This window comes from Danio aesculapii, chromosome 3 (assembly GCF_903798145.1).
Source record: "Danio aesculapii chromosome 3, fDanAes4.1, whole genome shotgun sequence".
Lineage (NCBI taxonomy): Eukaryota > Metazoa > Chordata > Actinopteri > Cypriniformes > Danionidae > Danio > Danio aesculapii.
This window is the reverse complement of record NC_079437.1, coordinates 38249407-38356906: the sequence shown is the minus strand read 5'-3', so window position 1 is coordinate 38356906 and position 107500 is coordinate 38249407. Positions and strand designations below refer to the sequence as shown.

General features: G+C 35.6%; 1 protein-coding gene across 4 annotated transcripts; it reads left to right on the top strand.

The window, feature by feature from the left end:
* Positions 1–12684: 12684 nt before the first annotated feature.
* Positions 12685–98706, top strand: axin1 (axin 1). Of its 4 annotated transcripts, XM_056453938.1 has the most exons (11): positions 25118–25453; positions 29392–30366; positions 53863–54003; positions 66344–66440; positions 78431–78568; positions 85816–86363; positions 87469–87639; positions 87730–87978; positions 89622–89729; positions 93653–93802; positions 96584–98706. In XM_056453938.1, the coding sequence occupies exons 2-11, from the start codon at positions 29480–29482 to the stop codon at positions 96708–96710; spliced, it is 2616 nt and encodes an 871-aa protein (XP_056309913.1). In that variant the 5' UTR covers positions 25118–25453; positions 29392–29479; the 3' UTR covers positions 96711–98706. The 4 variants fall into 4 exon arrangements, with proteins under 4 accessions (XP_056309912.1, XP_056309913.1, XP_056309910.1 ...); XM_056453937.1 differs by lacking the exons at positions 25118–25453; positions 89622–89729 and adding an exon at positions 12685–12747; XM_056453935.1 differs by lacking the exon at positions 89622–89729 and having other exon boundaries at positions 25127–25453.
* The last annotated feature ends 8794 nt before the right edge of the window (positions 98707–107500 follow it).

Below are 107500 nucleotides of genomic sequence, written 5' to 3'. Positions count from 1 at the left end.
CGTGAGTTGCATTTTGATCCTGAGTTCCTTTCATGATCCTGTACTACATGTTATAGCACTTAGTTTGATTATTATTGTTTATTATGAGTATTAACTGCTGAAAGAGTGTAGTTTTAATGAAACTTGATACTGCATGCCGTATTGGAAAAAACCTCCGCATTGACCCTTCTGACTTGGTAGTTGCAGAGAATAGCGTCAAACAGCTGTGTGTGTATATCCTGTCGCAAAATGTGGCGAAAATCCTACATAATGGTAATAGTTTGATTAAGGTGTTTACATGTCTGTACTGCACAGATAATAATAATAATAATAATAATAATAATAATAATAATAATAATTATTATTATTATTATTATTATTATTATTGTGATTATTATTATTGCTATTATTATTATTATTATTATTATTATTATTATTATTATTATTATTATTGTGATTATTATTATTACTATTATTATTATTATTATTATTATTATTATTATTATTGTGATTATTATTATTGCTATTATTATTATTATTATTATTATTATTATTATTATTATTATTATTATTATTATTATTGTGATTATTATTATTACTATTATTATTATTATTATTATTATTATTATTATTATTATTATTATTATTGTTATTGTTATTATTATTATTATTATTATTATTATTGTGATTATTATTATTATTATTATTATTATTATTATTATTATTATTATTGTGATTATTATTATTATTATTATTATTATTATTGTGATTATTATTATTATTATTATTATTATTATTATTATTATTATTATTATTATTATTATTATTATTGTGATTATTATTATTATTATTATTATTATTGTGATTATTATTATTATTATTATTATTATTATTATTATTGTGATTATTATTATTATTATTATTATTATTATTATTATTATTATTATTATTATTATTATTGTGATTATTATTATTATTATTGTTATTGTGATTATTATTATTATTATTGTGATTATTATTATTATTATTATTATTATTATTATTATTATTATTATTATTATTGTGATTATTATTATTATTATTATTATTATTATTATTATTATTATTGTTATTATTATTATTATTATTATTATTATTATTATTATTATTATTATTATTGTTGTGATTATTATTATTATTATTATTATTATTATTATTATTGTTATTGTGATTATTATTATTATTATTATTGTGATTATTATTATTATTATTATTATTATTATTATTATTATTATTATTATTATTATTATTATTATTATTATTATTATGTGACTAAATTATAATAATGCGACAAAATTATGCATACTCCACATGTCTTAATTCAATTTCTGTTTTGTTCGATTATGACCGTAGTCAGATTACGGTAATCAAAACTTGCTGTTTACATGGTAGACTCTTAATCAGAGAATTGTCTTAATCATATTAAGATTGAATTATTGGTGTCCATGTAAACATACTCAATTTTGTGCGTTGGTGTGATGCTATTTTTTTATCATTAGCTAATAATCTTTACAGTACTTCTGTGAACAGGACTTTTGATTTTATTTGTATATGTGTGTGTAACTATAACAGTTAAAAAAATATATTTCATAGTCAGAGATAGTATCTACAATATACTGTAAAACAAGTTGTGGAAACTACCTTAAAAATATAATTAATTTATATATATATTAGACTTTTAAAACATATTTTACAATTCCCACTGCACTAATGCTGGGTTCCACACAAGTCCTTCATGTTGTCCCAAGTAAAAATAATTAAATTAAGTTGAATACAATTAAGTTTGAGCACAGTTTAAACAAGCAGCAAAAGTATTTTTTTTTTAGTGCAAAGCCCTTTAAAATATACATTTACTTATTTAAAAAAATGTTCGCAATACAGTTATCAAATCAAGCCCTGAAACAACAAGAAAACATAACCACTGAAGAAAAAAATAACATTGCAAACACTTGGAAAACCATTAACTATGACTTTTGCCTCAGTAAACTGAGGAAGAAAATGTTTTTACAGTTCTGTTTAGGTATGGGATAAGATTAGGGTATGTAGAATATGATCATGGAGTAAAAGGCTTTTTAGTAAGTACTAATAAACAGCCAATATGCTAGCATAAATTTAAGCAGTTAAAAGTGAGAATTGGTCACCACGCTAATGTTTTTACCAACTTACCAAACAAAAAATCTGTAAAGCAAATGATTGATTAATGTACTGAGAGTACATTGTGAATAAAATAGATTTTATTAGCATATGTAATTAAATAAAATTTATTAAGAAATGTACGGTGTCTGAGAGAGCTTAAGAAACTAAATGCAATTGCAAAAAACGCTAGCAAATTGAGAAAAAAATCTCAGCATACAAGTTGTAAAGTTGCAAACACATAAAAAAAAACTCGCTGCATTTTCTCACAATGCAAACACATCACGAAAGTGCACAGCATATTGTCACAACACTTTCAAATAGCTGGGAACACAACGGAAATTTTTCAAGGAGACCCTAAAACATGACGGAAGCAGCAACTTAGTTCATGGTTATTTTGGTTAGAAAATCAGGATGCTAAAACAAACACACCTTTCAACGATCACCTACAACTTCACTGAGCAATAGCCACGGCACAGTGGTGTTCGTCACATTTTAGGGTCCCCTTAAAACAATTCTTATCTGTTCGTAAATGTTGTGAGAAATCAGTGCATTGTCGTTACTTGTTTGCTTTGTGAGATAATGCAGTGCTTTTTATTATTTATATATATTTGTGTGCGTTGTAGGGTGACGCTGTGGCGCAGTAGGTAGTGCTGTCACCTTACAGCAAGAAGGTCGCTGGTTCGAGTCTCCGCTGAGTCAGTTGGCTTTTCTGTGTGGAGTTTGCATGTTCTCTCCGTGTTCGCGTGGATTTCCTCTGGGTGCTCCGGTTTTCCCCACAAGTCCAAAGACATGTGGTATGGGTAAATTGGGTAAGCTAAATTTGTCTGTAGTGTATGTGTGTGAATGGGAGTGTGTGGGTGTTTCCCAGTGGTGGGTTGCATCTGGAAGGGCATCTGTTAAATAAAACGTGCTGGATAAGTTGGCGGTTCATTCTGCTGTGGCGACCCCAGATTAATAAAGGGATTAAGCTGAAAAGAAATGAATGAATGTTTGTGTTATGAGGATTTTCAACACGTGTGCTGTCAAATGGATGAAGATCTTAGCTCAGTTTGCTGGCATTTTTTGTAATTGCATGTGCTGCATGTTTTTTTTGCAAATTGCAGCGCTTTAATATACACATATATATGTATGACATGGCTGCTTTTAATTTATTCATAATTATCTTGCAAAAATAAATCCCAAATGTATGGCTCAAGTGCTTAGTTGTGTGCGTGTGTGTGTGTGTTTTTAATGTTCTTTAAAAGATAATGGTTATATTTGAAAGCTCTGGACAAACTGTGCGCCAGTCAACTGGAAAACATGAGCAAACGCGGTGTAATTCAGAGCAGACTTGCTGTTGTTTTCTTTGTCTTGTGCAACCTACCAGCAATCACGACAGCTGCTTTGTCGAGGAGCAGGTACTTAAGCTGAAAGTGCACCTGTCATGTCATTTGTCTAAGAGTTCCAAGGCCACTCAACAGGTAGCAGAATGGCAGCTACAGCTGCCAGTCACAACCTCCATCAAAAACTCATGCAGGAAGCTCCCCGAACACAGCTGTCAAATGACTCCAATAGTATCCTCTGGGACCGTGACTTTCACTATATGTAGAAGAACAAGCACAGAACAATCTGACTTTCACCCATGTGACTCTGACCTCTGCTTACAGGTTCCCCAAATGACTGTCATATATTGTTTGGTGACCAGATTTCTGAGATTAAAACCATTTTGTAGTTCGGTGGTCAAAAATAGCATTGAAATCTCTCTTACGGTTATCTGTATGTAAAAAAAATGGGGAAAATTTTGTAATTTTGAAATGTAATATAATATAAAATATAAAAATATAAAATAAATTGTGGCAAACAGAGACATAAGGTCCCACAATAATACTGTTGAAACAAAATTAAGTTTAATATTTACAAATGGGAGTGTGGATTGGCGCAATAATTGAATTTGGCATACAGCTTTGAGGGGCCCCCGCCAAAGAAACTTCATTTTGGCTTTAAAAAACAGGACACAGACAATGTAAACTACTTTAAAAAGTATGCAATTTGATTATTTGTATACCATGAAAACCATTTTGTAGTTCGGTGGTCAAAAATAGCATTAAAATCTCCCTTATGATTATTTATAAGTTTAAAAAATTCAGAAATAAATTGAATATTTTTCATTTGTAAATCGAGGACAAGAAAACACAAATTGTGGTAAACAGGCACATCTGATCACTCTCATCTTATCAAGATCATTTTCATCTTACTCCTCTTACTAGCATATTTATTTTTTATTCTGAATGTCAATGCCTGTGCTTTACATAATTAAAGGTTATTTGCAAGATACTGTCATAAATTCATGGGAATCATTTCAATATTTAAAAATAGCAACACCAATCACCATAATGGTGACTGTAGGGTATCATATAGCTTATTAATGGTGCAATGTATGTCACAATGCTATTATGGTAATGACACTGATATTAATAGCAACTTGTTGCACCATAACTTTATATTCCTACATCAGATTCCTATTTATTTCCCAGTGATGGGTTGCAGCTGGAAAGGCATCCGTTGCGTAAAACATATGCTGGATAAGTTGGTGGTTCATTCCGCTGTGGCAACCCCAGATTAATAAAGGGACTAATCTGAAAAGAAAATAAGTGAATGAGATTCCTATTTATTTTAGGTTACGTAATGCTCTACTTAATTACCGTGAAGTCCTGCAACAGCAATGCACAAGTAGGAAGAGAATTATTATATATCACCATATATAATATTGGGAACATAGATCCCCACAATGGTGATTATAGAAGTGCACCCCACACAAATCTCTCTTTTAAATTCATTTTTTTAATAGGATTGCTTTACAATATTATATTTTTGCATATACATTAGATTAGTCAGTACTGAAGCTAAATCTGAAGCTTATCTAACAAAATAACTTACAATAACGGTCCAAAAACTAGTACACACAAGTTTATATGTTATAAAAAAGTTAAATAGAAATTTTAAAAAGAGGAAAAATCAAGAGATGCAAAAAAAAAAAAAAAAGTAACAATTTTAGTTGAAATTTTGTGTGTTGTTATTATTTAGCAATATTTTGCTTGAGTTTAATTGTCTTGTCTTACAATTTCTAAATATGTTTGGTGACAAATATTATTTTAATAAATAAATCTGTTTAATAAATCTGTTTTGTTTAAATGCACCAAAATACATTGTCTATATTCACTGAGAAATGGATCAAAATATTAATTTTCAAAATGAGGTGTATTCAATTATGCTGAGCACTGTATATAAATATATATCTAACTGTCGTGACATTTCTGAAATATGTGCTGTGTAATATCGGGCTTCTTTGAGCACTTTACAGAGTTCTTCTTTACATTTAGAGTGTCTTATCTTTCTTTTTCTGTTCAGGTGATCTCATACAGCCTCTATAATATTCAGGTCTGGACCCTATGGAGGCCACTTCATGACTGTCTGTGTTTTATCAGTTTTCACTGCAATAAGCAGATCATCATCATGCTGAAAATGAAAACTATTACCTCTGAAATCTTTGCCGGATGGATTGACATAATGGATTAAAACCCTTACACTTGCTCACAATTCCATCAATTCAGACAATATTTCCCCCTGTTTAATTTTTTCCTAAATTTCTGTTTAAGATTTTTTCAACACATTTCTAAACATTTAATAACTCATCTCTAATAACTGATTTATTTTATCTTTGCCATGATGACAGTAAATAATATTTTACTAAATAATGTTCAAGACACTTCTATACAGCTTAAAGTGACATTTAAAGGCTTAACTAGGTTAATTAGGTTAACTAGGCAGGTTAGGGTAATTAGGCAAGTTATTGTATAACGATGGTTGTTCTGTAGACAATAGAAAAAAATTTACTTAAAGTGGCTAATAATTTTGACCTTAATATGGCTTTTTAACAAAAACTGCTTTTATTCTAGCTGAAATAAAACAAATAAGACTTTCTCCAGAAGAAAAAATATTATCAGACATACTGTGAAAACTTCCTTGCTCTGTTAAACATCATTTGGGAAATATTTAAAAAATAAAATGGGGGCTAATAATTCTGACTTCAACTATATATATATATACTTTACATTTTGCTTTAAAAAACCATTCAATTTGATTTAAGCATGGATAGAACTGTTCTAAAAAAGTGCTGTCAAATTATTCTAGAGGTTTCCTTTGGGACTATGAAGAAGAACAAGCATAGAACAATCTGACTTTCACCCATGTAACTCTGACCTCTGCTTACAGTTTCCCCAAAATTACTGACAATGATTCCTGCTGGCCTCCGACTGTAAAAGTTCCAAAGGCAAGAATAATCTGGCTCTGAGCAATTACTAAATACTCTCCTAATCTGTAGGATCTCTCCAAACCGCTTCCAAACACCTCTATTTCATGCTGTTTACCTCTTGATTGTTTCCAAGTGGCCGCTCAGAGGTTGTGCACTGTGTTGGTATGCGCTCATGGCCATGTGTTGGCTCGTGGTGGGGGGCCCAGTAATCAAAGCCAGGCCTCAGGAAGGGCAAGGATAGATCTGAGTTTGCAGCTGCTGATGCCATCTGATTTGAGCCCAGTATTCACTAGCCCTATACGCAGGGAAATATGTCCTTTGACAGGAAATTATTCGAACTGCAGCGGTAGACACAAATGAAGTTTCCTGAGTAAAAGTACAGACGTTAAAGTTTTAAATACTTCTATTTAATCCTTTTTTAATCCGTTTTAATCTTATTTCATTTTTGGTGTATTTTTTAGTATTAAATGTAAAAAAGAAGAAAGAAACTATGCGAAATAAACACAAACCATCCTTTTTTTACTACTCAAGGTTTTTAAAATAAACTTCAGGAATGGAATTTAGTCAAATTTGTTTAACCAAGCTCAGTAAAAGTAAGGCTGTTGAGTCTTTTTACTAGTAATTTGTAGGTACTTTTCCTAAAAGAACATTTGACTCTTTCTTTGTAAGTTTTAGTCAATAAAATGACAAATATATAAGTAAACAAGCAGTAGATTCTTGTTAAAATCTAGTAGATTTCTTGTTAAAATCAATCTATATTTAGTTCTAACCAGTGTTCTGGTTGATGAATCTTTTTATATTCTTAGCAAAACTTATCTTACACAGATAACTAATGCTAATGATCAATGCTAATTCAAGTGCGCAAACAAATGAAAATAACTGTACCATACAACCTATAAAACATTAAAAATAATATAGTATATAAAAATGTAAATATAAATCATACAAATCCTTAAAATAGTAAAAAAGGGCATATAAAAAATATTTTAAAATGTTAATAATTGATGACACACACAACAATTATAAAGCAAAATATAGCACAGCATAAAAACAGATTCACAATGTGTTTGAACGCTATGCACACGTACTCATATGTAAAAACAAAACAGTATGATGTGGCTCTTGTGGAAAAAGCTAATAAAAATGCTAGTCACAGGGGAAATTATTCTCCTCTCTGCCATGTTCATCAAAATGATTTCCCAATAGTAATGAGATAAATCGGTCCAGCAGAGAATAGATATGGAGCCAGTTCCGTCTCAAATATGATACATTCACAAAATAAAAATCATACATGCGCAGCACAATTCACGTTTACAAAATCTGATTCATAAAATTCAAAACACAATTCACTAATTCACTAAACACAATTAATAAATTCAAAACAGTTTATAAATACACAAAACATTTAGTAAATTATAAACAATTCATAAATACACAAAACACAATTTACAAATACACAAAAACACAACTCGTAAATTAAAAGAATTCATAAATACACAAAAACACAACTCGTAAATACACAAAAACACAACTCGTAAATTAAAAGAATTCATAAATACACAAAAACACAACTCGTAAACTAAAAGAATTCATAAATACACAAAAACACAACTCGTAATACACAAAAACACAACTCGTAAATTAAAAGAATTCATAAATACACAAAAACACAACTCGTAAATTAAAAGAATTCATAAATACACAAAAACACAACTCGTAAATTAAAAGAATTCATAAATACACAAAAACACAACTCGTAAATACACAAAAACACAACTCGTAAATTAAAAGAATTCATAAATACACAAAAACACAACTCGTAAATTAAAAGAATTCATAAATACACAAAAACACAACTCGTAAATTAAAAGAATTCATAAATACACAAAAACACAACTCGTAAATTAAAAGAATTCATAAATACACAAAAACACAACTCGTAAATACACAAAAACACAACTCGTAAATTAAAAGAATTCACAAATACACAAAAACACAACTCGTAAATTAAAAGAATTCATAAATACACAAAAACACAACTCGTAAATTAAAAGAATTCATAAATACACAAAAACACAACTCGTAAATTAAAAGAATTCATAAATACACAAAAACACAACTCGTAAATACACAAAAACACAACTCGTAAATTAAAAGAATTCACAAATACACAAAACACAACTCGTAAATTAAAAGAATTCATAAATACACAAAAACACAACTCGTAAATTAAAAGAATTCATAAATACACAAAAACACAACTCGTAAATTAAAAGAATTCACAAATACACAAAAACACAACTCGTAAATACACAAAAACACAACTCGTAAATTAAAAGAATTCATAAATACACAAAAACACAACTCGTAAACTAAAAGAATTCATAAATACACAAAAACACAACTCGTAAATACACAAAAACACAACTCGTAAATTAAAAGAATTCATAAATACACAAAAACACAACTCGTAAACTAAAAGAATTCATAAATACACAAAAACACAACTCGTAAATACACAAAACACAACTCGTAAACTAAAAGAATTCATAAATACACAAAAACACAACTCGTAAATACACAAAAACACAACTCGTAAATACACAAAAACACAACTCGTAAATACACAAAACACAACTCGTAAATTAAAAGAATTCATAAATACATAAAAACACAACTCGTAAATACACAAAAACACAACTCGTAAACTAAAAGAATTCATAAATACACAAAAACACAACTCGTAAATACACAAAACACAACTCGTAAACTAAAAGAATTCATAAATACACAAAAACACAACTCGTAAATACACAAAAACACAACTCGTAAATACACAAAAACACAACTCGTAAATACACAAAACACAACTCGTAAATTAAAAGAATTCATAAATACATAAAAACACAACTCGTAAATACACAAAAACACAACTCGTAAACTAAAAGAATTCATAAATACACAAAAACACAACTCGTAAATACACAAAAACACAACTCGTAAATACACAAAACACAACTCGTAAATTAAAAGAATTCATAAATACATAAAAACACAACTCGTAAATACACAAAAACACAACTCGTAAATTAAAAGAATTCATAAATACACAAAAACTCAACTCGTAAATACACAAAAACACAACTCGTAAATTAAAAGAATTCATAAATACACAAAAACACAACTCGTAAATTCAAAACACAATGATCAATCCAATTCGTAACTACATAAGAATAATTTGTAAATTTAGAACACAATTCAGAACTACATCAATCCAATTTCTAACAACACAAACCAAATTTTGTAAATTTAAAATACAATTCACAAATACACAAAACACAACTCATAATTCAAAACACAAATATACAAAACACAACTCATAATTCAAAACACAATTCACAAAACACAATTCTTAAATTCAAAACACAATTCATAAATACTTGAAACGCTATTCGTAAATTCACTCATTTTCTTTCAGATTAGTCCCTTTATTAATCCAGGGTCGCCACAGCGAAATGAACCGCCAATTTACCCAGCATATGTTTTACGCAGCAGATGCCCTTCCAGCCGCAACCTAACACTGGGAAACACCCATACACACTCTTTCACACTCTTTCTTTTCGGTTTAATCTCTTTGTTAATCAGGGGTCGCCACAGCGGAAGAAAACGCCGACCAATCAAGCATATACAGCTTATACAGCGGATGCCCTTCCAGCTGCAACCTACCACTGGGAAACACCCATACACTCTCATTCACACACATACACTATGAACAATTTTATCTTACCCCATTCACCTATAGAGCATGTCTTTGGACTGTGGGGGAAACCAGAGCACCAGGAGGAGAACGTGCAAACTCTACATAGAAATGCCAACTGACCCAGCCGAGACTCGAACCAGCAACCTTCTTGCTGTGAAGCAATCATGCTACCCACTGCGCCACTGTGACGCCTGTTATTTGTAAACTCAAAACACAATTTGTAAATACACAAAACACAACTCGTAAATCAAAACAATTGATAAATGCACAAAAACACAACTCGTAACTTCAAAACACGATTCACAAGTACATCAATCCAATTTGTAACTACACAGACCCAATTCGTAAATTTAAAATACAATTCACAAATACACAAAAAAACAATTCATAAATACACAAAACACAACACGTATATTTAAAACACAATTCATAAATACACAAAAACACAACACGTATATTTAAAACACAATTCATAAATACACAAAAACACAACACGTATATTTAAAACACAATTCATAAATACACAAAACACAACACGTATATTTAAAACACAATTCATAAATACACAAAAACACAACACGTATATTTAAAACACAATTCATAAATACACGAAACACAACACGTATATTTAAAACACAATTCATAAATACACAAAACACAACACGTATATTTAAAACACAATTCATAAATACACAAAACACAACACGTATATTTAAAACACAATTCATAAATACACAAAAACACAACACGTATATTTAAAACACAATTCATAAATACACAAAAACACAACACGTATATTTAAAACACAATTCATAAATAAATAAATCCAATTCATAACTACACAAAACACGATTCGTAAATTAAACCAATTCATAAACACACAAAACACAACACGTATATTTAAAACACAATTCATAACTACACAAAACACGATTCGTAAATTCTAAACACAATTTATAAATATAACCCCCAATCAGAAAAGGATGAAAAAAGTATGGAAAACACAAATAAAAATTTTTACTTTGACTTGTGTGTATGAACTGTGTTCAGAATTTACAAAAGGATGTATATTTACAAATGAAAGATGTTGACCAAACAAAACATGAAATGTTTTCAAAAGTCAAAGTAAATTTGGAAATCACTACTTTCTTTTTTTATTTGTGTTTTCCATATTGTTCCGACTTTTTCTGATTTGGGGTTGTACACAAATCCAATTCAGTTGGTGAAATGTTTATGATTTTTACTTGTGAATTCACAAATTATGTTTTTAAATTACGAACTGGATTTTGTGCATTTAGGAAATTTATTTTATAAATGTATTATTTTTGAGACTGATCTGGGTCCATAATATGGGAGTCTACAACACCTTTATATGCATTATATGTTGATTTTGGTGGTTAATAAGGTCTCTCCATAGGCGTAATGTATTTTATACTGAAAAATCTCCTTATATAATGGCCTTACCCTAACCTTACCCCTACACAAAACTCTCACAGGATGTTTTTTTTTTTTTTTAATGTCAAAAGACCATTTTAAGTACGATTTAAAGTGTTTTGAATTATGCTAATTAAATTGCATGTCCTCATAGACCACATCAAAATTGTAATACTTAGGTCATATCCATGCTATTACACCCTCATAAACCACCAAAACCAGCACAAAAACATGTTTTGTTTTAATACTTTTTGTAAATTGTTTTTTTTTTTTTTCACTGAATAAAACAGAGTAATATCTAAAACACTCTACATAAAAACCTGCTCAGTTTTGTGCCTGAAATCTGCAAATGTTCATGTATTGTCTTGTTCACTAAAAGTGCTACTGATGTGACCTCAAAAATAATAAACATAACTACAGCTTAAATAACGTTAACAACCTTGTTCTTATGCATCCATAAAGGCACAGTTCTCCCAAAATAAAAAATTCTGCCATTATTTACTTATCCTCAACTTGTTGCAAACCCATATGAGTTTCTTTCTTTTGTTGAACATAAAGGAAGATATTCTGAAGAATGTTTGGGGAGAAAAACAACCCTTTTTGGTTTTTTCCAACATTATTTAGAATATCTTTCTTTGTGTTCAACAGAAGAAAATATTATGAACCACTTGAGAGGGAAAAAATGATTAGGAAATCTTCATTTGTGGGTGAACTGTCCCTTTAATTTAAATAATATAAACAATAAGATAAATTGTCTCCATTCACTACGTTTCAGTCTCTACTGTAGTGCCGGTGTCATATCCAATAATCCAAGGTTAATAATACAATCCAACATTGTTTCAATAAAATAAAAACTGGACTGTTGGACGTTTCCAATGATTTGATATTAAAACTTTGTTCTTTGTTTCAGATTCGGATGGACACAGTCAGTAACCTGGAATGGACCAATTTTTTAAGGACAATCACCTTGGATTTGTTGAAAAAGCAGAGGATGCAGTTTTTACTGGGACTTGATATAGTCAATGGTATTGACATGGAACCTTCTGTCAGTGGAGGGAGAGTTGGGGGATGCCAGAAAACACAGGACAGATATTTACAACTTCCTCAGGTAAAGCAATTCACTTTTCGTTTTTTCTCAGTTCTTATCTTTCTTTCTGCCCAACAAAGTAGACTATGGTTTCAAATCTTACAGAGTGCGCATTTATAATTACGTTTGGCTAGATTGTAAGTACTTTTCGTGGCAATTAGAGTTATTTATTTAGAGTTACAAACACTACTGTTCAAAATTTTGTGGTTGGTACTTTTTTTGTTTGTTTTTTTATTTAACAAGGACACATTACAATGATCAAAAGTGACAATACTGACATTTATTTATATTAAGTTGTAGAATATTTCTCTGTTCTTTTAAACTTTCTTTGAGGCACTGCAAAAAAATCTTACCTTTCTTTTCTAACTTGAAGTTTTTGCCTCGTTTCAAGTTATTATAAAAATATTGAATTATTCTTAAATCAAGATGGCATTTTTAGACAAGAGCAAAATATTGCTGTATTTTCAGAAATAATTCATCAAAATGAAATGTGTTTTTACTTAAAACAAGCTAAATAATCTACCATTTGGGTAACACTGCAAAAAAAGCTTTGTTTCTAGTCCAAATATCTAAAGATTCTTAAATCAAGAAGCTTTTTGCAAGTAAAACATATTGTCTTGTTTTCAGAAATAATCTGCCAATATTAAGTGAGTTTTTCCTTTAAAAAAAGCTAAATAGCCTGCCAATGGGGTAACAAAAATAATATTGTTTTTCCTTTTGACATAAGATTATTTTGCTTGTTTTAAGTAAAAATTCACTTAACATTGATATGTTATTTCTTAAAATAAGACAATATGTTTTGCTTGTCTAGAAAATGCTTCTTGATTTAAGAATTTTTTGATATTTGGACAATAGAGAATAAATATAAGTAAGAAAAGTATTTTTTGCAGTCAAGAAACACTACTATATCAAAGTGTCTTACCCCATTGGCAGATTATTTTGCTTGTTTTAAGGAAAAACTCTGCTAATTTTGACTTAATATTTCTGAAAACAAGACCATATTTTTTTGTTTGCCTAGAAAATGCTTCTTGAGTTAAGAATATTAGATATTTGGACTAGAGACATGATGTAAGAAAGGCACTATTGCAGTGTGTAAATGAGTTAGTTGCTGCCTTAAATTTGTAAGTTGAATCAACCTAATTCTTCAAATCATTTTCTTACCTCAAACTGATGAAGTTTAACCTCATATAACTTTAAAATGAAATTTAAGTTGTTAACTTATTTTAAATTAAAGTAACTTAAAAACCAATGCCATCATGGTTTATTGATCAAAATCATTTTTAGAGTGTATTAATAAAAGAATAGTTAAAAAGGAAACAATTTGTAGAAATTTACAATACAGTTAAATTAATGTTATATATTGTATTGACCAACAAACATATAATGATCAATACATTTTTTACAGTATTTATTAATATTTTTATTATTTCTTATTCACATAAGTTAATGAAACTCTTCATTGCACTGTAAAACCCAACAGTAAACTTTATCAAATGAAATGAATGTAGTTACAGTAACTCAAAATTGACTAAAATTTAATTCTACTCACTTGAAAAGAATTTGGAAGGTAATGAGTAAATTAAATACCTCATTACTTCAACTTAAATAGAGTAAGTTCACAGCACTCACATGGATTACAACGGTTTGAGTTGCATTATTTTGTTGACATTGACATTTACTGGGTTTTACTGTGCTCAAATTGCCTCATTTCCTCAAATGTATCAAGTTCACAGTACTCATTAGGTATAGTTTTTGAACTTAAATGGTTTGTAGCAAGCTGTTTCCTCAAACGGTTTGAGTTGCCTTAACTTATTGGGTTTTACAGTACTCAGTTGGTTTGAGATCTCTTCATTTATTGGGTTTTACTGTGCTCAAATTGCCTCATTTACTCAAATGTATCAAGTTCACAGTACTCATTAGGTATAGTTTTTGAACTTAAATGGTTTGTTGCAATCGGTTTCCACAAACAGTCTGAGTTACCTTAACTTGTTGGGTTTCACAGTGTGTTAATTCAAAGCACAACTTTTTATAATGCATTAGTTAAATGCTGTACAAGATTGTTCACACTTAGTTCACATTAGTAAATACATTAAATTGCATTAACTAATCAACCATTATTTTAAAGTGTTACTCAAATGCTGAAACAATATGATGAGCAATGAATAGTAAGGATGTTAGAAATGCAGATTTGACATTGTAGTAATAGTTTATACTCTAAAAAGTATTCATATTAAAAATACATGAAGAGTTCAGACCAAAAACCTCTGAGTGTAATCTGAAATTTTCTTCTAAAAGGAGCGTTTTTCTCAACCTCCTATAGTTATGTTCAGTTATTTCACATTAAAGGCAATAAATATAACCTATTCTTTGTCATAAAAGTAAAATTACTGAACCTACATATGAACTTGAGAAAAATGCTCATTTATAAGAACATTTCAGAGGTTTTTGCATCTCAACTCTTGATATATGTTTAAAAAGAAAAATTACAAAAATATTGTTGACTCCAAACATCCAAACAATAGTGTATATAAACCTAAATTATATATAAATTGTATATAAAATTTAATAAAATAAAAGCATTTTTGACAAGGTCATCAACATTTCTTTGCACATTTTTGTTAACTCTGGCTTGGCAAACCTTGACAAGCGTTCCTTTAATGTTTCTTTTGTGAACTTTAAGGTGTGTCAAATACCAAGATGAATGCTTAACTACACCCAGTCTTGATTTCCCATGAGCAATTTGTAATATGTCATTAAATTCACGGCTCCACACAAACTGCTCTTTCATTTTCAGATGAGCTAATCAAATAAAGTCATAAAAAGGAGGAACAGGACCTCACATTCCAAAGGCCTTTGATCTTTTTGCAATGAATCCATGAGATTACATGCCTGATTATATCCAGGTGTTGAGTCATAACTTCAGAGGTTCAGAGCATACAAAGTAATATTCGTCTTTAAGGCCTGCTAATTTTTCTTTCTTTCTTTTTTTTTTTTTTTTACAAAGACAGCTCCTTTTAAAGACACAGTTCACCCAAAAATGCGTTTACTTTGCCTCCAAGTGCTTTCAAACCTTTATGAGTGTGTTTTTCTGTTGAACACAAAAGAAGATATTTTGAAAAATGTTGCAAAGCGATGACCATTAGCTCTGCTTCCATCCAAAAATGTGAATTAAATTTAGGAGCAAAACTGTATGATGTATACTCTCAGAAATAAAGGTACAAAATCTGTCACTAAGGTGGTACCATACAGGGGTGCGTTTCCCAAACAACGACATAACTCACGGCTGAACTACCATAGTACAAGGCATATTTTGGGAAAAGATGTAATGAGAAAAACCGTAGTTTTTCTGTCGCAGGTCCATTGTTTGAAATACGTTAGTTAAAACGTAAAACGCCAAGGGGTGCGTTTCCGAAAATCATGGTTAGCCAATTAAGGTCGCAAGTTTCTTCGTTACAAACATAGTTCGTTGATTTGCCGTTTCCCAAATCCGTCGTTCCAACAAACATTCACAAACTGCGTCGCAAACTTGTGTGTTTGCAACTACACCTCTAGAGCTGTAGTTAGAGTTCCTTACTGTGTTCTATTCCCAGTTATCCCCCTATTCCCTATTCATTTAGAACATTCTTACATTTAATCTTAGAATGATTTTTTAAAGCATTAAAGTCATCTCTCTTAGATGTAATTTGCTTTCAAAGTATTTTTACAGTTCAGTTTTTGCGATTTTCATGTTTACAGTTGCGCACCCTTCGTAGTTCACTTTGAAAACATTGATATCATTTTAAACACAGCCGTGGCTCATGATGAAAGCTAGGTGATCTATTATTTAAAAAAAACAGAATTTGTGTTACATCTCCAAAGCTTGTGAAAACAAAAAACATAGCATACGTCAATGCTTTTAAGTATCTGTACTGTATATGACATGGGCCTGTTGGTTAACACATTTCTGCAGTGGTTTGCATGTGTCAAATTGTAAAAGTAGACTTTAAAAATAAATAAATAAATAAATAAACAATATCCTACTTAGTAATAATAATAATAATAATAATAATCATCATCATCATCATCATCATCATCATTAATATTATTATTTAAAAAAATTCATTTCCTAATATACAATAAATATTTAATTTCATTTTTTTAATAAGTAGCCTCATTATTTATTTATTTATTTAATTATTTATTTATTTATATGATTTATATATGAGATTAGAATACGTGTTAGCTTTTGTAAGTGATTTTAAAATAGAATATGTAATGTTCTTAATAATATTTGTAAAGGAAATATTGGCCATTACATAAACTATATGTGCCATGTATACATATTTCAATTAATACGGAAAGCGAGTGCATGTTTTTAGCAAAACTAATATTAGATTTTATTTTAAATGTGTGTCTGTGTAAAACAGTATAATTTGCACAAAGAAATTATGGGGTTCTTCTCTAAAGAAGTTGTTACTCCACCCCATTTAGAGCTATTTATTTAAAAATGAACAAAAATCCTACTTAATAATAACAATAATAATAATAATAATAATAATAATAATAATAATAATAATAATAATAATAATAATAATAATAATAATAATATTGTTATTATTATTATTATTATTATTATTATTATTATTGTTGTTAAGTAGGATATTGTTTATTTATTTTTATTAAAAAAAAATTAAGTGTACCTTTACAATTTGACACATTCAAACCACTGCAGAAATCTTCTAACCAACAAGCCCATGTCATACAGATACATTTCTTAATAAATAACCTACTATAAATTAAAAGTATTAACGTTTGCTATATATATTTTTGTTTACACAAGCTTTGAAGACGTAACTTAAATAATAGGTCACCTATAGACCATCTGAATGTGGTCATGTCATTGGCCCATGAACATTTCCTGCTTGTTATCAAACTATTTCATCACTGTAACAAGAGGCAATTCAACCATAACCTATATTAAAACAGCTGTCACAATTTATTTATCAATATGTGGCCATTGTTATTATTTACATCCCTCAAAATGGTCTATAGCTTTCGCCATAAGCCACGGCTGTGATCAAAATGGCATAAATGTTTTCAAAGTGCACTACGAAGGGAACGCAATTGTCAATAGGAAGATCGCTAAAACTGAACTGTAAAAATACTTTAAAAAAGAATGACACCTAAGAGAGATGACTTTAATGCTTTTTTAAATCATTCCAAGTTTAAATGTTGGAAGGTTCGAAATGAATAGGACATAGGGGATAACTGGGAATAAAACACAACCAGGAACTATGCTTCTAACTACAGCTCAAGAGGTGTAGTTACAAGCGTACAAGTTTGCAATGCAGTTGGGAAACGCCAAATCAACGAACTATGTTTGTGATGATGGAACTAGTGACCTTAGTTGGTTAACGATGGTTTTCGGAAACACACCCCAGGTGGACATTAGTACTTTTAGGGTACACAGTTGTACTTTTAAATTACCGTGAGGTAGACATTTGTAATTTTTTAATTAATATGTACCTTTAAGGACCTGTTAGGAACAAAAATGCACCTTTTGAAAAGGTCCTGTCCCAGTGACAGATTTTGTACCTTTCTGAGAGTACATACTGGAATTTATTTGGCAAGTCTGTTTCCATCATGGTTAATGCATATTTTTTCTTATCGGATAAAAAGTCACTCAGTTTATTTTCAAAATGCATGTATATTGTGGTGTTTCCATTAAGCCTTTTTTTGCGATATTCCAAAATGCAAATAAAAATAGCTGGATAGAAACAGAACTGACATCTATAGTAGGAAAGAAAACATACTATCTTCTAAATATCTTTCTTTGTGCTCAACAGAAGAAACCCAAGCCAGTTTAAAACAAGTGAAGGTTGAGTAAATGATGACAGAATGTTCATTTTCATGACCTTTACTGAAACAACTCATAAAATCATATTTACCATCATGTAATGTTACTCATTTGTGTCCGTTCTGACATATTTCTGGCTCTTAGTCTTCAATAGGCTACAAAATCTTTACAGTCTGTGACTTTAAAACATTCTTATCCATATAAAAGGATTATAAAGACACTTCCTACTGCATACTTGTTCATGACTGAAAGAAAAGAACAGTGTATAAATCCCCTGCGTTCTTTCTTCTTCAACTTTGCTTTCATCTTTTGTCAGATGGAGAGATACAATCCGAAACGTACCTTGATTATAATCGCTTCTCACTTTAAGAGAGGAAGCTTTTTTCTCCATCGTGTTTTCCTGTTCTAACATAGATTTAAAGAAACACTCCAGTTTTTTTCAGAAATATGTTTATTTTACAAGTCCAGTTTTATCATTTATGGATCCATTTAATCATTCTCAGGGTCTGACCGAAGCACGTTTAGCTTAGCTTAGCATAAACGATTGAATTGGATTAGACCATTAGCATTTTGTTTAAGGATTTCAAAAAAGAATTGTGATAATTTTCCTGTTTAAAGCTTGACTCTTCTAGTTACGTTGTATACTAAGACTTACAGAACATGAAAAGTTGCTATTTTCTAGGCTGGTAAATATTATTTATAGTAATAATAACAATAATAATAATAGGCAAGTAATAATTAAGGAACTTTGCTGTTGTTCCAGCATGCACAATGATATTATGCAGTAACTGAAATAAGTCCCCATCTGCGGCATCTATTTTACGACAGCAAAGTTCCTTGATTATTATGCCAGAATGAGAATATAGTTCCTAGCCATATTGACTAAGATCATAGCAAGTTTTCATTTTCTGTCAATCTTACACTCTCAGAACTAAAGCTGCAAAATCTGTCACTGTGGTGGTAACTTTTCAAAAAGTTCACTTTTGTACCATACAAATGACATTAGTACCTTTGGGGTTCTCTTTTGTACCTTTAACATTCACTTTTGTACTTTAAAGTTACTGTGAGGTACACATTTGTACTTTTTAGGTATCAATATGTATCTTTAAGGACCTGTTAGGAACAAAAATTTACCTTTTGAAAAGGTCCCGTCCCAGTGACAGATTTTGTATTTCTGAGGGTGTAGTATACAATGTAACTACAGAAGAGTCAAGCTTTAAATAGGAAACTCATCTAAATTATTTTTAGAACTTTTTGAGCAAGATGCTACTGGTCTAATCTGATTCAATGATTTATGCTAAGCTAAAAGTGCTTTCGCTAGACCAGGATATCTGCTGAATGGATCTACAAATGGTAAAACTCAATTCTAGGCGACTTGTAAAATTAGCTTATTTCCAAATAAATCAGAGCGCTCCTTTAATATTATATATATATATATATATATATATATATATATATATATATATATATATATATATATATATATATATATATATATATATATATATATATAAATAAATATATATATATATATATAGTATATGTATAGTTTACTTTTGTGCAAGAACTTTACATACTAAAAGGAACGTAGACACAAAAGGAAGTAACTTACAAGGAAGTATTGCTTATAGATTGCTGCAGTTTGATAGCCGAAAAGAATTAAAAACAGATAGCACATCCAGGCTGTTATTATAGAGCTGCAAAATGTGTGTCAGTGACACTGCAGATGGAAAACCGAGATAACTTATTCCAGGATATAGTTCACAATGACTGTACTAATCCAAAATACAGCTGCGCATGAATTTTCAGATTGGCATATCATTAGAATGCACACAACATGAGAGATAGTGGATGTGCACTCATGCTTTTAGTTGTTCCTGTACTCAAGTAATTATGTTTGCTCTAGTTATTTTAAATGATCGAAAACAACACAATTTTTGGGACAACTTAATTGTTTTATTTATGATCCACTTAAATTTGTTGGTAAAAATTTAACTTATTGTGTGGAAGCCAGCATTTTTACAGTGTGATTTTTATATTATGGGTGCTATTTCTGCCACAGGACAAAAGACTTTTTGTTTTACAATTCTAAATTTATACACACAATTTTTAGTTTAAGTTTTGCAATTCAGAAATCTCAGAATTGTAACATTTAAAACTAAACAAAGTTTTATCAAAATATGTATTTTGCACTTATTAGATTATATCTCCTAATTCTGACTTTTAATTGCAATTCTAATTTTATATCTTACAATTATGATTCTATATCTGGAAATTCTGTGTTTTTCCCCCTCAGAATGCAGTTTAAATCTCAGTCAGGGTTTATCTCACATTTCTGAGATTTATTTTCTCGTAATTGCAACTTGATTTCTTGCTATTGTAAATTTATATTGCCCTCTTGCAATCCCTTTTATATCTCATTATTCTGATTTTTTATTATTAAAATTTTAAATATTTATCTTGGAATTAAAATTTTATATCTTCATGGTTTCATTGCAGATCCTAAAAAAAGTCTTCTGACAATTTCTCACAGTCACAAAGTTAATTTGTCGCAATACTGACTTTTTAAAATTACAATTGCGTTTACATCTCCTAATTCAATTAATTTCTCAAAAATATATGTGTAAAGGAGTTTATATCACACAATTCAACATTTTAAAAAAGAAAATTAATTCTGACTATTATTAAATTCTTACTATTTTTATTTTGTTCCCTCAGTCTTCTAACAATTGCAAACCAAAAATTGAACTTTATTTCTTGCAATACCAAATTAATCTTGCAATTCTAATGTAAATTAATCTGCAATTCTACATTTTAATCTAATTATATTTCAGAATTTATATCATTTGTATTTCGTAGTTCATATCTTGCTTCAGAATTTTTTTCTCAGTAAACAAAGCTTATTTCACAATTCTGAGCTTACAGTTTTATTCCTCCCAGTTGCAGGTCTACAGGATTTCTTTTTAAATTATATGCAAGTTCAAGTTTAGAGCACTTCAGCTATTTTTTCACTTGTAAAAATGCAACTTCTCACTATATTAATTTTATTTTTTATCAATTCCTAATTCAAATCTTTAATTCCTGGATTTTTTCTTAGAATTGTGAGATATAAAGTCACCTGAGCTTTAAAAGTAATTGCAAGATAGGGATAAAAACTCATTAGAATCATATTATAACATACAATTGTGAGTTTATAACTTGTCATATTGAGATATAAACAAAGTTGTGAAATATAAACCTGCCATTTTGAGGGAAAAAAAGCTGAATTGCGCGATAAACAGTTGCTGTTAGCATTTTAAATGAGTCCTGCTTCTTTAATCTAAAACTGTTTAATAATGTTTCATTTTGTTCCATTTCATTTCTCCTTCTCCTACCACACACATTTATGTAATGCACATTCTTGTATTCGGTCTCAAGAATCTTGTGCATGTTGTTTGTGGTTTCTCATTGACCTCTGTACGGCGGCTGTGTGTTAGACAGAGGCATTTTGTGGTGTGGCAGCTGAGAGCGTTGTGTGTTTGCACCCGGTGCTTGATGTCCTGCTGTTTATCCTTGGCCTGGGTTTATGAGAGCCGCAGGTCATTGCATAGATTTGATGACTGCAGCTGGGAATGCTTGCTGCTTTGAATATTTTTTTAATATTTTTATTATGGTGTCTAATCAATCGTTTTGAGTAAGTGGACTGCACACGTGTTGATCACTCAAGATGACGGTGTTGAGTTAAGCTTCTTTGCAATACTGTGATTATAAAGCTTATGAGAAAAAGCACAATGGAGTTTATTCAGGGGAGACAGGGAATTTTATCTGTATGAGAATGAAACTGTGAGGGAATAGTCTTAGTCTGCATTCAAATGTGCCAGCTTCATTACTATACAGTGTGTCTGTGAAAAAACGGTATGTGAGCTGAGTAGTATATTCATAATACTCATAAATCAGGCAAAAAGTACCAGGATGACCTAAAACTTCTGATTCTGTGATGCAAAATCTGCGATTTCAGTCAGAAAAGTTTGAATGCTGTCTGACAGCTATAGTTTTTATTTCTTGATTTGCACATTTATTTATTTGAACAAGATGCAATAATTAGTTTTCATTTGTTCGTTTGAATCATATTTTTTGTATTCATTATTTATACTTCTTGAAATACATATTTTAAAATTTACACTAATGTGCGGGCGACACGTTGGCTCAGTGGGTAGCACTGTCGCCTCACAGCAAGAAGGTCATTGGTTTGAGTTTTGGCTGGGCCAGTTGCCATTTCTCTGTGGAGTCTGCATGTTCTCCCCTTGTTCACGTGGGTTTCCTCCAGGCGCTCCAGTTTCCTCCACAGTCCAAAGGCATGTGGTACAGGTGAATTGGGTAAGCTAAACTGGCCGTAATGTAAGAATGTGTGTGAATGAGTGTGTATGGGTGTTTCCCAGTACTGGATTGCGGCTGGATGGGCATCCACTGTGTAAAACATAATGGAATAGTTGGAAGTTCATTCCACTGTGACAACCCCTGATAAATAAAGGGACTAAGCCAAATGAAAATTAATGAACAAATGAATGTCCACTTGATTAATGTTTGACTGTTTTAGCTTTTATGAATATGCTAGTTAAAAAATTTGTCTTTATTTTTTATTCATTTTTATATTTTTGGTGCTGTTTAGTCCCCAAATTTTCCCCTGACCCCCTTACACTTCCTGAGATTCCTTAACCCTCCCTTAAGGCCAATTTATTAACCATAGTTCTATTATAGTCGTGTAGTAACTATTTTTATGTGTGTTGATTACAATTTGTAAAATCCATTTATTTTCTGGAACTAAAAATGTGGTTACCATTGTTTACAAAAACAAACAAATAAACAAACAAACATCAGTTTTATTTGTAGCAAAATCATGGTAAATTTAAATTATATATAAACCTACAATCCATTGTAAACAATATATTTCTACCCCTCAGAATCTTGTTTTTCAGTGCTGTCAAAATTAAGTATGGCACAAAGTACATGAAGTGTTAACATAAAGAATCCATATGTAGGCCTACATTAACCATTTAACTGCCCCATCAAGAAAAAAATGTTTGGATTGCATTTCTTAACTCCTAATGCCACTAGTTAACACACTCAATGCATTCCTATAATATCAAATGGTTGCTTTGTCAGTTTATGGTAAAAGTACCAGAATTAATAGCTATACTATGAAAAAGCTGAACATATGAAATGTAAGACCAATTTACTTAAAAAGTATTCAAAATAAAACATTTTGAATACTTAATCACCTTTATTTTTTGAAGTATGCCAAAAAATATTTCAGATTAACTCGTTTCCTTGGTTTTTTTTTTACAATAAAATCAAGTGTAGTAGTGCAACAGGATTATGTTTGTTTGATTGTTCTGTAAACAAACAACGCTGTGTGTGTAAACCATTAATTAATGACTTTAACACTGTCAAAACAAGGTAGAGCGGGCAGTCAGGGTTAAGAACATTTTCACAGGTGTGTTCACCTGCATTTTTAAATTATGCATTGCATAACTTGACTTGACATTAAGGGATACTTCACCCCCCCCAAAAAATCTGTCATAATGGGGTCTGCATAAGGCAGAGCTAGATGTTTAAAGCCAACGATAAACTTCCGATGAAAGCTTAACGTGAGTATTTTCACTTTCACGTGGTTGTTTTTACAGCATCAATGTTGTAATGTAATCATACATTTAGCTGAATAGACTTATAATAGCATTAATTTAGTTGTTCAAGCGTAAAACAAGATGAAAGACTGTTAACCACTAGCGCCATCAGTAGCAACAGGCTAGTGCAGAAATTCTATTGAAAATACTAGGGTAAAAAAAGTGTCATATATTAAAGACTAGGGGAGAGAAATTGAATTTAATGCAGTGCTTCTTGTCCGATCTAAGATCCACTTTATATCATATATCTAACAGGCAGTGAAGATTGCTGATTCTTAAAAAAAAAATCAGATCTTAAACATGACAATTTTGTAATGGAAAGACAGTTCACCAGAAGCCCTAGTGAAAATGAAGTCTGTGTGCATGTTGCCCATAAACAGCGTTCTCAGTGTTCACTGTTGTCGTTTTAAGGTCTTTTATTGTTTGTTTGCTCCTACATTGGAGGTCAGTTGCTGCTTTCTTCATCCTTCTGATTATCTTGTTTTGTGTTCAACTGAAGAAATAAATTCATAAAAAGTTGAGAACCACTCGCGTGTGAGAAAATAGTGAGGGTATTTTCTTTTTTAGGGGAACTATCTCTTTAATAGAAATGTCTGTAAACTAGCCCTGACAAGAAATACCATTTTGTTTGTTTATTTATTTTACACATCATAGAGTGTAGCTTGAGCTTATTTTGTTTAATTCGGCGTCCGGAAAGTAATAAACCCAAACGGTCAACACAGCTGGTCATGTGATGTCAACATGGCGGCGTCCATAAGGGGGCGACCCGCTCACCCTAGCCTAAAACAGCTTTTCCCGAAGACTCCTATCATATCTCACCATCAAGCGTACATCACTTTAATTACACCGTTCCCTTCCACACCTTTTAATTAGCAACAGCAGACTGACAGCACCTTCAGAGTGCGTTGTAAGTGGATTGAAGGCGCTGCTCTTCTTCTTCTTCGTCTTCTCACTCCAGGGTTTCCTCGCCTTGATTTTTCTTTTCTCCAGGCGGCAGTGTGATTTCTGGCCGTGCGCGGCGCTGCACATCTCCAGCTCCTCTCTCTCTCTTTCTCGCTCACTCGCACACGGGCACAGGAGTGCGAGAGACAGCCATGGAGAGGTGGAGAAGCGACTGTTTTCTTTGTTATTTTTAAACTCCGAGATCCGCATCGATGACACGATTCACATCTCGCCGCATACAACGCTATTCCCGATGCGCTCGAAAGCGGAAAGTAGGTTCTCACAGGTACAGTACGGAGCACTTTTTTCTTTCCTTCCTTCTCCTGGCTTGGGTGTAATGGGGGTTTGCGGTAACGGAGGGAGAGAGAGAGAGATAGATATAGAGAGGGAGAGATGAAATGCACCGTCGCTTTTTCTCGCTGCTCGCGCCCGAATCCTTCGCCAGGTCGAGAGCGCGCTTATAAAGCTCTCGCGCTCGGATGATCGGCGCGTGTTGGAGTGCGAAAATCAGTGTTGCAAAGTTGCACACTAGTCCCTGGGCTGCGGAAGGGCCTGGGTGGCTGTGTGTGTGTGTGTGTATGTGTGTGTATGGAGTTTGTTTCTTACTTTCCCCTCCCCCATCCGCTCCTGCTGCTGCTGAGGCCGAGACATGAATGCGATGAATGTGGGGCTCACTTCAAAGCAGATCGCGAGGGCAGCGAAAGGGGTGTTGTAATGTCGTCAGCGGAGGAAAAAACGCAGCGATCCGTTTTTAGATGGCCGCGCCGCGTAACGTTAAGTGGGACGATCGGCGTTTGCAGTGCGTAAAGATGGCTAGCGTGCTGTGACAACGTGTTCTCACACTAGTTGAGTCGGATCCGTGGAGCGGATCGGCGGGGAGAGCTCGCTAGAAATGTCGGCTCGTGCGCTCAAAGATGGTGAAAGTGTTTTTTTCGCCGTCTACGCTCACTTGTTAGGGAAGGTCTCGCGCCGCACGTACTTCCTCCCCTTGCGCGCTACCCTCTTTGATGCGGTTGATGTTCGTCATATTTATGTTTTTGACTTGCGCTTGTTGTTTTTTGCGTCGTAGCTTTACACAGTTTACTCTTCTAGTGTGATTTGTTTTAAATAACAACATCCCTGCTTGCGTAAAATGTTTCTAAATGGGCGTCTCGCGCTGGATTAGCCTGCTAGCTCATCGCCATTGAAGTTCGCGCTGTTAAAGTTATTGACTCGGAAAGCTCAAGGTTTCTTTCCTCCTTAGCTCGCTTATCAAGCACATCAGACGCAATCTAGTTGGCAGGCAGTCACAGGTTTTAAGGTCGGAACTTGAAAGTGGTGGATTTATGGTGTCATAAAGCGTGTCACAGGTGAGTTCAAGAGTGTTTGTGCCATGATGGCTGCCCCCTTTTTGCTATCTCTGCCTTAAGATAGTCGCCCGAGGCCACTGGAAGTTTGATGGGCTTGTAGAGCTGTGCTGTGTTTGATTAAACTTTGATAACAATGGTTTTCTGTTGCCCAAAAGGTCTACTGAGGTGTCATTACTGTTGGAGTTGCTGTTACAATGTTATTAACTATTATCTGTCTAATATATTGTTTTCTTTGTGGTGTGGCATTTAATTTAGCAGGAATGTTTGTTACATGTACTTGCTATAGCAATGTAGTACATTAAATGCAACCAAAGTTGTTTAATAGTTAATACATTATGATTATATGTTATGATTTCTGTATTTACGCTGTAACAAGGGCGCCTTATGTAATATGTAACCTCATCATCTTGTCTTAAAAAGGTGCATAATTCATGTTGGGGATGTGTTTTGTGACAGTAAAGGTTTTTTAAATACTGATTACATCAGCTTGTAAAATATGGTTTGACCAAGGAACTAAAAGAAACAATACATGTACTTACTATATCAATGTGGTAAATGATATGCACATAATTACAAGCAACTTAAGTTGTCTCATAGTAAATATGTTGTGAATATTGCCCTATAATGATTTGTGCGTATATCCTGTAACAAGGACACCTTATGTAAGATGTAACCTCATCATCTTGTCTTATAAATGTGCATAATTCATGTTGGGGATACGTTTTGCTACTGTGAAGGTTCTTTAAATGCTGGTTACATCAGCTTGAAAAATATGGTACGACCTACGAACTAAAAGAAACAATACAAGTACTTACTATAGCAATGCAGTAAATGAAATGCACATAATTACAACCATTTCCCAGTGATGGGTTGCAGCTGGAAGGGCATCCGCTGCGTAAAACATATGCTGGATAAGTTGGCGGTTCATTCCGCTGTGGCGACCCTGGATTAATAAAGGGACTAAGCTGAAAAGAAAATGAATGAATGAATTACAAGCAACCAAAGTTGTTTCAAAGTAAAAACATTGTAAATATTGCCCGATACTAATTTGCGCATATACCCTGTGACAAGGACACCTTATGTAAGATGAAACCTCATCATTTTGTCTTTCAAAGGTACATAATTCATATTAGGGATACATTTGTGACACTTAAGGCCCTCTAAGTGATACAAAAATGCTGGTTACATCAGCTTGTAAAATATGAAATGGCACAGGAATTAAAAGAAGCCATGTGTATTCGATATTTTACCCAAATCTCTGTCTGAACAACCCAGCATTTGTAGAGTGATCTGCAGTAGTTTTGCACAATTTGTTATATCACATTAAATCCTGCAAACTAAGAACATACTGTGTTTTGAAATCAGTTTGAGTTACTGATGGCACTTGTGTCATTCTTAAAGGGATAGTTCACCCAAAAAATGAAAATGCAGGCATCATTTGCTCACTCTTTAATTGTTTTGAACTCTTTTTAACATAAAATATGGTACTTTGACGGAAGCTGGAAACCTGTAACCATTGACTTCCATAGTGTTTGTTTTGGAAGTCAATTCTTTCTTAAACTGTCTTCTTTAGTATTCAAAAGAGGAAAGAAACTCCTAAAGGGTTAGACCCACTTAAGGGGGAGATAAATTAAAACATTTGTGTGGTAAATAGACATGAGACGAAAACTGTTTTCAAGGTTTACCGCGGTTTAGAAAAGTCAAGGTTTTAAAACCGCCAACATTTTCTGCTATACCGTTCCTAAGGTCACTTATGTGTAGGGCCAGACAGAATCTGCGGACATATTTGGCTATTTCTGCAGAGAATTTTATAAAAACTTTGCGAATTTATGCAGAATGATTTTAGGAATATCTTAACTAAAAACTTAATATGTTAAATAAATTCTAATTAGATCTACTTATTTGGTAAACAAGTCTGTCATATAATATCTCTACTAAAAGACAAATAAAATTACTTTACAAACTGTGTTGTAAATAAATCAAATGAACATTTTAATATTACTATTATTATATCACAATAATATTAGTGAAATGAATTTAAAAACTGAATAAATATAAATGTACACACATAAACACAAGTAAATGCGTTGACTCGATGGGCTGGAAATCTGCAGATCTTTCGCGCGCGCAGATTCCGTGTGGGCCTATATATATATATATATATATATATATATATATATATATATATATATATATATAATTATATAATTTTCTTCTTTACATTTATTTACAAATCTGTGTTTTTGAAACAAATGAATAGAGCAGAATGATTGATTCAATGATATATTTGAATTGTTTAGCCTGACATCCCAGCAGGCACACAACATCATAAGACGTTAGTGGTAATGTCCACACAACGTCAAGGTGTAACATCATTTGACATTAATATTTGGTTAATTTTAGCTTGGACGTTGGGTTCTAATGTCAACTTGATTTTCAATTCCAAACAAAATGCAACTTCCCCATGACGTTGGGGTAGGACGTCAATCTGACATCATGTTGATGTCCTGTGCCTGTTGGAATGTTTACTGTTCCAAAATATTTGAAATGTTTCACAAAATAAAATATATTATGTTCAAAAGGGGAAAATTTTTTTTTTTTTTTTTTTTTTACCAAGACATTTAAAATGAATATATTTTAGTTAGGAGTATATTAGGAGTTATCACAATACTGTGAAACTGAAATATTTTTTTCCAAGCTTATCATACTATCAGAATCTTACAGCGGCCCATGCCTTGTTGTGAACTAACCTTTTAATGTTATTCTGTTTATTCAAAATGCCCAAATTCATGTCAGTCATTTGTTTTTTAAAATAAATGTTCTGCAAGCGCCTCATTAAATCTTTTTCTTTTTTCTCGATGTCTTTTTCATGCAGGAGGAATTCTTTCGCAGTGGCATTAATAGAAGTCTGGATATAAACTTTCTGCCTCGTGGGCTGTACTGGGACAGGGTGCAGGGACACTATGAGCATGAGTGTAAACGAGAAGAGCATCTGTTATCTGCCAGACCTGGGCAGCAGCTTCACTGAGGATGCCCCCAGACCCCCGGTCCCTGGGGAGGAGGGCGATCTGGTGTCCAGCGATGGACGTCAGTACAACCACAGTTTTTACTCGTCCAAGAGCGACAGCCTCAAAAACGAGGCCTCCATAGCTACGCCCAGAAGACCCGACCTGGACCTGGGCTATGAGCCCGAGGGTAGCGCTTCCCCAACACCGCCCTATTTAAAATGGGCGGAATCCTTACACTCGTTGCTGGACGACCAAGACGGCATCCACTTGTTTAGGACTTTCCTCAAGCAAGAGGAGTGCGCGGATATGCTGGACTTCTGGTTCGCTTGCAGCGGGTTCCGCAAGCAGGAGGCCAACGATGGCAACGAGAAGATGCTGAAACTCGCGAAGGCCATTTACAAAAAGTACATCCTGGATAACAATGGAATCGTGTCCCGGCAGATCAAACCCGCCACCAAGAGCTTCATCAAAGACTGCGTTATGAAGCTGCACATCGATCCGGCCATGTTCGACCAGGCGCAGACGGAAATTCAGACTATGATGGAGGAGAACACCTACCCTTTGTTTTTAAAGTCCGACATTTACTTGGAGTACACCAGGACTGGCGGAGAGAGTCCCAAACTGTTTAGCGACCAGAGCTCGGTGTCAGGCAACGGCAAAGTCTTGCCGGGCTACTTGCCAACTGTGATCGAAGACGTGGAGTGGAGGTGCGACCAGGAGGAAGAGCAGAACGCGGAAAGTGACCCCACTCCCAGCAACAGGCTGACCCAGAAGCTGCTCCTGGAAACCGTGCCTCAGCGGGTGGCCAACAGTAAAAGATATCAGGACAACCGTGAGTACAGGTAAATCCCTGCAGCTTTGAAAAAAAAAACCTCTTTCTCTCTCTCTTTCTGTCTTCTTCCATCCCCCTTCCCCCTCGCGGTGCAAGCGCAGTCAGAAGAAAAAGATAAAAAGGGAATCTGAGTTAAGCACAGCCTTCCACAGGAGATGAGAGGAATGCAGTATAGGCAGAAAGCTCTAAGTAGCTGCGACTGAGCTAGCAAGACAGATACTGGGTCGCAGCGTTGTCTTTGCCTACTGCGAGTTGGTGCAAGTGGGTGCTCTTTGTGTTCTCCATGCAGGTGTCTCTTGAATGGCAGGCTTTGCAGCAGAATAAAGGTTTCTTCAGGAGAACCACAACATGGATTCTCTTTAGAATGGGCACAAAGACGATGCACTGCATATTTTGTGCAGGAAAGAGAAAGCAATGCACAGCACTCCAAAAAGTTTAGCGGCATACGATTTAACCAGCGCTTTTACGTATATCTGATCCGCTGCCCTTTGAAGCCCAGTGCTGCGTATGGATTCGGTGCGTTTCTGAACGTGTTTCGATCTCTATCTCTCATGCCACCCGTGGTTTGCATGCCGAACGAGCGTATTGGAATGTGTGCTTCAGGTATTGTATGTTGTAATGAATTTTTGTCGCTCAGACATTCCCCAGGCATTCCTCGCCACCAGTTGTGACGGCCCATTGTGCTCTTTTAGCGCACGGAGCTTTCTTGTTCATATCGTGCATCGCGCCGACATCGTTTAATCTGCAGAGACGTGCTTTTTAAGCCGCACTGTGAAATTTACAGCAAATCACTTGATGCATCAGAGCCTCGAGTCCCTCCATATGAGCAAAATGGGATTTAGAGATGTGACTGCTAAATACTTTAATCCTTGTCCTGCTGGAATAGAAAGCGGTGCATGTGGGCCTTTGAACAGCCTCTGCTGAAGATTACAAAGCTTTCCATCCCAGATTTAAAAGCAAATATCGACAGGTGCATTCACCGTGGCATATCAAAGCAATAACTGCTCCAGGTATGCAATGTTTGTAGGCCTTTGCCACAGTACAAACCATTTTTGGTTCCAGTTTACATGCACTGTTATGACTCTAGCTGTTTTATGCTGTCAAGTACACACAATGCAGTGTATAATACATACTCAGTAGGTTTTAATGCATCTTACCACATCACAGTCCAGAAAATCAGAAGTTGACAAAATCAGTCCAATTAATAATTGGTTATTTATGTCAAGAACTGTTCTTTTTACACTTACAAGGACAAAATCTTGTATGTTTTCTATGTGAATCTGTTTTCTATCATCTCAAATAATTAAATGCTACCAATCTGAATATTTTAAAATGTTACCAATGCTATTAGCAAGGATTAGTTATGTTTGCATACAAGATATACTTCACTAAAGCAGTGTTTCTCAACCACGTTCCTGGAGGACCACCTGCTCTGCACATTTTCAATGTCTCCTTAGCCAAACACACTTGATTCAGATCATCAGCTCATTAGCTGAGACTGAAAGACCTGTAATGGGTGACAGACAAAGGGGGCATCCAAAATATGCAGTGTTGATGGTCCTCCAGGAACGTGGTTGAGAAACACTGCTCTCAAGGACCTTATTGTGGGGTAGGGCTGCAGAATCATGACAAAAATGCAGCGGTAACACTGCACTTTTCTCCCCCATAGACTTCCATTCATACGCACGCGAAAGTGGGAACCCAAGCTTGTGCGACAAGTTTTGCAGTTTGCTGTGTTGCAAAGTTCAAAGCTTGGTGAACTCAGACCTGCAAAATCGCATCATGTGACTGTGTGAGACCAATCGAAGATCAAAACATAACCTCAGTGTACAGAAATTTAAAATAAAGACCAATCGCTGGCTTTTATTAATGTCTAATCGTCTTGTTTAATCCTGCCCCTTTTCACAACGCCATACGACAGAATTTCGCAAGCACAATCTCTAGTGTGACTGCAGCATAACATAAGTTTTTTCAACATAGTTGATATTGTAATGATTATTAAAGACAGTTAATAATAGAATAAATATTAAAAGTAATTAGTAGCATAGCAAGTAGCATATTTCAGCTACACTGATAAATGCAAGCCAAATGTTAGTCTAGTGGATTTTTCACATGAATCACTTAATGAATCACTTGCAAATCTGCACTTTGTTGTTTATAATGGGAGAATTCATAATAATTTTGTCAGTGAGCTTGGACACACTTGACAACTTTTAGGCTGTGACTAATCTAAAAGCCTCTCATTGCATTTTTTGCATTTACATTGCATTTATAAGCTCAACAGAAACCTCGATGATTGTTTATACTGCTCATCTATGCACATTTTGCTTTCGCCAAAGCTGTAATTTTGAATAATGACTCCTTATTTTGAATTTGTTACTTTGCCCATTTTGGTGGAGTTTTTGACTCTGATCTACATGCTGGGTGAAGCTAAGCTAAAATTTCTTTAGACAGCTCTAATAGTCTGCTTTAAAATCAGACTTTGTTACTTCAAACCTGTATGACTTTTTTTGTCTGTGAAGATATTTTGAGATGTCTCCAATAGGGCTGTGTCATTTAGGTAAAATATCTAATTGCATATTTTTTTTTTTCACAGATATTGCGATTTAATTTATGATACAATTTTGTAGTCAAGCGTCAGCTCAATAGTCTGCAAGCCGTGGAAACAATTCTGCCACAGCTCTTAAAAATGATCTGTTTTTGTTCGGTGTCTGAGAGTTTGAAACCAAAATATTCCCATATTACAAATGCTGTTTTTCTTTGATATTAACTCATCTATTAATGCTTCTGAAGCAGCAGACGCCATCATCCCACTTGTCCGCTCTTTTCTTTATTGTGGGCATTCCACATAGTTCGGTTGCACAATTCTGACTGGGCAGAATGAAAGTGGGCTCACTCAATTGGCTAGTAAGTCTGTCACACACAGACGGCAGTCACGCATTTGCTCTGGGCGGGGTAAATGGAAAAAAATACATATACATTTCATATCGCAACGTCTTGCGATTTTTAACTAATCGCAATGTTTCAGATTGCGATTTGATTTCGATTAATCGCACAACAACCACATTTTTTTTGGTCCATATAGTGGAAGTCCGTAACATTCAGAAGAAATAGATGCATGTTTTAAAATATTTTAGGATTAAAAAAATGATGGCAGGACTTCAGTTTTAGGCTAAATCTATTTGAAAACTGAAATGGTTTGATTTCTGGTTGGACTAGCAATTGCACAATGTTTTTATAAAGCTATTGTTTTTAGTCTGACTTAAATCAAACTTTTCTCCCCAGTTTCAGAGGCTTAAGGCTAATTCTTGTCTAAACTGCATGTATGAGCTTAACTAAAAATAACTTTCAGTGATGTAAACCAAAAATATGTCAGCCCATAGAATAGGTTCGAGATGCAGTAATGTGTTTTTCTAAGTCATTATTATAAAAGTGGCCTAATTTCTTAATTTAGTGAAAAGCTAGTCCTTGCTTAAGCCAAGTCCTGTTTGTAAAACAGGCCCTTAAAGTGCATGTAAATCAGAGAATATTGTCCACAACAACATTCAAAGGCCTTGTGACATTTACAATCTAGCATAGCATAGATCATTGAGTTGGATAGGCCATTGCTAAGAACTAGGCATGGGACAATAATCAGTTTTAAAAGTCAAGGTGTTAAAACCGCTAAACTTTTCTATTATACTGTACCTATGGTGTATATAGTATAAGGTTTTTTGTGTGTTGTAAAGAAATCAGTGTTTTTGAAACTAATGAAGATGGCAGAAGTCAATGATTTATTTTTATTATTTAGCCTGACATGTTCACTGTTCTAAAATACGATAAATGTTCCTTAAAATGAAAAATTCTGTTCAAGGTGGGAAAAGTTGTGTTTTTTTGCCCAGACATTTTAAAAGAACTTAATTTACAGCAGTAATCACAATACCGTCAAACCGTGATATTTTTACCCAAGGTTACCGGAAACTTATACCGGCCTACTAGGAACTATACTCTATTTCCGGTGTAAGAATCAAGGAACTTTGATGCAATATCTTGGCTACAACACGATGCAACACAATTTTATGCTGAGGAAAGTTGTCTCCACATAGGTAACGTTCAACTTCGTTTTTTCGACAGAAGTTCAAAGTTTCAGGCACTGAGTAATATCATTGCGCCTGCTGCAGCAAAGTTACATAATTGTTACGCTGAAAATGAGAGTGTAGTTCTTTGCCAATCTGATCAAGAAAATGAGTACAGAAGAATCGAAGTAGGTACGAAATGGGAAAATTATGAAAGCACTAAGGTCAATTTGAATAAGATGCCAATGGTCTAATCTGATTCAATTATTTATGCTAAGCTAAGCTAAAAGTCCTTCTGCTAGACCCGGAGTTTGGCTGAATGGATTAAAAAATGGTAAAACTCAAGTCAGAAAGTGCAACTCTCTCTTTTTCCTGGTATTTTTGCCATTTTTTCAAGTCTCGACCTCTAAGTTCTTCTCGTAAACTTGTTTTTTCTTATTTATATGATTTTTAAAGTATCTCGACTAACCTATTGACTATCCCCTTTGGTTTCTTGGTTAAGAACTGCATATGTATGCATTTACTGGTATTTTACAGTGACTGTTACAAGACGATTCATCAACAGTGCAGATTAATCATGGGTTTACAGCTGTGATGCAACTTAGCAACTTAGTGCATTGCTTTCAAATGTGCCATTTTTAACATCAGCTTTCAATTGAGCTCGTCCAATCAGCATCCGAGTCTGAACTAAGTTTTTAAACATGAATTTCTGAATTAGTACAACATGTTTTTTTTTTTTTCTTTCCCCCTCTCGAAGCTAAAGCTTAAATTCTAAGCAGCATGGAGGAGCAAGAGGAGGATTTACTCAGCCTGATTTAGCCTCGGTAAAATGCTCAAGCATACATTGTGCTCCGCTGCTCTGATGTGCTCAACTGCACTGTGTTCACTGCTGGCACTCCTCCCGCAAAAGAGATTGAAAATTGCGGAAATCTACCCCTAGAAGTTGACCCAGTTTTCTCTCAACTGTCTGAGACAAACCTTGACATCTGTTGATGGTGCAGTAACCCTGTTCTGTCCAAAACCTCAGCGCTTTAGATGTTCAGGTGAGGTATAAAGATGAGACACATCCCCAGGAGTGTTCTGAAAGGAAACGCGCCTCTCTTTGAGATTGTTTTGCAGCATCTTCTTCCTTTCCTCCTTTTGACTCGCAACTTCTCCCGACAGTTTATGTTTAGCATTCGGAGGGCTTCTGCGTAGCATTTTTAATTCTTTTTTTGGTAAAGTTGTTTAGGGCTACCTCTTTAACAAGCTTTAACATGACAAAACCAAAGACTCGATTGATATTGTGGAACCACAGAAAACACCCTCCGCCCAGCTCCACGTATGTTCCATTGCCTCTGGACCTGATGTGTTTTTAATTAGCGGGAGCGATGCATTTGTGAGGCTGTGTTCAAATGATTTTTTCATTAGGCACACATGAAGCATTTGGCTGGAATTACAGAAAGACATTGCGTTTATTTTTTAAATAGCCTTTTAGGTAGATGCTTTAGGCTTTCATGAATGTGAATTTTGCAAGAGTCATATGTCTTTTATTTACCGGCAAAAGTAGGAAACGAGTGGGGGGTTCTGAAGTTTTTCACTTTGGGAATGTACTACAGATTAGTTTGGTCTGCAGCACTTGTGTGTCATGTACATTGTTAGCCTAATGCTAACCTAAACTAAGGTGTTGGTTAATATATACACCTAATGTTAAAAAAGTGAAGTATATTTCTTTTACTACTTGCTGCTTATTATGAGCCGGAATTCATCCATATTCTGTGTCTGTTCAAATACTTAGAATACTAGATCAGCAGATATACTCTTAAGATGCCATTTTTTTCACACAATTAGGTCGATCTGCATTCTTTAAGGCCCAATTCTATTTTTGTCAGTCATCGTTGGGGTACTCTTTTACATCTGGAAGCTTTAAAAGCTTATGAAATGTATATTGTTATTGTTCAATATTAAAAATAATTATCAAGATTGCTTTTTTGTCTTATCGCCCAGCCCTAATTCGATCTGTATTTAAATGTATGACATTTTTAGTTTTGCATGCTCATAATCACCTTTCGATTACTAGAGACAAGAAAGTTGTGCAAAGTTTTGTTTCACATTTTGCTGTTTTCCAATGTTTCAAAGTTTGCTGAAGTATGACTAAATTCATGTCATTGTGACAAGTACATCATTTAAATATCAACAACATTATCTATTAGCTGCATTGCAATGGTTGCATATGTGTACAATTTTAATGTGTTAAAATTTGTTTATGTATGATGTTAAATACCACCTATTGCAGCATCTGTAGAAATTTTGAGGAATATTTAAAATATTTGTCCATTAATGTATTTACTTAACATGAACTGTGCAATCTTGAACAACATTTATTATTCATAGTTCAACACATACTAATTCATTTAATATCCAAAGTGGTTCTTGTTAACATTTAATTTGAGTTAACAAGAACTAACAATGACGAACTGTATTTTCATAAACCAATTTTTACAAGATGAAAAAACACTGCAATCACTTTATTGTTGATTGTTTATTCTTATTAGTAAATTCATGACCTAAAATGTCCAAATCCAGTATCAAATCTCAATTTCAAACTGTATGCTCTAAAGTGAGACATAAATTCACTGTGGCAAGGGCTGCATGATATTGGAAAAATCTGACATTGCGATATTTTGGTTTACTGCGATGTAAATAAAATTTAACTAAATAATTTGAAAAGCTCTATTTGATCAAGTCACAGTCAATCTAAACTTAATCTAAACATCTAATCTTTTTTTATGCATGGCATCTGCATAAATGACAATAAATTACAAGCAAAAATAAATAAACAGTGCTTCATATAGTTTTCTAGGGAGTCAGTATTGAAGTACAGAAATTGAACAGAAATTGATCAGATATGAAATGACATGCTCATCATTGTATAACTAATAAAAATATTTAATATTTAATAATATCTTTCTTTTAGTCTAATCCTGTAATGTGACTGTTGCAGATACACACATTGCGATATTGCAACACAATCTCACGGCAATTCGTAACTTTTTGATTTAGTGGCTAATTCGTATGAATTCGTACGACCTAATTCGTACAATTTAGTACGATTTGCTCATCCGCCAATGACGGTTAGGTTTAGGGGTGGGGTTAGGTGCCACGCCTCCTTTTTAAAATCGTACAATTTCGTACGACTGAACTCGTGCGAATTCGTACGAATTAGCCACTAAACTGACAAAACGTAAAATACTTACGTTTTCTCGTGAGATCAGGCTGGATATTGATGCTAAAACTATATATATTGTGAAGCCCTACTTGGCATTTCAGTTTTTCAGAGATTTCAGTTTTACGTTTCAGACAAACATTGTGAAATTGAAATATCAGCCAGTTTATTTCATACATAGAACTATTCAAATGTTTTAGGGTTAGTAAAATATTTAAGCCTCTTCTCTTCTGCTAACAAACACTGCATTTATTTTAAAAAAGGCTGTAAAAATAGAAATATATTGTATGTATAATGAATGTATTAAAAATGTCCCTTATTCATTGCATCATTACCCCTGTCGATTTAGGAGGCACACAATCCTCCCCCAAAAATTCTGAAATGCTCAAAATATTTCTAATTATTATCAGTATTGATAACAGTTGTGCTGCAAAAAATACTTTTTTTGTTCGAGAAAAGATATTTTCTTTTTTAAATGGATATAATTTATAACAAATGTGTTTGATGTAACGCACTTTAAATTCAAATGAATATATCCTTGGTAGAGGAAAAAAGATGCTGGCTCTTAACTTTTGTGTTCTAGCTTTGACCAGAATTGTAGTATTAGTGCATTCCATATAGTGAATCTGATCCGCTTTTTAAGTCTGACGTCACCCAATACAGCTTCCGGGTCCAAGTGATCTATCAGACTATTTGGTGAGGCTCAACAAATGGTATTAATAAACACACAGAGCACTATAATGTTTATGAAAATTATGATAGCAATGCGTAGTATTAGATTAATCAGAAAATAGCAGAAATGGAATGAATTTTCCTTTAAATAAATTGTTAATTTTGGTGTTTGAGACGTGTACACCATGATTTTATAAGAAATTTGTGTGCTTTAATGTGTAATTTGATTAAAAAGGGGTCATAAACTACTATTTTCTCAATTTAAATGAGTAGTGGCTTGGACCTGACTTAACAAGCGGATAATAATTTGCTTACAGTTAGGAATAATTTGGCTGTCATAAGTTAGTTTTTGCTAATTTCAATGTTAATGGATTTGTTACGGCTGATTTGACTCTGTCTACCTCTATTATCAACATGAAATGGCCAAGTGGACTATATAAATATCCTCCCTCAGGTATTTCTATGTGTATATATTATGTAGATGTAGTTGTATAAGCATTTTGGAATATGTTTGGAATTGGAATTTGGAATTGTTGCATGTCCATGTTGGCACCCGTCTCAAAGGAAGACGGTAGTTCATTAGTCAGTCGATGATTTCTTTTTGATTTGGGTGAAGCGAGGCATTAATAAAGGTAAAGTGTAGCGTGAATCTCAGCCTCTTCTACTCGTGCTCTTAAGCGCAGAGCAGCCTTTGAAGGTTTAATCTGTAGGAGTCTGGAGTCAGCTGTGATCACATGTAAAACGGGATGACAAAGAGCTCATAATTATTCCGAATGCGAGGAGGTGCACAAATCTTGGGCAACGTAACCTGTATCTAAGTAATGGCTCCTTTCAAATGCGCATCATGCTTTTGTCCCAGCGGAGTTGTTTTGGATGCAAGGATTTTTAAGTGGTAATGGGCTGCGAGGGGAGCCAGTTAAATCCTAACGTGCCTGTGCTATTTTATTTTTCTTTATTTTTCTTTTTTCATAGTCTTCTGAGGGCTTGCTTTCCTTTTCTTGCTAGCAGATGTCACAGTAATTAATGTGTTGGCTCGGTTGGATGTCGGCATGTGTATGTTATTGGGGGAAGAGAAGCAGATCGATTCGTTTTGAATCGCAGTAATGATTCAGAGAGTCCAAATGCCCCCTGCCTGTTTTGGAGCCTTTGTTTTGTGGAGAATCAAATGGAATGGGGAATGCTGGGCATGCGGAGAGAGCTGCTGAAGGCTCGCGATCGTCTCTGAAGGCTTCTGGGTATCTCTTATACGGTGAATATTGACATGGCTGCTGCTTGAATCATTAGAAGACCGTGGATGGGTTGAGAGCGAGGGATAATCACTGGAGACTGCAGAGAGCCCGGGTCTCTCTCTCTCTTTCTCTGTTTCTATTCTCCCCCTTCTCTGTGGCAAGCCGTTTTAACATTTGTTCTATAAACCATCCTAGTGCCTGTTTTTATGCTACTAGTACCTATTTTTTTACCTGCTTTAGATCTTTTCCATTCTAAAACTTAATAGTTTACTATTAGTGTATATTCTTTAGTTGCTATGTTTATTTTAAGCGTACTAGGCATGGTTTGGTACACTGTAAAAATAGTCGTGATTTCAACGGTAAAAAACTGTAATAAAGCTACAGTACAAATCAGCATTCAGCATTTGTTCTTTATGTAACTTCCTCATCACCACCTGCATGTGGGTGTGCTAACGTGTCTAACTGTGTAACAAAAGATGTGTAGATGTTTGCAATTCAAAATACAGACATATTATCTCTATTAATTAATAAAATACGGTAGTTTACTGTAAAAATGAGAAAATACTTTTACGGTTTGTACCGTATTTTTAATGGTAAAGTAAATTTAGAGTAAATAAGATTCTGATGGTACGGTAACCTTGGATAAAAATATCAGAGTATACTGCTCTAAAATATGTTCACTTTGAAATAGGGCTGCACGATATTGGAAAAAACTGACATTGCACTATTTTGTATTTTTGCGATTTATATATTGCAATATAAATATAATTTCACAATATGACTTAAGTAGGGATGCAAAGGTTCTCTGTAAAAAAACGCGTTGTCCTCCCACGGTTTGGTGTGCCCTGTGATCCACTGTACGTGCGAAGACCTGTCCAATCACCTCTTAGTATGTAAATCTGTTGTTGACATCACGTTTCCTGACATGTGGTTGTGTGCGTGTGGAGTTGCTGTAGGTTTCAGCATGGCAAGGGAAGGAGATAAAGCACAAATGCGCAGGTGAGGCCAAATCACAGCGCATTGCCGTCAGTGTTTCAACAGACATAAATTCAGACAGACTCAAAAACATAACGAATGCTTTTTTTGTTGTTGTTGTTGCAAAGATAGCCTAGATCAGTTGTCACTAACAGGCGTATCAAGGTCTGTGTCCAGACCCAAAAGCGTCCCGTACGGACTCGGACATACAACAGTTCTGTTAATTCAGTCCCGCTTTTTATGGGTGTTCTTCCGCATTGGATGTGCACGCGATCACTCCCGCTATTCACTCTGTTTTCCTGCTGTCTCCTAGGAACAGTTTTCTTCTCGACTGACTGTTCCCGCTGAATTAAGAGAGAAGAGCCGAACGCTGTCTTTGCTTAAGGCATTTTTTTCCTGAGCATAGCACAAACCGTGACCCTTAAACTGCGATACATAGTGAACCGTGAATAGCTTGAACCGTTGCACCCCTAGACTTAAGTAACTGATTGAGAAGAATTCACAATTTGACATTGATTGTAATGATTTTGTAGGGGAGTGCATCTGCATGAAATATCCCAAAAAAATATAAAAAAGTAATTCAAATATTTAAGCACATAAAACAAAATAAACCACTTTATGGGTTTTGGTGAAATATTACTTTATTGAGGTAAAGAAATTGAGTTATCAAATCTAAAATAACACAGGGTAGTCTTCATTTAATAATATTTGTTCCCAGGTTTAAATTTGCTTTAAATCTTACAGTCAGGGACCTTAAAAACAACTCTGAGAAAAAAAAATATTTCACTCTAATAGATTATAGTTGAAATTCACAATGACTCAACAAATCATGTGTACTGAACTGTGATTTTGACACATGCGATGTGACTATTGCAGATGCTCACATTGCGATATTGATGCTGAAACGACAAACCACATTATTTTAGGAAACATTTAAAATATTTTGGAAAAATAAACATGTCAGGCTCAATAATTAAAATAAGTCATTGATCTCTGCTGTCTTTGTTCGTTATAAAACACAGATTTCTTTACAACTTGTAAAGGCATCTTTGGATATCTCTTTTCTTTGGATCTAAAGCAAGCCAGTGCACTGTTCAGGTCCATATCTGGCTTAGATGTTGGTTCAGAAGCTTTTTTTTTTCTTTTTTTCTCAAATGTTTTTAAAATTGTGGGCTGACCCTTCTGATGTGCATGGTCTTTTGCTGCTGGAGATACTGTTTCCCTAAGAAACTAAATGAAATGATTGTTAAAAACATGTAAAGCCCCCACCCCCCAAAAAAAACACAGTTGGAACGGTATAACAGAAAATTTTAGCGGTTAAAATTAAACCTCGACTCTCAAACCGTGGTAAACCTTGAAACCGGTTATTTTTCCATGCCTGAAGGATACTAGTCTTATTATTTAGAAACTAGAACCTAATAGACACTATACTTCTTCATTAAATTCTATTATATACTAGTTCTTGTTTATTAGGTACTAGGGTTTATTAATCAGAGAATGTTAATAATTTTCTTGTCTCAAGTAATGCATTTCATTGACTTTTGTTTTATATCTCTGTTATAGTCTGAGTAGTTAAAATTCATACTACATTAAAATTAATACTAGTACCTAATGTGTAAAATAAAAGCCATTGATTATTCATCAAATATGTATGATATTATAATATGTAGAATCCAGCACAACAAGTTATGGACCACAAATAATTTCTTGCATGTTTATGTTTGCTCAAAGCAGACATTTGTTGGATACTGTTTGCTAGGATAAAGTCAGACACATTAACATAATTTTACAGTGAATTTGTCCTTTAGAAGCAACTAAAGGACTGCGATGGCGATCAGTTCACTGCACTTCACATTAGGCATGGGACGATAACCGTTTTTAAGGTTTACCACAGTTTGGAAAAGTCAAGGTTTTAAAACCGCCAAAACTTTCTTTTATACCATTCCTACGATATATGTAAGTTTATGTTGTATTTTTTATTATTTACATGTTTTTTTTTTTTTTTTTTTTTTTTTTTACAACCTTTTTATATATTTTTTAAGGGCAACAGTATCTTTAGCTGAAATGGACCCTTCACTGTTCCAAAATATTTTAAATAGTTTCTTAAAGTAAAATATATTGTGATCAGTGGGGTAAAATGTTTAAAAAAAACTAAATGATTAAAAACAACATATTTTAGAGTAGTAATTACAATACTGTGAAATTTTTATTTAGGGTTATCATACCGTCAGAATATTATACCGGCCCATGCCTACTTCACATAGACTGACACTTGAGCACTTGATTGGGTTTTTAAAATCCCACCGACTGGTACCGAAATTGCATATTCTTGACAACACTGTGCTACGCAAGACTAAAAGCCCAGGACGGGAGATCTGAGAAGTGCCTAGAACAGATGAATTAAAGCTACTACACACAAATTAAGTCTTGCTTCTCTACTGTAAAACTCAATTGACGAATTATTATGTCCACCTCTCTGATGTGACGATCATTCAATCGGTTAAGCCTTGGAATGTAAACATTTAAAAAACTGTGCTGTCTATAACATTTTCCATTGTGCTGTGGCTTATAGTAAAAAACTGTTTATTCCTGCTGTCTGTGTTATTAATATTAATCAAACAACAAAACACTCACTCACAAAACACAAAAAAATCACTCACTCTGCTCTTAACTGAATAGCTATATATTAGAGCGGCACAATTAATCGTAAAAAGATAGCGATCTCGACCCCCTAGACTATCTTAATTCAGCATTTCTACAATTCTGTCAATCATATTTTCAAGTTCACGAGAGAAGCAAAAGCGGCTGCACAAGTCTTCACATTGTTTACATGCGTTGTTCAGCAACATAGACACCTTCAAATGGTGCTGAAAGAGTCACATGCTTTATTTACAAGATTTAATTTACCCCAAAAATGTAATTTCCGTCTTCATGCAATGATGTATTTGCGACCGCAAAATCACACGTGAGCTTGCCGTCAGCTGTTACCTCTGAGAGGGCGGGCGAAATGAACTGCTATGAACCGCTCTTAGCAGTGAAAATGAAACCGAAAGCGCGCACAGTGTTGCCAGATGTAGCTAACTGATTCCAACTCAAAAATATCCAAAACTCGCCGAAATGCAAAAATACCCCCCCAGTCTTCTGTATTCACGAAAATTACGTCAGTGACAGATTTTACGCAGAAAATGACGGATTGTAAGCACATGTCTCAAACACATTAATTCAACATCAGCATTTATGACCAGGACAAATCTAAAGTCTGTTCAACTCTATTAGATGTTATTCACAGCCTATGCAGGTTTTGTTCTCTAAAGTAGGCATCATTAGCAGGCAGATGCACGTCCTCTCGGTAGTAAACAAACGGCTCTCGGTCAGCTCACGTGTGATTTTGCGACCGCGAATACATCAAGACAAAAATGACATTTCTGGGTGAATTATACCTTATAAAGTCAGTATGTGACACTTTTAGCACCATTTGGAGGTGTCCACGTTGCTGTGAAGACTTGTGCGACTGCCTTTAAGCTTCTTTCCTGACCTTGAAAATATAATTGGCTGAATCGTAGAAAAGCTGAATTAAGATCGTGTGTAGGGTCGAATCGAGATCGCGATCTTTTTTTCGATTAATCGTGCAGCCCTAGCTCCAACTGTAATTAAACGCATAAAAGCAGCTATTCAAGCTTTTCAGGATCATAAAAAATACACAAGCAGATGTGCTGAAGCAAGTTGGAACTTGGAAATGTACTTTGCAACACCCCAGGAGCAAAGTTTGTGTTCTATAAATCATACTATAAAAAGGTATACTTTTTTCCCCATACTGTGATATGAAACCATGTTTGGTCACAAAAGAGTTATTTGAAACACTCGACTGATGATATGAAGTGAATTGAGTGAAAGTACGTTAGACGGTAAAACAAATATCTGTTAATTTCCATATTTTGTGAGGTTTCCATTTATTTACAGTTATGAAATGCATTATGGGTAGGCCCACATGAAATCTGCGCACGCAGAATTCCACAGATTTTTAGCCCATCGTTGATTCTGTTTATTTACATGTGTAAAAGTGTGTAAATTGATATTTATTCAGTTTTAAATTTAATTTCAGGAATATTATTGACTAATATGAAAATATTCATATGATTTATGTACAATGCAATTTGTACAGTAATATTTTCTGTCTTTTAGGAGATATATTATATGAGAGACTTGCTTTGTTTACCAAATAAAGTGGATCTAATTGGATTTGCATTTTAAACATTAAATACAAGTTAAAAAGATATTATTTTTATTCAACATATTAAGGTTTTAGTTCTATTACTCCAAAAATAATTCCACAGAAATTCACAGATTTTTACCAAAATTCGCTGCAAAAATAGCAAAAAATGTCAATAGCAAAAAAAATGGTTTGCAAACACTTACCTTAAAAAATAAAGTGCAAATCCAATGAATCCATTTTTTTTTCAGTGTACATCGCAAACGAAAAGATATCATCCATCCTTATTCTGGTCTCATGTGTGCTCTTGCGCTGTCAAAAGGTGAATGATTGGTCACACATACGACAATCAGATTGACAAGTTTACAAAGAATGAATGTGCTCCACTGCTCCAGGAGTGTGTTCAATTCTCACTGTAAAAATGCAAAGCACATTCCACTTGGTTACAAGTCACTTTCACTTTTTAGATCAGCACCATTATATACTTATTTGATATTGGTAGCCAGAATTAATATCTGTAGAATGAAACACACTAGGGCTGCACGATATTGGAAAAATCGGATATTGTCATATTTTGATTTTCTACGCTAAATATTGCAATGTGAATACAGTTTCACAAGGCGGTTTGAGCAATTTGACAGTTTTCTAGAGTCAAAAAGTATTCAGGTACAGAAATTGAATAATCACAATGCAAAAAAAAAAAAATGCTTTTCTTTGCTTTGTCTTGTTTCTAGTCCAGATATCTTACAAAAATTCTTAGATTAAGTAAAATGTTGTTTTGTTTTCAAAGTCAGATGAAATAAGTCACAATTAAGAGATTTTCCTTAAAACAAGCTAAATTATCTGCCTGTGGGGTAAGTAAAATAATCTTGTTTTCACTTTTAAATATAGATGTTTGGTTTAGAAAAAAAGATAAAAATTCTAAGTAAGAAAAACCTTTTATTTTTATTTTTACGGTGATTAAATACAATTCAGTAGATCCTGATCAACTATAATTCTGACTTAACATTGCAGGTCTTTGGGATGTGACTATTGCGAATGCTCGCATTGAGATAGCGATACTGAAATGATATATTATGCAGCCTCAAAACACACAAAATCAGTTTTACACATTGTCATGCTACATAATAGATTAGACATCTTGTCAGATCAGCTATGAACCACAGGATAAGCACACGCCGAACTTGTGTGATGAACGGTTCGATGTATTTATTTTTACTAAGAAATGTTGCATCCCTGGTACTAGTCACAAATGGAATTCATAAGTTAGAACTGAATAGCTGATGTCTTTATCATAAAGTGAATTACTAAAAAGGTAAGTTTTTATTTTGTAACAACAGAACTGTTTACTACTAGTCACAGTACTGGCAATTAATAAATAAGTACTAGTGTTGTCAAAAGTATCGAGTTCGGTACCACCTTTTCTGTTTGTACTCGAGAGCGGTGAACTGATGACCTTCATTGCTAATCATAGTCATGTTGAGTTCTGTTGAGTGCGTAAACATAATGGCCAATCAGCAGTGTTTAAAAAGGTCCTCAACTGCGCTCAAATGTTAGCAGGAAATGGATGTCTTGTAACATATCAGTACTGAACTCGATACTTTTGACAACGCTAATAAGTACTAGTATCTGTAGGCATTAGCATCCTATAAGTGTGTATATTTAATAATAATAGCCAATGTTTACTTATATCTAGTATTTTTTTTTTAAATACACGTGATTGAAGAATAAGTTTTGTCATGAAATTGAATGCTAGTATGTCTCATAGATTAAATGTTAAAACAACTTGCCATATTCCTCTCTCCTATTCTCCATTTCTGTTGTTCTTTCTGCCTCTGCCTGTTTCTTTCCGTCCCTCTGCTTGGGCTGGTCATAAAGAGATGTTTCTGTCTCGGTTTGTGAGAGGTTCAAGCAGTGCCTTGCTGTTCCCAAGTGCCAAACAATGAATAAGGCTCATGAAAACAGAGCGAGAATGCCATAGTCTGAAATAATACTAATTCACAACACTTCCTGCTCCTTTTGTTGTCGCTTTAAAATTATTCGCCACCACCTGCATGTGTGTGTGTTTTTTTTTAAAGCATTTCTGTTTGAAGCATACCTGTTCTTTCAAAAAGATGACCGTATTGTTAGGTTGACGGTGTTTTTCATTGCTGTTGTTTTCATCATCTCTGTGTCAGGCTCATATTGGGCATCCTGGATACTGTTCTATGTCTCAGTTGGCATGATGTGTGTTTGCTCAGTCAAATCAGTCTGAGGGAAGCAGAGGATGCTGTCATTAATATTGAAATGTGTAGAAATTCATATTCATGATGGCATTTTCAATACCACAGGACAAGTAATGGGATTTTGAACGTGATTTGTTTACTTAGAAAATGAAATATTGATGTATATGTTAAATAAACCAGTGGCATATATGCCTTAATTATTTATCAGTAATAAAATTATTTCATGATAAACTTTATAAAATACATTTCCTTCCTAAAAATACATTTTATTTTACCCTTAATTTTATGTTTGTTTTAAATGTTTAATTACATTTCAGTAATCAAAAGATGTAGTCCAGTCAGTTGAATTGAAGTTCAGTTCAGCAGACACTGAGGACACCAGGAGCATTGTGTGCACTTATGTGTAGTAAATGAAACTCAGACATTCATTCAGTTGCCAAATTACACGACAACTCATAGAGCTGACTGCATCTTTAACTGCTGTTATGTCCACATATTCACTGCTGCTGCTCTACAGTCCTGGGTTTGATTTCCAGAAAATGCATGCATTTGATAATGGAGGATGACTGATATGGGTTTTTTCCTCTGGCTGATGATGAAATTATGAAATTGGAGCAGCCGATGGCTGATAAATGATGCAATTTCTTTTTCTTTCTTTTATTTTGGCTGATATGTTTAGCCGATTGTTTTTTTTTTTTTTTTTTTTTTCCCTTTATCTATTAAAATGTAACAGTTAAGTAGTTGGAGACCTGACATTTACAGTTGAAGTCAGAATTATTAGCCCCCCTGTTAATTTTTTCCCCCAATTTCTGTTTAACTGAGAGCAGATTTTTTTCAACACATTTCTAAACATAATAGTTTTAATAACTCATCTCTAATAACTGATTTATTTTATCTTTGCCATGATGACAGTAAATAATATTTGACCAGATATTTTTCAAGACACTTCTATACAGCTTAGTGACATTTAAAGGCTTAACTAGTTTACTTAGGTTGACTAGGATAGGATAATTTGGCAAGTTATTGTATAACGATGGTTTGTCCTGTAGACTATCGAAAAAAATATAGCTTAAAGGGGCTAATAATTTTGACCTTAAAATGGATTTTAAAATGATTAAAAACTGCTTTTATTCTTGCTGAAATAATAGAAATAAGACTTTCTCCAAAAGAAAAAATATAATCAGACATACAGTGGAAATTTCCTTGCTCTGTTAAACATAATTTGGGAAATTTTTAAAAAAGTAAAAAAAATTAAAGAGGGGCTAATAATTCTGACTTTAACTATTTAAATAAAAGCATGCCCAATTAGTGCACACCTTTTAGATTTTTGACATGAATTTAATTTAACAAGCAATCACAAATAAAATAACTATTTTACATACAAATGCACTTGAAATCATAGCATAGATTGTTTTTCCATTTAGTATAGAAATAGTTATTTAACATATGATTTTGGAGATTTGATAGTAGGGCTGTGTGATATGGGCAAAAGAACCCCATCTTGATTTTCTTGATCGATATTGCGATTTAAATTTGAATCAGGGTATTGTGACTACTGCTTTAAAATATATTCATTTTAAATGTCTGGGCAAAAAACAAAACCTTTTTCCCCTTTGAAAACAATACATTAAATTTTTTGAAAGGTTTATAATATTTTGGAGCAGTAAACATGTCGGGCTGAATAATGAAAATAAATCATTGACTTCTGCTGTCTTCATTAGTTTCAAAAACTCAGATTTCTTTACAATTTATAACTGCATCTTTGGATATATTATATCAAAAAATGGCAATAAAAATTTTTACACACTCCTTAGAAACGATATTACAGATGATTTTGGCGGTTTTAAAACCCTAACTTTTCCAAACTGCGGTATACCTTGAAAACGGTTATCGTCCCATGCCTACTCCTTATACTTGGTTTTATGACCAAGTCATTTTCTTAAAATGATAATGAGCTTTATAACAATGATGTAACTGTAGAGACAGTCTCTGAATTTGTGACTAAAAACTTCATGCAGCTTGATTTGAAATACTTTAAGCTTAAGGCCTCGGTATACAGTGGTCCCTCACTATAACGCGGTTCACTTTTCACGACCTCGCAGTTTCACAGATTTGCTGCTTTTTTTTTTTTTTTTTTTTATTTATTTATTTATACAGCGCAATCTCCTCCCTGCCGTGTCTCCTGTACACTACAGAATGCGATCAGCTTGCCAAATTTACATAAATCTTCGATCGCTAGCAGTGTGACTCTGAAGTGCTGCACTGTATGTTTGCAAGTTTTCTCTCCACAGTGTCGATGAAACCATCAAGGCACCCAAAAGGCAGAGGAAGATGCTAACCATCGCACAAAAAAATTTACTTCTGGACTTGCTAAAGGAAGGTAGAAGTCAAGCTGTTGGGCGCCATTACAGAATAAATAAATGAAGATCAAATTGTTTTGATGTTTCGTTTCATTCTATAATAGTGGACTTATTTTGCTACAAAGGTTTGAACTTTGGGAGTGTTTAAACAAAAGAGAATAGTGTGAGAAAAGTGTATAAAGCGTATAGTGAGGGGTTTTACAGCCCGAAAACATCTATAAAATAAAGCGGACTACTTTGCGGATTTCGTCTATTGCAGGTTATTTTTAGAACATAACTCACACGAAAAATGAGGGACCACTGTACTTCAAAACGAAATCAAAGAACGAACTGAAATTACATCATTTAAAACAAAATCTGTCCAAAACAAAGTTATTTTTAAGCTCATTTTGGGAGTTCAAAACTAATATTGTGTGGAGTTTACTTTGGCTACATTGTTGTGTTTAGGGCTACACACGAACACCGTGTTCAAGAATTATATCCCATCAATCAGCATTTTTGGACAACTTTTTGCCCTCAAATTAAGAATGAAAAAGAGCTTTGAAGTATACCAGGCTTTATCTAATATATGCTTAATCAAATCTATACTTTAAACATAATAAAAACTAGAGGTGGTTGAAGGCTCACTAATTCAGTTACAAAAAGTTACTTCCATTTTCTCTCTTTCTTAATGGTTTTATAGTTCCCGCTGCAAAATCAGCTTCAGAATTAACAAATGAAATGTAAGGCCAGATTAGGAAGTAAGAATAATAAACCCTCTTTTCTTGAGTAGTGACCATGCAGTAGGGAACATCGCTGTTTTGCCGGTGGAATGGCAACCTGTTGCTAAAGGAGTCTGCTTCACATCATGTGTTATATAACATTTACCTGTTGCAAATGTGCCTGTGCCATATTTGGAGCCCTAAAAACTACAATAAAAAATGACACCAAGTGGATTTCTTGAGTGTGTTTTAAGAATTTTTAGTTTGGAATATAGAGCTGGAATATTGTTCTACATTTTTGTAATGTCTTTTAAGACAATCGTTTAATGTTAGAAGAACTTGAATGTAAATTAGCATTTTATTTATCAGTTGATTTGATCAGTTGTCATAGAGTAAAAAACATAATTATACACGGCTGTAATAACATTGCATAGTACAAAATGCTAGCTAGGGGAACAGACAAATCTTTTAAGCGTTGCAAAACTTACTCATCCTGCAATTTTCACATGACAGGTTGATGTCCTCAACTGTGTGGTATGTTGCTGTTCTTTGTTGGCATTAACTAATTGCGAGATAATTTGGTTTTCTGACAAAATGATTGTCTGTAGGTTGCCTCCACCCAGGCGAAAGCAAATTTTTAAGGTTAATTAGATGATTAGTTGTTTGCTATCATTAATAGAAGGCAAGGTTTCTTTTGTTGAGAGATTTGTGAAGTTTTTCATCTTCTCATCAACAACACAGACAGTAGGGCAGAGTGTAATCCTTATGACTAGTTGTATGTAATGTTGTCTGATGTAAGGATGCTCCAATCAGGGTTTTACATTTGAATGCAGTTTTGTTTTGGCATCCGAGTACTTTGAGACCAACTCTTTATGCTTGTTTTGGTTTTTATGTTCCCTTTGGGTTTTATGTTTAACCCTTGTGGATTCTTATTGACATTTTTTTTGTCTTTTTAAAATATATATGACTCTCTCAATGTTTTCCGACACTCATATTTGATTAACCAAAGTCAAACAAGTGGCCGTTTCACATCTGTCCCATCCATAACGGAGGGGTGTCACATCTATTACTAATAACTAGGCCCACACGGAATCTATGCGCGCAGAATTCCGCATATTTTTTAGCACATCTCTAATTCTGTTTATTTACTTGAATAAATGTGTGTAAATCTATATTTATTCAGTTTTCAATTTAATTACAGTAATATTATTGACTAATATGAAAATGTTCATCTGATTTATGAACAATACAGTTTGTACAGTAATGTTTTCTGTCTTTCAGTAGAGATATCATATGAGAGATTTGCTTTGTTTACCAAATAAAGTGGATCTAATTGAATTTGCATTTTAAACATTAAAGATATTATTTTTTATTTCACATATTAAGGTTTTACTTATTACACTCCCAAAATCATTCCGCAGATTTTTAGCAAAATTCTCAGCAGAAATAGCAAAAAACATCCGCAGATTCTGTCTGGCCCTACTAATGTCTATGAAATGTAAAATAAAATAAAATGAATCATTTTTGTTCTGTAAAGAGACAACTCTTATCATTTTGATTAGTGTAGACCATTTAAAGAACGTAAACAATTACAAATGCTTTGCCTTGACACTGCGTAGGTCTGGTACTAAAGCATTTCCTTTTGCGCCATTTTGAAATCACAAACCTGTCAAAACGAAATGACTAGTGCAAACTTTTCGAGTCTAGCTAAAGCAGAACAGAAAATATATTTGCAAAAGCTAACAACTGATAATGGTGTGGAATTACCAGACCCCTTAAATCATATACTGAGGCGAAAACTTTTCACCCAGAATTTTAAACGTTTACCTGAAGTAACGCATCCAAATATTTATCATTTTCTGGTTGCTACCGAGTGCGTCTACACGAAAGAAGCCGTAAAAGCATATCGTAGTCTGGGTGCCCACAATTACTTCCTTAGTGGAAAGGTTGGAAACGTTTGTTCAGTTAATGTGGACGACGTTTATATTTTGTTTAGCGAGGTTGGAGCAAGTCAAACGTTTAGCAACGAACCAAGCGCAGTACCTTTTTGAAAGCGACCTTGGAGGTTATTAGTAGTCATTGCACTTGCATGGCCAGGTAAGTCTGTGTGCTGAAAATAAATCGCATTGCGAACTGAATTCTATTGTATTGCTGTGTTCCATCATACTTTATAGCATACATATTTAATTCATATGTTTTGATTTTGCGAGCATGTGTGTGGTTCGGTGAAGTGTGTAATCATGTTGTTGCAATCCTTTTTGCAGTTGAACACTGTGTGAGAGAGGGTTAAAATGCAATAATATTACTGTGTACAAATGGTCACCAACCATTGTTTAGAATGTGCACGCTACCTAACCGGAAACCTACAAGGACTAAATACGTCACTTCCATATGTAAATGAATAGCGGTATATTGTTTCTTTTAGGTTGTACAGTTGATTCTTGGAATTTCTATAAAGTATGTTGTAGACTGTAAACTAGACTTTTTTTTGGTCACATCCATAACGCATGTTTATTTTCCTTATTTAAAATATAAAAATGTTTATAGATTGATATTTTTCCGATCCCTTAACTCTCTGGTAAAGCTGATATTTCAATATAATGTTAACATTTACTTTATACGCAAATTTATGTTTTGAGTTTTTACTGCAAATGTCACATCCATAACGCTGGAATTGCTCTTATATAATATTTTGGCTGTAACCGCATAAATTTAGACAAGAAAGTTGTGGGTTTATTAAAATTATAAATTGTGAATTATGTAAATGGGAATGTCCATTTCCCACTAACATTTAAGATCACATTTCCTACTTTAACATTTAATTACATCCGTCATTTTGCCATGATCACGTGACCTACCTGTGTAAGTTGTCGCTTCAATCCCATTCAAAAATTCTCTCGTGGAGCTTTATGGCTTAGTGTATTGTCCATCGGATGCACACTGCAGAGTCTCGCCTGAAGTAGTAGGTAATCCGGGTAGTACTCGCATACTGATTTTCGAATTCTATTAATTCGGACATGCTACTCGTCTCGCATACTGTTTTTAGCATACTATATAGTATGGAAGTATGTGATTTCGAACACAGCTGCAGTCATTTCTGTTGAACACATGAACACAATGGCAAATCAGCGTGTTTAAGAATGCGCTCAAGACCGCTTAAGCGGAAATGGACGTTTTTAAAATTTCAATACCGATTAGTACCAAAATTTAGACACTATTTCACAGTCGTTTCCTATTTTACGTCAGGTACATCCAAATGTTATATTATTGACATAAACAGTTTATATCGTTATATATAACCGTTAATTATATTTCAGAAAGATATAAAAGAGACTGAAACGAACAAGCAGTCGTACACACAATATCCATGTTAGCATATTTGATATGATTAAATGACTCAATAAATATTTTGTGTAATTCTTTGGGGTAAAAGAACACGGGAGCTTTATTAATTATGTTCATGATTGACAGTAATTTATTCATCAGTGCTGTTTAATCAGTCATTCATTTCCTCTCATTTAATTATCTAAATGTTGTATATTCAATTATTTATGATTACATTCCCTGCCTTTCCTTTGTTCATGTTGAGGAAAAAAGGTTGTTGCCCTTGGAGCGGATACTGAAAGCAGACTGGTGTCGATAGCATGAATGAATGGAATACGATTTGTCTATGGTGAAGTTGAAACCAACAGTCGAGTCATAGAGAGCGATTATCCACTGATTAATATCAGCTGAGCATCCTTCATATATGCCATTATGTCTGATATGCAGAAATGAGTGAATGTAGTGCGTTGTTTGTCCGAAATGCCCAGTGTTGTTTTGGCGGTCACATGTCTAACAGGAATCTCTCCTTTGTCTCGTTTCTCATCAACAGACACGCGTCATGGAGGGAGCCCGTCAATCCGTACTACGTGAACTCTGGCTACGCGCTGGCGCCCGCCACCAGTGCCAACGACAGCGAGCAGCAGAGCATGTCCAGTGATGCAGACACGCTTTCCCTGACCGACAGCAGTGTGTACGTACACATCCACAAACACACACACACACACACTAGGGCCGTACGATATTGGAAAAATGTTATTGTGATATATATTGTGATATTAGGATTTCACCAAATGACTTAAATAGCTCTATTTGGAAAGAACTTATTAATTTATATTGATTTGGATGAAAGATTTATAATAAACAAACTGTAAGCATAGATGAATACAACTGAGCAAAGATAACCGGAGATAAATAATAAACGGAGTCAGACTGTGTTCAAGTACATAAATCGATTAATTAGGTGTAAAATAACACTTTATAGCAGGGCTGCACAATATATCGTTTCAGAATCGATATTGCAATGTGTGTCTGCAATAGTCACATCGCAGGATATGCAATGTTGAGGGATTATAGTTGATCATCACAACAATTGAGAATAAAAGATTTGTGGTGTCATTGCAAAGTAGAACCATAATAGAGTGAATCTTTATCATTTGGATGTGTTTTAAAGCCATTTTAGTGAATTTAATGAGAATAACAACATTTGTACAACATTTGTAGCTTTATTGAAGAATATTTTTGCTGAATTAGTAATACAATGAAAACTATAGTGTTTTACATTTCATTATTCAATTTCTGGACTTGAATACTGTTTAGCGCTCTGAAAACCATAAAGCACTGTTTATTTGACACTTCTTTGCTCTATTATAATTATTTTGCTTGCAGTTTGTTTATGAATTTTATGGACGGTTCACACCCTTACAAAATCACCCTAATCAATCTAAATTTAATTTTTTTCTCTTAATAGAGCTATTCAAGCCATCTGGTGAAATTGTATTCATATTGCAAAATATATTGCTGAAAAGCAAAATATCACAATGGCAGATTTTTTTCTCTCTCTCACTCTCTCACTCTCTCACTCTCTCTCTCTCTCTTTCTCTCTCTGTATGTGTGTATATATATATATATATATATATATATATATATATATATATATATATATATATATATATATATATATATATATATATATATATATATATATATATATATATATATATATACACTTTTATAGCATTCATCTTATTAATTATAAAATCAAATGAAATGTTTTTAACCTCTGAATTGTATGATTTGTTGTGCACAAATGCCATAAATTCTCTTGAAACCCTCACACTGTCACATGCCATAAAAACACATGCAAGTTTAATCTTAAGCCCTATTTGGATGGGACTAGTTTTCCAAACCACATTTAAGTTAAAATTATTTTCAGCCAACGTTTGCTATTGTGTGTATGGATTCAGACTGAACTTCTATGTTTGTTATGGACGTAGGAGTGTCTGTTTTACATGTTGGCATTGCACAAGACCACATTTTCAGTATGCGTGGATTGCGTAATGTCACTGTCATTCTGATCAATAGTGAAATAGTGGCGAAACAGAAAGTGACGTGATGTTGGAGTCGGGAGGAAACAAGTACTTATACCTAAAACTGATAATACAATGAGATGTAGTTTTTTTTATGGAGTTTTAATCTTTATTTTATAGGACAATGTAGAGAGGAGACAGGAATGAATGGGGAGTAGAGAGAGTGGGGAAGGAACAATAAAGGACCTCTAGCCGGGATTCGAACTCCGTGCTTTCATGTCGACGCAAGAACCACTGGGCTATTTGTGCAAACATTGATTTCATTTCTTTTATTTTATCGCAGGGTAGCAAACACATCTACATTCTTTATCAGTTCTTTATCAGAATACTGGCAAACTAGACATTGTATGCAAGTTGACATTGACTAAAACCAAAGACTATAGAATACACAAGAAGTGTCCCTTGTATAGTTCTGAATGGGCAAAAGTGTAACGGTCAACATGGCGAATGAAGCTCCTCCTTCTAGTACTGGAGCCAATCAGCGATCGCTATATACTGACGAATCTCTGGGGGAGGTGGGGGGTGGATCAGACCAACTGTGTGTTTCTTCAGATTTTGTGTGATTGAAACATTTAGAAATGAAACTTAAGAGTCAGTTGTTGTTTAATTTTATTGGTGATTCCTAATATGTAATGTAATCGAAAGCTTGGCAAGCAATTAAGGAGGATTTGATGTTTCCCCATTCAGACAGAATACCTGAGCATACTGCACGAGAGGCGTTTCAAAGATGGCCACCAAGTGAAGGGACTTTGCTTAAAAAGCCAAGAAAACGCTAAAGAACAATCACAGATATTTGCATTCAGATGAGATTAGATTTCTGATAGGGCCATCCGGTTTGCTGAAAAACAAGAGGTTATATGTTCTGGAATTTTACAGAGGTTGTGTGAGAAAAAGACAGACTCGACAGATTAAATCGAATGGGATTAAAATCACAAATGTTTGATAAACTGTAATTTCTCCAAAATCGCCCAGAAAACTAGTCCCGTCTGAATATGGCTTTACTCCTTATGGTCGCAAATATCTGAATAGTCACTCATGGTAAAGTATAATGCCGACTTAACATTGCAGATCTTGTGACTATTGCGGATGCATACATTGCGATATCAGTGGCAAAATGATATATTGTGAAGCCCTAACACACACTGATCCATCCTCACCACCGCAAGCTGCCGGAACATTCCATCCGAGAGCTTAGAGCGATTCAATTTCACCACATCGTCTCGAGTCAATTTGGCCGGATTTCCCTCCTCCTCCTCCTCAAAAAAAAAAAAAAACTTGCCAATTCTGCAGAAGCCCAGATATTTCAGCGATCGAACGCAAGACAAAGCTGGATATTACTTGTCATTGGCGTGTCTTAAGCCCAGGCTGGCAGCCTTTAGTGGAGGCTGGTCTCAGAGCAGTGTCTCATGCACGCAGAATTAGTGGCATTTCCCCCCAGCTCTGCTCTGGGAACAGAAACAAATCTGCTCTCCTCTGAGGAGGACCATCTGCTCATTATCCACACCAATGAAAGCTTCTAAATGTCATTACTTATGCTAATTATAGAGCTTCAAATTGGGAGGTATGAGCCACTGCAGGCTGTAATTTGAAGGCATTGACTTGTTTCCCTTCAAATTAACTTTCCCTGAAAACAAAGGAAATGGCCTTCACGTTCACTGTACACAAGCAGGTTACAGAAGGGAACAGGAAATGAAAAATTGAAAACAAACAAGCCCTGAAAATATGTGTGTTGGCCTTAAGCGGAATGAAAATTTGTCCACTCTTTTCACGACTACTAAAATATGTCAATAATTGTAAATGGCTGATGTGAGAGGATGTGGTCGGCTATTTTTTTTTCTTCCATTTACGTGGAAGTGATCATATATTTTAAGCTTTTAAAATGTATTTTAAACCCACTAATGCAGCCAGCTGTCATTCCTTTTGAAACTGCACTGAAATTCTATATATTTTAATCTTTTGCTGTCATAAAATGTCTATTTTTGGTATTGTAGGGATTAGTTGTGACCTTCCATGATTTTTTTTTTATAGCTGATTCAGATTTACAAATTTGTTGTAATTCATTTTTTTTGAGAAGGAAAAGACTGAGCTTTTCTTTTGCATCTGTCTTGCACATGTCTCCTCTCTGGCCTCAGTTTTGAATGCTTTGAGTTTAAATTAGTACAATGCAGTTTGTTAGCAAGTCCAGATAAAATAAAAGGAGGCCATTTTTCCAATTGGTATAAATATGTGATAAAATATGTCTCTTGTGACCGATTGTGTTCAGGATTGGATTAAATCCTTAATTTTTCCCTATTATCATTTACATTTAGAGGAGATAAAAGAAACTTGTCACAAGTCACTTTCATAGCAAGCAGCTTTATTTTGATCAACCTGATAAATCCACAAGAGCCACTTAAACCCATTGTGAATTCACCATATTGGGAAAACATTTACCCCTACACTGTAAAAAAAAAAGTTGACTCGACCTAAAATTGTAAGGCAACTTGCTGCAGAGCTTTTTTTTTATTTAATTTTTTTTAAGTTGACTCAACTTAAATCGAGTCAAGTGCAGTACTTGGGTTGAAAGTTGACAACTTAAAGCTCTGCAGCAAGTTGCCTTACAATTTTGAGCTTTTTTTTTTACTGTCTCATCTCATTTTCATCAGCTTTTCTGACACCGGGTTGTGGGGGCAGCAGTCTTATACCTCATTCAGACTAGCAGTGACTTTGTAGCTGCCCGTCGCTCTGGGTGGTGACCGGCTGCAAACGCAGGTCTGTGTTGGTAAATACAGCACGAATACAACTGTTCTTTGAGCAAGCTGAGAGATCACGTGAGCTGTACTGGTGCTCCTATTGCCTGTCGCTCAAGAAAGTCGCTCTCCGTTTGCATAAAGTTGAAGTCTTGTCCTTTTAATCATGACCCAAAGCTCATGACCATAAGGGAGAGTAGGAACGTAGATTGACCGGTAAATCGAGCTTTGACTTTTGGCTCAGCTCCCTCTTTACCACAACGGATACATCGACAGCATTACTGCTGCCACTGCACCAATCTGCCTTTTTTACAGTGTATTCGAAATTCTCAAAGTCATATACTCCAATAGAATTAACGGTCAAATTTTTCTATCCATTTGCATGGAAATGCTATAAAATGTAAAGCTATTAAATACTGTAATTTTTTTTAATGACACCTATTAATGCTTAATTCCTAAACAGAAATGAAATTTTACTTAAATGTTTATTAATTTAATACAGCAGAAAAATAACATTTCGTGTAGGACAAGCACTAGCACCTGCTTGCGAGCTATATTGTAAAGAAACAGGATCCATTTGATTGATATGATTTGTGGCTGCCATGGTTAGAATACGTTTTTATGAAAACTCTAATTTTAATGCTTAACGCTCTAACACATGCAACACCTCATGAACAAGTCTCCGTCATGTCACTGTGTGGGCATTAGGACCTGGAGGAGGCTGCTTACGCTACATAGGGTACTGTGCATGCTGAAGCAGTGACTTTCAATCTGCTTGTTAAGTTTGACGTCACTCAAAGCGGCTTCCGGGTCCAAGCGCTATATCAAACTGTATGGGGAGACTCAACGAATGGTAATAATGTTTACAGAGCATAATATTACTTAAAATCATAATCACAATATGTATGTCCATGCCTAATATCCGATGGCCAGAAAGTGTTAAATTTTTTATAAATTGTTACAATTTTGGTATTTGTGATGTTGTGGTCTCAGCGAGGTTGATCGTCATCAAAGCAGACAACCTAATTGATGCTTTGCAGCCTCATTGTTCGTCGTTGTGCACAAGAAGGAGCAGTAACTGTTTCATTCCGGACGTCATTCAGGGATGACCTACAATGCTATTGTGTATATACTATAATGATATAGTGTAGTCCTATAATGTGCGTGTATGACGAAGCCCCCGACAATATGCAAAATTATGAAATCACTTTGAATGCATGAGCAGCTGTGCACTTTTTCCACTTACACATTTGCATATGTACATTATAAATAAAGCCAGACGCACATTTGTTATTATCCTCTGCAAGTCATCTGTTCTTATGTCATCATTTATTCAGTGCTACAGCCTAGCACCTGAAATGTTATACCTGAAAGTTTCATAAGTTTAGAAATGACAAAATTATAAAAACATATTTTATAATTAATTAGAACTATTAAAAGCAGGGACTATGCTGAAGGAAAGTGAAAGTGATAAATATTTTCAGTGTGCAATTGTGATCAGATTAACAAAAATCATGTTTTTTTGTATGAAAAATTCTATTAATTATAAATTAAATTATTTTAAGACCTAATAAACAAACTGCCGACCCGTGCATCTCCAGTGTTGCATTCCAATTGGCTCACAAGTCACTTTCAGACGAAGCAGCCTTCTTTTAGTCAGCGTCATGAAGCCATGTGACTTAAGTAATATTTATTGTCTTTAAGGATAGTTATTATATGAGAGCGTCACTTTGTTTACCAAACAAGTGCTTCTAGTTGGATTTGCATTGTAAATCTTAAATAAAAGTAAAAAATAAGTTTTTTTCATCTTAAATTTTTAGTTACGATAAAAAAAATTCTACAGATTTTGTACAAATGTCTGCAGATTCTGCCCTGCACATGACCTACTTAAACCTGTTGCGAATTTACCATGTTGTGAAAACATTTTCCCCTGCAAAACAATTTACTCCAATAGAAATAGCTTGGTTTCATCCATGAAAAATTTGCCAAAAAATGGTAAATGTGACTGCCCCGGCTTTAATTTGGTACCAACGTAAATTTCGGCTCTCCCTCCCAGGAAATAAGTACTTTTTAGAATATTTTGAGCGGATTTCAGCTGGAGACGAGTTTTCACTCAACAGGCAGCAACAGGGAGTGTGCTGAGTTCAGAGATGGCATGAGTGATCCGTGTTGCACAGAAAAAAACACATTAAAGGCACATCAGGGCAAAAACATGTGTCTGAAGTGGGCGAGATTAGAGGCCATTATCAGCTGTTTGCCAGGCAGAGATGCAGGGGGGTCCTCAGCAGGGCCCGGGGGATTAAAGACTCCCTGTGCATGTGTCAGTGAAGGACCCCAAACATGCTCTGCTCTGAAGCTGCCCCGGGGATTCAAGTAGACCGGTTAGGGGGAAGACGCTTTCGTATTTTCAGCCCCTCAACAAAAATGTAAATGCCTGCAATCACTTTAGCTTTGCAGCTTGAGGGCTGCTGTTGTTGTCTATGTCACCATGTTGAACTGACGTTTTTTTTGTAAGTCACATATCCCAATTAGGTTGCATATAGCAAGCTCAGTTAAAACTCCTGATGTTTAGCATACGTTTGTCATTGAAAGTTTACTTGTGAGAACAAACTTAGGAACTTTCATTAACCTTTTTATGGATATTAGACCAGCAAACTACTACGGTTAATGGGGATGGTTTGTTTAAAAATAAAATAGTCATACTGATTTTGAATTACGTAAAGCATTGTTGTGCACACCAGGGCATTTAGAGCTTATGACCTGCATTTTTCAAGACCTTTTTTTCTCATTTTTCACTAATTGAAGCCAGGTGAATTTGTGAAATCCCTGACAATACACTCACTGGCCACTTTGTCAGGTACACCTGTGCAACTGCTCGTTAATGCAAAATTCTAATCAGCCAATTACATGACAGCAACTCAATGCATTTAGACATGTGCATCAAGATGATCTACTGCAGTTCAAACTGAGCATCAGAATGGGGAAGAAAGGTGATTTAAGTGATTTTGAATGTAGCATGGTTGTTGGTGCCAGATGGGCTGGTCTGAGTATTTCAGAACCTGCTGATCTACTGGGATATTTACGCACAACCATCACTAGGGTTTACAGAGAATGGTCCGAAAAAGAGGAAATATCCAGTGAGCGCAAATGCCTTGTTGATGTCAGAGGAGAATGGCCAGACTGGTTCGAGCTGATAGAAAGGCAACAGTAACTCAAATAGCCACTCGTTACAACTGAGGTGTGCAGAAGAGCATCTCTGAACACACAACACGTCCAACCTTGAGGCAGATGGGCTACAGCAGCAGAAGACCACTCCGGGTGCCACTCCTGTCAGCTAAGAACAGGAAACTGAGGCTAAAATTCACATAGGCTCACCAAAATTGGACAATAGAAGAATGGAAAAATGTTGCCTGGTCTGATAAGTCTCGATTTCTGCTGCGACGTCAGGATGGTAGCGTCAGATTTGCTGCTGGTCGTGTAATGGTGTGGGGGATATTTTCTTGGCACACTTTGGGGCCCATTAGTACCAATTTACCATCGTGTCAACGCCACAGCCTACCTGAGTATTGTTGCTGACCATGTCCATCCCTTTATGACCACTGTGTACTCATCTTCTGATGGCTATTTCCAGCAGGATAATGCGCCATCTCAAAAAGCACGAATCATCTCAGACTGATTTCTTGAAAATGACAATGAGTTCACTGTACTCAAATGGCCTCCACAGTCACTAGTCTCAATCCAATAAAGCACCTTTGGGATGTGGTGGAACAGGAGATTGACATCATGGATGCAGCAACTGTGTGATGCAATCATGTGAATATGGACCAAAATCTCTGATGAATATTTCTTGTACCTTGTTGAATCTATGCCACGAAAGATTAAGGCAGTTGTTAAGGCAAAAGGGGGTCCAACCTGGTACTAGGAAGGTGTACCTAATAAAGTGGCTGATGAGTGTAGACTTAAAAATTCCCAAAAATGCTAAAGCTATTTTGCAATGACATTTACATTGTACCTCATGTATGAATGTTTATAATTAAATATTTACTTAATATGACATTGTAATATTGACAAGTATTGAGATCATGTCCAATTTTTGCTTGACAAGTCTATATAAGGATTATTATGACAGGCCTAGTCATGAGGGGTTAGATGTGTACAATAATCGTCTTAGTGTGCGTGAGCCTTAAGAGCGATTAAACAATGACAGTGTTTTTTTTATGGATAGGAGATGTTTATCAGAATGTCCGAGCTGCTTTTCATAGTATTTAAAGCATCTAAAAGTGAGCAAAAACTGCCTCAAAACCCTCATCCGTATGTCATATGTTAGAACTGCAAGATTGGTGGTTAGGAGATTGCAATCTTGTTTCAAACACCCACACAGTCTTATTTCTAAATGAAAGCATTTGTAAATGTCTGTTAAACTTTTGACAAGTAGGATCACAGAGGTACATTCAGATCTGCGTTCATGAGTTGTCATGTCTAGATATGAAACCGCTTCAGTCTTTTCAACCACAGAGTGTCATATTTTTTGTTACATTTGTTTCCAATTATGACCAAATACTTGAATATCAGTTCAAAAATAAAGCAAAATAAAGCAAATCACCTTCTGACAGTAGTTTCTGCTAAAAGTACAGAAAGTGAAATTAATATAATTGGTAGTGCTTTAGAATAATGGCCCATTAGTCAACACATTAGTTAATGTATTAACTAAGTATGAATAGTCACGTACAGGATTTATTAATCATAATTCGACATTAATGCTTATTAAAATCCAAAGTTGTGCTTGTTAACATTAGTTAATGCACTGAGTTAACATGAACTTTGAAAGTTGAATAAATACCGTAATGTATTACTAATTGTTTGTTCATGTTAGTAAATACATTAACAAACTTTAAGTAATGTACCATTATTTTAAAGTATTACCATATAATTTTTAAATGTAATTTTTTCATCTCATAATTCTTTGATTTCAGTTATATTTCAGTCACCAAATATTTCTCTGTTTCACATACTATTAGGATGCTTTACGATGATTTTGACTTGGGTTATTTTTGAGACCTGTCCAATTACAGTATGATAGCAGTCCAATCAAATGTATTTATTTTTAATTCTGCAAATTTATATGTTATCTCTGTAAGTGGACAAACTCAATGTCTAGACTATAATATACGGTTCATATTGTCCAGGCCTAGAACGTTTTGGAAAAACAAATAAAACTAAAATGTTTTGGAAAAGTCATGAAAATTTGTTTAACAATTATCTGTGTAGTTGAATATATTTGAGATGAACTTGACTTATACTTGACACTATATTTGATGGGTAAACTAAAAAAAAAAAATGGGTAAAAAAACCAATGACTTTGACAAATGACAAAGCTTTGCCTCTTTCACTTGCTTTTACTGTAATTCAAGATGAATTTTGAGTGTCTTGTCCAGAAACAATATCTGACTGCAGAGGTAAAAGACTGTGGGTGCTGCAGCCTAATTTCTACTAATCTTAAGTATAGTGAAAACACAAGCCAACGTTATAAAATGTTCATGCAGACAGCAAGATACTTTCTAAAAACTATTTTGCTTATAATTATTATTAAAACATTTTTTTTGATATGCTGTAATAAATTTCAGTTTATTCTTATTTACAAGATCATTAATATTTACCTTAAAGTTTTGGAAAAGTTATTGAAAAGTCATGGAATTTGAGTAGTAAAAATGTGTATAAACCCTGGTTTTTAGAAAATCATATTTTTTGCATTATATGTAAACTGGCGTTATAACTGTTTATTACTAACCTACTATCACAGTATTTAGCATCTTAATATCTGGTAAAAGCACTATTCGCATGAATAAGGTGGTGCAGCAAGTGTTTGACGTTTGAAGTTGGAGAATCTGGAGAATATTTACATTTTCTGCGTAATATTTAATCTGGCATTATAACCGTTTATAACTAACCTACTACAGGGTATCCGCAGGGTCTTAAAAAAATCTTAATGTCTTAAGTCTTAAAATGAAATTTTAGGCCTTAAAAAGTATTAAATGTACTAAAATATTGTGTTGTAGGTCTTAAATCTTTTTTAAACGGATCTTAATTTTCCTTTGTTCATGTATAGCTACCCAATATGGCCAACACACATCCAATAAATAAATAATAAAACTTTTAACATTTTATTTAAGAATGTACATTTTAACTCTACCATAAAGTTCTAACTTTACCATAATGGTTTTATTATTTTCCTTACAGTAACATTTGTTTAAAAGTTTTCCATGTATTTACTGCTAAGGAAGCTAATCTGGGCAGACCGTTGTGCATACATTTAGCTTATTATAGTTTTTAAAACCATAAAAACATTAGTAAAAGTAACTAAGCAACTTAAAGGTCTATTAATGAGGAAGTAGTATGTCTCAAAGTTTGCAGACTCTTCTGTTACACACTTAAAAGTATGTACTTTTTCTTCACACGAAAATACTTACTTTTAGGATGTAGTATGAGTTGGTGAATTGGGATGCTGCATACGTATAAGGCCTTAAAAGGGTCTTCAATCACCGCAGAAATTCTTACATTTACATTTAAATTTAGTCATTTAGCAGACGCTTTTATCCAAAGCGACTTACAAATGAGGACAAGGAAGCAATTTACAAAACTATAAGAGCAGCAGTGAACATGTGCTATAGACAAGTTTCAGGTGTGTAAAAGTCTAAGAAGCAAAGCATTAGTAAAAATTTTTTTTTTTTTTGAGAGAGAGAGAGAGAGAGAGAGAGAGAGAAAGAGGGCACAGTTAGTGGTATAGCCAGAGAGGCAGTTGCAGATTAGGAAGGAAAGTGGAGACTAAACAGTTGCGTTTTTAGTCGTTTCTTGAAGACAGCAAGTAACTCTGCTGTTCTGATGTAGTTAGGGAGTTCATTCCACCAACTGGGCAGATTGAATGTGAGAGTTCGGGAAAGTGATTTCTTCCCTCTTTGGGATGGAACAACGAGGCGACGTTCATTCACAGAACGCAAGTTTCTGGAGGGCACATATATCTGCAGAAGTGAGAGCAGATACGAAGGAGCACAGCTAGAGGTCACTTTGTAAGCAAACATCAGAGCTTTGAATTTGATGCGGGCAGCAACTGGCAGCCAGTGCAAACGGGTGAGTAGCGGAGTGACATGTGCTCTTTTGGGTTCATCAAAGACCACTCGTGCTGCTGCGTTCTGAAGCAGCTGAAGAGGTTTGATAGAACTAGCTGGTAGCCCGGCTAGCAGAGAGTTGCAATAGTCCAGTTTGGAGAGGACAAGAGCTTGAACAATGAGTTGAGCTGTATGTTCAGATAGGAAGGGTCGGACCTTTCTAATGTTGTAGAGTGCGAATCTGTAAGATCGAGCAGTTCTAGAAATGTGGTCAGAGAAGTTCAGTTGGTCATCAATCGTTACTCCAAGGCTTTTTACCATTTTGGATGCAGTGATGGTTGCTCCATCCATCTGGATTGAAAAGTTATGGTGAAGAGTCGGGTTGGCAGAAACTTCAAGCATTTCCGTTTTCGTGAATTCTTACAATCGAAGTTTCAATGGTGCATGGCCTTCAAAAAAAATATTATTCTCACTGTTTTTTTTTTCCTATTACAAATATCAAAATATCTTTAAATCCAAAACTTTTAGGCTCAAACCCAATTCTGTTTTATTCCCTTATGCCTATGCCATCCATTTTTTTTATTTTTAAGAAAGGTTATGTTGAAAAAAAGTGTGCGAGTACAACTAGAGCTTGCTTGTTTTGACAATATTTAAAATATTTTGCTCAGAATTACTGAAATATTGAATTTTTTTAATTGTTAAATTATTATTCTTGTATTATTAAATCTTTAAAAAACGTTTGACAGGGCAAATAAAAATCTTTTCCAACTGGGCCATTTGAAAAACTCCTTACCGTTTAGCCCTGTATGAGTCTAAAATTTCATTCATAATGGTCTTAAAAATGTCTTAAGTCTTAAAATGAACTTGCTGAAACAACCCTGTACTATAACAGTATTTACCATCTTAATGTCTGGTGAAATAATGCAATAATGACACAGATATTGTGCAAAAGATTTCCTTTTGTGTACTAAAGACACTGATGTTGTTTTTTAGATGAGCAGTGTCTGTTTTATGAACCACTAATATGTCTTATGCAGAAGATATTACATTTTTACATTGTGTTTTTAAAAGACAGACTCCAAATTAAAACCCCATAATGCTTCTTTCCACAGAGATGGAGTCCCACCTTACAGATATCGTAAACCACATCGACGTGAGATACACGAAAGTGCCAAAGTTAATGGGCGAGTGCCACTACCTCATATTCCTGTAAGTATGCTTTGGATATCCGCAACACATTGTTGACTTTACAACACTTTTCTTTTTTTCCCCTCTCTCTCTCTCTCTCTCTCTCTCTGTCTCTGTGTGTGTGTTTGCTCTCTACCTTTCTTTCCATCACTTCTCTCTCTCTCTCTGTTTCTCCTTCTCTCGCTCACCCCCACTCCTTCTTTTCATTTTATTCTCTGTGCCTTGTCTCCGTCCATCATCTTCTGGTCTTTCCCTGTCATTCTTGCTCTCTCTTTTCTTCCCCCTGCCTTGTCTCTCCCATCGCCCCTAAAATGAATGTGCATTCTTAAGATGCACAGCGGTGGCTGGGGAGCTTTGATCATGTGCCGGCGAATAGCTGATGGAGAGTGAGAGAGCGCGAGCGAGTGTGCTGTCTAAAGCGTTCCTGATGCTCTCGTCAGCTCTGCCTGCTCTGCCCCAGCAGATGTGAAGCCTCCCCCTCTGATGGCTCGGCTTTCCCACTGCACCGGCTCCAGCATAATTGGAGCCTCTGAGATGGAGCCCAATTTAACAGAGCAAACATACACTTCCCCTCGCCGGGGCCTTTCACTCATCCTATAGAGACTGAAAGCCGTGGAGGCAGCGCAGACACTTCAGCTCGTATGCACATGCGTGACGTACTCCAAGATTCTTTAGCAATTTTTTTCAGGATGAAATCTGATTATCGAATGACAAGTTGCAGATGGGCGACGCGGTGGTGTAGTGGGTAGCACGTTCACCTCGCAGCAAGAAGGTCGCTGGTTCGAGCCTCGGCCGGGTCAGTTGGCGTTTCTGTGTGGGGTTTGCATGTTCTCCTCAAGTTCGCGTGGGTTTCCTCCGGGTGCTCCGGTTTCCCCTGCAAGTCCAAAGACATGCGGTACATGTGAGTTGGGTATGCAAAAATTGACCGTTGTGAGTGTGTGAGTGTGTGAGTGAGTGTTCCCCAGTCATGGGTTGCGGCTGGAAGGGGATCCGGTGCGTAAAACATATTCTGGATAAGTTGGCGGTTCATTCCACTGTGGCAACCCCAGATTAATAAAGGAACTGAATGAATGAATGAAGTTGCAGATGTACAAACTTATTTTTAAAGGATTATTCAGCTGATAATGTGCTTTCTGTAATTGAAATCCTTATGCTGTTCCAGACATGCATTACTGAGACACATTGCCCGTTTCCACTTTTATGAACACATACAGTGACTTGCAGTCTCTGAAATGTTACAATTACAAATAAAAAATACCCAAACCATACATTTAGGCCTTGTTTGGGTTTATAAATGATACGAAACCTATACAGTCAGTACAAACCTCTCATCTTTATTCTTCACCAGCACATGTAACATTAACATTGTGTTAGAAAGTAATTCTGTCATTCATAACAGTCCAAAAGGTGATGATAATAGTTAAACATGGCAGTTTGATCACCTTTTAGGTTGCTGAAAGAGTAATTTGCTGCTTTGTTTTTTTGCGCTTCTCTCGCGTTTGTCAGTTTCTGAAAGGATATGATGTCAGAAGCGCTTTAATAATCACGTGCACGTTATTAATATGAGCTCAAGACGTTCGTTATTTCAAATATAGACGCGCACACGAGCGATCGCAAGCTCTCTGGAGAAAGTGAAACCACTCACGCTTTAGATGGCCTTGCAAACAACAACAGGAGAACGGGTTTATCTTCTTGGCTTTGTAGCTGTTCATAAAATGACATAAAGTTTGTTTAAACTCGGGTTGACCATGGTTCATTATTATATGTATATAGTATTACGATGTAGTATTATGTCTCAACTGTGTATTTAAAAATGCAGCTTCCTTTGTTTTCATTCTCCTGGCTTGTACACACGCTAGTGATGTTTCTCTGTAAACCAATAGCGTTCAGCTGCGCTTCTCGCTCCTCCTTTTGGTACCCTTTTGTTGCGGTATGCACCCTTTGGAAAGGGTACCCAAAAATTGGTACGGTACGGTTCTCTTTTAGGTACAGGGTTCCCACGGGTCCTTAAGTCTTAAAATGTCTTAAATTTAAATCCGGGAAATTAAGGTCTTAAATGGTCTTAAATTTACTCTAAAGTGGCTGTTAGGTATTACATTTTTAGCCAGTGTCCTTAATGACGATAGAGAAGCACAGTGGTCCACCGTAAAACATCTAATAGTTGATTAATTTAGTATGTGTTAAACAGGAGAGAGATGACAGTGTCTGTGATTTATTAGCTTATTATGGTAGGTCGGCTACAGACGCTTACATTGGTCTGCATCTGCATGTTGACATTACGTGGTTGTCGAGGTGAGGTTCAAAATGCAATGATGGGAAAGTGTAAACTTAACGACGTGGCAATGAGGCTATGTGTAAATTCTGCAAAAAGACCTTTTCGTTAGGGACCATGGAACTCAAAGCCGTTGAGTTGCACATGAAAGGAGGAAAGCACCTGCGGTAATTTATTGAGGTAAAGTTGGTTTTATATTCTCACTTTCCATCAGTAACAACTTGTGGCATGCTCCCTATAGTGTTTATCATGATACTTTGAACATTCAGTCTGAAATGTAGATGTAGATATGACTTCAAAACAACATTAGCACTATTTATTTGACTGCGAGTAATGTTGTACTTTGATAGTCATTGGCTGCTAATATGATTTCACTATTTAGAATTTGCAAGGAATACTTTTCTGAAAATATAGGCTATTAATAAAGGAGAAAGTCTGAATGTGTGAATATAAAACCAACTTCACCTCAATCGGTAATTTACGTTGCAGCATCTAGTCACAGCAGGTCCAGGTTAATCCCTGCATTGTTTGCAGCTAGACCTAACAATGTTACTAGTTCAGACTAGAGCTGAAGATTTTTTCCCCAACCCAACGGATTTGGACTTAATTAGACAGGGTCGGGCCGGGCGGGCTTGGGCTTGCGCAGTAATGAACAGTCATGTGATGCATTTCGATTAGCGCGAGAAAGTAATCAAATCGTTTGTTACAACATTAAAATCCATCCCTGCAAAGGTGAAACAAATGATGTTGAAGAAGTCAAAAACAGCAAATTTTGACTATGGTCAGGCTAGCTGCTAGTTAAATAAGAATAGTCATTCTAGCCACTAAGGTATTTCGGTGGTCGCTCATATACTGCGTATTACGGTAGAGCACTAAACAGCAATGTACAGCGAGCTGACAGGGAAGATGAAATGAATGTTTTTGACTAGTGGAAAATGCTGTAACCAGGCCTATTTAGAGTGCTGCGATGTTAAGATGTTACAAAGGATTTTTTACAATTTTTTTTTTGTTCCAAGTGGCCTATAGCCTATGTTCTGAATAAGTAATGTTAAAACATAAACGACTCATTCATGACAAAAGGCAACAGAGCTGTGTGCATGTGCACATTTGAATAATGTCGGGCTATAAACGGGTTCAGGCTTTTTAAAAGCTGTCAGTCAATATGTACTTGTCGGGCTCGGGCCCTATTGGGCCTAACTTTTATGGCTCGATTACAGCTCTAGTTCAGAAGCCACCTCACAGTCGGCTATAACGGTTTCATTTCACCGCCAGACACCCAAAAGGCAGGTACTGTGGGTTATCCATACTGTGACGAGGCACATTTCATTTAAATTTAACGAGGACATTAAATTGAGTAGCCTGTTCCGAAGAAATTATGAAATTTTTAGGTCTTAAATTATATTTGTTGAGGTCTTAAAAAGGTCTTAAAAGCATAAAATTTTACTTTTAAAATGTTGCAAGAACCCTGAGGTACCTTTTGACAGTGGAAAACGGGCATCAAAGTGTACCGACCCGTACCGTACCACCAGTTTATTTTGTTATGGTTTCTGTGAGGGTTAAAGTCTGTATGTTCACACCAGATGTGGTTGAAGCACCAAGCGTCAGTGATTTACATGTTAAGTCAATGCAAAGATGCATTTAGACATCCTGCGATGCTATTCGCACGATTAAGGTGGTGCGAATTCATTGGTTTGGGCGGACTTTGGTGGACATTCGCACCTTGTTAACAATCAGAAACTTGCTGTAGTATGGCTGTGATTATAATGTATCGCCTGTTGTTGGTGTCCTCAGGGGAAATCTTCCTGCTGATGCATTGACCCTGCCATGATCCATGTCTATTGTTAAAGTGAATTTCACACACAAATGAAGCAAATTTGATGTGCAAATGAAGCGAGTAAACTCCGAATGTTCACATGTTCAATTATGTCTGGTGTGAATGCCCTATTATGCTGTATTCCAATTCACATACTAAACGTCCTAAATAGTATTTGAAAAAGATTTAGTATGTCCCAAAGCGTGTTATGTTGCAAAAAGGGTGCGTTTCCATACTGTTAAACTAGAAATATGGTGGATGCGCGAGAGCAACCATCAAGTAAAGAGGCTTAGGTAATAATGTTTGAACGACTGTTTATTAATATCTAACCTACTGGAGAATATTTAAATCACCTTTTCTGCGTTATATTTAATCTGAAACAACAATGTAAACGTTTATGAAGACATGTTTATATATTAACTTCTGACTGCGTAATTATGCAAAGACCTGTGGAGGTGTCCCAGCATGAAAGACATGTGAATGGCAGATTAACCTGCTACTGCATCTCCAATATGGTAGGTAATTAAATATTAAAGATATATGGATGACATGTTGAGATGATTGACAGGGGATGTAACTAAGCAACTTAAAGGTCTGTTAATGAGGAAGTAGTAGGTCTCAAAGCTTGCATACTCTTTTGTTACACACTTAAAAGTATGCACTTTTTCTTCACACAAAAGTACTTACTTTTAGGACGTAGTGTGAGTTGACGAATTGGGACTCAGCATAAATATATGGTTGTAAAATGGTCTTCAATCACAGCAGAAAGACAAAGTTTCAATGGTGCATGCCCTTAAAAATGTCTAAAACTTTTTTTTTGATATTTGATACTGAAAAAAGTGAATCCAAAACTTTTAGTCTCAATCCTAATTCTATTTTATACCCTTATGTCACCCTAATATCCCGTTGGTTACACTGAAACAGTGTGTGAAGGGTTAAGAATGTAAATATTCACCTTAGATATGGGAAACCATTGCTGAACGGTCACTAACTCTTACGTCACGAGATGTCACCTGCGGTAGTCATTCCAGAAGGCGCAAACAGAGTATTAACGTTTCACAGATTATTCAGTCTGCAATGTTGTTGTTTTTTTTCGCACTGTATTTGGACAAACACTGTTCATTTTCAGCTCAAAAGTGTATGAGTCTCTGGCTTTCCTCAGGCGTCCCTGTTGCGAATGGTGGATCATGTTGCAAGAAGCATGAAACTGTAAATACACAGTGCTTATATTCATGTATGTAACCACATGAAAACATTAACGTTATACCAGACGTGCTGTAAAAAGCTAATTTCCTGCCAACAGACTTGTCTGACATCGTGTCAGGTTATCAGAATTTAAAATTTGATGTGAGTTATTATTTTAAAGATCATGACCGTAGCACATCAACGCTGTTAAAATGTAATAAATCAGATGCTTGTGTATTAAAAATCCTTACTAATGCCCTTTTTTTAAACGTTTGGGGGTCGGTTTTCCTTGCTTTTGCAGCCATGTTGCTGCTCTAGCTGGTGGATTCATGGAAATTTCTCATATCCCTTCAGTTGTAATGTGATCCTGAAAAAAATTAGGTTTTAGGGGCTTAAAGAAGAAAGAGGAAATATTGTGTCCATTCAGTTTTTTGCTCTGAGAGAAAGGAGAGTTCCCCTCCTTATCAAAGAGCTGTGCGGGATTATCCTGAAATTCAAAATTAATTTCAGGAAATCAGTGGCATTTTGATACTTCTCTTGCGATATTACAGCCATATAAAATTACACATAAAAATAAAAATAAAAATCTTAAAATGGTAAATTAACTCAATAGCCATTTTAATGACTGATTAATGTTTTAGATGTCATGTGTAAATGTGATTGAGATGACGTAAGGTCAAATTCATTTTTTAAGATATAAAAAATTTGACCTCAATGTGTAATGAACTAAAGGGACAGAATTGTAATTGGGCCTTACCAGATATGAAAATTGTAATTTTCTGAGGAAATCTAAATGTATATATATCTAGATGTCTAAATCCTCAGACGTTTGCTCTGACGTCACGCAAAAGCGGCTTCCGGGTTCAATCACTATATCAACCTGTATGGAGAGGTGCAACACATGGTAATAATAAATGTTTACAAAGCGATGTGATGCTTTTAAATATCACGATCACAATATATATATATATATATTGTGATCGTGATATTTAAAAGCATCACATCGCTTTGTAAACATTTATTATTACCATGTGTTGCACCATCTCCATGCCTAATATCAGGTGGACAGAATGTCATTCATTATTTACAAATTGTTAAAATATTGGTGTCTGTGGTGTAGTCCAGAGGTGGTTGTGTACACCATGATTTTATATAAAATTCACATTAATGTGTGATATGTCTAAAAAGTGGCCATAAATGAATATTTTCTCAATTCAAATGAGTAGCGGTTTGGACCTGGAAACAGTATTTCATAGGTCACGATTGGTTTTCAAAAGGTTTTAAAATGTATTTTTATGAAACATTCAAACTTTAAAATCCTTTTGGTTTCCAGGGACTGTCAAATAAGCTTTCAAGTATTACTCCAAGTATTCTGAATATATAATATGTGAGAAACAAAATTAAGTCATCGTTCTAGTATTGTGAACTAAAACATGGCACATCAGGTATGATGACAGTGAGGCCAAATTTCATGTTTTTACCCTCAAAACCTTAAATATGCACATACTACCTCTCAGAAGTGAGACTTGAAATTTAGGATGATTATGAAATATAAAATTTTTTGACTATTTTTGGTAGCTGCTACTCCTGTCTTTATTGCCAATTGATCTTTTAGCAATGATTCTAATATGCGAATCTTGTTATGCGTTGGAAACATTTGTGACACTTAAAATTTTTGTGGAAACCTTGATACGTTTATTTAGGCAACCATTTACATTGTAATTTTTTTCCATTTTAATTTACCTTCCTGAGCAAATGTATACAAAAAACCACTCTTAAGCCTGGTTTATACTTCTGTGGCAAGTAATCGGCCTGACCCATGGCACGTTGTCGTGCATTTCTTCGCCGGTGTTTTGTTTTTTCTGGAGGCTACCTTATTGTAGATGTAGCTCAAACTCGCTCATTTTGAGGCTGGAACCGGTGAACACGCAAGAAGTTCTTCATAACGTGAAAACAAAACTTTTTTCAGCTCTTTCACAGGACTCGACACTTGTAAACACTCGCTCCAACTCGAGACCAATCACATAGCTTGCCGCTACGAGGCGTGTACTTGAATTTTTTTTTAAAGGTGCGTGACAGCCATGGCGAGGGCTATGCGTCTACGTGCAGGTTATGCCGGAGCATTCGCGTACACTTGACACAGAAGTGCAAATCAGCTTTTACGCAACTAAAAGAAGTGTAATTTAAATTAAAATCATATAAATGTGATTTGAGAGTGAATTTTGGCTTGCTTTCTATCAAAAACTAATATGCGAAGCTCTTCACTGAAAGCGTATATAAACTTCTGGCTTGGCATGTATAAAACTGCAGTTCCCTGTGAACTGGAAACCTTTTGAAAATGTTGTTTTCTATACACAAAACTTTCATAAATGCCAAGCAGACTCTTTTCACTTTTTAGTACATCATTGTACTAATGCATGCATTGCCTTGTTCTTTTTTTGGAGCTTGAGAACTATTCTGATTTATTTTATGGAAAAGATGTTGCGTAACTTCTTTTTTTTTTTTTATTCAGTGAGAGAATAGACAAAACATTGGGTTCGGAACAACATGAAAAAAATAAATGATGATTTATATTTCTTAGATTTACTGACCTTCAATTCTTACTAATACAGCTTGTCCAAGTTTTCTTTGCTTCTACATTATGCTCACATTATGTTTATGGCTCTGAAACCTTTAACACTCTCTCACTTGGCTTTTTTCTTCCTCCCTTTGGTTGCATTCTCTTGTTCTGTCTCTGTTAAGTTTAAAAGGCTCTCTCATATTCTGTAAGCGTGGTCTGCGGCAGGGAGGCAGTGTTAGTAACCAAAACGCCTTGTCAAGACTTGACAGATTCTGCAGTTCCACTGGGCATGTAACCGTGTGGGCTGCGGAGGAGACTGATGAATCTTAAGCAAACAGAAGGCCAGAACAAAGAGAACCGAAACAGACTTTAGATCAGATTTGGCCCTGTAATCAAAATTTTAACGGCTCCTGTAAGGTTTTGTTGGACCTTGTCCAGGCACTTCATGCAACTCTATTTCTTCATATGTCTCTGTCCTCCTCCCCCGTCTCTCTCTCTCTCTCTCTCTCTCTCTCTCTCTCTCTCCATTTCTGCTTCCAGACTCATGGAATAATACATTTCCTGGACTTCTGCTATTTGGAGTCTTGTTTGTTTGAGAGCAGAAAATGCTACAAAAAGATCTGTATGTGTTTTTCCCCTTTACCCACAGTATCTGCTCAGAGCATTTGTGTTGGGAGATTTGGATTCGTGTTGCAAGTGCAAAATGTAAAGATGAATCATTTTTTAAAAACGTTTTAACCTTTTTACACATCCTTGTATGCCCCCTGAGAAATACTCACGATGTTGTGTATAACAGAAGGCATCAAGAGTCCAAATCTTTAGCGAAAAAGATCATTGTGCTTTCACAGCCATCCCTCCAGTGGGCGACAGTCTGTGATTGTAGTTTAGTTATCGAGTTCTGCCGAGTTCAGACTGTACGATTTTCATAGTAGCGGATGTTTTCACACTCACTGTCTGGGGTAGCGTTCTGTCAGTGCTGTGTTTACACTGCAGGATAGATCGGTGACGGGGTTTCACACTGCATGACTTTATAATAGAAGAATCTCCGACAACGTTGTCTCGGTCCACAAATTATATCTCACTACCAAACACGTGCGAAAAGGGACATGTACACAATGCAAGGTCACGTAGTATATCATTTGTTATCAGGGATGTCCCGATCCAAGTTTTTTTGCCCTCTAGTCAGAGTCATTTGAATTTGAGTATCTACTGAAACCCAATCCGATACTTCTATAATACATAAAAAAATGTAAGAGCGAAGAAACCGATCCAGGATGTTCCTTATTTTTTATTTATTTCACCTTATTTTAACATTCAACAACTCCGTTAATAAACAGATCACTTCTGTGAGGTAGCTTGAACAATCAAGTAATAAATGTCATCAATTCTTCACTTTTGGACTGTAGTGCAACAGTAAATATAAAAAATTAAATATATAAACAAACAGCACCTCAACTAAAAATACCCGGCAGGCAATCCCAAGTTTACACACCTCACAGTTTGCTATGGCAATGTTGTCGTCATCAACTTTATAATACCTCCAGACCACAGACATACTTTCCGTTTCAAACTGCTTCCGTGTTCTGCTTTGCCAGCATTTAAACTATAGCGTTTCTGCGATTTTTAAGTGATGTCATGCCGCACGTGTTTCTGTTACTGTGTGTCAGTCAAGAAAGAGGTCTAACTCTGTGCCACTGCATAACTATAGACAATTAAAAAAATAATATATATATTTCTATATATAATATATATATTATTCGAGTCCTGATCGGGAGGAACAGTCCGATTGAGTCTGAAACCATGTGATCGGATCTGGACATCCATATTTGTTATTAACTGCATGAGGAAGAAGCCTTTAGTGGGGTAGACCCGGTTGTGACATTGCTCAAATGACACGTCAAACAGACACGGGTGCTCCTGCCAAGTTTACACTAGTTTTTCCTTTATTTCTTGTGTCCAAATAGACCAAAAATAAGCTCTTTTAACTTCTCCCTCAACCTCCCGCTGGCCTGCAGATACCCACACTAGTGGATGCTGCTCTCTCATTGGCTGTAAATTCTTATTTTCAATCAGAACGCATTTTACACGACATGACTTGAATCACAGACAGGTCCAGATATTTAGCATGCCAAATATATCACGGGTGTTGGCGACTGTGATTCTCTCAGATTGCGTCTTTGATAGTTCACATTGTGTGATTGTTACTTGCACAGGCAAACCAGCACCGATTTGCCTGTCATTTCAGGCATTTGTCTGCGATTTCTCAAAACCTGTCGGCGAGTCAAAATTAGGGCTAATATCATGCAGTCTGAGCTCGGCATTAGCTCATCCAAAAAAGAAAATTGTTATTAATTACCCTCATGTCCTTCCAAACCCTGAGAAATTCATTCTTCTTTGGAAGGCAAATCAAGATTTGTGGACTTGTTCAAAGTCCATAAAAATACAACAACAACAAAAATAAACATTGTCTTAACGTTTTTATTTTTTTTTGCATTAATACATTAAACGAGAATGTATTAATTGATCGAAAGTGAAAGTAGGAGAATAGACTTCCAAGAAATGCAGTTCATTTTATCGTTCAATTCAAACTATGACAACAGTGCATCAGTGTTTCCACAAAAATTAAGCATCACCTCTGTTTTCAAAATGGCTAACAATAAGAACTGTTTATCGAGCAGCCAAGCAACATATTAAAATTATTGTTGAAGGTATATCAGGGTGTCCGTGGGGTCTTAAAGTTTTTAAAGTTGAATAATCAATGTAGAGAAATTTAAGGTCCTTAAAGTATTAAAAAGTCTTAAATGCTATTTTGCAAGGTATTAAATTTCATATAATTTTTGCTTATACAATGTATAGTTGTATGCTAAGGTTTGCCCAAATAAAATCTGTGAATATCAAGATGCTGTGTACTTTATGAAATCAATCAAATCCTGCTAGATTTGACATCATGCTGCTTTGTTTACTTCAGTTACCAAGGCAACACCATTATTTCTGCAGTTATATAGGCGCCAACCGGCTGAATTAGCTACATTTAATAGATTTTCATTCAGTATATGAATAATGTTTTAGTTTTGGATTAGTTTCTTACATTCATATTTAATAAATATACTGTAATTTAATCTCAATTGTTTCCGGTTGAAAAGTATGGTTGAAAATGTATGGAGAGAGTCTTAAAATGGTCTTAAAAGGTATTGAATTTTACTCTCTGATTCCTGTATATACTCTGATTATATCATACTGTAGTCTAGAATAATGATGGTGGAAATTCAGCTGTCTTCACATGAATACATTTTAAATGTATATTCAGATAGAACTGTTTATTTAACTAGCAGTGATAACACACAGTATTAGTTTTTAATGCATGTTTAAACAAATGCAATTTGACGAGCATTAAAATCCACTTAAAAATCATAGTGATCCTTAACTGTATTTTATTGCATTACATTTTCATAAAAAATGAAGTGTTTTTGTTGTTTTGCTAATGTAATTTAAGCTCAGAATTCAATTAATTTCTTTTTTATTTATTTTTTCTGTTTACTTGCTTTTTGTTTTGACACCAAATGCAGTCTCTAACCCTTATCCAAGTACTTTTGTTCCTGTCGGTGTCTGTTACAAACTAAACAATAGACAGTCAACCAACAATTGCTCACTCAGTCCCTCTCTCAGTTTGTGGCAACAATGCAGAATGAAACAAAAGCACAAAGGCAGATGTAGTTTGATTCCCTCACTCAGCCCTGTGATCAAACCGGTTTGATTTTACACATCAAAGGCCTAATATTCCATGACAACCACATTTAAATGTTTAGGTGAATCTCCAGATCCTTGTTATTGTTCATTTGTGTGTACAGAATAAGCTACTTCCTCACAAAATTGCTGTATGTCGATTGACATGATATATTTGGCAGCTCTAAATATGGATTTCAGCAGTCTATCCTGTTTGCTGAAGATGTGTACCATGTTTTCTCCTTGAGGTGATGCTTTTAAACTGAAACCGATGTGTGTACAGAATCCTCGCGTTGTCCAAAAATGTGTCCTCCATTTGTCTGTCTAGCCTGTTTTAATGTTCCTCTGTTATTTTGTCTGTCCACATACCTGTATAATCAGCAGCTGTAGGTGTTTTCTCCACAGCATCACATTAAATGTGAATGTGACCTTGAGTTCTCTCATTGTCTTCCCATCAGCGCACAAACCGGATGCCAAAGGATATTCACGTTGAGCCGGAGAAGTTTGCGGCTGAGCTGATCAGCAGGCTGGAGGGGGTGTTGAGGGAACGAGAGGCGCAGGAGAAGCTGGAGGAGCGTCTCAAGAGGGTTCGACTGGTGAGTACAGCTCCATCAGCACACTACTACCGCATTTTGAGATATAATTAGACTGGGTGAATTTTCTTGTGTAATTAATTCAAATTCTATGTTATAATTTGTTGTCACTAGTCTATTTTAAGATTGAGGCAATGTGGTTTGGAATTAAGTAGCACAATTTATTAATGCACAATATATACCATACCCCAGGGCGTATCTCCTGCACAAAGCTGATGCCAGTATGAGCAGTTATACTTCTCTGTAGGGACGCACCGATATGGATTTTTGGCTGATATCTATAACCGATAAGTCTTGAGATTTAGAGGCCGATAACCGATATATTAACCGATAAATATAAGTATTTTTTATTTTTTTTAAACTGGTTTTATTTAAAAAACTTCATAGAAGTTAGAACTGGTCTTATGAACTGAATGGCCTACTCAGTTTCAAAATTGCAAGGTGATTACACAGATATATTCACAAATTCACATAAATCAGCATGCCAAAAATTATTTTCTTTTTTTCGCATAGCAAATTATTATGCAACTTGACGGCGATTTAAAGCAAAATACAGAATGACACTGTGTCAAACAGATCTACAATGATAAGGAATATGGTTACTTACTGAGTTCTCAACACACACAAATTACCTGAGTTATTACCACACAAAGAAAGGACAGACTTTGAAGGAATAAACAATGTGAGGAAAGCTCTGTTATAGTGCACTGGACAAGTCTAAAAAATGTTCACCTATGCATGCGCGAGTTAGGCGGTTCTGTACAATTACGTTATATATCGGCTTAAAGATATCAGCCTAAATTGATATTGGACTGATAACGATAACATTAAAAATAGCTATTATTGGCCGATAACTAAATGGACTCGGTATATTGTGCATCCTTACTTCTCTTTTTGGTCTGTGTTGCCCTGCAATAATACTTCCGAAACACTTGTAGGCTAGGCAGCGTGTTTTTTTTTTTTTTGCTGGTGTTTTGAAATTATCAAAAATGCCTGAGATGCTACTGTAACAGTTTTTCAAACCAGCAAACAATCGATAATTTTATTCATATACACAAAACAAAAGTATTTCAGCTCTGCATATTTGGATAGAACAAACTATGGATGGAAAAAACATCAAAAACTACAAAATATTTGATATTTCTATCATGTATGATGGTGACAGACTGAAATGAGATCTTACATTCTTTGTATTTATTACTAGTGCAATAATTTTTACTTGATGATTCTTCGTATTGTGTTTTCAACAAAAAAAATAGAAAACCTTTATTGTAAGTTTGAAATTATCAGATAAGTCTTATATCTAAAAAGCCTAAAACAACAATAGTGGACTGCAGGACAATGAATATACACATACAGCAACAGCAATAACCAAGTAAAAGCTGGTCTATAGGTAAAGGCACCGTTTTTCCCTGTTATTTAAAGAGCGTCATTGTGATCTGCAACTATAGGCCGGTTCACAATGCACATGCACATTGCTTATTACACACATAGGGATGTGCAGCAGCACACACGCATTTTGAATTAGGAAAGATTAAAGGATTAAAATGTAAAAGATAATTATTCTCTACATAAATATAAAAACTGCTACCTTCTCCTGTCTTTTTCTGGGGGGCTTTGGTGGAATCCTGCTCGTTTCGTAGATGGTCTGCTTGCATGCGTTAACCTTGCACACGAGCAGATTTGTTTCTTCGCTAATGATGCGTTAAATTTTTCAGATTACAAAGTCTGAAATATAAATAACAAATACTTCATGGCGCGAATGTAACTTGCTCTTAAGGAGAATGGGAGATTAGACTCTGATTGGTTTAATGTGTGTTATGTCCAAAACGCACCCATAACTAATTAATATAATCAGGACAACCATTGTGGAAATGTGGCAGGTTCGGCGATTGCTTTTCCTGTCCTTAAAATAGCAAAAGTGGATTCAGACATTTTCTAACGCCCCATTCACACGAGGCGCCAGCATTAACGATTCCCTGTAACTTTGAATGGCTGACGTCAGCGTCGCCGAACTGAATTGAGTCCATCGGCACTGCAGAAGTTGAAAATTTCGCAACTTTTCAAGCGTCAACGGAAGCTTCAGCCAATCAGATCACTTTATGCAAATACCACAGCTCAGACAGTAGCCTAATTGCAGACTTATTTCATGGGCTGACTTCAGACATGTCCTTTGTCAAGCATTGACACTGAAGCCCCGAATTGGGGCGTAAGTGCACATGCAACATAGCTTAGACCGTGAGCTTAGATCATTAAAAAGAACCCTTTATCTTCATCACAGAACTGCATGGTTGTTCGCAAATACATTGGATTGACTGTAACAACTCTAATGTACCCAAAGTCCATGGAGCACTAGGAAAAATACAAATATCGGATCAGGCCTTTGTATCTGGGGTTCTCAATATTAAATGACTCTAGCCGGATCTGGACACAAAAAAATCGATCAGGACATCCCTGGTAGATACAAATATATATTTAATTCTTGTTTTGTCAAACACTGAGTCCTGTGCTTCACTTCACAAGCAAGACAGTCGAATGTCTTCTAAAGACTTCCCGTCTTGTCAAGGGGACTCTGCTCATTTCTTTCGTCTTTCTGTGCAGTGTCAGGTGAATCACCTGCCGAGATTGAGCTACTTGCTAGTCTGCCTCAGTGTAATGACTTTGTTTGAAGTCAGTCGGGGCGTGAAGAAATGCCTGCACACACCGCAAATGGGAATCTTTTTCCCCACTCAAAGCCAGGTGTTAAGTCTCAAGGCAGATTATTTATGTAGTTTGGCCTTGTGTAAGAGGAACTTCCGTCACACAACAGTGGCTTGGAGTTATTAAGAGCCGAAGGAGGGCTGTCATTTGCCTCTTAATTGATATTCTCACCGGTGCTTCGGTTTTCAGCAAACTTATTTTAAGTTTTCTTCACCTATCGGTTGAGTGGCTTTTATATACAACTCTCCTTGCTCTACTGAGCAGGACCGACTCTGACAGTTAAACATGTTTTTACCGGCAACTAAGCCTTGACAAGTCTGAATAAATGTCTGATATGGCCGTTCTAGACTGTTATTCAGGTGTTTTCAGACAGGTGATTTTTAGAGGTCGAATCAGCGCAATGAAAATTGGCTGGTTTGCGCATTGCAGTTGGATTTGTGTTGTCTCTCGTCTCATCTGCTTTTTTTTGGCATGATCTGTCAGAGATCATCCAGAGCTCTGACCCGCACAGCTGTTCAGTAAAAATAAAATTATGCATGAGCCAAATCCTCTGAATTCCTTATCTCCTTGGACTTCACTACCTGGAGAGAGAATCAAAGCATTGCACACAAATTGCCTGCCGTGCCTTCAGTTGTACCGACTTTCTCCATTATGAAAATGAGAAGACAACCCAATGAAAAAAAAGGCATGTTTGATGGAGAATGACATTTCATGGAAATAAATGCAAATGCAAAGTTCCTGTGTTGTTAAAGATTAAAATACACCACCACTCAAAAAGTTTCAGGTTGGTAAGATTAAAAAAATGTTTTTGAAAGAAGTCTCTTAAGCTCACCGTGGCTGTTTGAAATGTAATATTATGAAATATTTATAAGACAACTGCTTTCTGTATTGAAACACTTACGATTGTTGAACCCCCAAAAAAGCGTCTAAATTCTGATATTTTAAGGATACATAGAAATAGTAAATTACTTATTATGCTTTCTTTATCAAAACATTTATTTAGATATTTAATTTGTTAAAAATCTTGGCCTTATGCAAAATGCATGTAAGTGAACTGACAAATCAAATGGAACAATTATATGGCATGTCAATTGGCTAATTATGGCCCATTTCCACTGAGTAGTACAGTTTGGTATGCTTTTATGGCCGTTTCCACTGTCAAAATACCATACACTTTTTGGGTCCCCATACTAGAGCTGCACAATTAATCGAAAAAAGATTGCAATCTCGATTTGACCCCCTAGACCAGGGGTCACCAAACTTGTTCCTGGAGGGCCGGTGTCCTGCAGATTTTAGCTCCAATCCTAATCAAACACACCTGAACAAGCTAATCAAGGTCTTACTAGGTATACTTGAAACATCCAGGCAGGTGTGTTGAAGCAAGCTGGAGCTAAACCCTGCAGGGACACTGGCCCTCCAGGACCGAGATTGGTGACCCCTGCCCTAGACGATCTTAATCCAGCATTTCTACGATTCTGCCAATCATATTTTCAAGTTCAGGAGAGAAGCAAAGGCGGCTGCACGAGTCTTTTCATTGTTTCACATACTTTGCTCAGCGACATGGACACCTCCAAATGATGTTGAAAGAGTCATTTTTGTCTACATATAATGCTGTATTCGCGGCTGGGAAATCACACGTGACGTGAGCTGCTGACCGTGAGTTGTTATCACGGAGAGGGCAGGCGCGCAACCTAATTTATAATAGATGTGCGCGCGTCTACTTTAGTGAACAGAACCTGCATAGGCTATGAGTAACAAGTAATAAAGTTGTAAATAATATTCAGTTTATGGCACAGAGTGATCGACAGAGTGAACAATAATAATGGCAGACTCATATTAAACTTTATTTTACATCTACAGAATGGTGAGAAAATCGCTCTTTTAAGCAATAAAATCGCGATTCTCATTTTAGCCAGCATCGTACAACTCTAACCCTTACCAAAGGATACCTTGCACAACAAAATGCGCTCTTATTCTTATTTTATTCATTTTTATTTTATTTTAGTTTATCTTATTTTATTTCATTCTCTAGATTTTTTTTATAGTAGTGCACAGTCCTGTGTTATGTTGTAAGTTTGTTTTTTGATGTAGCACCTTGGTCCTGGAGGAACATTGTTTCGTTTCATTGTGTACTACACTGTATATTGTTGAAATGACTATAACGCCAACTTGACTTGACTTGAAAAGGGTACCAAAAGGCGGAGCAAGACGCGCTGCTGAATGCTGAATGAAGCGCGTGTAAACCAGGAAAATTAAAACAAAGGAAGCGTCATTTTTAAATACACAGCTGAGACATTAAATCGTAATAATATATGCACTTTAATGGTCATGGTCAACCTGAGTTCAAACAAACCTTGCCGTTGTCATGATAAACAGCCACAAGCCTGCCGTGTCCTGTTGGTGTTTACGAGGCCGTCTAAAAGCGTGAGTGGTTTATCTTTCTCTGGAGAGTGTGTGCGCTCGTCGGGTGTCTATATTAAAAACAACGGACTTGAGCTCATAATAATAATGCGTGTGAAAGAAGTGAGTGAAGCACAAAAAAAAAAGGCAGCAAACGATTCTTTCAGCAACCTAAAAGATGAACAAACTGCCATGTTATCTATTATCATCACCTTTTAGATGAAATTTCTTTAACACAATGTTAATGATAGATGTGCCGGTGATTATATATTACAGTAGGCTAATTCGCATTATCATTGATCTGCAGCTATAATCAAATTCTATTTATAGAAAGGTTAGTAATTAACATTTATTTATACATTAGTATTTATGTATATCAGGCATTTGTTTAATAAGTGCTTGTCATGATATGTGAACTTCAAGCGAGAATGACATCGACCTCAACTTTCCGTCTTACACCACACCTACCAAAATATACCATTGGTACCATTTTTCATTGAAGACACAAGCCTGATAAAGGTGACCCGTACTGAACAATGCTGTACCGTACTGTATCACTCAGTGGAAACAAAACGTCCTTGTAATTGTGGTGAATTGATCACCAGATCTACTGATATAAAAGACATTATATGAAGGAAACAAGGTGCACAGATGATCCCACATCGCAATAAAGAGCTACTGTGGTGACACTGCATTACAAGCTATTAAATAACTCAAATATAGTATAAAATGGTTACACATATACATAAAATGATTGATTTTTATGGCATACCAATTACCCAACATGTGCATATGATATTATATCCTGTGGGTTTATATTTGAGAAACAATTTTATTGTCTGAATGTACAGGAAGTACAGGATGTTAATATAACACAGTTTAGTCACCAGACTATTACACGACACTGTTTTTAGCCAAAAATATGTAACTATTAAAAAATTTTTTTGGAAATTCATTTATGTGACAATTACTTTTTTGGGGTCTTTGAAAATGTCAGTTTGTAAAGTTTCATGATATAGTGTTTCTTTATCAAGTGCCATTTTCAGCTACTGACCTGACATTTATAATAAAGCAGTTTTAAATATTTTTGTGTATCTGTGTAAATGGGGATTGTTTTAACAACATTGTCCTCTATACTCAAATCTTTAAAAAAAATGCAAATTAGGGTTAGGGTGGGATATTACATTTTTCTGTGATCTTGCGATATGAAAACAGTTTCACCAGTCAGATGACTTGAATAGCTCTATTTTGGGGGAAAAAAACATTAATTTAGATTGGGGTGGTTTTGTAAGGGTGTGATAATTTGTAAAAAATAATAAACAAATTGCCATCGAGAATAATTACAAAAGAACAAAGAAAAAAGTCAAATAAACAGTCAAGCAGTATTCAGAAATTGAATAATGACATGTAAAATAAGAAATAACACAGTATAGTAGTCTTTAATTAAGAATAATATTACTGAATTATTAATACAGTCAAGTTACAAATATTGTACGTTTTTGTTCCTGAATGCTTTAAACTATCTTGAAATCTCATGGAAACAATAAGGTTTCACTCTATTATGGTTATTCTTTGTAATGACACCACGAATCTCATGTATTCTCAATTGTTGTGATGATCATCTGTAATACCGACTCAACATTTCATATCCTGCGATGTGACTATTGCAGACACACACATTGCGATATCAATGCTAAAACAATATGTGTGCAGCTCTAGTTTAGTGTAATTTTCTGGTAATATCAAGGTTGGAAAGTGACCAGAACGAATCAATAAAATATATTAAATCCCTTAATCTGCTTGCAAATTGGACATTATTTATTTTCTTATTTTTATAAGTCTAATGACCATTAAAAGAATATTTTGAGCATCAAGCGAAGTCTCTCATTGCTCATTTTCAGGTCATTGTGTGTTTTGAATGTAACCATAACAAAGGCCTTTCTTTGAGTAGAAGCATAATCTTAAGACTCATGTGAAAGGATGACATCTGCTGGTTCAAACCTGTTACTGCAAACAGTGATTCTGCATCCCATTGTTTTCTGTAGTACACTTGGTTCAATTCTTTTTCCACAGTTATTATAATTAATATTTCATTACATATTCAAATTAAAGCATTTGTTAAAGCGTACCTAATCACTGTTGTCCTGTAGGAAGAGGAAGGAGATGAAGCGGACATCTCCACCGGTCCCTCTCTGGCCAATCACAGGATTCCTCCAGCGGTCCACGTTCAGCATTATGGAGGTCGCTACTCTGAAATGAGCTACAACGGGCTGCAGCTACGGGACGCGCACGAGGAAAACCCAGAGAGCATCCTGGACGAGCATGTACAGCGGGTCATGAAAACTCCCGGCTGTCAATCTCCAGGCACCGGACGCCATTCACCGAAATCCCGCTCGCCAGACGGGCTGCCGGCGGGTAAGATCCCTGGGGTGATGATGCCACTGTCTGGTGGCCAAGGCAAGCACCAGGCTCGGCAGGGCCCAAAGGGTGAGGCGGCGCACCTGCATCATCACAAACACCTTCACCACACACACTATGCTGCGGCGGGGAAGCCCAAAGAGCAGGCAGAGGCAGAGGCCGCAAGAACGCATGGAGGATTTGCCTGGAACATGGAGCAACACCACTATGGACCCAAGTCACGCAACTATGCAGATGGAATGAGCGTCGGTCCTAACACCATGGACCCTATGGGTTACAGGTACGTGTCTCAATCACTTTTGTCAGATGTGAAGGCTAATAATGATCCCAAATCCATCTAATATGCTGATCTGGTGCACAGGATGAATAGAAAGTTTGATAAATGTCTCTGCTGCAACCTTTGATACAGATGAAATTTTTGAAAGAAAAACACAAACAAAGTGTCATAACACAAAGTCAACTCTATATTTTTATGTTATACAAGTCAGTTGTGTTTCAACTAAATTTCTTAAGTCTAATTTGGGGGGTCATATCACTGACACTGACAGTGACTTTATAAGAGGGCCGTTTTAACAATCAAGCACACAAAAAAAGTGAAAACCTGATGCAATTGATGCACTCTGACATTTTACCTCAGGGTATCAAAGCTCTTTCATTTTGTTTCTTGTTGTTCATATTGAAGGGGTAGTTTAAATTGCCATGAAAATACTACAATTTAATAATAGGCATAATAATAATAATAATAATAATAATTATGTCCCAATCAATTGTTGCTTAACCAAAAGTAGCTTAAGACAGCAGAAAGCAGTTTGGGTAACTAAAGTGACTTTACTGGAAATTGTTCTTCTCAATATCTTTCTTTTTTTTGTAAAACTACATTGAAGAGGGGAAAAGTATGTACATTTACTTTAACATGTTCAATTCAGCCAGCATTAAAATTTTACTAATGCACATTTTTATACAAATCTTATTAAGCATATGAGGAAAATCTATTAATGAGACCATTTGAATCTAATATTAGCAAAATGATCATATTTACACCACCAGCATAAAGTGTAGGCCATGAAGAGGTGTTTGTACAACAAAATACAAGTGGTTTAAAACCGATAATAAATTGTTTCCCCCATAGTTTATGCGCATTTTTTCTTATCGAATAAAAAGTTTATCCTACGCGTATGTTTTTTTTTTTTTTGTGCATTATTGAAGTGTATGCGGATCTTGGCATTTCCATCAACTGATTTTTTTTTATGTCAAAATGCGCAAAAAAATAGGTGGATGGCTATATAGTATATGTGGCACGGAGTACATTTCTGCTGAATACATTGAGTAGAGCCATTTATTTAAACAGGTTGATTGATTTTTAGTGTTGTCATATCTCATTGTAGCAGTAAAGGCAGCACGCTATCAAAGCGACCGGTCAGAAAAGGAGAAGATGGTCGAAACTTTGAGATGCGAGAGCCCTTACCTGCTGACGACATGGAGAGAAACCAAAAGATACTGCAGTGGATGATGGAAGGCGAGAAGGAAGCTGGACGCTATAAGAGGAGCCCTTACGGGTGAGAACTCTTAATAATATAGAACAGGAGTCTAACCAATCAAATGAAGTCATCATGTTAAAGCTCTTTTTGGTGTTGCTTTTGCTTCAGGAGCATCTCTGGGCCTAAGAAAGCTCAGGCTCACGAGCCGGCACGGCCCAGTTCGGTGGAGCGTCTGGGGGCCGTGCATCCATGGGTGACCGCTCAGCTCCGCAACAACGTGCAGCCCTCTCATCCCTTCATCCAGGATCCAACCATGCCCCCCAACCCAGCCCCAAACCCCCTCACCCAGCTGGAAGAGGCGCGCAGGCGGCTTGAGGAGGAGAGAAGGAAGTCTGGGACACTGCAGGCCAAGCAGAGGTGAGAGGACGCATGTATGACACACGGTGGACAGATTTACTACTGCATGACAGTATTTACTTGTGTGGTGCTCATTCTTTGATCATTTATTTATTTATTTATTTATTTATTTATATATATATATATATATATATATATATATTATCATGTTATTTTATCCTTAATCCAGGTGATTTAAATATGTATAAATACTATTTTCATCAGTATTAAACACGCACAAACATAATGTAAATTTCCTATATATTTTTAACACATTTCTAAACATAATAGTTTTAATAACTCCTTTCTAATAACTGGTTTATTTTATCTTTGCCATGATGATTTACTAGACTAGTATTCTGCTTAAAGTGCCATTTAAAGGCTTTAAAAGTTAATTCAGATATGTCCAAAGTTGGCCCTTAGTAAATTTTGATTTGGCCCAGCATCCCATCCGAGAAGAGAGTGAGAATGATGTAGAGGGTAGTGCCTTAAACAGAGATTGTCCTTTCTAAGTCATTTCTAATTTAACGTAACCTTGTTTGTTTGTTTTATTGCTGAGCTACAAAAAAAGCAAGCTGAAAGTAAATGATTCACTTAAATGTTGTAAATGAATCTTAATCTGTAAATGAATATGAATATATAGTCATTCAACGGACAAAGAACAAAGCAGGAATACACTGGAAGGCAAATCAAGGCAAACAAAAAAAACAGGTGTAGCTTGACTTGTTTAACACTATTTTGTTATAAGTGGGATTGCTTTAACTAAAATTATTCTGTGTTAATTAACATAAAGCAATGTTTTTAATTTAAATAATTGAACTAAATTTGGAAATCACCAATGGCAACTTTAATGTAATAGAGTTTGAAATATTCAACTTGGCCAACCACGCTCAATCAAGACTGGTTTTTGGCCCCCCTGGTTTAGTTCAGGCAGTTTAGGCAACCCTGGTTTAATTAGTGAAGTCAGATAATTAGGCAAATCATTGTATAATGAGGGTTTGTTCTGTAGACAATCGGGGAAAAAATGCTTAAGGGGTCTAACAATACTGATCTTAAGATGGTTTAAAAAAATCTGATCTGCTTTTATTCAAGCTGAAATAAAATGAATAAGACTTTCTTCAGAAGAAAAAATATTACAGAAAATACTTGAAAAATCCTATGCTCTGTAAAAAAATGACAGGAGGGCGGAAATTTTTGACTTGCACTTTATATTTCATTATGATTTATTCTCAGTGGTTCAATTTACATTGCATCCTGAATGTTATAAATATATATATGAGTGATCGAGTGTGTATGTCAATCTGTGTTTGAGGTGATCATAAATCAATATCATGAAGTTTACGATAAGATATTGTTTTACTTAGCTTTTTCCAACACAACATCATTAAATTGATACTGTTCTTGATCTGATACTTATTTGATTCCATTTCCAAACAAAGCAACATGAGAAAGGATTACATTTCAAGCACTCTCTAAATGCATTTTTTATTTAAATCCCAGATGTTGCCCTCTGTTACCCATAATGCAAGGCTCCCTCCTCTCCCCTGTCTTCCCTCGACATGATCCCGCACACATTTTTGGCTGGCTTAGTTGCATGAGTGTGTGTTGAGGCCATGTGTGCCTGAAAACACAGCCGGTGTGTCTAACTCGGGGTTGTTCCTCAGGTATGTGATGGAGGTGATCCAGAGGGGTCGCACCGCTGTCAGGCCCGCTCTGTTCCCTGCGCTCAGTGTGGTGCCCGCCGTCTCTGACACGGAGCTCTCCGACGCAGAGTATGTCCCCAATACTTTTCAATAGAGTGTAGCCTATCCCCTCACCATCCCATGCTGTCCATACATGCACCCCCGAGTGTTTGTCAGGCCTGTGGAGCATGTGACTTCTAGTGGTCGACTAATATGTCATTTTTTTTCTTAATTAGCGACTGACAAGTTTTGGGTTTGGCTGATGCAGGACTTTTACTTAAACATAGAAAGTGTCTTAAGCCTCATTCACACTATGAGGACTCACATTGGCAAAGCCACACGTGACCGTTCAATTCAACAGAGTGAGCGACTTTCGGCGATCTCCATCTACGCGAACGGCAGTGACCATTGGCGACCAGGTGGGCGTGTCATGCAAATAAAGAGCGACTTTCTTGAGCGACAGCCAATAGGAGCACCAGTAGAGCTCAGATGATCTTCTCTCAGCTCGCTCAGAAGCCAGTTGTATTCTCTGTGCTGTAGACCTACATAGACCTGTGTTTGCAGCAGGTCACCACTCAGAGCGAGAGGCAGCTACAAAGTCGCTGCTAGTGTGAATGAGGCATTAGTCTTCATTAGTTTTCAATGTCTGGAGCAGTGTAAAGACCCTAATAAATGGGGTTATTTTTCATTCTTCGTTTATGGAGAAAAAAAAGTTCAAAGAAGTGACAGTATACTGTTTTCAAACACTTCAACACTCCCCATGCTGCAGTAGTAAATGTAAATCTGTCCCGCTGCTGTCGTGTACCCAAAACGCAACATCAATGGCGCTTGTGAGGGAATAACCAACATTTGATTTAGTTGCCGATTTGTATGGTCTCATTCGTACAATTTAGTATGATTTGCTAATCCCCCAATAACGGTTGGGTTTAGGGGTGGGTTTTGGTGACATGCCTCCTATTTAAAATCGTACAAATTCGTACGAGTTAGCCACTAAACTCACAAAATGTAAAATAGTTACGTTTACTCGAGAGATCAGAAACTGAGGGAAGAACAGTTTCATAAACATCTAGCAAACATCCTTCTCCAGACTGTAACACATCAAACGAGAAGCGAGATCGCAGGGTGCCACGGCTTTACATTTGTTTTTCTGTTTGCCACTGGTTTACTCATTTACATCTATAGAAACCAATGTTTAAAACTTGGCACAGTGTTGTGGTGCTTCTTGTCTGGTGTGTGTGACCCCTCTGTATCAGCTCTGCTATTTGACACTCAAGTGTGTTCATGTTGCTAATAGGCATGACATGATAACTGGTTTAAGGTTTGGAAAAGTCAAGGTTTGAAAACTGCTAAAATTTTCTATTATATTGTTCCTAAGGTTTATTTCAATTTTTTTTCATGTGTTTTATAATATTTTATTTCGTTTTTTTATGGCAACAGTATCTTCACATTAAAAGCTGTTGGTCAGGCCACAATTCAGCAAACATCTGAAAAACAAATCGCTTATATACCAGCATCCATGCTATAGAGCTGAACAGTGCAGAGGCTTTCTTTATATCCACAGAAAAGCAAGATCCAAAGATGTAAAGAAATCTGTTTTTGAAACTGATTAAGACAGCAGAAGTCAGTGATTTATTTTACTTATTTAGCCCGACATGTTTACTGCTCCAAAATATTTCAATTTTAATGTTCAATGGGGAAACAAGTTGTTTTTTTACCCTGACATTTAAAAATAGAACATATTTTAGAGCAGTAATCAGAATACCGCCATACCGTGAAACCATGATATTTTTATCCAAGGTTATCATACCCTCAGAATCATACACCAGCCCATGCCTAGTTGCTAACTTGTTTTTCTGACCTTCGTGGATATGAGATGTAAAACAATTCTGAAAATAACTTTTTTGGGTAAATTTCGTTCAAAATGACGAGTGTTAAACACATATAATAAATTAATTATTGTAGTGACCGAACAAGAGCAGTCTTCATCACAGATTCATTTGTTTAAGCAATTCATTCAAAAATGCTGATTCATCCAGGAATTGAATATGTAAAAAAAAATTTCCATAGTAATTCTTTCCATAGGTTAGTTCAAAAATACTGAAATGATGCATGTAATTTAAGTTAGTAACTGAATCACTCAAGTAATTTCTTTTTTAAATTAGTTTAAATAAAAACATTTTAAACGACTGGAAATTCGATTTTTAGACAGGACTTCTAGTAATATTTATTTTGATTAGTTGTCTGCTCAGAATCACAGTAGAATTGTGAGGAATATTGTTTTTGATACAATAACAATATTAACAGTATTATTATAGTAATAATATAGTAACTCAGCAAGTACAAATTAAAACAAATAATTTAAAGAGATTTTTCTTAAGGGTGCATTTCCAGACTGCTTAAAAATGCAAGAACTGCATAAAAGTTTGTCGGTTGGTCAGTTTATTTTATTATTACAAATGTTTTGTTGCCATCTGAAGTATAAATTTGTCATTCATGTATATGTAAGTATATATGTGCAGTATCACACGAGCACTGTGATATGGTTGTATATCGGCGCTAGTGGGAGGCGTGCGTTGGCTCAAGGTATACAGCCATATCGCACTGCTATGAGTGTAATATTGTGTTTATACAACAGTTCGACAGCATAATTGTGTATATATATATAAAAAAAAAATCAAACACTGAGAGTCTCAAAATCCTTTTGTATGAGGAACTACTTTCTTCCGTTCTTCCATTCATTCACATCTGCAGCTAACGTCAGAACAGCAGAAACTGTTGCTAATTCATCAATGTCACTTTAGAGATAGTATTTGAATGATTCTCTAGCGTAATGTCTAAAGTGATCACAAATCGGGATAGCACAAAAATTAACCACAAAAAGCCAAAGCAAACATTACCAAATTACCATGGTAAAAATACCATATTAATAATAATGATTTGATCAGCTGTAGTTTAAAATTTACACTGAGTTTTTCTCCCCTAAGGGCTTATTATGCAGTCTCTGTCGCCCTCATGTGGTGGGGACTGTCAACCATCTTTGCTCTGCTCAGTGACAGGCAGATGGCCACCTACACGCTGAATCTCCACAATTATAAATATTTAAAATAGGCACTATCCTTATAAATATACTGCATAGTTGCAGTCTAAACAACTACAATCTCGCCTAAAAGCCTCAAGTACATTGTCCAACAGCTGCATTATTTGTCAAACTGTAGTGAGATTATTGATCTACTGTTACTCTATGTGGGTGGAGTAATACAGAAGGGTGAGGAGGCTGTACGGGTGCTGCTATTGCAGAATATATATATTGAATTAATATATAATATATATTAAATTAATATATAATATATATTAATTCAGATCATCTTTTTTTCCACATTCATTTAAAAATGTCTCCATTAATAAGTAATAAATGTGATTTTTATATCAATTATCATTGAACCTGCTTTCTAAGTCATCAGCATCTCCCATAACAAAATATCAATCGACCACTAGTGCTTTCATGTCACTCACTAACCCCTCAGTGTGTAGCGCTATTCTGACTTCCTGTGCACAGCTATAGGAGTACACTTTATATAGACTGGTCTTAGCACGTAGTTCTTGACAGATTGGTTGCAGTGAGGTGTATCGTTCTGGTGCATTAACAGCAGGAGGAGAGCTGGAGCTGCGGAGACGTGCCTGCTTCTAATGCAGATACGCAGTTTAGTGACATCAAAGCTGTGGTGTGGATGAGATGAAAGCGACCCAGCAGTGCCAGTGTTTTTTTTTCTTTTCTTCCGAGGAACATTTGTCAGGCATCTGGAATTCGTTTTACTTGGCATCAGTAAACCAAGCATCTGCCGCCCACCAGCACTCCTGCCCACTTCAAGCCCAGCAGAACACAAACAAGAGCCTTTTAAATACAGACATCCTTACGGGACATCCGTATTTCCGCTAGAAAATCAAACGCACCATTTTATTGCAGAACGAATGCTTTGGTGGCTTTTTCAAGTGCTTTTTGGTTTGTTTTGCAGGCATAAGAATATGAAGAAGCAGCCCTGTGAGAACATCACCGTGGCCTATTATTTCTGCGGTGAACCCATCCCGTACAGGACGTCCGTCAAGGGGAGGATCGTCACGCTTGGACAGTTCAAGGAGCTGCTCACTAAGAAAGGGAGCTACAAGTAAATGCGTTTTTTTATGTTCTTTGCATTTGTGGGTTATTAAGTTTATTCACTTAAAGATTTTGTCCTATATTCTCATTTAACATACTACAAACAGCTTCTGTGAATCAGAAAAAAAAGAATGAAATGCTTGGAAAATGTAAATCAGCGTAATGCTGCAGAAGATTTCCACTAAATATAAAAGTTTATAGTGTGACTGTAAATGAGTAATAACTTCTTAAAATTCAGCTTTTTTCCCCTTCTTTTTTAAAAGTCTTTTAATTTGGGATCCATTTTTTTATGCTTAAAATAAATTTTAGTAATCTGCAAGCATGTGTAGTGAAATTGAAACCTATGTAAACAATTGGGGGAAAAATGCAAGGACAAGTTATTATTTTTAAATGATGATAATTTTGTATAACTTTCCATGTTATATGCTAAATTCAGTTCAAATGTTATCATTGTCTCAGAAATCATAGGGCCCTAAACATTGTCATTTGAAATAATTTGTTTTAAATATGATAATATGTAAAAGGTTTATTTGTAAATTGAAACTCAAGCAATATTGTCTCAAAGTAAGGATGAGTTTGTGGTGAGTAGCTTCTTTGATTGCATTAGACTATCGTTGGGCTTCAGAAGAGATGCACTTTAATCAGAAACACATTTTATAATCTACTTTTACTGTCTTTTTTAAAATTAAAATATTTTCCGTCATCTTTGCATATTATTGCAAGGAAAAAAACTCTCCTTTATTGCTTTTGGAACTAACACACAGGGTTTTGTAAAGACAGGAGTGCAATTAAGGCATCGATGACTTTTTTGTTTGTTTTGCCTGAAATTTTACACTGCAATGCCATTTTTGCAGGTCTAAAAAATGCAAACCTTTCAATAAGAATTTAAATTAATATATTGAAAGGGGTGTGATTATTAAAAATGCATGTGATGGGATGGTATTAATGTAGAAACCAGCAGGCTAACCACATACTGTTCATTCTAAAATACCTTAGCTAAAGTTTGTCAGCAAAGTGGTTCAGTAATGCTACTACCCAAAACTTCCTAAAGCTCGCTCATTGTGTTTTGTTATCATCTTTTGAGGCTTAGGTAATTTATTATATACGAAAATAGATCCACGGTAACTTCAACCACAGCAAATTCCAATTTCCTTTTTGATATTTGGATATCTAGTTTTTCAGAAAGTGATTATTTTGTTCTTTTAAGCTCATTGGATGAAAACAGTGCTTTGTTCATTATTAATGTTTTATGCGATAATCCAAGTCTAATTTGCATCTTTGAATGGAAACCTAGCTTTTGTCTCCACACAAAACTTTCAGAAAAAAATCTAGGATTTTACTACACTTTACTACTATGTTGTCTTATTAACAGACTTTTCATTATTGAATGAACTCTCTCAACTCATTTTCAGTATCAAATGGCTTTATGTATTTCTGTAGTATGTATTGTTTTCAACTGGCCTTTTTCATGCAATACCTATATACTATAAATCTATACCTATATATGACTATACCTATATACAATATAACTATACTTTGTTGTGAAAAATCTATTAATTAATAGTTAAAGTAATGAGCAACTAATACTAGAGTTGGTTTTTGTTTGGGGTCATTTTGATACCGGTGCTAAATCGATACTTTTTTAAAACGGTACCAAAACGATGCCTGAAGTGATATTTTTAAGCCACAAAATTATGGTGGAAAAACATTTAGTTTGACAAAAAATATTTAATTGAACAATTAAAATTTAAAGTGTATATCAATTCACATTTTCTATTATTGAATTGCACTAATATAGTTATTTTGTCCATTTGTTTTGACGAAGATTTGCATTATGCAATTAACATAACATTAGCTTACTACTAACCTGTGTAAAGGCTGTAATCAAAATCGGTGAACTCTTTCTAGGGTTGGGGCTTGAGTCGTCACTAAGTACGTTTACAAGGACACCAATACTTCAATATTAACACGATTAAGACAATACTCTGATTAAGAGTCTACCATGTAAACAGCGATTTTTGATGACCTTAATCCGACTAGATAATCGAACTTAACAGAAATCGAGAGACGTTGAGTATGCCAATTTAGTGGCATTATAGAAGTGCAGTACAGACAAGTAAACGCTACAATCAAACTATTACAGTCTTGTAGACTTTAGTTGATTCCGTGTGCCCTCAAATGTTTTATTAAGTTTGACGTGTTTCCCACGCAACTTTTGTAAAGCATCTGTTGCACGTTGCTGTGTCAGAATTCTTGCTTGTAAAATATAGCCGTACTTTAGGACGCCTAGTTTAAGCAAATTTAATGAATACGCTCATGCATGTTGATGAATCTAAAGGAAGTTGGATATGCAGTACTGCGAACTTTGCCTTTTATAAATTCCTAAGCAACAAGGACAAACACCTACAAGGACAAACATCAACAACGGTGTTCGTAACCCCCAAAGTTGTTCAGAATTAAATGATTGGAGATGGTGTGACACAACGCGTACTTACCTGTGCCTTTGATGCACCCTTTGATGCTTACATCCTTGTCACAGCACCAGTGGCACCGAAATTCATTTGCTGATTCGATCAGGTGTATACCAGTTACATAGGTACCGGTGCCAAATTGGCACCAGGTTTCGGTACCCAACCCTAACTAATACATTTATGTTAACTAATAACTGTTCTGATTTAGATTGTAATACAGTAATGTGCACCTTTTGTAAAGCTGCTTTGAAACAATAATTATTGTGAAAGTGCTATACAAATAAACTTGAATTGAATCGAATACCTCTCTCTTTCCTCAGGTATTATTTCAAGAAAGTAAGCTATGAGTTTGACTGTGGAGTGGTGTTCGAGGAGGTACGCGAAGATGACGCCATCCTGCCCATCTTCGAGGAGAAGATCATCGGAAAAGTGGAGAAGATCGACTGAGGCCGGGACGGAGGCTAGAGGAGAGGAACTCGGGCTGTGGAGGACATCAAGATGGAGCTGCAGTGAGCAGGTGCTGAGTTTGGTACAGCGAACGTGGATGTGCTAGAGAGCCAGAGGTGCGGAAACGGGGAAGAAGGCTGTGGAAAGTACACTATTTACTCCGAGGCTTCAACCTCCGCTCAACAGAAGTGCTCGAGATCACTGCGTTGGGCACAGAAAGCCCTCGGACTCACTCACTCACAGAGAGACGCAAGCTGGAGGCAGCGTCCTCTCACTTTTGCTATATTTCTAACTCTGAAAACTGTAATGTAGCGATGTAAAGTTAGCCTAGAAAAAAGTACTATGAATATGTTTACTAAAGCTGCATATTTTTGATATGACGTATTCAGAAGGAACATATCCTTTCTAATTTAACAACTCTTGTAATTTTATATGTACTGGTACCAGATGTGTACAGGACTGTCTGTTTAAAAGGAAAAAGAGTAAGTTTTATATCTATTTAAATATTTAAAAGTGAAAAAAAGACAAAAAAAAACTAAAAGAGAAATCGGTTCACCCATATCAAACCTGCGGCATCGACATGCCCCCCCCCTCAAAATGGTGGTAAGTTTTCAAAAGCCTGTGGTTATGGAGGAGCAGGAATCATAACCCGTGCTTTACCAAGTGCTTTTAACTCCCATCAAGTCCACACGGGAGAGGGAGGAGTCAGTCAAACGGCGCACTTACCACTGCATTATGCATTGATGTCAAAGGAGAAGCTATACGACGATGCCTTCACATTGTGTTTGAGTGATGTCACGACACGCGTAGTGCATAATTATTCCTCCCCTTCGATGAGTGCGCTGACATTTATCTCCAGATTTCCGAGTGGAACAATTATAGGTCTGTATTTCACCTCCAAGGTCTCTTTCCAGGTGCTTGCGCGCGTGAGATCTGCTGAAGCCTGTTTAGGAGCAGGAAGTGTTTGAGCCTTGTGGAAGAGAGGGGTCCATCATCTACCGAGTGCCATTGGACAATATAAGGATCATGTTTACACTTACCTTAATGTATTACAGAACAAGAAACAAATAGAGAATTGTAGCCTTTTAGCTTAACGCGGCTATTGTGGTGCCTGGCGAGAATGAATTGTTTTTAAAACGTAGTTTTTAGCCTAACGTGATCTGCCTTGTTGAGATCACGAAACACCAAAGAGAACAATCTATCACAGGAGTCGACTAAAAACCCGTTTGTGTTGTTTCGGCAGCAAAAACCAAGCTCCTTTTTAGAGTTTTCAGGCTGTGTGTTGTAACGAAACACTGAGATAAATGCTAGGAAAGGCCTGGCGAGATTGAGCCAGACGTGGTGCTGTAACGTTAGAATGCTTTTATTTTTATTTTGTCGTCATTGTTCTGGCATCCCACGTTAAAGCTAGTTTTTAAATTTGAAATTCGCAATGTTAAGTTGATTTTAAGTTGCCGTTATCAATGTCTGTCATGTTTTTTTGGCTACCACCCCCCCAACCCCCTCGTTCAGTTTAGTCCTTCATCAACTTGAACAATATGGGTACTTGATGCAAACTATGGAACATTTCTCATGTGTGTTTTTGATTACGGTGTAATTGTCAACTGGGATGTAACTACTGTGAATAGCCTGGACGTGAGCTCCTCTCACTGAACGATGAATGACCTGTACATAGACGTCACAGAGTGCCTTTCTGACCATTCTCTCATCTCTGATCCACTGTCTGCTCTCTTCACTCCATGTGTCCAGTACCAGGGACTTGCATTATGTTTTAAAGTTTCTTGATTTGTTTTGTTTTTGTTAGTTTCCTATGCGAAGAGCGTCAACACACTTTAAGTCTTTCTATGTAAATATGTACATTTTTTTTAAATGTGTCTTCAACTACAACCAGCAAACCGATTTGGAGATTTAGTGCCCTGGTTCTGCTTAAGTGTGCCGAGTTGTACAGTTATCATTTTATGGTACTTTGGACAATAAAGACATGTAATGAAATACATCTGGAGTCATCCTGTTCCTTTCTCGAGTCATCTTGTTCCTTTCTCAAAATATAAATGACGTGTTCGTGCGTGTGTTCGTTTATTCATGTATGACTTTTTGACATTTTCTCTCCAGCAATTTAAGTTTGTAAAGCCTTTAAAACACAAAGACTAACAGATGATGGCGCTCTTGTTTCCTAGCAACTGTTTCAGGATGAGTTTTGCCAAGATCTCATGCAGCCGACGGCCGAGGCTCCACATAAACACTGAATTATGAGAGATCATTTAAAATAAATGATTGGGAAAGTCTTTGATCTGCAGTACAAGAGATTTAGTTTGGATTGAGAAAAGAAATAATTAATAGAGCTAGCAAGAAACGATACTGCCTTATTTTCTTGTTGGGAACTTATGCCTTGATACCCTTTTTGACTCTAATATACGTCAGTGATTGCTTTGCATATGTGCATAAAACTGGTGGAACCCAGATCTGAAGTCAGAAGTGGGAAAAACCAAGTTTAAATGTCCCACATAAACCTAATTGCGTTTCAGTCACTCACACCACAAGATGGCACCATGAGTCAAATAATCAATTTCTTCTTTGACCAATTATGAACAATTTGTTATTTAAAGCAGAGAGCTTAGAATCTAAGCTCAAAAATCTAAGCCCAAATTTGGTCCTGGAGAGCCGGTGTCCAGCTTAGTTTAGCTCCAGCTTGCCTCAATACACCTGCCTGGAAGTTTCTAGTATACCTACAGAGCTTGATTAACTGGTTCAGGTGTGTTTGATTGTGGCGGAAGCTAAAATCTGCAGGGCACCGGCCCTCCAGGATACCCCTGATCTACATCGATAGTGATTTTATGCTCTTTGTTTAAAGCTGCGGTCACACTTGACATTTCTTCCCATAGACTTCCATTCATACGCACGTGAATGCATCAGACCGGAAACGCAGGGTCATGCGTCGAGTTTCGCAGGTTGCTGCAGTGCAAAGTTCAAGCTTGGTGAACTCTAACCTGCGAAATCGCATCATTTGACTCCATGAGACCAATCGAGGAACAAAACAGGACCTCTCTGGACAGAAATTTAAAACATGGAGCAATAGCTGGCTTTTTTAATCATCTTGTTTAATCCCGCCCCTTTTCGCAGTGCCGCACGACAGAATTTCGCACACACAAAGCCCAATGTGACCGCAGCTTTAAGCAGGGGTGTCAAACTTCCTAGAGGGCCGCAAGCCTGCACAGTTTAGTTTCAACACACTGGTTTTTAACAAGCCTGAAGTACTCAAATAGTATGATTAGGTGTGTTTAATTAGGGTTGGAACTAAACTGCAGAGCTGCGACTCTCCAGGAACTGTGTTTGACACCTGTGGTTTAAAGCAACGTTCAGGCTTTACCAAAATCAGGTGTATTGCCATTTGGTTGTCCAGTGGCATGCGGTTCCTGTTAGCTACAGACAGCTCTGTTTATATTGCTACTGATCTTGGTGTAAGTGAAAATGTAAGTAGGCTACATTTCATATTTGATTATCAGAACATAATTTGTAAATTACGAGGTCCCGAAACAGATCGGGGTAACGGATCCGGCATGTTAGTAGAGGAGGGGGAGCGGTGCTGCGGATGAAAGTGAATTTGTACCGGCACAAATTAATCCCTGTTGATAATAAATTACTGCACATTATGCACATTCATCCACTGCAAAATATTTACACATGGCTCTACAATAGGCTCATTCATCGACACCATTTTGGAACTTACATCACATTGTGAGTTTCACTCTGGTCGGGCTAAAGCTACGGTCACACCGGGCTTTGTGTGTGCGAAATTCTGTCGTGCTGCGCTGCAAAAAGGGGCGGGATTAAACAAGCCTATTAGACATTTTAAAAAGCCAGCGATCGCTCCATGTATTAAATTTCTGTCCAGAGAGGTCCTGTTTTGATCCTCGATTGGTTCCATGCAGCCAAGTGATGCGATTTCGCAGGTTAGAGTTCACCAAGCTTGAACTTTGCACAGCAGCAACCTGCGAAACTTGACACATGACCCCGCGTTTCCGGTCTGACGCATTCGCGTGCGTATGAATGGAAGTCTATGGGAAGAAAAGTCAAGTGTGACCGCAGCTTAAGTGACCTGCCATAAATTTACAAATCAGACTGGAGTGTCATTTAAGGCAGGAATGACGTAGCGAGGGTAAGAAAATCATTAAAATCATTGAGTTTTCTGGAGGGCAGTAAATCATTGAGTTTTCTGGAGGGTAATAAATCATTGATCACTTGAAATGCACTTTAGAAAGGATTTATTATTTCCTTAATAACCGTTTCCAGTCTTCTAATGTTATAGATATGATTCAATAGGTATGTATTTATATGCTTAATATCAGTCATATGCTGCTATATATGTTTTAATATGGAGTATATTGAGATGGGTGTAAATGCTAGCTGCAGTCATGTTACAATCGTGTTGCATTTGTTTTGTATGGCCAGAAAACTACACTTGCTGCGTCCCAATTCACATACTATCTATCCAAAATAGTATTTGAAATAAGAATTAGTATATCCCAAATCATAGTAGCCTTTGTTGAAAATAGTATGTCAAAGTTTCCCAGATGGTTTACTACAGGGGTGTCAAACTCAATTCCAGATTTTAGTTCCAGCCCAGCTTCAACACTCCAATCTGTAGGTTTCAAACAAGCCTAATACTGCGGTCACACTACACTTTGTGTGTGCGAGGTTCTATAGTATGGTGCTGCGAAAAGGGGCGGATTAAACAAGATGATTAGACGTTAAAAAAAGAGAGCGATTGGTCCATGTTTTAAATTTCTGTCCAGAGAGGTCATGTTTTGACCTTCGATTTGTCTCACGCAATCATGTGATCCGATTTTGCAGGTCAGAGTTCACCAAGCTTGAACTTTACAATGAAGCAAACTGCGAAAACTTGGCCTCATCCTCTTGATGTAGTGGAGCTCTCATCAAAAGGGTGGAGATGTGGAGCACAGTCTGGTAAATTGAATTACCTATAAACCGACATGTTGGATTGGATTCCTGCAACAGCAGATGCTTGTTAGGCAGGTTTTCACATGGCTACTGGTTCTTGATGGTTCTAGATTAAATTATTAATCTTTTTTTTTTTTTTTTTGCTGGTCATATGCTGATTTAAGTGCTGTTTTTTTGATCATGCTGGTTATTTTTGAGGAAATGTTGGTTTTATATTTTCACGTTCTGACTTTCTCAATATAATTTCAGAAAATGATTTTTTGCTAATTCTAAATGGTGAGTTCATATAAGCAGTCACATTAAAGCAAGATTGTTCAGTCAATTAAATAGTGCTAATGTTGTTTTAAAGTCATAATTACACTAGATTTTAGACCAAATATCCAAAGTAGCATGGTAAACAACATAGGGACCATTAAAATAAACAAATGTGCAGATATAAAACCAACTTTACCTCAATCTGGTTCTTTTGGTGCTTTGCTGGTCATATGCTGATTATGCGCTGGTTCTTTGTTGGTTAAAGTGCTGGTTCTTTGCTGGTGATGTGCTGGTAGTCATATGCTGGTTCTCGCTGGTTCTTGTTGATTCTTTGCTTGTCATGTGCTGTTCTTGCTGGTTATATTTTCAAGTTCTTTGCTAGTCACATGCTGTTTTTTTCTGGTTATGTGCTTGTTCTCACTGATTCTTTGCTGGTGATGGTTCTTTGCTGGTTAAAGTGCTGGTTCTCTGTTGTTCATATACTGGTTCCTTTTGCTGGTCATGCATTTTTTCTTTGCTTGTCGTGCTGTTCTTGCTGGTCATATTCAAGTTTTTTCTATTGTCACTTGCTGGTTCCGGCTGATTCTTTACTGGTCATGTGATGGTTCTTTGCTGGGTAAATTGCTGGTTCTCTGTTGTTCATGTACTGGTTCTTTGCTGGTCATGTATTGGTTCTTTGTTTGTTATGTGCTGGTTCTTTGCTGAGCACATGCTGGCTTTTTGCTTGTCATGTGCTGGTTCTTACAAGGTGCATTTGACTTGAACTACGGCTGCATTCTTGAACTAGAGTGCAGACGGGGTTAAATAAAAAAGCACTTTAACCTAAAAAGATTGAACAAAAGGACCAAAATAAGTGAGCTACAATCTATCTTTTATAAACAAATTATTTGGCAAAAGATGACACAGCAGTCAAATATTTGTAGTCTTTTAATAAGCATGATATATATACAAGATAGAGATGGCGTAAAAAGTTAATTGCTTGTTTTGAAATTTGTGAGACGGAATTCGTCCAATAATAAACCTGAAAAACATGTGGTCGTTGTCATGCGGTGAGCCAATCCTGTAATATCGGTGTCGTCATCGCAGCTCCTGCAGTCGCTCTTCAGATGCTGCATCGGCTGAATCAGTGGTTCGCTCGAAGCGCTGTCGCAGTACTTTGATGCTACATGTGACAGTCATGTGGCATCTGCGCAGCGTCAAACTGGACAACATTTCTAACTGACATGCACCGCTTTAAGACAGATTTCGATCGCTCTGTGCAGGGCTGACTTAAGTCGAAAGCACCTATTGATTCTTTGCCAGTCACATGCCGGTTAAAGTGCTGGTTCTCTGTTGTTCATATACTGGTTATTTGTTGGACATGTACTGGTTCTTTGCTTGTCATGTGCTGGTTCTATGCTTGTTGTGCTGTTCTTGGTTTTTTTATTTATTTTTTTTTTTTTTGCTGGTTAAAGTGCTGGTCTGTGTTGCCAGATTGGAAAGGTCAACCAGATCATACCAGAACCTTAAAATTATCGTATTTGGAGGAAAATTATTGTACATGCGTTAAATGGAGAGTATACAGCTATTATCTAGACGTAGCATTTTGACTCAATGTGCAAATTACCACAATACATTAAAAAAACTAGGCATACCTTAGTGGGAAAGTTCAAACTCCACCTCTGAGTTGCTGTCATAGAATGTTGCATGTTGCCAGATGTTGAGGGATTAATTTTTCCCGTACAAATTGGATGCCGTCAAAATAGGGCTGGTTGGCTTGAAAGTAGTGCACTCTCCCAAATTTTTAACACTCATGTTAAAAACTTTGTTTTGATGAGATTAACTTTGGAAAAAAACACGTTCACATGACGCATTTCAATGGGGAAAAACGAGAACATCAAGGGAAAACTCCACTGTCCCTCTCACCTTCCTTTACAGCACTAATTGTTTTAACATTATCGCTTAAAAGATCGACCTCAAGCTGAAAACTATTGACCTAACTACGGGCATGCGCAGCAGGAGCGTTAACTTGTGAGAGAGAGCCATTCTCCACGTTGATTGGCTGAGAAGAGGAAACATAAGATGAAATATAAAACGTGCCTAACTCCACCTTCTCCTCACAGACAGTACAGAAAAGATGCAGCTAGATCAATAAGTAAAGAAGAAAGATTACAATGAAATTACCTTATAATGCCATAAAATTCTGAAATTATCGTACATTATACATTATACATTATAGGATTTTTCTCATTATTGATTGTACATCGTACAGAGGTCGAAATTATTGTACAAATACGATAATTATCGAACGTCTGGCAACACTGGTGCTGCTTTTCTGTTGTTCATATACTAGTTCTATGCTGGTCATGTACTGGTTCTTTGCTTGTCGTGCTGTTCTTGCTGGTTATATTCTGTTTTTTTTTTCATAGTCATATGCTGGTTCTTTGCTGGTTTCCGCTGCTTCTTTGATAGTCATATGCTGGTCATATTCTGTTTTTTTTTCATAGTCATATGCTGGTTCTTTGCTGGTCATATGCTGGTTCTTTGCTGGTGCTGTTTTTTGCTGTTCATATACTTGTTCTTTGCGGGTCATGTGCTGGTTTCTGCTGCTTCTTTGATAGTCATAAGCTGGTTATATTCTGTTTTTTGTTGGTCATGTGCTGTTTTATCGATGGTCCAAAAGAACCTACATAACCAGCAAATGCAGTTTTTTTTTCAGCATTTCCCTGTTGAACTAAAAAAGGAAAAAAAAAAAACTATTGAACTTGTGCACAAGGAAGCGTATCTGACAGGTTGCCATAGTGTAAATGGTCATGTGTGAAAATCCCAGAAGATCAGCGGTTTTTAAAATAACTAGTTCATCTGGCACCAACACCCGTGCCACATTCAGTGTCCTAAATCACCTTTTATTCCTCATTATGATGTTCATTTTATCTTACATAGTTTTCAAAACCTGCACTCTTGACTTGAAGCTTTACTTCCCAGTAACCAGAGGAGAAGATCCTCTGTTCTGCAGTTTTAATTGTGAATCTTGCCTGCTTCAACTTCAACCAAAACACCCTCTTTCATCTCTGCAGTACAATGTATTCCAATATAAGTAGTAGATGCAAGGTTTTTGTGGACATCTAGAAAGTCCAGTCTCTGTGGGGACTCTGAGTGCTTAGTAGGAGGCTTGCTTTTGTAGACGGCACTTCTGAAGCTTAATGGGTTTTTAAAGAAGTCCCAGGGAAAAATAACCATACAAATGCAAGGCTCAATGGACTCCTTTTAACTTTAATATATCATATAGTCAGAGCTGAGTAGAAATGGAAATATGTAATCTGGATTCAGATTTCAAAAATCATGTCAATAAAGTAAACTACTTTTTAAACTTTAAAATACCATAGTTAAGTTACTTTTTATAAATTACATGATTACATACTATAATATTTACACAATGGCGGGAATTCATTGATCCTTCTCATTTTTCTCTTTGTTAACTTTTATATATTTTCACAAAAAACCTGTCGCATTCATGAGTTGTGACATTGGTACAGTCATATGCACTTCTAGTGCTTTTTTTATAATGTTTAATGGAGTAGTGATATTGCTTTAGAAAACCGCAACAATACTGATAAACATACTGTTGATGTGATTTGTTATATTCAGTGTTAGGCTACTAACAGCAAAGTAAACCAAACAGCAGAGTATGTTGGTGTTAATGTTTTAAAGTATTAACTGCCCATTGCACATTTAAATAGAAGCTTTTGAGGCTCTTGTTTTTGATAAAGAATGACACTTTATTTGTATCTGCCAAAATAATACAAGATTATCCTTTTTCAGTGTGACATAAAAAAGGGTTAGCCAGTGCTTCCTATAGGTTGGAAATACAGTGTATCCGGCAAGTATTCATATTGCTTCACTTTTTCCACATTTTTTTTATGTTACAGACTTTTCCAAAATGGATTAAATTCATGTATTTCCTCAAAATTCTACACACAACACCCCGTAATGAAAATTGCAAATTTGCAAAAACTGTTGCATAAGTATTCACAGACTTTGCTCAATAGTTTGTTGATGCACCTTTGGCAGCGATCACAACCTCAAGTCTTTTTGAATATGATGCCACAAGCTTGGCACACCTGTCTTTGGGAATTTTTGCCCATTCCTCTTTGCAGTACCTCTCAAGTCACAGGTTGGATGGGAAACCATGGTGTACAGCCATTTTCAGATCCCTCCAGATGTTCAATAGGATTTGGATCTGGGCTCTGGCTGGGCCACTTAAGGAAAGCATTTAAGAGCACTCTGAAGAAGGTTTTCATTCAGGATGTCTCTGTACATTGCTGCATTCATCTTTCCCTCTATCCTCACTAGTCTTCCAGTTCCTGCTGCTAAAAAACATCCCCACTGTACGATGCTGCCACCACCATGCTTCACTGCCTGGTTTTCTCCAAACGTAACACCTGGCATTCACTCCAAAGAGTTCAACTGTAGTCTCATCAGACCAGAGAATTTTGTTTCTTATGGTCTGAGAGTTCTTCAGATGCCTTTTGGCAAATTCCAGGCGGGGAGTGGCTTCCATCTAGCCACTCTACCATACAGGCCTGATTGGTGGATTGCTGCACAGATGGTTGTCCTTCTGTACGGTTCTCCTCTCTCCACAGAAGAACACTGGAGCTCAGACAGAGTGACTATCGGGTTATTGATCACCTCCTTGACTAAAGCCCTTCTCCCCCGATCACTCAGCTTAAATGGCTGGCCAGCTCTAGGAAGAGTCCTGGTGGTTCCAAACATCTTCCACTTACGGATGATGGAGGCCACTGTGCTCATTTGAACTTTCAGACCAGCAGAAATTATTCTGTAACCTTCCCCAGCCTTCTCCTGTCTCGGAGGTCTACAGAAAATTCCTTTGTCTTCATGCTTGATTTGTGCTTTGACATGCACTGTCAACCCTGGAACCTTTATATATACAGGTGTATGCTTTTTCAAATCATGTCAAATCAACTGAATTGACCACAGATGAACTCCAGATAAGCTGCTGAAACATCTCAAGAATGATCAGTGGAAACAGAATATACCTGAGCTCAATTTAATGCTTCACGGCAAAGGCTGAGAATACTTATGTACATGTGATTTTTCAGATTTTTTATTTGAAATCAATTTGCATAAATTAAAAAAAATATTTTTTCACATTGTCGTCATGGGGTATTGTTTGTAGAGTTTTGAGGAAATATATGAATTTAATCCATTTTGGAATAAGGCTGTAATATAAAAAAATGTGGAAAAAATTAAGCACTATGAATACTTGCCAGATGCACTGTATACTTGCAGTGGTAGCAAGATTAAAACACACCATTTACCCACATCACATAAATGGTTATTTATATGGAAAAAAACAAAACATAATTAAATTTTAACCAATAATTCTATTTATTATGACACTTTTCTTTTCAACAGTTTAAAGTAAAAAGGACTGTTGAAATAAAAAAAGAAAACCACTATTTCTCCTATATGCTATTTAAAAGCCATGTGCACCCACTGACAGGTAAAATCTGCTTTTCTCTCTTTCAAGTCCAAAGCAAACTTGAATGCCAAAGCATTTTAGATATGTATATAAA

Excerpts from the sequence above, each read along its gene's own strand:
- axin1 (XM_056453938.1), top strand. The coding sequence starts at position 29,480 with ATGAGCATGAGTGTAAACGAGAAGAGCATCTGTTATCTGCCAGACCTG. Across the intron at positions 30,367-53,862 it reads CAGGACAACCGTGAGTACAG|ACACGCGTCATGGAGGGAGC; the intron begins GTAAATCCCTGC and ends TCTCATCAACAG. Across the intron at positions 54,004-66,343 it reads TCCCTGACCGACAGCAGTGT|AGATGGAGTCCCACCTTACA; the intron begins GTACGTACACAT and ends TTCTTTCCACAG.